At 44.4% G+C, this 121896-nt stretch overlaps 1 protein-coding gene across 4 annotated transcripts; it reads right to left on the reverse strand.

The window, feature by feature from the left end:
- Positions 1-52282: 52282 nt before the first annotated feature.
- ZC3H4 (zinc finger CCCH-type containing 4) lies at positions 52283-121610 on the reverse strand. 4 transcript variants are annotated; one of them, XM_073599003.1, is made up of 14 exons: positions 121162-121610; positions 104451-104661; positions 99655-99765; positions 96925-97126; positions 94667-94809; positions 87755-87848; positions 87561-87670; positions 85856-85957; positions 81133-81244; positions 79528-79637; positions 76925-77706; positions 69983-70221; positions 61560-61802; positions 52283-60598 (listed from the first exon to the last, which is right to left on the reverse strand). In XM_073599003.1, exons 1-14 carry the CDS (start codon positions 121260-121262, stop codon positions 59211-59213), a joined length of 3948 nt encoding a protein of 1315 aa, XP_073455104.1. In that variant the 5' UTR covers positions 121263-121610; the 3' UTR covers positions 52283-59210. The 4 variants fall into 4 exon arrangements, with proteins under 4 accessions (XP_073455104.1, XP_073455103.1, XP_073455106.1 ...); XM_073599002.1 differs by having other exon boundaries at positions 96925-97138; positions 121162-121609; XM_073599005.1 differs by having other exon boundaries at positions 96925-97138; positions 121143-121259.
- Positions 121611-121896: the final 286 nt, after the last annotated feature.

The raw sequence follows: 121896 nt of genomic DNA on the forward strand, positions 1-121896 counted from the left end.
ACCCCAAATTTGGTGTGCAAACACAGTGGAACTAGCACTACAACATATCCAAATTTGGCCTAGCACCAAGTGGCCCCGAGATATGAGGCCCCAAACTCGGGTCACAAAATGTCATTCTCTGCTGCAGAAAAATGCTTGACATTTTGCGACCCAACTTTGGGGCCCCATATCTCAGGGGCCACCTGGTGCTAGGAACCCCAAATTGAGATATGTTGTAGTGCTAGTTCCACTGTGTTTGCACACCGAATGTGGGGTTCCTAGCACCAAGTGGCCCCGAGATAGGGGGCCCCAAATTCGGGTCGCAAAATGTCAAGCATTTTTCTGCAGCAGAAAATGACATTTTGAGACCCGACTTTGGGGCCCCATATCTCGGGGCCACCTGGTGCTAGGAACCCCAAAGATATGGGGCCCCAAAGTCGGGTCGCAAAATGTCATTCTCTGCTGCAGTTTACCATCATATTTCTGTGTTTTCTGGTCCAAAAAATAGGGTTCCTTTAAAAACACTTATAAACGCAAACGCAGCTAAACGCGGTACCGCCGTTTAGCCGCGTTTGGTGTCTGAAACGTGGAAAACTTTTGCATCTGAACCCATTTTTTTGCTTCTGGAAAAACGAGGTTAAACACAACTGCCTAAAAATGCCAAAAAACTAGACTGTGTACATGGACACATAGGATAACATTGAATGAGTTCAGGGGCAGTTGAAAAAAAAGTGTCCAACTGCCTCTGAACACATTTAACAGCGTCTTGTGTGCATGAGGCCTAAAAGGTTAGTTCACCTTTGCCAAAAACTGCCTATGCAGGGTAGGGGCATTTGTATATAAAATCTCCTGAAGCTTGGCCGAAAAACTCCCAGAGAAGGCCCCCACATCCTGCCTTGTTGCTAGGACATTGCTAGGAACGTGGAGTGCATCCATCTAGGTAAGTATGGTTTTTAATAAGAATACAAACCCATACTTCTCTTTTACTGCATTCCTGACATTCCACAATATACAGCAATAGTATCATTTCTCAGAAAAGCTCAAACTTTAATGAATAAAATGCCATCCTTGAGTTCTAATCCAGTGAATTTGCCTAGGCTGAGATGATGTTATCAGTCTGCTGCAAGCAGGAAGGAGCTGGCCCTGCATGATGCCTGAACAAAGATGGCTCCCTCCTTCTGGAGACGTAAGCCAATAGAATATACAGGGGCAGAACTGCAATCACTATGGGAAGCAATAAATACCCTTTTACATACTTTTTTACGATGTTTTCACATAAAGTATGCAGTATACTGTATATATACTCTCTCAAAGATATTTTCTCAAATGCACCTTTTTGGTTTGTTAAAGCTGAATTCCAGGGAGAAATACTTTCATTTAAATATATTCCTTGGTAGTCACAAAGGATATAAAATCCACTTTGTGTGCACCAGATGCAAATGTGCCTTGTACAATTATATAATCACTGTGCAGAGAGCAGAGCTGTGGGAGGGATCTAGCAGGCTCCATCCACTACAGACTGTGTGCAGAAAACTACAGGAGGGGGTGGAGACAAGACCAGTCCTCCTGCACAAGGAGAGAGAGCAGCCGTGACCGGTCTTTATTACAGGAAGCTCCGACACAGAGACCAAGTTTCACACTGGATTACAGCACAGATCTGGAAGAAATACATAAAGCACACTAGGATTCATGTAGGAATACACATGCCTCTTGTGTTCAGACAATATTTACTTATCCCAGAGTTCAGCTTTAAACATGCATTTTAAAGTGTTTTGCTATAACTGTTCAATATGTAAAAAAAATAACTTTTGTTCCTGTGGGAAATCCAGTGAGTTTGAAAGTTCTTGTACACTCTACAGAGTGATCTGTAGCAAAGTTTTCTGTGAACTAAAGAACACCTCCCCCATGTTATGGTGATAAAGAGCAATATAAAATATAAATAGCAATATATTACATTTTTGGGTTTAGATATACATACCTTAACAAGAAAAAAATATCTGATACTAGGTCCACTTTGCAAACTGTGTATTTGTATGTAGCATGGGATTCCCATCAGAAAGAGAATTATAATACAAATGAAATAAGAATTTAAAGCATAGGTGCACTTAAAACACAGTGCTTATATCCTAATAGCCCTCTTCCCCTGACCTAACCTAACCCGCTCTACAGATACAGACCCACTCTACAGATACAGACCCACTCTACAGATACATACCTCTAAGGCTACATTCCCACAAGCGATTAAGGCTGGTGCGAATTATAGTTATAGTTTCTGCTGCGGCTCTCAGCAGCTAGGTGCGGCAGCTTGCCGCATTCCCTATAATGACAGGTCGGCAGTAGCCACAGCTCTTCATTGCTTTTTGCTCAGACAGCGATTACTTGCGGTGATCACTGCTGGATGCACAGAAAGTGAGGCGGCACTGATAGGCTGCACTGCTGCACTGATGAGGTGGCACTGGTAGGCACTGATAGGCAGCACTAATAGGAGATACTGATGATTAGGCACTGATGGGCAGCACTGGTGGGCACTGTCGGGACTGCACTGATAATCAGGACCCTGATAATCAGTGCCCTAACAATCAATGTACATGTCCCTTTCACACAAGCCTGTTATCAGCTCTCCTCACGCTGACAGCAAAGAAATGCCAATAACCAGCTTGTGTTTACATCATGATCAGCTAACATTGGACACTGCTGATCACGTGGTAGAGGGCCACTGCAGTTGGCTCTTTACCCCAATTTCTGATTAGCTGTGTCCTAAGCACACAGCAATCACAGAGCACGCCGCCCGCACACCGCAGCTGGTGTAATCACAGGACAACGTCTTTTGACGCCCTCCAAAAACTGGAAGACGGTGCTGTAGCTGTCATTCGGCTATAGCGAGGTCGGGAAGGCGTTAAAGGGCAATCTGCAGTGGATTGTTTTTCAAAGAGAATTTGAAAGGTGTAGAGGAGGCTTCATGTTGCCTCATCACCATCCATTTTAACCCCTAAAAACTTGAACCACTGCATACATTGCACATGGCAGCAGGGCAGTTGCAGTGAGGCCCTATTCAGTTGAACGTAACAGAGATCATTTTTGCAGCACTGCGATGCAAAGCATCGTGGTCACAGCATGTGTGAACCCCCATCCGCCATCTTTGCAGCCTAAGGGAAACGGTTAAAATGCATTTCAACCGTGTGTTTTAATGCCCCCCCCCCCCCTCAAATGCAAACAGCCTAATGTCAGGGAAAGAGGATGTAAAGTATAGGTGCACTCTATAGGGATACAAAGAGTGGGACTATAAAGGTGACAAAGAATGAATTTACAACATAAAAAAAAATTATAAATATATAAAAATAAGTTGATGGACTGGCCAAGCATGTCTCCAGACCTAAGCCCTATTGAGCATCTGTGGGGCATCCGCAAACGGAAGGTGGAGGAGCACAAGGTCTCTAACATCCACCAGCTCTGTGATGTCATCATGAAGGATTAGAAGAGGACTCCAGTGGCAACCTGTGAAGCTCTGGTGATCTCCATGCCCAAGAGGATTAAAGCAGTGCTGGAAAATAATGGAGGCCACACAAAATATTGACACTTTGGGCCCAGCTTGGACATTTTCACTTAGGGGTGTACTCACTTTTGTTACCAGCGGTTTAGACATGAATGGCTGTGTGTTGAGTTATTCTGAGGGGACAGAAAATTTACACTGTTATACAAGCTGTACACTCACTACTTTACATTGTAGCAAAGTGTCATTTCTTCAGTGTTGTCAGATGAAAAGATATAATAAAATATTTACAAAAATGTGAGGGGTGTACTCACTTTTGTGAGATACTGTATATAGGTGTACTCTTCTTAAAAGCGTAGTTATCTTTTTATATGCAAATTCAGAATCCATGCCCTCTTTCTTATATTACAACTGTTAAATCTAAGCGTCTTCAATCACGAACACAAGAAGTTAATTTAAGGAGAAGAGCTGGATAATCCCCGGAGTCAGAGGTCGGAAGCCAAAATTAAACTCTTTTCCATGAGAGGAATGAGAGGAACATTCTGTACTATGAAAATTCCCGTTCATTTTAGAGGAAAAGAAAGACAAGGTGATTTTCCCTGAGTGTTTTTATTCCCATATATCATCCCAATCCACATCCATTCTCTATCTGCCCCCCCCCAATCTGGGCGCCTCCTGTCTGTTTCTCATTTAATAACGACTCCCCCTAATTACGGACTTCTCCAAACCTTTTATGGAGATCTCAGCTGTGTACAAGTAATTTTCTCCCAACGAATTCCCAGGTCTCCTAATAGCAGATAAGACAGTGGTGTTATTGTATTCTGTTCCAGATGGTTCCGAGTAATATGAATTTATTGAGTGGCGAAAGACTTGCGCAGTTCTGAAATACTCAGAAATAAAAATTAACCCATGTACTGGATTGTGGAGAAGATTAAGGAAATGTACAAGTCCACCAAAAACTGATAATTAAGGGTGGCAATAAAAGCAAGGACATTTCAGAGAATATGGGGGATTAAGAGATAACGTCCTCTCTCTAACTTTTCGCAATCTACACTTTTCACCAAATATACATGCAGGCCACGTTGTCCAGCAAAAGTGACAGTTGCAAGGTTTCGGCAAACCATAAAACACTTGTGGGGGTGCTTACAAAGCTCAGTTTTTATCAATGTGAATTAAACCTTTTTTTCAAAAGGAAACTTGCTGTAACTGCTTAAAGTGGGAGTAAATTCCCTTTGTTGTTTTGTACTTATAGGTAATCCTATAAGGCTTACCTGTAGGTACAGTAAATATCTCCTAAACCTGCGCTGTTTAAGAGATATTTACATGTGTAGCAGCCGGTGACATCACATGTGCACTGCGCTCTCAATGCACAGCATGCCGTGCATTGAAAGATATGTGCCGCGGCCGTGACTCCCACACGCATGCGTGGAAGTGATGACATTGCAGCTTGGCCATTCAAATAGCTGGAGCCTGCAAACCCGGAAGGGAGACCGGGTGAAGATGGATTCCCAATCAGCGGTGACAGGGCGCCGCTGCAGGGATCCATTTTTAGGTAAGTCTGTCATAATGTGCTAGTATGCAGTGCATACTAGTACATAGTGACATTACCCTCGGGGGGACCAGTTTTTTAATTTTTTTAAATGCAGTTTACTACCGCTTTAGGAAGTATTAACTAATTAACTAGATATGTGCAATTCGATTCATTACAAATCAAAGTTCATACGGAATTTGCGTGATGTGGAGATTCTGATTTATCTAAATTCCCAAATCACAATAGTAACAAATTTTAACGAATCCTAAATAAATTATAAGGAAAACATCAAAATCATTCCTATTCACTTCTTTCAGTCGGATGACATGATGCGATAGTTTGGGCCTCAGTGGCGGCTGGTGGGTTCTTCTTTTGAGGGGGCGGCAAACAAACCAGCCTCCTGATTGGCGGGGAGGAACTTTAGTGTGAAAATAACGAAAATGTATTCGCTATCATCACAAAACTGGGTGGGTTCGGAGTACAATGCTCTGCGCTCCGAGGCCACCCTTTTTTGAAGCCTATTAGAGCCTCTGGCTCTAATCTGGTGCGTCAAAAAAAACACCCACCCCGCATTGGAATCCACAGTCCGGTGGCCTGATCTGTAGTTCAGGGGGCCGGGTGCATGGATAGTTGAGGCGGCGCCCATGCGCCCTCTACGGACGGCCTGCGATTGTTGGGCCTTTTGTTAATGTCTGAAGCATCCGAGATAAAGTGACGGCATAACGCATTATCCAAATTGATTCAGATCCATTTGTTTTATTGGGATGAAAGCGGCACAGTAGTTTTTAACTTTTGGATGATTAGCCAATTCTTTTTTCATTAAAGCGGAGCTCCGCCCCCCCCAATAAAAGATTAAAAGTCAGCAACTCCAAATACTGTAGCTGCTGACTTTTAATATTAGGACGCTTACCTGTCCAGGGTTCCCGTGATGTCAGCACCCCAGCCAATATTTGTATAGACTCTCGAGTGCTGCTGCTGCCATTCATGGTAAGGGAAACTGGCAGTGAAGCCTTTCAGCTTTACATTCTCCATACTGCACTGCGCAAACTGCGCTTTCTAACTGGCCCAGCGCTGGAGGGAGGAGGAGTGGGACCGAACTACTGAGGGATGGCGCAGCGGCGCAGTCTCCTGGAAGTGGTGAAGGGTACCGGTCAAAACTAGGTATCTCCCCCCCCCACCCGAAAGATGCCAAATGTGGCACCGATGGAGGGAGGAAGCAGATAAGTGGAGCTTCCACTTTTTGGTGGAACCTTGCTTTAAGGTCTCATGTACGCAGGGCAGTTGAAAACCTTTTCTGAATGCTGGAAACTGACAATTGGAATCCAACGGTGAAAAACCTCCGTTTTACAGCTTTTACATACCGAGTTTATGCGAGTTTAGCAGTGGTTAGGAATGTTTGAGGTTAGAAGCGTTTTTTAAAGATCACCTCAGGAGACCTTCCCAAATGCCCACAATGTATGAAAAACAAGTCAATTATTAACTATTTCATCCATTCTGTGAGAGGAGAGAGAACAGCAGCCGAGAGAGCAGTGTGATTGTAGATAGCTGTCTTATTTTTTGTGTTTTTATTATGGATCCCATCATGAGCATGGGTGAGGAAATGCTCCTGATGTTGCTTTTGCTTAGGCTCCAAAGATGTAGAAAATTGCGTGAGAGCACCAGAGTTCGTCCCTACTGGACACATCCATTAATGCAGACAGCAGCATGTGCTGAAATACAAGAAAAATGACAACAGTGGTGAAACGACAACCGTGGTGACCGGTGTTCTTGATATGGTGACCTCAAGCGTGGCCCTCAACATCACAAAAGGTGTATTGGTCCTCTGTATAATATACATCTATACTGGCTGCTTCTGACTCTGGTCATTTATATACTAATGGACCCAGAGAAGATGGTGACATCTGCAGGACTCCAGCAAAATGGAACTCACTGTTTTTTTACTGGCTTTCTAGTGATTAATGCACAATTACACAGGCTATTTAGGAAGGCTCATTTTTTATGTCGGTTCTCTAGTGTACACTGAAGACATGCATTTGCGCAAAATACATGGGGCAGAGCTACACGCTGATGTGACGCCGCCATTTCCGGTTTTGGATTTGGTAGCCACCTACTGGGACCCGCCATCTGCTGTGTGCAGTGGTCAAAGGAGGGAGACGCTGTGCCTCCCAATGGGTGCGCAATGCGCTTTTAAACAGGAGCAGGCTGGATGACGTGCATGGACGTGATCCAGCCTGCCTGTGCCGTCTGCCCACAGTAAATGTTCTGTGGGTGGGTAGCAAGCGGGAAAAAAAATTATTAAAATTATTACCTATCGTCATCATCAAACAGCAGCATTGTCTCATTGCCCTCAGAGTCTTTTACACCATGCTCAGTCTCATTTTCTTCACCTGCTGGTTAACACTGTGCATAAAAAAAAAAAAAGAAAATATCTGTTTCAGTTACTTTACAAATAAATTAAAATTTATATTTGATTTATATCAAGCAAAAAATTACTTACTGGGAGCAACTGAATCATGTTCCCCGGGTACTACGCTAACTATTTTGGGCCCAAGGCATCCCATTCATTCCTCTTCGTAGTAGGTAAAGATCACTTTGGCTGGAGGCCCTCCACCACTGCCATGCTGATGCCTTGCTAAAGTTTTTTTTTTAAATGTGTGTTTCTTTGTAGTTTACGTCGTATCAATGCTGTGGGCAATGTCCCTTGCAGCATTAATCTCCTAGACCAGGGGTAGTCAACCCCCGACACGGGTGCCACAAGCGGCACAAGAAGCCTCTTTTGCCGGCACTCAACTCCCTCCCAATCAATAGAGCAGCGCAGGGAAGTGTCAGTGAGACATTAATGCATTCCAATCTCAGAGTTCCCCACACCACATCTGCACTGAGGGGGAGGCACTGTGTCCCCCCTCAGATGGGAAACATTGAAAGATGGGAAACATTGTTTGGTTCTCTAACTTTGTTGTAGCTGTGGATCGTCAGCTTTTGTAATGGGGAAGAGGTTGGGTGCAATTCTGCTAAGGGGGGATGGTTGAAATTATTCCTGAACCTTTGCTTCACTTACTACTGAACCTCTGCACTCAACCACAGCCAGTATTCAGCACGATTAAAATTACATCCAACTTTTGCTGCCACACATTTTTCTCAGCTGAGGGGCCTACTGCTTTCAAAAAATGCCCCTGACCTGAGCTCATCATTGTGCATCCATTCCAGATGCTTGTATCACACACACATCACATACACGCACGTGGGCTGGATGCGATAGGTGGATCAGCAGGATGAGGACAGGTAGATGAGTCTCATCTCTGTTTCCTTTCACCACTCTACATATCACGCACATCATAGATGAGAAGAGGGTACAGAGGTGGAGCAGATGAGCAGGAGGGTACAGTGGTGGAGAAAATGAGCAGAAGGAGTTCAGAGGTGGGACAGAATAGCAGGATGGTACAGTGGTGGGGCAGACGTGCAGGGAGGTACATTGGTGGAAGAGATGAGAAGGGGGTTTAGCAGTGGGACAGAAGAGCAGGGGGGTTACAGTGATGAGCCAGATGAGCAGGGGGGTTCAGTGTTGGGCCAGTTGAGCAAGGGGGTAGATGTGAAAGGAGGGGTATTGGTGGGACAGATGAGCAGGGGGCTACAGTGGTGGGGCAGAAGAGCAGGGTGAACAGAGGTGAGACAGATGTGCAGAAGGTACATTGGTGGGGCAGATGAGAAAGCGGGTTACAGTGATGAGCCAGATGAGCAGGGGGGTTCAGTGTTGGGCCAATTGAGCAAGGGGGTAGATGTGAAAGGAGGGGTATTGGCAGTGGTGTATTTAGGTTTTGTGCTGCCCTAGGCCTGACTAAGCTCGCGCACCCCCCTAATTTAACTATGACCCACCCCTTCCTGTCAAGGCCACACCCCTTCCTTTTTAAGATCCGCCCTGCAACAGTGATTCCTCCGGCTGGACGTTCACTCACTCTGGGTTGCCCAGGCCAACTCTAGTCAGTAGTGTAGCATCTCTACCCTGGCAGTGGCTTCAACTTTCTCCCCCTCTGGTGGTGCGGGTACAGCGTGGCTCTCTGGTGGTGCGGGTACAGCGTGGCTCTCTGGTGGTGCGGGTACAGCGTGGCTCTGGTGGTGCGGGTACAGCGTGGCTCTGGTGGTGCGGGTACAGCGTGGCTCTGGTGGTGCGGGTACAGCATGGCTTTGGTGGTGCGGGTACAGCGTGGCTCTCTGGTGGTGCGGGTACAGCGTGGCTCTCTGGTGGTGCGGGTACAGCGTGGCTCCCTATCTGGCTTCCCCCAGCACAGTACTCTCTTTTTCTCCTCCTGTAACCCCCCCCCCCCCCAGCAGAGTGCATGCATGCTGGGGGCTGTAGCATGATGTCTGTGGACACACACAGGGCTGCCATTCTTCAGGGATTACTCTTCCCATGATGCCCCCAGAGTCTTCTGATTGGCCCTCTGCTGTGGCCAATTATGGGGTGAGAAACAGCAGTCAGGAAGCTGGGCAGCGGCACAGGGAAACCAATTAGAGCCGCTCTCTCTGTCTTCTCGGCTGACAGAAAGAGGAGGGGGGGCGAGCGGGGGAGATACACAGACAGCCCGCATCTCTCCTCTCCCTGTCACAGCGCTGCTCCATTTACCAGAGAACTCCCCCGCTCGTCCCCCTCCCCTTTCTGTCAGCTGAACGGAGAAGAGAGAAGAAAGAGAGAGAGCGGCTCTAATTGATTTTGCCGTGCCGCCGCCCAGCTTCCTCCCCGCTGTTTCCCTCCCCATGATTGGCCACATCAGAGAGAGAGAATCACGGCTTTACAGGGGCGGCTTGACAGCTCCTGATTTAACTGCTTCCTGGCCCCATCTGCAGCCGCGAGGCCACTGCACTCCCAAGCTGTACTCTCTTGATGTGCCCTGCTGTGCGGAAGGAGAGCGGGTGCCGTTTGGGGGGGGGAGGGGGCGGCTTTTTGCCGCCCCCCACAAAGTGCCGCCCTAGGCCTGGGCCTTGTTGGCCTAGGCCAAAACACAGCACTCGGTATTGGTGGGACAGATGAGCAGGGGGCTACAGTGGTGGGGCAGAAGAGCAGGGTGAACAGAGGTGAGACAGATGTGCAGAAGGTACATTGGTGGGGCAGATGAGAAAGCGGGTTACAGTGGTGGGGCAGATGAGCAGATGGGTTCAGTGTTAGGACAGATGAGAAGGTGATTCAGTAGTGAGACAGAAGAGCATGGGGATATGGCGGTGGAGCAGATGTGCAGGGAGGTACAGTGGTGGGGCAGATGAGCAGGGGGTTACAGTGGTGGGACAGATGACCAGAGGGGTTCAGTGTTGGGTGAGATGAGTAGGGGGTTACAGTGGTGGGAAAGATGAGCAGGGGGGGTTCAGTGTTGGGGCAGAGGAGAAAGGAGGTACAGTGGTGGGACAGATGAGCAGACTGAGTGTGTGAAGTTTTTTTTTTTTTTTTAAATTGATTTATTTAAAATCGGCACGCTCAATTTCTTTGAAACATTTTTCGGCACACTGTGCTCGAAAGTTTGCCTACCCCTGTACTAGACAATGGAATTCCAGATTTCCTCTTTTTGAATGTGACAGGGTTCTAAAGAGGGAACCAAACAAATTGGTCCCAGTTGCTCACAACCCGTGAGGCAACAATTCTGCGCACGGCTGAACTTTGCTGTTCTTTTTTTCTTTGAAATCTTCAAACTCTCCATACTTGCCTATCACTAACTCTCAAATGATTAAAATATATATATTTTTATTCTAACTTTTACAGAAGTGTACCGTGTTTCTATTATCGAGTGGGTTTGATTGACAGCACATACAGTATCTAAAAAAAAGTGAGTACACCCCTCACATTTTTGTAAATATTTAATGATAGCTTTTCATGTGATAACACTGAAGATATGACACTTTTCTATTATGTAAAGTAGTGAGTGTACGGCTTATATAACAGTGTAAATTTGCTGTCCCCTCAAAATAATTCAACACACAGCCATTAATGTCTAAACCGCCAGCAACAAAAGTGAGTACACCCCTAAGTGAAAATGTCCAAATTGGGCCCAATTAGCCATTTTCCCTCCCCAGTGTCATGTAAATTGTTAGTGTTACAAGGTCTCATGTGTGAATGAGGAGCAGGTCTGTTAAATTTGGTGTTATCGCTCTCACTCTCTCATACTGGTCACTGGAAGTTCAACATGGCACCTCATGGCTAGGGATGAGCTTCGTGTTCGAGTCGAACCCATGTTTGACTCGAACATCGGCTGTTCGATCGTTCGCCGAATTGCGAACGATATGGGCCGTTTGCGTCAAATTCGTGTGGCGCGTCACGGCCCATAATTCACTGCGGCATTGCAGTGCATTGCTTGCTGATGATTGGCCAAGCATGCACTATGACCCGCATGCTTGGCCAATCACAGCGCCGCCTTAACAGAGAGCCATAATTGGCCAAAGCCAAGGAGGCTTTGGCCAATTATGGCTCAGGGGATTTAGTACACGCCCCACACTATATAAGGCCGCCTGCACGGCGGCCCTGTGCAGTGTGTTCCGGTGTGCTTAGAGAGAGAGAGAGACAGTGTCATTTCATTTGAGTTAGCTAGATTAGGCAGGACAGTCAGTCAGTTAGCTGCACTTAAAGTGTATTGTGTATATATATGCATCCCAGGTGTTGCATATATATATATATATATATATATATATATACACTGTATTCAGTTTAGCTAGATCCGTTCCTGTTATCTTCTAGACTATTTACATTTAATGCAGTGCGTCCTGCTCACAGTGTTCAGCTAGATCCGTTCCTGTTATATTCCTACTGACAGGCAGGCTTGTCTTGTTACAGTATTTTGAAGAAAATTACTGGTGTTCTTTTGATCCTTTTAGTACCACAGTCAGGCAGCTAGACTATTTACATTTAGTGCAGTGCGTCCTGCTCACAGTGTTCAGCTAGATCCGTTCCTGTTATCTTCTTACTGACAGGCAGGCTTGTCTTGTTACAGTATTTTAAAGAAAATTACTGGTGTTCTTTTGATCCTATTAGTACCACAGTCAGGCAGCTAGACTATTTACAGTTAGTGCAGTGCGTCTTGCCCACAGTGTTCTGCTAAACCTACAAGTAAGTGGGGTGCGTCCTGCTCACAGTGTTCAGCTAAACCTACAAGTTAGTGGGGTGCGTCCACCTCACAGTATTCAGCTAAACCTACAAGCTAGTGGGGTGCGTCCTGCTCACAGTGTTCAGCTAGATCCGTTTCTGTTATCTTCTTACTAACAGGCAGGCTTGTCTTGTTACAGTAAATACAGCTACCTGAAAAAAATTGCTGGTGTTCTTTTGATCCTATTAGTACCACAGTCAGGCAGCTAGACTATTTACAGTTAGTGCAGTGCGTCCTGCTCACAGTGTTCTGCTAAACCTACAAGTTAGTGGGGTGCGTCCTGCTCACAGTGTTCAGCTAAACCTACAAGTTAGTGGGGTGCGTCCACCTCACAGTGTTCAGCTAAACCTACAAGCTAGTGGGGTGCGTCCTGCTCACAGTGTTCAGCTAGATCCGTTCCTGTTATCTTCTTACTGACAGGCAGGCTTGTCTTGTTACAGTAAATACAGCTACCTGAAGAAAATTGCTGGTGTTCTTTTGATCCTATTAGTACCACAGTCAGGCAGCTAGACTATTTACAGTTAGTGCAGTGCGTCCTGCTCACAGTGTTCTGCTAAACCTACAAGTTAGTGGGGTGCGTCCTGCTCACAGTGTTCAGCTAAACCTACAAGTTAGTGGGGTGCGTCCACCTCACAGTGTTCAGCTAAACCTACAAGCTAGTGGGGTGCGTCCTGCTCACAGTGTTCAGCTAGATCCGTTCCTGTTATCTTCTTACTGACAGGCAGGCTTGTCTTGTTACAGTATTTTAAAGAAAATTGCTGGTGTTCTTTTGATCCTATTAGTACCACAGTCAGGCAGCTAGACTATTTACAGTTAGTGCAGTGCGTCCTGCTCACAGTGTTCTGCTAAACCTACAAGTTAGTGTGGTGCGCCCTGCTCACAGTGTTCAGCTAAACCTACAAGTTAGTGGGGTGCGTCCACCTCACAGTGTTCAGCTAAAGCTACCTGTAGAAGGTTGGTGGTGTTCTCATACTACAGGCAGGCAGTTGATTTTGCTAGCTGCAGTATCAGTACATATATATATATATATATATATATATATATATCCCAGCTTAGTGCAGCTACAGGCCATTAGTATGTCTGGAAGGCCAAGAAGGAGAGGCAGACAGTCACAAGCCAATAAGAGAGGGCAAGCAGGCTCTGTGTCTAGTGCTGGTCGTGGAGACGGTGCATCCTCATCAGCACGTGGCCATGGGACACGCTTGGCCTTTTTTTCGGCAGCTGGCCATGTTGAGCCGCAACATGCGGAAGACTTGGTCGAGTGGATGACCAAGCCGTCCTCATCCTCCTCATCCTCTCTCACCCATGCCCAGGGTACTTTGTCTGGCAAAGCAGCGGCCTCTTCCCTTGGCTCAATGTCATCAGTGACTCCTTCCCTAGCCCCACCATGTCCTCCTGAGGAGTCCCTCGAACTGTTTGACCACAGTGTTGGGTACATGCTCCAGGAGGATGCCCAGCGTTTGGAAGGCTCTGATGATGATACTGAGCTCGATGAAGGCAGTAACACGAGCACGGACAGAGGGGGTGCCCAAGAAGGACAGCAATCTGGCAGTCATGCTCCCCCTGCTGCAGCATACTGCCAGGTTTGCTCCAGTGATGAGGAGGGAGGGGATGATGAGGTCACTGACTCAACGTGGGTGCCTGATAGGAGAGAGGAGGAGGAGGAGGAGGAGGCAGCACATCACCAACGAGGCAGGATGCCCTCCAGGGGCCAGCCTAAGGGCAGCACATTGACTGCATCACACCCCAAAGCTCCACATGTGCAGGGCGCTGCAGTCTCTGCGCGTTATTCAAAAAGTTCTTTGGTGTGGGCCTTTTTTGAGACGAGTGCATCAGATCGCACCGCTGCTATTTGCAACATATGTCTCAAGCGTATCTCGTGTGGCCAAAACATCTCCCGCTTGGGTACCACATGCTTGACCAGACATATGTTAACCTGCCATGCAGTTCGTTGGCAAGCGTATCTAAAAGACCCACACCAAAGAACAAAGAGGACCTCTGCTTGCTCCTCATCAGCTGAGATTTCCAACCCCACTAGACCTTCAGTCCTCTCTGAGACCTGCACTGAGAGGAATGAAGGTGTAGAATTAGGTGTGTCACAGCCACGTACTTGTGGGCAATCTGATTTTGGTACACCGACGTCAGATTGTACCAGGCAAATTTCCCTGCCCCAGCTGCTGCACCGCCGAAAGAAGTTTGCTCCCAGCCATCCACATGCCCAACGGTTGAATGCTAGCTTGGCAAAATTGCTAGCACTTCAACTGCTGCCTTTTCAGTTGGTAGACTCTGCCCCCTTCCGTGAGTTTGTGGAATGTGCGGTTCCTCAGTGGCAGGTACCCAAACGCCACTTTTTCTCACGGAAGGCAATTCCGGCTCTCTACCAGCATGTGGAAGGCAATGTCCATGCCTCGCTGGACAGGGCGGTCAGCGGTAAGGTGCATATTACCGCTGACTCATGGTCCAGCAGGCATGGACAGGGACGTTACCTAAGTTTCACGGCGCATTGGGTGACTCTGCTGGCAGCTGGGAAGGATGCAGGACAAGGTGCAGTAGTGTTGGAGGTTGTTCCGCCACCACGCCTCCAAAATGCTAATGATTGTGACACACCTCTCTCCTCCACCCCCTCCTCTTCTTCTTCCTCCATGGCCTCTTCCTCGGAACCAGTGGTGCTCCGTAGTCGTTCAAGGGGCTACGCAAGTATGCAGGCCAAAAGATGCCATGCGGTGCTTGAGCTGGTGTGCTTGGGGGACAGGAGCCACACTGGGGCAGAGGTTCTGTCAGCTCTGCAGGGGCAGGTTCAGAGGTGGTTGACGCCACGCCAACTTAAGGCAGGAATGGTGGTTTGCGACAATGGCACCAACCTCCTCTCTGCCCTCCGACAGGGACAAATGACCCATGTGCCCTGTTTGGCTCACGTCCTTAACTTGGTGGTGCAGCGGTTCTTGGGCAGGTACCCGGGCTTACAGGATGTCCTGAGGCAGGCCAGGAAAGTCTGTGTGCATTTCCGCCGGTCATATAATGCCAGTGCTCGGCTGACGGACCTCCAAAAGGAGTTTAACCTGCCCAAGAACCGCCTAATCTGTGACATGCCCACCAGGTGGAACTCAACGTTGGCCATGCTGCAGCGGCTGCACACGCAGCAGAGGGCCATCAATGAGTACCTGTGCGACTATGGCACCAGGACAGGGTCAGGGGAGCTTGTTTTTTTTTCCCCACGCCAGTGGGCCATGATCAGGGATGCATGCACTGTCCTGTCACCATTTGAGGAGGCCACGAGGATGGTGAGCAGTGACAGTGCATGCATCAGTGACACTGTCCCCCTTGTCCACCTGTTGGAGCACACGCTGCGTGGAATAATGGACAGGGCACTTGAGGCAGAACAGAGGCAGGAAGAGGAGGACTTCCTTAGCTCTCAAGGCCCCCTTTATCCATACAGTGTTCCTGCGTGCCCGCCGATCACACAGGAAGAGGACGAGGAGGAAGAGGAGGAGGAGGAGGAAGATTGTGTCAGTATGGAGGTGGAGCCTGGCACTCAGCATCAGCAGCAGTCTTTAAGGGATCAGTCCCAAGAAACACATGGACTTGTACGTGGCTGGGAGGAGGTGGCTGCGGACCATGTCGTCCTTAGTGACCCAGAGGACTCCGGACCGAATGCCTCAGCAAACCTACGCTGCATTGCCTCCCTGATCCTGCAAAGCCTGCGTAAGGATCCTCGTATTCGTGGTATCAAGGAGAAGGACCAATACTGGCTGGCAACCCTCCTTGATCCACGTTACAAGGGTAAGGTTGCGGACCTTATCTTGCCATCGCAGAGGGAGCAGAGGATGAAACATCTTCGGGAGGCTTTGCAGAAAGGTCTGTGCAACGCGTTCCCAGAGACTGGGAGGTTACAAACTCCTGTTTCTGGACAACGTGTTGCTGAGGCTTCGGTCAGTCAAAGAAGGAGCGGTGGAGAAGGTGGCCGTCTGACCGATGCGTTCAGACAATTTTTTGGTCCGCAGCCCCAAGGTATGATCGGTTCCAGCAACCATCGCCAGCGTCTGTTTTACGTGGTGCAGGAATACCTAGGGGCAAGATCAGACTTGGACACCTTTCCCACCGAAAATCCTCTGGGTTACTGGGTCTTGAGGATGGATCACTGGCCAGAGCTTGCACAGTATGCAATTGAGCTACTGGCCTGTCCTGCATCCAGCGTTCTTTCGGAACGCACATTCAGTGCTGCTGGAGGCGTGGTAACCGATCACAGGGTGCGTCTGTCCACTGACTCGGTCGATCGACTGACCTTCATAAAAATGAATGAGTCTTGGATCACCACCAGCTACCAAGCACCTGATGCTGATGTAACCGAATAATTTTTTTTGAAATCTCAGATCCCTTCAAAGACTGCCTATGCTGAGTGACTATCCCTGAGTAATTATCCTCTTCCTCCTCAATCATCACGCTGATAGCTTGTAAGAACATTTTTGGTTCTGGGTGCCACCACCAGTGCCTAAGGCACAATTTTTCAGCCCCTGTTTAACAGGGGCGTGTAATTACGATTTTTTGATGTAATACTTTGCAGCAGGGCTCGTTCCTGCATTCCAACTAGAGTGTCTGTGAGGGGTTGCAGTGTTGTGGCACCAGCACCAGTGCCTAAGGCCCAATTTTTCAGCCCTTGTTTAACAGGGGCGTGTAATTACAATTTTTGATGCAATACTTTGCAGCAGGGCTCGTTCCTGCATTCCAACTAGAGTGTCTGTGAGGGGTTGCAGTGTTGTGGCACCAGCACCAGTGCCTAAGGCCTAATTTTTCAGCTCCTGTTCAACAGGGGCATGTAATTACAATTCTTGATCTAATATTTCACAGCAGAGCCCTGTGAGGGCTTACAGTGTTGTGGCCACAGCAACACCTAAGGCCCAAATTTCTGCTGAGTATATAGGGCAGGACCCTACTTTCAAACAACTAACTTACAAACGACTCCTACTTGCAAACGGAAGGAGACAACAGGAAGTGAAGGGAAGGGAAATTCTCTCCTGTAAGAGTTAATATGGGAAAAACATTTCTCCTTTCCACTGATGCTTTCCAATCCATTGGGACAAAAAGTGAGGTGAAATCTTCTGAAGAGGAGGAAAGACAGCAAAACAAATGTCACAGGGGTGATAACCCTTCCCTATGTTTTCCAAAAAGCTTAAAAAAGATTTTTTGGCTGGAGCTAAACACGTTAAAAATGTACCCGTTCAAAATTACAAAGAGATTCTACTTAACAACAAACCTACAGCCTGTATACTGCTGTTCAGAGTATATAGGGCCTGGTGGCCCCAAACCTTTCCTTATTTTAATTTGGGTGCGGGGTTCCCCTTAATATCCATACAAGACCCAAAGGGCCTGGTAATGGACTGGGGGGTACCCATGCCGTTTGTCTCACTGATTTTCATCCATATTGCCAGGACCCGACATTACATTAAACCCGCAAGCAGTTTTAAATGAGATTTTTTCCTTTAAAAATGACATTTGGTGCAGGGACTGTTCTAAACACGGGAAACACGCGTCACTTTACAGGCATACTATAGACACCCCTCAGGTACGATATTTAAAGGAATATTTCACTTTTTTTTTTTTTACTTTAAGCATCATTAAAATCACTGCTCCCGAAAAAAACGGCCGTTTTTAAAAGTTTTTTTTGCATTGATACAAGTCCCCTGGGGTAGGACCCGGGTCCCCAAACCCTTTTTAGGACAATACCATGCAAATTAGCCTTTAAAATGAGCACTTTTGATTTCGAACGTTCGAGTCCCATAGACGTCAATGGGGTTCTAACGTTCGTGCCAACTTTCGGTCCGTTCGCAGGTTCTGGTGCGAACCGAACCGGGGGGTGTTCGGCTCATCCCTACTCATGGCAAAGAACTCCCTGAGGATCTGAAAAAAAGAATTGTTGCTCTACATAAAGATGGCCTAGGCTTTAAGAAGATTGCCAAGACCCCGAATCTGAGCTGCAGCACAGTGGCCAAGACCATACAGCAGTTTAACAGGACAGGTTCCACTCAGAACAGGCCTCACCACGGTCGACCAAAAAAGTTGAGTGCATGTGATCAGCACCATATTTAGAGGTTGTCTTTGGGAAATAGACGTATGAGTGCTGCCAGCATTGCTGCAGAGGTTGAAGGGGTGGGGAGTCAGCCTGTCAGTTCTCAGACCATACGCCGCACACTGCATCAAATTGGTCTGCATGGCTGTCGTTCCAGAAGGAAGCCTGCAAACAGTTTGCTGAAGACAAGCAGACTAAAAACATGGATTACTGGATCCATGTCCTGTGGTATGATGAGACCAACATAAACTTATTTGGTTCAGATGGTGTCAAGCGTGTGTGGCGGCAACCAGGTGAGGCATACAAAGACAAGTATGTCTTGCCTACAGTCAAGAATGGTGGTGGGAGTGTCATGGTTTGGGGCTGCATGAGTGCTGCTGACACTGGGGAGCTACAGTTCATTGAGGGAACCATGAATGCCAATATGTACTGTGACATACTGAAGCAGAGCATGATCCCCTCTCTTCGGAGACTGGGCCACAGGGCAGTATTCCAACATGATACCTACCCCAAACACACCTCCAAGACGACCACTGCCTTGCTAAAGAAGCTGAGGGTAAAGGTGATGGACTGACCAAGCATGTCTCCAGACCTAAACCCTATTGAGCATCTGTGGGGCATCCGCAAACAGAAGGTGGAGGAGCGCAAGGTCTCTAACATCCACCAGCTCCGTGATATCGTCATGGAGGAGTGGATGAGGACTCCAGTGGCAACCTGTGAAGCTCTGGTGAACTCCATGCCCGAGAGGGTTAAGGCAGTGCTGGAAAATAATGGTGGCCACACAAAATATTGACACTTTGGGCCCAGTTTGAACCTTTTCACTTAGGGGCATACTCACTTTTGTTGCCAGAGGTTTAGACACTAATGGCTGTGTGTTGAGTTATTTTGAGGGAAAAGCAAATTTACACTGTTATACAAGCTGTACGCTCACTACTTTACATTGTAGCAAAGTGTCATTTCTTCATTGGTGTCACATAAAGATATATCATAAAATATTTACAAAAATGTGAGGGGTGTACTCACTTTTGTGAGATACTGTGTGTGTGTGTGTCTTGAATTTAGCCTTTAAAATAACGAGATAGTGAGCTAATCCCATTTGTATCTCTAGCTTGCTGTTGAACAATATATTATAATATATATATACACATGGAAAGATATGTAATAAAATATTTACAAAAATGTGAGGGGTGTACTCACGTTTCTGAGATACTGCATATATATTTAGTTTATTAATATGTTATCATTTCTTTTTATATTAATAAAAAAAAATGTTTTCTATATTTTCATTAAAATTGCATTTTTATTCATATTTATATATTTTTGTTTTTTCATATGGTTCAAACTCATGGACAGTTCTATTTCTATTATACAGGAGAATCTCAATTCACATTTTTTTAATTATTATTTATTATTCAATGTTATAATTTTTTAAAAGTGTTATTTGAATGATTTCTTTATATTTACATTGATTTTTAAATTTTATGAATGGTGTATAGCTGGTCGACAGATGCAGGATCAACCATTTCACTATATACCCGTTCATAAGAAAAAAAACCACATCTGAATATTATAAATAAAGGGGTGTCTATACATTTGTGATTGGTAGACTTTATATTTTATTTTTTTATTTTATTAGGAAGTGTATTTTGTGCTTGGTGTTTTACTTTCACATTAACAAAAGTGTAATCTCAAGATTTCTCTAGAGATTACAGCTTTGCATTCACAGTCCTGAAAGCGTTGTGGACGTTTGCAGATCGCATCTCTTCTGAAGAGAAGCGATCTACACAGCTTCATAAACTGTAACTCAAGAGTAGAAGAGTTTACTTTGAGAAGTCCAGGGATCTGCTCAGCAGGGATTTTATGATGCTTCATAAATGGACACCTTAGTACTTAGACTATATGCATCAGTTATGAAATCGCACACTGCCATCTTGAGGATAAATGTGGAAGAATTTGCAAAATTTTCACTAACTTTTTTAAAGTCTTAATTTAAAACCTAAAACCCAAATAGATGATATTTAGTTTGTGTATCATGCTTTTTTTCCCCTTTTCTTTATTTTTACTACTGTTGCGCCTTCCTTTATCCTTTACTTGCATTCAAGTGCTGCTGATCTCCAGCTACTTCATTGCTCTGGACCATTCCTTTGCTATCTGTGTAGACATGGCTGCCTGTAGTCTCAACGTAGGGCACAAAAAAAGGTGACATAGCAGGAGCACAATTGGGAGGCAGTTGTCACTTATAACAGGTACATAAAATGCTTGAACAAGAACCGTCGTAAACAGAATGACTAGGTATTGCTTTAATAAAAACAGCAGATACAGAAAGATTAAAAATAATCTTTGGAGCAACATTAACACTTTAAAGGTCAGAATGAGTTTAGAAATACTTTAATAGCGGTCATATCAATGGCAATCTTCAGAGTTGTTGCTTTCGAGGCCGTGTACCTGTAACCCGCATGGATATCACATTGGGAGCAGAGGCTGTGCATGCAGCCTCTGTGTCCCCATTGACAGCTATGGGTCTGGCGGCACAGAGATGCATGCAACGCCTTTGCATCCGTGTCGGTAATCACAGCCCTGCACAGGGTGCAGATTAACTACTTCCCATAAACCGCCGTCATTGTACATCGGTACTTTGACGTAGAATATCGGGGTTATGGCAGCAGATTGCTGCCATAACCCCTGTATTTTCTTCAATGGCGGGTGGTCCTCTTTCAGATAAAAGTCTCTGCAGTGGATTCACTGCAAGATCACTTTTATCTGTGGCGGGAGAGGTAACCCCCCCCCTCCCGCCGCAGGCTTTCCGGAGCCATCAGTAACGGCAGAGACGATCCGATGCTGTCCCCTCAGTAGTGTGGAGCCGAGTGAGGGACAGATGGCCCCCACTCGGCTCCATAACATTGGATGACGGAAGCAATGTCAAACGTCATTTTCGCCCAACGGTCTTAAAAGGGAAATTTTTTTTTTGTTTTAAAGAAAAAAAAAAAAGACATTTATTTATTTAAATTTTTTTTATTGCATTTAAGTGTAAATATGAGATCTGAGGTCTTTTTGACCCCAGATCTCACATTAAAAAGGTCCTGTCATGCTTTTTTTTCTATTACAAGGGATTTACATTCCTTGTAATAGGAATAAAAGTTACCCCAATTTTTTTTTTTTAAAGGACAGTGTACAAATAAAAAATAAAAAGTAAAATAAATAATAATAAAATACATAAAAACTTAAAGCACCCCGTCCCGCCGAGCCTGCGCACAGAAGCCCGCAGTCATGCCCGCATATGAAAACAGTGTTCAAACCACACATGAGGTATTGCCACGATCGTTAGAGCAAGAGCAATAATTCTAGCCAAAGACCTCCTCTGTAACTCAAAACTGGTAACCTGTAGAAATTTTTAAGGGTCAAATTTTGTCGCCATTCCACGAGCGGGTGCAGTTTTAAAGCGTGACACGTTGGGTATCAATTTACTCAGCATAACTTTATCTTTCACAATATAAAAAAAAATGGGCTAACTCTACTGTTGTCTTATTTTTTAATTCAAAAAAGTGTATTTTTTTCCCCATAAATTGCACTTGTAAGACCGCTGCACAAATACGGTGTGACATAAAGTATTGCAACGACCGCCATTTTATTCTTTAGGGTGTCTGAAAAAAAAAAAATAATAATAATATATATATATATATATATATATATATATATATATATATATATATATATATATATATATATAATGTTTGGGGGTTCTAAGTAATTTTCTAGCAAGTAAAAATGATTTTAACTTGTAGACATGTTTGAAAAATAAAGATTGAAGATAGGAGAGCTACACAGTTTGTTTTTATCTACAGACACCCCTCTTATCTGCATAGCTGTTTTTTTGGTAGAGGTGAACTAACCAACTAACCCTTTAACTTTTTTTTTTCCCATATGAGATGAACACTTTTACTTCCATTGTAGGATTTGCTAATGATAAATGAGAACTTGTAAAAATAGGTTTAACCACTTACAATACCAGGCACTTTCATCTCCTTCCTGACCAGGCCAATTTTGAGCTTTCAGCACTGTCCCACTTTGAATAACAATTGTGCTGTCATGCAACACTCTACCTATATGACATTTTTATGATTTTTTTTTTTCACACAAATAGAGCTTTCTTTTGGTGCTATTTAATCCCCACTGGGTTGTTTTTTTGGTGAACAAACGAAAAAAAAAATGAAAATCTTGAAAAAAAATGTTTGTTTTTTTTAGTTCCTGTTAAAAAATGTTGCAAATAAGTAATTTTTCTTCTTCATGGATGTGCACCTGACGATCAGTGTAAATTATGTGCAGACGGGCTTGCTGGTTAACGGCTTTCCTTTCCTCCCGCAGACACAGCATGGGAGGAAAGGACTGACGATTACCGGCAAATCTGTTTACATGTGATCAGCTGTGATTGGACACAGCTGATCACATGGTAAAAGGCCGTTATGATTGGCCCTTTACCCCAATCTGTGATCAGCTGTGTTCAAAGGACACAGCGTTCACAGAACACACCTGATGCATGCCGCAGGTGGTGGGGTTCCTGGGAGGACGTCTATTGACGCCTTCCCAGAACTGAACGACCGCGTTGTAGCCGTCTTTCGGCTATAGCGCAGTTGGCAAGTGGTTAAGGACACTTTAACCTTAACCTCAGAAGGATTTGTAAATTCTCATCATCCACCTCTGGCCATTCTGCATAATCTTGAAAATGCCTTTAAGAATATCAGCAAGGCACAAATGTAGAGAAACATTAATAAGTATCATATAGAGCCCCTGTGCATATAAATGACAATTTATATATAAGTATTTAGGCTTGTAAACCATCTAGGACCCATTCAAGTCTGTTCACATGTAAAGGCAGCCCATTCTTTTTTTGATGAATGCAAGGCTTCCTCTGATTGGCCTGGGTGGACAGATGACATCCTATTCTAGGTTTAGAGCATGCGGGGGCTTAGGCAAGCTTCCAATGCATTACACAATGCAACACGGGCATCTCTCATTGGTAAAAGCAAGAAGGACACACCAGCCTAGTGCATTACCAATGGTAAGATGGTTTACACTTGAAATGTGTCAATGTCTGCTCTGAGTGTCATTTGTGTCTTGAGCTACAAATTTAGGTCTGGTTCACACCTATACAAGTTGCAGTTTGCATATACCAGGTGCATTTTGCATTTTTCAATACACGTTTTTGATCCATTGAAGCCTATGGAACCAAAAACCAGAAAGAAGTCCCTGGCCCTTTCCATGAAATGCATAGATGTGAACATGACCCATAGGAAACCATGGTAAATAGACTGTAGTGTGTTTGTGCAAAACTGAAAATGCACTAAAAAAATGCATAGGTTTGAACCGGGTCTTAGGCTACATTTGGTGTCACCTTCTGGTCCATGTTATGTGCTTTACACTCATCTGGCTTTGTGACTATAATGGTGTGTGCTTTACATACTTTTTTTTTAAATTTAAATAATCTATTTTTTTTTCCTCTGTTACAAAAAAACATTGCTTTAAAACAGTGAATGACACTTTACATGTACCTTACACAAATCTATTAATACATTGTATTCCCTCTTCACACCCCACCACCAACACCGTCCAATCCATTATTTAAACATTCTTATCTAATATTTCTCTGCCCAGAGAAGGCTAGATCAGGAATACAAGCCAAAGAAGGGATTAAAGTGGGGATAGGCGGGGGGGGGGGGGGGGCGAGGTAAACGGAAAGAGGATCTTCTTCCAACTTCCTCCCTCCCCAATCCCCCTCCCTCACAAGGGGCAACCCATCTCGTCCAACCAGGGTTTCCACATTTTCACAAACTTCCTATAATTGCAGCGTCTATTCAACACCACCTTCTCCCTCCAAACTGTTGCGTTTACTGTCTTAACCCATATTTAAACTGACGGGGGGCCTTGAGCCTGCCAGTATTGTGTAAACTGTTTTCTCGCCTGGAATAAACATCTCAACACCGCATCTATAGTACCCGTAGGTACTCTATCTTCCTCCATGCATCCCAACAGGCACGTCCTGACTTCTGGTATTAGTGTGGTCCCGAAAGTTTTATTTATTCTATCCACTATCCCTACCCAGTATCGGAACAGCTTTGGGGATCTCTACATCATGTGACTAAGATCGCATCGCCCTGTGGCCACTAGGGGGCGTTCACACGCGCCACCCGCTCGCCCCCCCGAGCCGATGCGAGTGCTCACGGTCACGATCACCTCCAGGCTCCCGCGATCGCTCGGGGCACACGGAGAACCCGGGATCTGTGTGTGTAAACACACAGTTTCCAGTTCTCTGAGGGGAGAACAGATAGATCTCGTCTGTTCATACAGAGTATGAACAGGGATCTGTCATCTCCCCTGCACAGTCCCCTCCCCTTTCAGTTCGAACACAAACTAGGAAACACATTAACCCCTTGATTGCCCCCTAGTGTTAACCCCTTCACTGCCAGTGACATTTTTACAGTAATCAATGCATTTTCTATAGCACTGATCGCTGTATTAATGCCAACGGTCCCAAAAATGTGCCAAAATTGTCTGATGTGTCCGCCATATTGTCGCAGTCCTGATAAAAAAAAAAAAAGAATAATAAAAATGCCATAAAACTATCACCTATTTTGTAGACGCTATAACTTTTGCGCAAACCAATCAATATACGCTTATTTCGATTTTTTTACCAAACATATGTAGAAGAATACATATCGGCCTAAACTGAGGAAAAAATTTTTTTTATATATTTTTGGGGGATATTTATTACAGCAAAAAGTAAAAAACAATGCGTTTTTTTCAAAATTGTCGCTCTTTTTCTGTTTATAGCGCAAAAAAAAAACGCAGAGGCGATCAGATGCCACCAAAAGAAAGCTCTATTTATGGGAAAAAAAGGACGTCAATTTTGTTTGGCTGCAATGTCGCACGACCGCGCAATTGTCAGTTAAAGCGACGCAGTGCCGAATCGCAAAAAGTGCTCTGGTCAGGAAGGGGGTAAAATCTTCCGGGGCTGAAGCGGTTAATAACCAGACCTGAAAACCGTCCGAACTCCCCAACCATATGTATCACCGCATTCAAGAATGTTTCAACATCCCCGAGAAAGAATAAAACATTGTCTGCATACAACGCTATCTTGTCCTCCCCAGCCCTCCTCTGGAATCCCTGTATGCCCGACGTTGATCTAGTCTTTATTGCTAATGGCTCCATTGCGAGGGTAAACAATAAAGCCGACAAGGGACATCCTTGTCTTGTCCTCCTCTCCAGCTGAAACATCTCAGAATATTCGTTGTTAATTTTTATTTTTGCTCTTGGTTCATTATAAAGTGTTTTTATCCATCCAATAAAGGAGGGTCCAAATCCAGATTTCTCCAGGACCCACCATAGGTAATCCCACTCCAAGCTACCAAGAGCCTTGGTCGCGTCCAAGGACAATATAGCTCTAGAGCCCTCGCTCTCTGTTGGAATCTGCATGTTTAAATACACTCTTCTAATGTTGATGCTAGTTGACCTATTCGGGATAAATCCCAATTGATCTGGGTGTATTTTTGAATGCAGCTATTTAATCTGGTTGCTAACACTTTGGCCAATATTTTGACGTCGGAGCATAATAATGATATTGGGCAATAAGAGGATACGTCCATCTGATCCTTCCCCTCTTTATGTAGTACTGTTATTGAAGGTTATGACATTGAGGAAGGTAGCCTCCCCTCTACTGCCGCCCACGGTCATGCTTTTTGTTTATCAAGCCATATCCTCCATTTTTCTAAGGTTAGGTCCACATATTGTTTCTCTGCCTGTATCGCTTCTTTCTTGATGTTCCTCTCACATTCCCTTGATTTCCCCTTGATCCTTGCCACCTGTTGGATTAATAAGCCTCTGCATTCTAATAAATGGTACCATTGGTAATTCACTAGGCCTGTGTGCCCTTCTTGCTTTTTTTATTGTCCAGAATTTGGGACCCCCTTCTCCTACAAGGGCTGCAAAGCTTGGAGGCTACCTGGTGACCATTGGAAAATCCAAGCCTACGAGAATATCCAACAAGTTGTGTTTTCCAGTTGCTTGCCACTGATTTATTGCACTGGAGCACAGAGGAATTGTCTTGGTATATGTACTGGTCTCTCATTGGTGGCTGCATTGCATTGTGTGTGGGATGTGGCAGTCATGTGAAAGCTTTAATTTGATAGAATGCTGAAGTTTGCATAACAATTTGGGAATTTTACTTCAACAGACATTTGTCTGAATACCCGTTGGTTGTTGCTTTCAAGCCCAAATCCACCCACATTAAAGAAAAAAGCAAAACTCGAAAATATTACTCACCTACACCATCACTTTCCCCCATGGGCAGTATTCTTCATTTAACTCGCTTCCTGTGAGCCCAGGTCATCATAGACAGATACCCCCTTCAGTATGATTCATCTTGTTGGCCAATGCTCAAAGTATAATGCTACAGAAAATGTTACCGACTTCAACATGAGGACTATCATATGTAGCAATGTGGACTGCCGACTCTGGAGAAGAGGAAAGACTGAAGATCATCACATGGACAGGCGTGACTGATTTATTTAAAGTGGAAGTAAACTCTCTCCCACCACTTTAGCACATATAAATCAGCATTAAAAGCACTAATAATCGCTATACTCAGATGTCACCTTACTTGCTCAGTTTGCTTGTAATCCATCCCGATATCTGTAATGATGTCACCGGCGCATGCGTATCTCTCCCTCGATTCACGGCACGCTCTTTGTGCCGTCAGTCCACTGAACAGTATGCCGTGACCGTCATATCCGCTCCCTGCGGCACTGCGCTCCAATACCGCCGAACTACATTCTCAACCTCAGGAACTAGAAGGAGGCTTGGCTGAGAAAGGATCGCACATGCGCGAGTTTATAGTAAGGGCTGCATGAGAGGGCAGAAGTATTTTATACTACAGACACAGAAAACAACAATTAATAATGGTGCTGGCTTATCCTGGGAAAAACAAAATTTATAAACATCCTAAACACAGTAAGGAACATGCGATTGGTGCTAAATTATATTGTATAATGTATTATAATTTAATATAATGGTCTGATTGAAAAGCAGCATAAGAGGGGGAAAGTTTCCTTCCGCTTTAAAGGGTAAGGCCACCCAGAACTACAGAAAATGCAGCCTCCTGCACATAGGGAAAAACAAATTTCACTAGCAGGTAGGGGGGTGGTAAAATCCTGTGATTGGGCTGCCTTTTTAACACCCTTCAACCACTCCCCTGTTTAACTAGAAATTTAGTGGCTGGGTGTGTACACATGCCACAACCGTGATGCTTTGCTTCACGGCAGGAAATATAAATGCCCCCCCCAAACGCAACTTATTCCAGTTAACGCTACAACTGCCCCACAACTGGTTGAACGCAATGCAGCATTGAGGGGGTGAGGAGGAGATACAATGCTTTCTTACGATCCACATCGCTTTTCATAGGCAATCGACAGGTGATAAGGAGGTGATGCAACGCCATCACCACCTGTTTTAACCCAATTTTTGCCAACAAATGTGCCACAACTGCATGCATTGCACGCAGTTGTGGGGCATTTGCGGTGCTTCCCCGGTTCAACAGGCTTGTCACCTGCTGATCGCTACATGTCAGGTGGTTTTTACCATGGGCATGAAGTCAAGTACTGCAACTGGAGCATGCAAATACCCCTGGCCACTGCCTATTGCACCTTAATTGGATGGTAAAAATGTATTTCAACTGAACATTTTTACTGCCTCCCCCAACCGCACATCTAAATGTGACCTCAAGACTTCAAGAAAGCTGCTTGAAACTTGCTGTTTGCACTACACTTATTCAAGCTGATGCCTAAATGAACTAGGCCTTAATTATGGGCTGTATATGTACATTTTGCTATTGTCACTGCCTGAAATCAATCTTTACAATCTTGAGTAGACATGTGCATTCGTTTTCGTCCGAATGCATTTTCGTCCGAATTTCAGGTATTTTTGTTATCGTTTTAACAAACAATAACGAAAGTGCAGAGTCCGACAAACGAAAGATCCGACATAAACAAATGCTTTATTTTCGTTTTCGTTGCTACAACAGTTCGATATAGATAGGAGATTCAACATGATGATGACAATAACAATCTGTGTCCATCAAACCTGTGGTCGAATGTGCCTAACCTTAACTCTATTAGTCCAAGATTATTCTACATAGAGAGAAAAGATTCGACGTAGAGAGAAAAGATTCGACGTAGAGAGAAAAGATTCGACGTAGGGGAGGAAAGATTCGACGTAGGGGAGGAAAGATTCGACGTAGGGGAGGAAAGATTCGACGTAGGGGAGGAAAGATTCGACGTAGGGGAGGAAAGATTCGACGTAGGGAAGGAAAGATTCGACGTAGGGAAGGAAAGATTCGACGTAGGGGAGGAAAGATAAATAAAAATAATGATGATGATGAATGTTATTGGCTGATTGTAACCAAAGAGGTGGAGCAGTAAAATAGCTAGAACTGAGTACACACGTACTTTGGCTTATGGTGTCTGTTGAAAGTTCTAAGAAGATTCGACGGAGCAGGTAATCTATGCGGCGTCGTACAGTTTAGCTGCTCCGTTGAATCTTCTTTGAACATTCGACAGACACCATAAGCCTTCAATGACAGATTCGACCTTAATTTGGATTTTCGGACGAATGCAATTTTTAACGAAAAACGAAATAAATAAAAACGAATTTCGGGAGTAACTAAATATATTTATTTTTGAGACGAAAACGAAATTCCGAAACGAAATACTTCAGTGTGCACATGTCTAATCTTGAGACACCCAATTCTAAAATGTAAAAAATGAAATGAAAAAGTTCTACATAATGCAGCGACACCCATAGGCCCCATTCAGGTCCACCTGTCAGTTTTTTAGGCGGACCTGAATTGAAGCTCCATGCATCTCTATGGAGTGACGGATGTCAGTGGTGACATGTCCGCTGACATCCGATCCGCTAAATGCGGATGCAATTATCCAGGGTTGAGCAACGTGAGTCTCTTGGAATAGTCACAACTTCTAGTCCTAGGGAAAAACGTATCATACAGTCACTTACAACCCCCGTGCCTGTGGATGGGTTTGTTGACCAAGGACTGGGCTTTAAAGCCCTATTCATTATCACTGAATGCAGCACTGCCCTAGGGGAACATTGATAACAACGAATGCTACTTCATCCACAAAATCCACCAAGCACTTAAAGCATTTGTTACCCCAACACTTCATATTCCTGATATGTGGCTGCTGTACCATGTAATTGTATGATAAAGTATCCTGTTCTCTTTCTATTGCTTCCTTTATATGAAATCCTTGGTGTTCCTGCTAGTCCCTCTGCGTTCCTAATAAAAACTGACCACACTAAGCAGTAGAGCACAGCATGGTCAGTTCTCTAGCTATGCTGGAAACACTCAGCGTACTCTCCTCCAATGATCAGAAGTCCTGACACGCCCTCGCTGCACAGCCATTCACATGGCAGACAGGAGAGGTGAGATAGGAGTGGAGTGTGGAAGCGTTCATTGGACATAAAGGGGGCACCTGGGCAGTGCCAAAATACAACACAAAAGCCCCAGCCGGCTTACACTTTTTTTTTTGGAACAACTGCTGATTATGGTCCCCACCCTACGAGAGAATGGGCGAATAATCTACTACCTATCACCATTCAATTGATTCCTAGTGGGGTTTAGTGCCATATGCGTTTTAAAGCTTGCGAGTTGTATTAAACTGAGGGAACGGTAACCTGATCCTGGACAGAGCGGATTACTCTCTACCTTAAAGGCCCTGGCTGGGTTTAAGTCCGTCCACATTGTTTGCTGTTCTGGTAAGGGCAACCTATTACTATGGTGTTTGGGTTCTTCAGTGGGACTGTTAATCAATTCTGTGTACATTGAAGCATTTTTGGTGATCCGGAGTGCTTTCCCTTGAAGAATAATTTGGACTTTTTTATTTGAATTTACTTCAGGATATTTATCTAAAGTTATTTATTGAACATCTAGCACAGTTTATAATTTATTATTCACTGGGAAGCTCAGTGTGCTGCTGCTGCTTCTCCCCCCCAGCTCTTATGCAGCTGAGAACAGAGAGAATGTGATCACTTATAAATAAATAAATAAATAAATAAAAAGGGGAAAAGGTATTTGTGTCATTTTATATCTATACACAAATGTTTTACCTTTCATTTCTATTTTAAACTGTACAAGGTGATCGTTTACAATCACTTTAAGCTTGCCAAGACTTGCCAACTAATAATCTGCTCTTTACAATTTATGGGTGATGGTGACCTCAAGATTCTGGGTCCTAACTGTATTGCGCTTGCCAGGAAGTCCTGCGTTCACTGGCTTACAAGTGCCCGCCACCTCTTGACATGAATCTCTAACAGTGGCGGCCCGTCCATAGGGGGCGCATTTGGTGGGACAGAGGCTGCATTTGGTGGGGCAGAGGCTGCATTTGTGGTGACAGAGGCTGCATTTGGGGGGACAGAGGCTGCATTTGGGGGGACACAGGTTGCATTTGGGGGGACACAGGCTGCATTTGGGGGGACACAGGCTGCATGTAAGAACAGACTCTGCTGGGTCGCTTGATGGCATCTGGTGGCAGGCGACGTGGCTAGTGACACGCTCAGGGTTCCCACTGATTCTGCATTATGGCGAGTTGAATAATTTCATTTTTTATTACAATGTAATAATAGATGCGCTTCAATCATCCTGACACCATAACAACCATGGTGCCAGGATGATTGAAGTGCTAACACCAGGTGTTTGGAGTATCTTTATCTGCTGATTGTTAAACTTTCTAGAATACACATATTTCTATTGTTGTGTAGGATCTGGGCCTGCTGTCCTCTATCCCTCTCTCCCACTCCCTCATTCATTTCAGACGCTAACCACACCACTATTTCACTCAAACCACACCCATTTTCAACAAGTAGGAGAGGTCAAAAAGGTCCTAAAACTTCACCAGCCGCCATTGATCTCTAAGATATCCGTCAATTCATTGATCAAGGATACAGCCGATGGAACCTGAATCTTTCCTGGGAAGAAAAATATTCCTGACAAAATGCATAATAGTGGCGTCCATACCTTTGCAGTAGGGTGCAGTGCTGTAAAGTGTCTGTTACTTTAATACATGTTAAGTGCATTTGCTTGATGCAGTGCCATTCTTTTTACCAGAGAATCTGCATTTTCCTCCGGGGCAGGGTATCATTTTGCCGCTGCTTACTTATGTAAAATTTCATATCACTACTGCCACTCCTTTTATCAATGTCTTCACCTTTCTATTCATTGGGGAGTATGGAAGGCCGTGCCTTAAAAACATGATGTTCTGATTTTAAAGGCAGTTATCTGGGTCATCCCATTCCTGGCCTGCTTAACCGCCCTAATGAATGACAGGACCCAGGAAACACTTAAAACCTACTTAGCCTCTTCAAGGACGACTGACCCTCTTCTACCACTGGTGCAGCCAGGTGTAAGGCAGGGGTGAATTGCTTGGATAAAAGTGGCCACGGAGCCAGGAATAAAGATGGCTGTAATGGGCTTGGGGCCACCTTGGTTAGGAGGAGGGCTAGTTGTGATGCCCTGAATTTATCTGCAGGGCTACAGCCTTGACGTTGCGCTTGGTGTCCGCTGGCATAAGTGGCTGGAGAACTCAATTAGAGACTCACTAACTACTTGTCCATGAAGGGCCATGACTTGCTGGCTCACCGAATCCTTTGTCCTTAGAGAGGTCTCAGCAGCAATATCCCAACTTTTTAGTCTGGTAATAGGTCCACACTGCAGGCCCAGCACTTCTTACCCTTTTGTCACTGTTAGTGTTAAGGGGAGGAGACATATCGACACTCTGTTAAACTTCGCTCCTGGGCGAGACCCGAGTGGCTGGATGAGCCGATGTTCACACTGGGCATGACATGGCAACGCTCTTTAAGCTTGACCTTAAGCCAGAGTGAGAGCGGGTGAGGTTACGTCAGAAGACAAAGGCCACACCCATGGAAAGGCACTCTTTTTCCTCACCAGACTGATGGTCCCCACCTGAGCACATGGAGATTTTAGCTGAAAGTTCCTATTGGAGCAAGGATGACAGCACTACAGAGAAAGGAAGGAGACTCAGAGAAAGAAGAAAACAGATAATAGACATGAGCCCAAATCACCTTCCTCCTCCCCCCAATTCACCTGCAGCATAAGCAAGGGAAAGCAGAAGATGTTTCTAGTGCAAAACCCACTTCACGCATGCGTGAGCCTGGACATGCCATAACAAAGATAGCTGCCACACAAGGCCCTCTGCACAGTGCATGTGTGGATGCCATAGCTGGCCCTGAGACCGTTGACAGCCACAAAACCTGGAGGGAAAAATTACAAAGCCTAATGAAGTTTGAGGTAAGGGAGGAAAAACAAAAAGGGATAGCATTTCTATGGGAGAAAAGAGGCGGCAGCATTAACACCAGTACCAGGATTCAGCTCAGGTGTGCAGAGCAACACATGGAGCATGGCTGCCAACAACCATACACCAGCTCAGGTGTGCAGAGAAACACACACATGATGGACTGCAGCAACCAAACCCCAACTCAGGTGCAAGACATGATCTTCTGATTTCTCTAGTTAGAGAACCTCGTTGGCGCTTATAGCAACCTAAGATGTGGGACTGCGCCTGAGAGATGCTGATCCCAGACACCGATATAGTCGCAACATCATGGCCCTGCGGGTGTAGATCTTGAGGACAAACAGGAGAATGGGGGAGGTTGCTCTAGCTTAACTTTTATATATTTAAACTGGTCCTGTGAGTGGATATAGGAGCGGAGCTATATCACATGTATGCTGCCATGTTGGCGTCAGGAAAAAATATTTAGAAGAGGCTGATAGAAGTAAAAGGGACTTTTTTTGAATTAAGAATACATACTTGAATAAGTGAGTATAATGTCACTTAAAGGGGTATTAAACCCAAAACCGAAAATGTAATATATTGCAGCTTACCAATCATTAGGCGTGAGGGTTGTATTTGTTTTCTTTTTTTAGGCTTTTTTTTCCCCTGTTTTCATCTGGCCAGTACCATACCTCGTGTATTAGTGTGCCCCACTCTGGATTAAGGAGCACAGGGGCACCTTTGGACAGCAGCATTGTCAGTCTGAGGGGAGGGTGGTGTTTGGATACAATAAGAAATTGAAGCTGAACGCCAGCGAACACTTTATAAGCAGTTTCACACTGGGGCGGTGGGGGCGTCGGCGGTACAACAGCGCTATTTTTAGCGCTGCTGTACCGTCGTTCTTGTAGCTGTATTCGGCCGCTAGCAGTGCAGTTTTAACCCCCGCTGGCGGCCGAAAAAGGGTTAAAATCACTCGTACAGCGTGGCTATAGCCGCGGTATTGCCGTGGTATAGCCGCGCTGTCCCATTGATTTCAATGGGCAGGAGCGGTTTAGGAGCGGTGAATACACCGCTCCTTCATCGCTCCAAAGAAGCGGTTTGCAGGACTTTTTTCACCGTCCTGCCAGCGCACCGCTTCAGTGTGAAAGCCCAAGGGCTTTCACACTGAACAAACAGCGGAGGCTGTTTAGGGGCGGTTTGCAGGCGGTATTTTTAGCGCAATACCGCCTGCAAACCACCTCAGTGTGAAAGGGGCTTTACAGTTTTTTTTCTTTCTTTTGGTATAAAGGTTTCTATATAAATAAAAGCTGATCATTGTAAGCACCACGTCAGTGGTAAATGGTTTGTCTCAACACTAACTGCTACATCTGCAGAATAGCTTGTTCTGTTGAAAAAACAATAGACTTATTGGGCTGGCTCACCAGAAAAGAAAGCCTAAAAAAGAAAACTAAGACAGCCACTACATCTAACAATTGATAAGCTGCAATATAACCACTTGAAGAACAAGCCTTTTCTGGCACTTTTTGTTTAAAAGTTTAAATCAGTATTTTTTGCTAGAAAATTAATTAGAACCCCAAAACATTACAGTTGTGCTCATAAGTTTACATACCCTGGCAGAATTTATGATTTCTTGCCCATTTTTCAGAGACTATGAATAACACAAAAACTTTTCTTTCACTCATGGTTACTGTTTGGCTGAAGACATTTATTATCGATCAACTGTGTTTACTATTTTTAAATCATAATGACAACAGAAACTACCCAAATGACCCTGATCAAAAGTTTACATACCCTGGTGATTTTGGCCCGATAACATGCACACAAGTTGACACAAAGGGGTTTGAATAGCTATTAAAGGTAACCATCCTCACCCGTGATCTGTTTGCTTGTAATTAGTGTGTGTATAAAAGGTCAATGAGCTTCTGGACTCCTGACAGACCCTTGCATCCTTCATCCAGTGCTGCACTGACATTTCTGGATTCTGAGTCATAGGGAAAGCAAAGAATTGTCAAAGGATCTGCGAGAAAAGGTAGTTGAACTGTATAAAACAGGAAAGGGATACAACGATAAAACGATACCCAAGGAATTGAGAATGCCAATCAGCAGTGTTCAAACTCTAATCAAGAAGTGGAAAATGAGGGGTTCTGTTGAAACCAAACCACGGTTAGGTAGACCAACTAACTTTTCAGCCACAACTGCCAGGAAAATTGTTCGGAATGCAAAGAAAAACACACAAATAACTTCCGGTAAAATACAGGACTCTCTGAAAACATGTCATGTGACTGTTTCAAGATGCACAATAAGGAGCCATTACTACGCAAATGCCACAAAGTATCCCACTTACAATACGCTAAACAGCACAGAGACAAGTCTCGAACCTTCTGGTACAAAGTAATTTGGAGTGACAAGACCAAAATTGAGCTTTATGGCCACAACCATAAACACTACATTTAGAGAGGAGTCAACAAGGCCTATGATGAAAGGTACACCATTCCTACTGTGAAACAGTGAAGTGGATCGCTGATGTTTTGGGGATGTCTGAGCTACAAAAGGCACAGGAAATTTGGTCAAAATTGATGGCAAGATAAATGCAGTATGTTATCAAAAAATACTGGAGGAGCATTTGCATTCATCAGCCAGGAAGCTGCGCATGGAAATTCAAACATCACAATGTCCCAAAACACAAGGCCAAGTCGACCTGTCATTGGCTACAGCAGAATAAAGTGAAGGTTCTGGAGTGGCCATCTCAGTCTCCTGACCTCAATATCATTGAGCCACTCTGGGGAGATCTCAAACGTGCAGTTCATGCAAGACAGCCCAAGAATTTACAGGAACTGGAGGCTTTTTGCCAAGAGGAATGGGAAAGCTTTACCATCTGAGAAGATAAAGAGCCTTATCCACAAATACCACAAAAGACTTCAAGCTGTCATTGATGTTAAAGGGGGCAATACACAGTATTAAGAACTGGGGTATGTAAACTTTTCATCAGGGTAATTTGGGTAGTTTCTGTTGTGATTATGATCTATCAGAGTAAACACAGTTGATTGATAATACAAGGCTTCAGCCAAACACTAACCATGAGTGAAAGAAAAGTTTTTGCGTTATTATTCATATTCTCTGAAAAATGGCCAAGAAATCAAATTCTACCAGGGTATGTAAACTTATGAGTACAACTGTGTATATATATTTTTATTTTTAGCAGACACCCTAGGGAATAAAATGGAGATCATTGCAATATTTTATGTCACACAGTATTTGTAATGAATTAGAAACAAAATCACAATATATACCCCAATTTTTTGTAAAATATTAAAATTATGTTACGCAGAGTAAATAGATAAAATACATGCCTAATATGTCATGCTTTAACCACTTGAGCCCCGGACCATTATGCTGCCTAAGGACCAGAGGTCTTTTTCCAATTTGGCACTGCGTCGCTTTAACTGCTAATTGCGCGGTCATGCAATGCTGTACCCAAACGAAATTTGCGTCCTTTTCTTCCCACAAATAGAGCTTTCTTTTGATGGTATTTGATCACCTCTGCGGTTTTTATTTTTTGCGCTATAAACGGAAAAAGACCGAAAATTTTGAAAAAAAATGATATTTTCTACTTTTTGTTATAAAAAAAATCCAATAAACTAAATTTTAGTCATACATTTAGGCCAAAATGTATTCGGCCACATGTCTTTGGTAAAAAAAATGTCAATAAGCGTATATTTATTGGTTTACGCAAAAGTTATAGCGTCTACAAACTAGGGTACATTTTCTGTAATTTACACAGCTTTTAGTTTATGACTGCCTATGTCATTTCTTGAGGTGCTAAAATGGCAGGGCAGTACAAAACCCCCCCAAGTGACCCCATTTTGGAAAGTAGACACCCCAAGGAAATTGCTGAGAGGCATGTTGAACCCATTGAATATTTATTTTTTTTGTCCCAAGTGATTGAATAATGACAAAAAAAAAAAAAAAAAAAATATTTACAAAAAGTTGTCACTAAATGATATATTGCTCACACAGGCCATGGGCCTATGTGGAATTGCACCCCAAAATACATTCAGCTGCTTCTCCTGAGTATGGAGATACCACATGTGTGGGACTTTTTGGGAGCCTAGCCGCGTACGGGGCCCCGAAAACCAATCACCACCTTCAGGATTTCTAAGGGTGTAAATTTTTGATTTTACTCCTCACTACCTATCACAGTTTCGGAGGCCATGGAATGCCCAGGTGGCACAAAACCCCCCAAAATGACCCCATTTTGGAAAGTAGACACCCCAAGCTATTTGCTGAGAGGCATATTGAGTCCATGGAATATTTTATATTTTGACACAAGTTGTGGGAAAGTGACACTTTTTTTTTTTTTTTTTTTTTTTTTTTGCATAAAGTTGTCACTAAATGATATATTGCTCACACAGACCATGGGCATATGTGGAATTGCACCCCAAAATACATTTAGCTGCTTCTCCTGAGTACGGGGATACCACATGTGTGGGATTTTTTGGGAGCCTAGCCGCGTACGGGACCCCGAAAACCAATCACCGCCTTCAGGATTTCTAAGGGTGAAAATTTTTGATTTCACTCTTCACTGCCTATCACAGTTTCGGAGGCCATGGAATGCCCAGGTGGCACAACCCCCCCAAATGACCCCATTTTGGAAAGTAGACACCCCAAGCTATTTGCTGAGAGGCATGGTGAGTATTTTGCAGCTCTCATTTGTTTTTGAAAATGAAGAAAGACAAGAAAAAACATTTTTTTTTTTCTTTTTTCAATTTTCAAAACTTTGTGACAAAAAGTGAGGTCTGCAAAATACTCACTATACCTCTCAGCAAATAGCTTGGGGTGTCTACTTTCCAAAATGGGGTCATTTGGGGGGGGTTTGTGCCACCTGGGCTTTCCATGGCCTCCGAAACTGTGATAGGCAGTGAAGAGTGAAATCAAAAATTCACGCCCTTAGAAAGCCTGAAGGCGGTGATTGGTTTTCGGAGCCCCGTACGCGGCTAGGCTCCCAAAAAGTCTCACACATGTGGTATCCCCGTACTCAGGAGAAGCAGCAGAATGTATTTTGGGGTGTAATTTCACATATTTCCATGGCATGTTTGAGCAATATAACATTTAGTGACAACTTTGTGCAAAAAAAAAAAAAAAAAAAAAAAATGTGTCTCTTTCCCGCAACTTGTGTCGCAATATAAAATATTCCATGGACTCGACATGCCTCTCAGCAAATAGCTTGGGGTGTCTACTTTCCAAAATGGGGTCATTTGGGGGGGTTTTGAACTGTCCTGGCATTTTATGCACAACATTTAGAAGCTTATGTCACACATCACCCACTCTTCTAACCACTTGAAGACAAAGCCCTTTCTGACACTTATTGTTTACATGAAAAAGTTATTTTTTTTTTGCAAAAAAATTACTTTGAACCCCCAAACATTATATATTTTTTTAAAGCAAATGCCCTACAGATTAAAATGGTGGGTGTTTCATTTTTTTTTTTCACACAGTATTTGCGCAGCGATTTTTCAAACGCATTTTTTGGGGAAAAAACACACTTTTTTAAATTTTAATGCACTAAAACACACTATATTGCCCAAATGTTTGATGAAATAAAAAAGATGATCTTAGGCCGAGTACATGGATACCAAACATGACATGCTTTAAAATTGCGCACAAACGTGCAGTGGCAACAAAATAAATACATTTTTAAAAGCCTTTAAAAGCCTTTACAGGTTACCACTTTAGATCTACAGAGGAGGTCTACTGCAAAAATTACTGCCCTCGATCTGACCTTCGCGGTGATACCTCACATGCATGGTGCAATTGCTGTTTACGTTTGACGACAGACCGCCGATTGCGTTCGCCTTAGCGCGAGAGCAGGGGGCGACAGGGGTGTTTTTTTTTTTTTTTTTTTTTTTTCTTTATTATTTTTCTGCTTTTTTTATCTTATTTTTAAACTGTTCCTTTCATATTTTTTTTTTTTAATCATTTTTATTGTTATCTCGGGGAATGTAAATATCCCCTATGATAGCAATAGGTAGTGACAGGTACTCTTTTTTGAAAAAATTGGGGTCTATTAGACCCTAGATCTCTCCTCTGCCCTCAAAGCATCTGACCACACCAAGATCGGTATGATAAAATGCTTCCCCAATTTCCCAATGGCGCTATTTACATCCGGCGAAATCTAAGTCATAAAATGCTCGTAGCTTCCGGTTTCTTAGGCCATAGAGATGTTTGGAGCCACTCTGGTCTCTGATCAGCTCTATGGTCAGCTGGCTGAATCACCGGCTGCATTCTCAGGTTCCCTGTTGAGACAGGAGAGCCAGAGAAAAACACGGAAGACGGTGGGGGGGGGGGGCATTCCCTCCCACGGCTTGTAAAAGCAGTCTAGAGGCTAATTAGCCGCTAAGATTGCTTTTACATGAAAGCCGACCGCTGGCTGAAAAGAATGATACCAAGATGATACCTAAACCTGCAGGCATCATTCTGGTATAACCACTCAAAGTCGTGAATGGCGTACCTGAAGACAAAAAAATGGTTAACAATAAAGCACAGTAAACGGTAAAGTATAAAAAATTGCATACCTGAAAAAGCAAACATGATAAAACATAATAACAATAAAACATTGCAGAATAGAATACAGTAAAAAAGAGCAGAACAATAGAGAGAGAATAGAGAGAGAGAGAACAATAAAACGACAACTATTTTTTTTTATTTTATATATATATTTTTTTTTTTACACTTTTTTTGTAACTAACTTTTATAACTGTAACCGGTTCCAGGTTCGGGTCTCTCAAAATGCGATGGCATCTTGGGAGACCCTGTGAAAGTGTGCCTAGTCTGTGCAATGCTGTACCCTACGCTAATACTCAACTAGTGTATGGTAGCGTTCAAAACATTCACCAATGCAAAGACCAGGATTGTCAGGACAGGAGGGACAATAATAGCGGGTGTCACGCCTATATCCGCGCTTGCTGCAGACACAACATCTTTTTTGGGGGTTTGTTGGGTAGGGGTACTCGGTAGGACATAAAGAAAATGCCTCTCATGCAGCCGACTGCATTTGGTTGGGGATGTGAATGGGGGAAGTACGGGCGCTGCAGAAGTGGTGGGTTCCCAATTAAGATTGGCGAATGCAGCAGGAAGGGCACTATGGGCACGACGGGCCTGTTTGTCCTCTTCTTGGTGGCAGCGGGACACTACTTGTGCTTGCCACCTCACCAGCTTGAACTGCACTTATGGGACTCGCCACGTCACCAAGTGTTACTGCAGTGCTGGTTTGACTACGACCGGGGTGTACTAGGCCGCTGGTGCTTGCCAGTTCACCAAAACGCTACCAAAAAAACTGTTAGCGATCGCAGGGATCAGGCCTGACTCTGCGAACGCTGCAGTTATGCGTTTAGTGTTTTGTAAGTGTCAGTGATCGATCGATCGATACTGCACTTGGGTGGGCTGGGCTGGGCCGGGCGGAGGGGCAAAACACAGGTGCTAGCAGGTATCTGGGCTGATCCCGCTAACACTGCGTTTTTGGGAACCCTAAACTGCTGGGGACGCTAGTATAGATCTGATCGGATCAGATATTGATCCGTTCAGATACTATACCACTAAGGGAGGTGTATGCTGTGTGCGTGGGTGTTAGCGGTACTGGCGCTAACCTGATGCTGCCTGGGGCTGGTGCTTGCCAGTTCACCAAAACGCCACCAAAAAAACTGTTAGCGATCGCAGGGATCAGGCCTGACTCTGCGAATGCTGCAGTTATGCGTTTAGTGTTTTGTAAGGGACAGTGATCAATCGATACTGCACTTGGGTGGGCCGGGCCGGGCGGAGGGGCAAAACGCAGGTGCTAGCAGGTATCTGGGCTGATCCCGCTAACACTGCGTTTTTGGGAACCCTAAACTGCTGGGGACGCTAGTATAGATCTGATCGGATCAGATATTGATCCGTACAGATACTATACCACTAAGGGAGGTGTACGGTGTGTGCGTGGGTGTTAGCGCTACTGGCGCTAACCTGACGCTGCCTGGTGCTTGCTTGCCAGTTCACCAAAATGCTACCAAAAAAACTGTTAGCGATCGCAGGGATCAGGCCTGACTCTGCGAACGCTGCAGTTATGCGTTTAGTGTTTTGTAAGTGACAGCGATCGATCGATACTGCACTTGGGTGGGCCGGGCGGAGGGGCAAAACGCAGGTGCTAGCGGGTATCTGGGCTGATCCCGCTAACACTGCGTTTTTGGGAACCCTAAACTGCTGGGGACACTAGTATAGATCTGATCGGATCAGATATTGATCTGTACAGATACTATACCACTAAGGGAGGCGTATGCTGCGTGCGTGGGTGTTAGCGGTACTGGCGCTAATCTGACACTGCCTGGGGCGACGCATATCACCGCCGGGCGATCAGGGGGCTAAACCTTTATTCGGTAATAAACGGCGGGTGCCCTGACACTATAAAAAATAAACAAACTAACCAGCGTCAACCGTAACGTTTATACGGTGATCAGTGGTGAAAGGGTTAACTAGGGGGCAATCAAGGGGTTAAAACATTTATTAGATAGTATATGGGGGTCCCTGACACTATAAAACGCTGACGGCGAACCTAAATATTTACGTCCCTAACTAGCGTCACCAGCGACACTAATACAGCGATCAGAAAAATGATCGCTTAGCAACACTGGTGACGGGGGGTGATCAAGGGGTTAAAACTTTATTAGGGGGGGTTAGGGGGGTATCCTAGACCTAAAGGGGGGTAATACTCACTGTCCCAACACTGTAACTGTCACAAACTGACACTATGCAGTAATCAGAAAAAAAAAAAAAAAAAAAACCCTGCTGGTGTCAGTTTGTGACAGGGGGGGGGGGGGTGATTGGGGGGGGATCGGGGTGTTTTGTATGCCTGGCATGTTCTACTGTGTGTGTAGTGTGTTGTGCACTTACATTGATGTCTTCTCCCCTCGGCGCTGGAACGGAATACCGAGCTGAGGGGAGATAACATCATTTCCTTTGCTGCTGTTTAGCATACAGCAGCAAAGGAGTGTTCCCATTGGCCGGCGGCGATCGCGAGGGGGGGGCCACGAACGGATGGCCTCCCCCTCATCTCGGATCGCCGGGGAACAGAACGGGACCGCCTCGGGCGGCGGGGGGGGGTCCGATCGGACCCCCCACCCGCGGAAGGCAAATCACGTACATGTACGTGATTTTGCCTGCCCGTGCCGCTTTGCCGACGTAAATCGGCGTTAGGCGGTCCTTAAGTGGTTAAAATTGCGCACGCTCTTAGAATGGCAACAAACTACGGTACTTAAAAATCTCCATAGGCGACACTGTAAACATTTTTACAGATTACCTGTTTAGAGTTAGAGGAGGTATAGTGCTAGAATTATTGCTCTCGCTCTAGCGTTCATGACAATAGCTCACATGCGGTGTGAACACCGTTTACATTTGCCTGCAGGCCTTACGTATGCGCTCACTTCTGCACACGAGCATGGAGGGATTGGGGTGCTTTAAAAAAAAAAAAAGTCTTATTTTTACACTGTCCCTTTAATTTATTAATTTTTTTAGATCACTTGTACTCCTTTTACCTGTACAAGGAATGTAAACATCCCTTGCAATAAAAATAAAGGATGACAGGTCCTCTTTATGGAGAGATCTGGGGTCAAAAAGTCCCCAAATCTCTTCTTTACCTTTAAACGTAAAATAGAAAAAAAAAAAATTGAGCTTGTTCTTTAACCACTTAACCTCCAGATTTACACCCTTCATGACCAGGCCATTTTTTACGATACGGCACTGCGTTATCTTAACTGACAATTGCGCGGTCGTGCAACACTGTACCTACACAAAATTTATGTCCTATTTTTACCCACAAATAGTTTTTATTTGGTGGTATTTTATCACCACTGCAGTGGCGGGTTGCGCTATAAAAAAAAAAAGTACGAAAATTTGGAAAAAATTTTTTTTTTACTTTCTGCTATAAAACATATCCAATAAAAAATGTAATTTCTTGATAAATTTAGGCCAATATGTATTCTGCTACATATTTCTGGTAAAGAAAATCCCAATAAGCGTATATTGATTGGTTTGCGCAAAAGTTATAGCGTCTACAAACTATGGAATTTTTATTTTATTTTACTAGTAATGGCGGAGATCAGCGACTTATAGCGGGACTGCGATATTGTGGCAGACATTCTGACACTTTGTGGGAACCAGTGACACTAATACAGTAATCTGTGCTAAAAATATGCACTGTCACAGTACTAATGACACGGGCTGGGAAGGGGTTAAACATCTAGGGATATCAAAGGGTAACTGTGTGCCTAACCAGCTGCTTTTACTAGAGGAAGTAATGGATTTTATTTCCTGCTTTGCGGGGAAAGAAAATCTTTTACTTCCCCGCTGACAGGACAGGGCTCTGCCTTGTTTACATAGGCAGGGCTCTGTCCTGTATAAATTTATGGCGATCCCGGGTGCCGACGGTAATTCATTAGACAGCACCCGATGATTGACATCTGCTGTGTTTAATCACAGCACGGCTTAATTGCCGGCAGCGTGCATACCTCCCCTACTCTAAAGTGTCAGCTTACGTACTAGGTATTTGATCTGGCGCAGCATATCTATGTTTTATGGCCAGCAAGCGGTTAAAAAAAGAATTGTTTACTTCTGTCCTAGACCAGAAGTGACGTCATGACGACGCTCCGGTCCTCCAAGCCCATAGAGGCAATCAGAGACGATCTAGTCTCTCATTGCCTCTGTGACCAGCCGGCAGCATGGTTGGATCGTTTCTCCAGCACGCCGATGAAAACAGTAAGCCCGAAAAACACCGGCAAGGCCGTATTTCCCCCTCACGCTGCTTCGGAAAGTGATCCAGTGGCTAATGAGCGGCTTGGATTGCTTTCCTTAGAAATCCAGCTACTGGCTACAAAAAAAAAAAAAAAAAAAAAAAGATAGTGGAGTTATGGCTGATAGCTTCAGCCATAACCCTTGTAAACCACTTGCAAACTGCAATGTATATACAGCGGGTAAAATAAGTATTGAACATGTCACCATTCTTCTAGGTAAATATATTTCTAAAGGTGCTATTGACATGAAATTTTCACCACATGTCGGTAACAACTCATGCAATCCATACAAAGAAACCAAAACAAATAAGTTCAGAAATGAAGTTGTGTAATAAGATGGAATCACACAGAGAAAAAGTATTGAACACTTGAAGAAAGGGAGGTGCAAAAAGGCATGGAAAGCCAAGACACCAGCTGAGATCTATCAGTAATTAGAAACCATCCCTGCCAGTGGTCAGTGCAAATTAACATCAGCTTGTTTAGTCCCAACTGAGGGCCTATAAAAAGGTGTCTCATTACCAAGATGTCACACAAGAAACATCTCACGATGGGTAAAAGCAAAGCGCTCGCTCGAGATCTTCACAACCTTATTGTTGCAAAACATACTGATGGCATTGCTTACAGAAGGATTTCTAAACTTCTAATTGTTCCAGTGAGAACTGTTGGGGCCATAATCCAGAATTGGAAAGAACATAATTTTCACCATAAACTGCAACGACTAGGTGTTCCTCGCAAGATTTCTGACAGAGGAGTGAAAAGAATTCTCACAAGAGTTGTCCGAGAGCCAAAGACCACTTAGCAGGTACAATTGTTTCAAGGAAAACAATAGGTTTTCTTGACTGCCATGGCCTGTATGCACGCTCACCTTGCAAGACTCCATTGCTGAAGAAAAAGCATGCTGAAGCTCACTTAAACTGGGAGAATATAGTCTGGTCAGATGAGACCAAAATTGAACTCTTTGGATGTCATACTATACACCATGTTTGAAGTTCAAATGGCACTGCACATCACCCAAAACACCCAAATACCAACAGTGAAGTTTGGAGGTGAGACCATCATGGTGTGGGGTTGTTTTTCAGCATATGGTACTGACAAATGTCACATCATTGGAAGGATGAATGGAAAATTGGAATTTTTGACTTACTGCAAAATCCATTTCTCTGAGTTCCTTATTCAGAACCATAGAGTTATACCGCCCCCTACAGGAGTAGGACACTAGGCAGAAAAAATACTTTATTATGCCTATGGGCAGTCCTAGGTGGTAGACACCCCTCTCTCTGCTATAGGCCTTCAGTTTTGTAACAAGCAGTATCGCAAGTATTACAACTCCATAGGAGGGGTGGGTGCTGTGTCTGTCAATGAACTCAGAGAAATGGATTTTACGGTAAGTCAAAAATCCCATTTTCTCTTTCGTTCATTGAACAGACACAGCACTTCCTTATTCAGAACCATAGGGACGTCACAAATCAGTGCCAAACATGAGGGGTGGGGCAGCCAACAAGATAACCAGAGCTCAACGAGAACTGGAGCCCAACCTGAACAGAAAGAAACCCCCTCAAGAGGGATAGACCCCCCTAGACTGCAGGCTGCAGAACCTTCGGTTGTGAAAGTGTGCACTGCCGACTAGGTGGCCGCCTTGCAAACTTGCGTCACTGACGCCTGATGACGGAAGGCCCAGGAGGCACTCAGCGCCCGAGTAGAGTGCGCCTTCACCGGGAAGGGAGGAACCCGACCCCAGATAGAATAGGCCTGAGCCACCGTCTCTCTGATCCATCTAGAAATGGTCAGAGGAAGCAGACAGCCCCTTCTTTGTCTGACCTCCGAAAGGACTCAGTGGCAGCCAAATACATTGTGGAAGGAGGTGGATGGAGGGCGCGTGATCAACCGCTTACATCAAAACATATTTGGTTTAATCATGTATAATGGAATACAAACAAATATAACCATCTGAATAATACAAATAATACTTCCATAAAACAGGTGACAAAATATACACTGAAAGGTTAAAATGGGGATATGTCCATGTAGAGGCAGATGTTTAAAAAAGGCTGACGCGTTTCGAGGGTGACCTCTTCATCAGAGCCTGAGAGAACGGGAACATGGTCTGTGTGAGCCAGTAGGCCGACATGTGTACACGGGGAGGAGTGGCTAGTAGGAGGGTATGTTCTGTGATGTATAGTTACTTATTCTGAGCTCCATAACAGTCCACGTCCAAACGTTCTAGGTGGAATATAGATCAAAAACAGGATAGTGAGGAGCACATGGTAAGTGTGCGCTGTACACTACAGACTAGAGACGTATATAAAAAATTCACACTAAAAAAGGTAAAAATAAATAATGGAAGGTACCATATCAATATAGAGACAAAGCGATTGATTGGTGGTGAACATTGAAGCAAAAAAACATGAACTAGTATATATGTATATATAAAGAAGCATAAAAATAAATACAAATATATCAATATAAAATTAGGCATAAAATGAAATAAATAAATGGGTAAATATGCATATAGGAAACCTGTGAGTGATGTTGGATACACAGAGAAACACTGAAGGACCGTTTCTCACCACTTGGTATGTCAAGTTGTGTTTACATACAAAGAACAAGCGTACGCGTGCAAGGCAAATTCCCTCGGATGTTGCGGACACAGGGAAGGCAGCACAATGGCGTTTATTTACTAAAGGCAAATTCACTTTACACTGCAAGTGCACTTGGAAGTGCAGTCACTTTAGATCCGAGGGGACATGCAAGGAACATAAAAAAAAAAAAAAAAAAAAAAAAAAACACAGCATTTTTGCTTGTACATGATTGGATGATAAAAATCAGCAGAGCTTCCCCTAATTTCAGATCTTCCCCTCAGATTTACAGCAACTGCAGTTCCAAGTGCACTTGTAGTGCAGAGTGGATTTGCCTTTAGTAAATCAACCCCAATGTCCTCATTCAAATGGAAATCAGAAACAACCTTTGGAAGGAACGAAGGACAAGGACGAAGAACCACCTCCTCTTTGGGAATCGCCAGGTAGGGCGTACAACAGGATAACGCCGCCAATTCCAAAACCCTGCGAGCAGAAGTGATACCCACCAAGAAGGCCACCTTCTGGGACAGAGAGAGCAGGAGAATTTCTCGAATATTCTCAAAAGGAGGCTTCTGTAGAACCGAAAGCACCAGATTCAAGACCCATGATGGTAAAGGGGATCGCACCGGTGGAGTCACACGTCGAACCCCCCGAATGAAGGTACACACCAGGGAATGCAAAGCCAGGGGATGTTAAAGGAAACCGCCACAGCCGACACCTGGCCCTTGATAGTACTCAAGGCCAAATTCTTTTCAACGCCTAGTTGAAGAAAAGTCAAAATCCGAGCCACCGAAAAGGAACGTGGGTCAACACCCACCGACTCACACATGAAAATTACACTTTCCACTTCCGATGATATATCTTCCTAGAAGTAGACTTCCTAGCTTTGAGTAGTGTCTGAATCACCGACGCAGGTAAGCCTCTATCCTTCAGCACCTGGATTTCAACAGCCAGGCCGTTAAAGCCAGCGACAGTAAAGCAGGGTGGAAGATCGGCCCTTGGGATAGCAGATCCTCTCTGAGAGGCAGCCACCAGGGAGCGTCTGCGACCAGGCGCACCAGGACCGAGGAGGCCAGTCCGGGGCCACTAGAATGACCAGAATGCCTTTGCCTCAATCCTGCGTAACAGCCGCGGCAGAAGCTTGATAAGAGGAAAGGCGTAAATCAGACGATACTGGCCCCACTGATCCAGACAGAGACCTGGCCACAAACTGCTGCCCCTTTCTGTTGATCTGGCATGCCAACAGAACTACCCCTGGAGTGCCCCAGCGCAGACATATCTGTTGAAACACATCCTGATAAAGGGACCACTCCCCCTGGTCCATAACCTGTCAACTGAGGTAATCCGCCTGCCAGTTGTCCACCCCTGGAATGTGGACGGCGAAGATGGCCGCGACGGAGCACTCTGCCCACCGCAGAATGCCGGCTACTTCCAGGGCCACTAACACACTCCTTGTTCCTCCCTGGTGGTTGACATAGGCCACCGCCGTGGCATTGTCCGACTGGATCCGTTCCGGGAGCCCCTAAAGTCGATCCGTCCAATGATCCAGACAGAGTCTGATCGCCCGGAGTTCCAAGATGTTGATAGGTAGCCTGGATTCCTCCAGCGTCCAGCGACCCTGAGCAGAGCTCAGGCCCAGGACTCCTCCCCGCCTGGACAGACTGGCATCAGTGGTTACCACTGTCCAGTACAGAGGGAGAAAGGATTTTCCCTGCCAAAGAGCTGGGGAACGAAGCCACCGGACCAGGGACCCCTTGGCTCAGCCGAATTTGATCGTCCAGGGATCCTGGACATTTGTTCCATTTTAACAGGATCTCTTTTTGCAGGGGTCTCATATGGAACTGAGCAAACGGGACCGCCTCGAAAGTAGATACCATCAGGCCCAGCACCAGCATGCAAGTCTGCAGGGAGACCCACCTGCTGGACAGCAGTAAGCGAGTCGCCGCCTGTAACTTCTGGAGTTTGTCCAGCAGAAGGAACACTCTGGCCAGAGCAGAATCCAGAGTCAGACCCAGATAATCCAATTTCTGAGCTGGAATCAGCGTAGACTTCTGGTAGTTTAGCAGCCATCCAAAATCTGCCAGAGTCTGAATAGTGATCTCCACGTCCCCGTCAGGGTAGCAGGGGACTCCGCTCACAGAAGAAGGTCATCCAGGTAGCCCAGAACAGCAATTTCCCGCTGGCGCAGCAACGCCAGAACCGGGGCCAACACTTTTGTGAAGACCCAAGGAGCGAAGGCAAGACCAAAATGTAACACCACAAACTGATAATGCTTCTTTCCCACTGCAAAGCGGAGGAATTGCTGGTGTTGTGCACAAATCCGAATGTGCAGGTAGGAATCCTTGATGTTGAGTCCCCCTGATGAAGGGATGCCACCACTGAGCGAATGGACTCCATTCTGAACTTCCGAACCCGCACAAAGCGGTTCAGGGCCTTGAGGTCCAAAATTGGACGTACCGTACCCTCTTTTTTGGGGACTGTAAACAGATTTGAATAAAATCCCTGGAAACGTTCCGACACCGGGACGATCACCCCCTGAAGCAACAGGTCTTGTACCGTGCCCGGAGAGCTAACAAGTGGTCCGGAGACAGACGCAGATTGGAAGGAAAAAAATCTGCTTGGGGGGGCAAGTCTGGAACCCGATCTTGTAACCAGACAGAATCACTTCGTGGACCCACACGTCGTTTATCAGAGAGGTCCACGGGCCCGGAAAGCAGCAAAGCCTTCCCCTTACCTGGGATGCAGGTGAGGGCGCCCCTTCATGCCGAAGGGGCCTTATCTGGGGGTCTGGAGAAGCCCGCTCTCGGTTTGCCCGACCAGGGTCAATTGGAACCTCCCGAGGGGGGCTTGAAGGACTTTGAGCCCTTGTAAGTGGACCCTGAGGCACGGAATAAACTTTCTGTGCGCCAAGAAGGAAGGACCCCCGTGACACTCTTAATAATAATATCCAGATAGGCCCCAAACAAATGATCGCCTTGAAAAGGCAGATCAGTTAGGACTTTTTTTTTTAGAGGCCTGGTCCGCAGCCCAACACTTCAGCCATAATACACGCCAAAGCACCACCGCTGAAACAGACAGCTTAGAAAGCAAGGGAGCTGCGTCCAAAGAGGCATCACAGACAACCTGCAGCCCCTGAACCAACTGGTCCACCAATTCAGTGAAGGCAGGAGGAAACTGATCACCCTCCAGATCGTGGCACAACAGCTTCGCCCACTACGTTAGCGTTTGAGACACCAGGGCAATGGCCAAGACCGGCCGAAGCACCGAACCCGCAATAGTGATTATAGTGCGGTTCAGAGACTCCGCCTTCCAGTCAGCTGGAACTTTAAAAGCTGGATAGTCTTCAACCGGAATCATGGTGGCTTTGTTCAATCGAGAAACTGGGGGATCCACCACGGGTGGAGTCGTCCACTTCTTAAGACTCTCCACAAAGGGATAACGCACATCAAATCGCTTTAGGACCGCGAAGGGACGTTCCCATTCTTTATACACAAACTTGTCAATATAGGAGGGATAAGGGAACACTTTTGCCGTGCGAGGCGGTTTGTGAGTGCCAAAAGGGATCAGCACCTCAGCTGCATCATCCATTTTTAAAGTTTCCAGCACAGATGCAATCAGTGCGTCCACCAGTGCCTTCTCCTGCGCAGCCCCGGGCAGAGATATCATCCTCACTGTCTGAAAAATCCAGGAGCGCGGCCGCAAACCTGCAGGGTGGGCCCCGTCCACGGTGGCTGAACCAGATTCAGAATCTGACGAGACAGATGAAGCAGGGGAAGGCGGGGGATGCTTCTTGCTAGTCCGCCGCCCAAGAGCCACCTCCACACGGGACACAAAGGACTCCAGGACCGCCGTCCATGCGTCAACGGATGGCTGGGACCTGGAGGGACCTGCAGCCTCTGAGAGGGGGTCAGGTGGGGAAACATGCTGAGACTCCATAGGGGAAGAAGGGGCCCCACTACACCACGAGCGACCACTGCTATGGGACACCCCCCATGCCTGTAGCGGCACTGGATCACCCCACAGCTTGCAGCAGAGAGAGAGAGGAAGGGACCCCACCAGATTCACCACCCCACCAGCGCAGCGCTTGCTGCCTTAGATGTAGTCCCGCACACATGTGGCATCTGAGGGAGAAGATACCCCACGAGCCAGCACCGGGGTAAAAGGAGGAGCTTCTGCCTGCTATAAACGCCATCCTGAGCTACACAGTAATGGCCGCCACTGCCTGAGCACACTAATCACTATATCATGGCCGCCGGACTACACAAACATGGCCGCCAGCCATAGGAAGTCAGCAGGCACTAGGGGAAAAGACGCCGGCTACAGCAAAATGGCCGCCAGCCACGCTCACAGGAGGGATCCCTGTAGCCCAGCAAAGAAAGCCACCTGAAGAAGAGGGGATCCGGGCACTGGACCCCTGGGGGCGCCCAGAGCCTTCCCCCCCCAGTAAGCACAGCACCTGGCAGTGCGCACCCCGTGCCCACCAGTACTCTCTACACCATCCCCCAGGATCGACCACAGCACCACACTAGCCCATATAGAGGGGGGAAGGGGGGCTACCAGGGGACCTCCAGGGACCATCCACCCCAGGGAGAGAGGGTGCAAGGGATGGAGGGAAACCCGCAGGGCCGACCGACCCAGGGAGGGGCCCATGTCCGCCACAAACCCACCAAGGGGAGAGCGAGGACATGTACTCACCATACCAGGAACCGGGCGGGCACTGCCCCAGACAGGACCTCCTCGCCACCGAAGTGGGGGGGCTGTCGGCCATGAGGGACGCTGCGACTCGGGCCGAGACCCGGTCATATGCGACCTCACGAGACGTTTAACCAGTGGGGCTATGTCACGGTCTGCACCCGCTCGCTGACCAGACTGGGGAGAACAAGACGGGCTGGATCAAGTGTCCAGCCCGGCAGTTGATTGTGGGTCTCACCAGAAAAAAAGAAAAAACAAAAAAAAATGCCAGGACTAGAGACCACTGCAGGGAACTAGGTCCTTACTCCTGACTAGACAGAAAAAAACTGAAGGCCTATAGCAGAGGGGGGTGTATACCACCTAGGACTGCCCATAGGCATAGCCAAGCCTTTTTTATGCCTAGTGTCCTACTCCTGTAGGGGGTTGTAAAACCCTATGGTTCTGAATAAAGAAGCGCTGTGTCATCTGTCAATGAATGAAAGAAAAAATGTACCAAGACATTCTTGATAAAAATCTGCTGCCATCTACCAGGATGATGAAGGTTAAACGAGGGTGGACATTTCAGCAAGACAATGATCCCAAACACAAAGCCAAGGAAACTCTCAACTGGTTTCAAAGAAAGAAAATAAAGCTGCTAGAATAGCCTAGCCAATCACCTGACTTAAATCCAATAGAAAATCTATGGAAAGAAATAAAGATCAGAGTTCATAGAAGAAGCCCACGGAACCGTCAAGATTTGAAGACTGTTTGTGTGGAAGAATGGGACAAAATTACATCCGAGCAATTTGTGCGACTAGTTTCTCTGTACAGGATGCGTCTTGAAGCTGTCATTACCAACAAAGGATTTTGTACGAAGTATTAAATAAATTTCAGTTAGCGTGCTCAATACTTTTTCCCTGTTTCATGCCATTTTATTACACATAACCTCATTTCTGAACTTATTTGTTTTGGTTTCTTTGTATGTATGGGTTGCATGGGTTGTTACCGACATGTGGTGAAAATTTCATGTCAATAGCACCATTAGAAATATATTTACATAGAAAAACGGTGACAGGTTCAATACTTATTTTACCCACTGTATACTTATTGCGGTCGGCAAGTGGATGATAAATGTTTGCTTTTGAACTTAATACCACTTTAACAGAAAATTGTGCAAACATATTGCAACATGCCAGAGAATAACTCTTAGCTTAAAGCTACCCTGTCACTAAAAGGAAATCTGGAAATACAGTCTTCCCTGCAAAGACAACATGGAATACTCACTCCTCTTTCTGATGGCCCCTACTCTGTCCTGTAGTGACCAGTAGAAGGAACCAAATGTAGTGGTGATGGGGTCTGGAAACCAGCACTCCTGGAAGTGTTGGTTTCTGAAGATTTAGTCAGTAGCATCTCTTATCTACAGTACAGATTGACAGCACAGGCAGCAAGAGAGGTTAGTATTTCAAGTCTTCATTGTGAGAAGGGCGGTATTTCCAGTATCTATTTTACTGATAAGGTCATTTCAAGAATCTAGTGGTTAACTCAAGCATTCTGAAATCTCAATTTGGGTGAAATTGGCCTTCAGTAGTTACACATGGGAGGGTTTTATACATTGCTGTTTACACCTCTCATTAGCACTAAGCATTTTACATATACAACAATGTAAGGACTGACAATAGGAGATCTTTATGAAAAAAGAAATCAATTTATTCTCTGCATCCAGCCATTCACTGATATTTACAAACAGACAAGTCATCATTGCCTATTAATACATGAACCATTTTGTCCCTAATACTGGAGTTATTTTTCCTGTAGGTGCTGGGCTGTAGATTAGATTCAGGACCTGGGGAAACAGTGGAAGAAATAGAATATTCCAAGAGAAACTTATTTACTTACTGTGGTACCTGGTACAAGTAGTATGACACAACTAAAACAACCAAAAACACCAAGAAGAAGACAGAGCTGATCCTGTATATTTTGTCTCCAGTGATTGAAGACAGAGACAAGTGAGAAGTTCAACCTACACCACTTTTTTATGTTATTTAATCTGCTTTAACCTCACAACCCCCTCCCATGTATTTGTGTAAGGCCTGGTTCACATCTACACAGGGTGCGGATGATGCATTTTCCGGGTGCGTTTTGTGCTTTTTTCACAAGCGTTTATCATGCATTGAGTTTTTCGGAGGTGTCTGTTGTCTTGCAGGAGAAACCAGCAAAAATACAGCAGAAACGCATCAAAAGCACAAGCACTGCATTTTTTATGCTTTTCTATTGATGTCCTTAGAATCAAAAACACAGCCTGCTGCAGGGAAAAAAGTCCCTGGCCCTTTCTAAAAAAAAAATGCACTGTTGAAAAAATGCTCAGATGTTATTGTGACCCATATGAAGCCATGTTAAATGGACTGTAGTGCGTTTCTGCAAAACTGCAATGAAAAATGCATAGGTGTGAACCAGGCCTAAGGCCTGTTTCATACAGGCTTCAGCAGTGTCAACAGTAAGTTTTGACAAAATATGTGCAGTTTTCAACCAGCTAATGGCAGTGCTGACTGTCACTTTAAAGAACCTGCTAACAGGCTTCAGCACTTTTTAAAGCTTGTTGAAAAGACTGCTAGCAGCTTGCTTACAGTGGTTGTATAGTCTTTTTTTTAACTTTTACCTACAGGTAAGCCTATAATAAGGCTTACCTGTAGGTAAAAAAAAAATATCTCCTAAACCTGTACGGTTTAGGAGATATTCCCCTTGCTATGAGCCGCTGACTGCAGCGGTGCATGCGCACAGGGGATTCTCGGCTGAAGGCCCGGCAACTGCTGGACCTTGCCGGGTAAGAATTCTTCCTTGCGCATGCGCGGGAGTGATGACATCACGGCTCCAGCCACTCACAGCGCTAGAGCCGCGATACCCGGAAGACACGCCGAGGCAACATGACAGCTCCCTCGGCGTGGACCAGGTAAGATACCGACGCCTCGTTCTAGGGTAAGTATTTCATAATGAGCTAATATGCGGTGCATACTAGCTCATTATGCCTTTTGCTTTACAGGGGTAAAAAAAAATAAAAATTTCAGCGGGATACAACCGCTTTAAAGTGGCAATAAGCACTCCCATTAGGATCTCTGTGTTCAGTATTTACAAACAAGAGCTGCACAGTAGTTTAAATGTTTCAACACAGCTTGCTGAATGCTCTGCAAATGCTTTATCAAAGCTTGCTGTTCACACTGCTCTTATACAACCTGAAGCCCGTGTGAAACAGGCCTAACAGAATTTCTTGCTCTGGAAAATTGATAATTCAAAGAAAATTTCCATCTCTTAGGGACTTAAAGTGGTTCCAAAGGCAAAAGGTTTTTACCTGCATGCATTCTATGCATGCAGGTAAAAAACATTCTGTGTGTAGCACCCCCCGTCCTGCCCCCAATACTTACTTGAGCCTAGGGCTGGGGAAAAAATCGATTTAAATCTTGAATCGAGTTGAGAGGTCAAATTGGTTCAAAATTTAAGCAAACCGATTTTCTTGAGGAGCTGCGGGCAGGAGTTTTTAGGCGAGGCCGTACACTGCGGACTAGGCCGAAACCGCGGCCTCACCTAAAAACTGCCTGCAGCTCCCCAAGACCATCGCTGACACCGCGCCGGTCCTGAGAAGCTGCGGGCAGGTGTCCAAAAAAAAAAAAACTCAATTTGAATCGTGAATCGAGTTTTTTTTTTTTTTTAGAAAATCGCCCAGCTCTACCTGAGCCCCATCGCAATCCAGTGAAATGCACAAGAGCATCAGCTCTTTGGGGACTCTCCCTCATTGGCTAAGACAGCAGCTGAAGCCATTGGCTCCCCCTGTCGTGAATAACAGCCAGCGAACCAACAAGGAGAGAGAGGGGGCGGGGGCCGAGCCGTGGCTCTGTGCGTGAATGGACACGCAGAGCAGTGGCTCATAAGTGAGCCTGCTTGGGTGCCCCTTTAGCATGCTGCTTGCTCTGGGTGCACTTGGCAGGAGGGAGGGGCAGGGGATCCAAGAAGAGGAGGATTGGGGATGCTCTGTGATCCACTGCACTGAGAAGGTAAGCAAGTACTACATGTTTATTATTTAAAAAAAAATAAAAAATTGCCTTTAATATCACTTTATCAGGTCTGACCACCCTAAACCGATGGCCAAAGAAATGCTGCTCTAGGTGAGTGACTGACTCTCACATGTTGTGAACTGGAACCCAGGGTGCTGCACAGCTCGTCTGTGAGACTCTAACATGCAAAATCCGAAATATTGCTGCACTCCTTGGTATCTTTATTGAAGCATTAATGCTTCAATAAAGATACCAAGGAGTGCAGCAATATTCCGGATTTTGCATGTTACTGACCCTAAACAGATGGTTTAGTTTTGAGTAAATGCTATCAGGCCAAATTATTCACCACCTTCTTATAAAATGTTGGAGTCTATGATGGTAAGGACCTGAACTTCCAGCCCTGTCTGCTGCAGTAGGCATTACAGGGATGGTTCAGTCTTCATGCTGGAGAAAGCAACACCAACATTGACTTTTAGCAACAAGCTAAAGCCAGAGCTGGAACCTCTCAAAAGCTCCTTGCAAAGGTTCCAGAGACAAAAGACTGCAGCATGACATTCAGGTCACCAGCATTCACTCATAACATTGGAGCAAACAAAGCATCATCCTCACTCATGATGGATAGCAAGCACCTTCACCAGACTGCCATGATACATAAAGCATCTGTATTTGTCAGCATGGCCCACCCCTTTTTCTGCACTTGACTAATGGCCCTTCCCAGTGATAGGTGCCTTACTCACCAATAGTGAAACATAGGGGGCAGGTTTTCCATTGCATATCAGAGTTCTGAGATATTTAGGGATTAATAGTTGGAAAAGCAATCCAGCATGCAGGCAGTAACTTGGAGCTGCTCGCTACCCAGTAAGAGACTCTCTTTTTATTCCTGGACACAGGTTCACTTTAAAATATATCTGTACCCAAAAAAAAAACCCATTTAACTTATTAAAGCTTACCAGTTCCTAAATAAGGTGGCTGCATTCATTTTTTTTTTTTTCCTGTGTGAGTTTGGCAGTTTTTTCAATCCTACGAATAGCACACCTCCTCTGTCCCTCCATAGCTACACTAAAACTGTCCATACACTGTTTGTAATTTGGCCAGTTTAGTGGGGACCAACTGAATTTTGATCAGTGTATGATGGTCCCCGTTCGACAGAAGTCAATTGTATATTTGATATTGATTAATTGATAGACAAACATGTTGGAAATTTTTTCTCAATCAGCTGCTGCAGCCGTTGATCAGTGTATTCTAAGAGTGGCAGGGGCAGCTGTCAGAACACTATGGCCCATCAAGGGAAGAGAACGCTCCATTCACCTGGTTTGTGCGGATAGAGGAATCGATTCAGTCGTTTTGCCAACTGGCTGAATGAAATAACGATCAGTGTATGGCAAGCTTTACTACTACTACTCACTATGGGGGCAGTCATGGCTGTCACACAGGCTGGATCTTTGTGATATCAGCCTTTTTTCATGTTTATTACATTGTTGATTTCTGGGATTAGAAGATGACACAAAAAAGGTTGTGCTTTCTTTTTAACTCCCAGGAAATAAACAAGCCCACTGTATTTATTTGCAAGATCAACATGTATGTTCTGTACTTGCATACAATGTCCTTAGCCTGAAAAAAGAAAACTAATGCAGCCACCACATCTAAGGACTCATAAGCTGCATTAGATTACATTTTTGTTGTTGGGTTTAGATATGCTTTCATGCAGGCAGAAATATATTTCAAGCTGTTTGATGTATGTTTTGGCGTTCTACAAGCAGCTTTTGTCTGATTGTTTTGCTGTGGAACATGATCACCGGCAATTGTGTTTATATTTGCTGCACTTGGATACAACATAAAGCTGCTTTACAGCCTTGACAGCAAGTCTCATTTCATAATATTCTCGAAACAGGAATGTTTAAAATAAAAAAGATAATCCACATACACGTGCAGGAAAGAAACAGAGCTTGAAAGAACTGGAAGAAAGGAATCCTTACTGGGAAAAAAATACAAACTAGATTCCTGGCTGACTGTGATTTTATTGTTTTCCTAGTCCCTGACCCTTGTACATGTAGGCAGTGAGTTGAAATTCCCAACCCGCATACTACGTTTGGGACCGGGGATCAGAAAATATTGAAGCCTCTGGTTCTTTTTTTTTTTTTTGCAGGTACATTTTTGTTGTTGTTAGAAGCCTGTAAAGTATTGCGCCCATGATCAGCAGATGATGGGTGTAATGCCACGGTCCTGCAGCCTGTCTGTGTAGCTGTCTGCCTGTACCTCCGATATGGCAGGCAGTTACACTCTGACAGGAAGCTCAATGAACTACCTAGAGAGCTCAACAGTGCCCTGGTAGTTTATTGAGAACTACAAGCTGACAGCCACAAAGGTCGTCGGTACTTGTAGTTTTCACATTCACAGAACACTGTGAATTAATGAATTTTTTAGATTGTGACAGTGGGCGGGGGGAGGAGATCCCCTACTTGCTGTCAAAATGGGATTGGGGGGTGCGGGGGCCAGTGCATCTCATGGCATGTTACACTGATAATGGATGTCACATATAACATGTTACAAAAGGTGAAAAAAAAGGAGATTTTTCACCAAATATGATCTTGTAAGGCAGGGCAGTGAAACCTACTTTTTAAATAACACCTATAACCTATATTGTTCCACAATGCTTGTAATTCAAGTATCTCTTGTGCAAAGTGAGAAATGCTCAATTTTGGCTTACCATAGACAAGTTCTTTATGTGGGACACATATACACATGCAGTTCTGTGTCTATAGAAGCATTCTGTATTAAACTAAAGCAAGATTTGTTTTTTTATTGGTAAAGAAAGTTTGATTATTTATCTTGGAAAATAGCTATAATTTACTGCACAACCTAAGGGTAAAAAAGAGAACATACTATATTAATACAGCCTATTATTTGACTGTACTGTACTGTTAAATTGTGAAAAAGCCCTGTTTAGGGCCCATTCACACCAGAACCAAGTATGCATTTTTCTGTGTTGAGGACTGCTGTATTAGGCAAACAACTGAAAACGAATGGCCAGCTTCATTTTTCCACAGCGCATTCTACCAGATACAGTGTGTTGGGGGTGCGCTGCAATGCACGTGCATAGCGGAGGTGCATTTGTTCAACATGAATAGCCCTGCAGTGCACCAACACACTTTACCACAATGCTGGTGGAGTGAATGGGCCCTTAAGATGGCTGTTAACTGTTAGAGCCAAGACTCCCTCCATTGCTGGAAGCTTTCCTAGTTCTGGAATTATCATATCACTGTGCGGGATTGTTCCACAAGGAGAACTCTGCTGTCTCAAGCAAACACAAACTACTTCTGGCAGACAGCAATGGCAGCCTTCAGTGCTGCATGCAAAACCTCGGCTGTGACAGATACCATATGCCCTGACAGTATTTCTTCATGGATCACCAGTACAAACGATGGTTTAATAAATGTATTCATGCTTCTAAACATTAAGTATTATTCACTTGGTTCATCCTGTGTTTTGGAAACGGACCCACTCTGCTTTTTTCAGTACACATAACAAATAGGGAAAGCGGGAAATGAAGGGGAATAAGGATTTGCTTTAAATAAACTTTTTACAATACTCAAGTGGCAAACTTTGAGATTTCAGCTATAAATACTTAAACTTCCTTTTGGTTTTGTGACTTGCTGCTCTTTGCATAATATAGCACATACATAAATGTGGTATAAAATCATATTTATATATAAATATATATATATATGTACAATGAGGTGTCTTTCCAGGCCCATCCAAGGCTCTTGGGAAATCAGACACACAGATCAATTTAGAGTTTGATACATGGATCCAACCGACTCTCTGTACAGTAATGAAGGAACTAGCTGCCTCTTCACACCACTGAGCTTACTCAGTGCGACAGTGCAAGCGATAATGTAGCAAACCATAGCATGACTGCACTACAATAAGCTGAAATTTGATTGGAAGATATGAGTTACTGCACTTTTCACTACCTCGTTGAACAAGCCTGCCTGTGTGCTTTGTACTGACATGTGCACTAAATACAAAGAATTTCATCATATTATGAATCCATCTTTAACGGGAATCCATCACACAGCAAATCACAGGTGTGAGAAGCCTCAGATTGAAGCTGTAACTTTTACCTCCTGAGTTGCATGTTACCAGGGCAGTGACAACATAAGCAGTGAGGACGAGTCCATTCGTCTTCATTGCCTCAAAATTAGTATGCTACTTGGGAGTAAAATCTCTCATTTAACGTTCCTCCACTGGGAATTTTACTTCATGACAGATCCACCACAACTTTGCTGCCCTATATAGATCTATATATATTCTAACACATACAGGGGGATGTTTGTTTATAAAGAAAATGTTAAAATAACATACAAATAGACAGCATAAATCACTACGCAAGATGATTATTCATTAAAAACAGATTGTGGAGCTGTTACATTTTTTTCTTCGGTTTATATACATGAAGGATTGACATAACCAAAAATGGTATCAGTTGCTTAAAAAAAAATAAAATAAAAAAGGAAGAAGGAGATATATTTATATATAGGCATGTTATTATGAACACTGTATATGGGTATCACTGGCAGAATGGAGATGCCGTGGGGTCAAATCCTTTAAAAACATCCTTAAGGGAGCCAGCATCCTGTTCAGACTCCTGTGTTGGGCTGTTTCCAGCAAAGGGGCTTCCACTGCCGGTTTTGGTTTGCTTGACCAAACCATAGACAGATGGCACTGGCAAGTTGTGAACAGCGGCCTGGCTGCTATCTGAAATAGCTGCAGTTTTAGCACGGGTCCGGTTGTAACTGTTGTAGCGGTCAGTGGCAGTATCTGAATTAGGTTTGTCTGCATCTGGTTGGTCCAGGGCAGACTTGCGCACAAAAAGGGGCTCTTTTGCTTTACTGGCAGTTTTGCTGTCTGAACCCTTAGAGGTTGTCTCGTTAGAAGTGACCTCTGCTGAAGTCTTATTCCCTGTCCGAGGATCATACAAACTAATGTTGCTGAGAACGTTACTTTGACCGCTTGGTTTGCTCAGTCCCCCTACAGTGAGCAAACGGGGGTCATAGGGTGCAATGGTTGTTGTGCTCTCAACAGGTGGTATTGTGGGAAGGGGCTGTGTGGGTTCTGGTGGGCGTACAGTTAGCACAGGTTCTGTGGATTTTTGAAGACGTGGGTCAGCAGGAGGCTTCCGTGTTCGAGGATCAGTGGGTTTTTCAGCTGGTGCTGATGAAGTGCTAGAGGCAGCATTGACAGTCTTCAGAATCCTAGACAGCAGTTCAAAATCAGGCAGGCTAGAATTTGATGCTGTTGCATCAGAAGCAGCTGCCCGCTGGCGTGGGTCATGCGATACTGAGGTGGATGGACGGTTAAGTCTGGAATCAAGGCCTTGCATAGACTGTAGTGCAGGAGGCATTGGGATGAAGTCTTGTTTAGGAATGGGCAGTGGGATAAGGTCTTCAGGACTCCATAAAACAGTCCTAGCAAAGTTTGGTTTGTTCAAATTGACATCCTTTTTAAAGTGGTAGAACTGCTGTAGCGGATTTCTCGGGTCTCTTAATGTATGTCCAGGGAGAGGATCAAGGGGGATGTTGACAGACTTATCCCGTAGGACCCTTTCACCTTCTTCTTCATCTAAAGCCATTTTATTTACTGGGGAGTCTTGTTTTGAAGTCTGGGGTGCATGTCTGGCTAGTCTAGGGTTGCTTGGCCCTTTGTCAGATGAAGAAGGGTTGTCCGTGGTTCTGGAAAGTCGTGGATCACGAGAGAGACGGGGATCAGTAGGACGGCTGGATGGGGCAGCTGAATTTTTTTGCAGACGTGGGGCAACCTGTCCCCCTGTACTAGTGTCTCGGACAGGGACCTGTGGAGCAGGGCGGTTAGATGACTGCTGTCGTAAAGTCTTGAGTATTGAAGTCACGCTGCTTCCTCCTTCCTCTTCATCACTGGAGTACCAGTTCCCAGAATCACCTGAAAATGTTAACAATAATCATTAATTTATAGTTCCCAGACTTGATACAGGAAAGTTCAAAAGTACACACAGCAAAGTACTTAAGGAAGGAATTTACAGCAAATATGCCAGAAAATTATACAAAGAACAAAATGACATAACCATGATTGATTGATCAGATATCTGTTCATTAGTGTTATGATATAGGGGAAGGAAAAAATTATGTCTGAAGCAAGTTAAGGTAAAAATCCACGTCAACAGATTTACATACACTGATCAGCCATGACATTAGGAACCAGCGTTAACTTTTTCAGCATTTTAAAGCGGAGGTTCGCTAAAAAAAAATATATATATATTAAAAGCCAGCAGCTACAAATACTGCAGCTGCTGACTTTTAATACATGGACACTTACCTGTCCAGGGGGCCCGCGATGTCGGCAGCCGAAGCCAATCCGTCCTTCGGCTCTCGGCGGCTGCCGCCGCCATCCTCGGTAAGGGAATAAGGAAGTGAAGCCATGCGGCTTCACTTCCTGGTTCCCTACAGCGCATGCGCGAGTCGCGCTGCGTGTCCTCTCTGGTCCCTGCTGTGTCTCACAGAATACAGCGGAGGAGAGTGTAGGCGCCGGAAGTGGCGTAGGTCACCGCAAGCTCCGCGGTGATCTATGCCAGGAAGTGGGAGCAAATACCTGTATTAGTCAGGTATCTGCTCCCTCCTCCCCCCTGAAAGGTGCCAAATGTGACACCTGAGGGGGGAGAAATACAAAAAGTGGAAGTTCCATTTTTGGGTGGAACTCCACTTTAAGCTACAGTAGCTCTTCTACTGGATCAGACTACATGGGCCAGCCTTCTCCTCCCATCAATAAGCTTTGTCTGCCCATGGACCACTTTTGGTAGGTCTGTTTATTCTGTTTCCTTCCGCAGTTTATATACAGTACATAAAGCCCATTCTGATGAGCTAACTTGTGTATAAAGTTAAATCACCTTCTTCATTATCTCTGTCCTGCTGGGTTCCTCCAGCCATCCTCCGTGCTCGCTCTTCTTCTTCTTGCTGCTTCTGCTGAATACGCAGGTACAGAGCCCGCTGTGCAGAGGGTAAGAAGTCTGGGATGTTCCCTTTGTTAAAAGAGGACTGTGTATCCATATTCTCGGGGTCCTCTTCAGTAGAGTGCTCATGATAACGGTGAGGATCGTCTTCTGGCATGCCTCCATAGTTGTTATAGACATCTAGTTAACAAAAAAATTTTTTTTTTTATAAAGTTCTGTCTTGTGCTTCACTTACTGCTGAGAGAATAACACCATTAGCAGAATAGGGTTGAGGGGAACATATTTCACATCTCACTGTTAGGGCCCTTTCACACTGGGGCGGGGTCAGCGGTAAAGCGCCGCTATTGTAAGCGGCACTTTACCATCGGTATTTGGCCGCTAGCGGGGCGGTTTTACCCCCGCTAGCAGTCGAGAAAGGGTTAAAAACCACCGCAAAGCGCCTCTGCAGAGGCACTTTGCCTGCGGTATAGCCACGCTGTCCCATTGATTTCAATGGGCAGGAGCAGTGAAGGAGCGGTATACACTCCGCTCCAAAGATGCTGCTAGCAGGACTTTTTTTCCCGTCCTGCTAGCGCACCGCTCCAGTGTGAAAGCCCTCGGGTCGGTTTGCAGGCGCTATTATTAGCGCAATAGCACCTGCAAACTGCCCCAGTGTGAAAGGGTCCTAAAAGTGTTACTAATCCCATGACAGTAAAATCAGTCTGTATATGCAGTAAAGCATGCTTGTTATACTAATTGTGGAACCTAAGGGTTCCACAGTTAGTATAACATTATGCAAAAAGGCTGTTTGATTCTGTATGCACAGATCCTCCCCTTCTTGCATTGCCCCCAAATCATGTCCGGATAAGACAGAGTTAGTGGAGTCAGTCTGCACATACTCAGTTTGGGGTGTATTTCTATAGAGTTTTTTTTTTTTCTTGGCGGAGTGCATGTGATCAGCACTGGTCAGACAGAGGGTCAGGGGTCCTGCATCCTGATGGGACAGCCAGTGCAGTATGAAAACTCCTCCTACAAGCTTTAACCAACCACTGATAGAAGTCAAAAGACTGCTATATACTGCTGATGAGAAAAGGTATTTAGCAATTTATATTTACTAAAATACAGTAATTGCATTTCCACATTCTGTGTACTGTTGGGGGAACAGATATATTGAAGGCAGGGTCCTGGGTTTAGTAATACTTTAATAGCAGATATCAGTTATAATACCTGGAGTCAAAAAACTGGATGAGGTGAACTATTTTATGAATACTAAGGCTGCATTCACACCTGGGCATCTGAATAGTGGGCAGAATCGCATCGATTCTGCTCGTGATTTCAAATTGCTCTAGTAAAATGAGAACTCGCACAATGCAAATTTCAGATGCCATTTATTTTAATGGCAACTAAAAACACGGTTCGGTCCTGCCGCAATTGTTGCACGATAAATCGCCATCTCCTGAAGCTTGTCGCCCAGTCCAGGAGCTACTTTTTTGCGACAAGCTTCATGTGATGCGGTTGGCCACGACTGCAGCACAATTTATCGCGGCAGAGCCGCACTGCGTTTTTAGGTGCCATTAAAATGAATGACATCTGAAATTCATGTCGTGCGATTTCTCATTTTACCAGAGCGTTTTGAAACCACGGATTTGTCAAGGGATTCCCCAAAGAGATGTTCAGCATCAAAGAGCATGCATAGAAGAGGTTCCTGACAAGCATGTTCAGCAGACCAAGCTTTTAGGCACAAAATCCTGCATGTTTGCAGAGATAGGAGAGATTTTGAAACTTGTCAAATTACATTGTTTTAGAACATGAACACAAAACAAAATCACTGAAGGGATCAGTTCCACTTGTTTTAAGACAGCAGGGTATTCAAAGACAAGTTCCTGGTCTTTGTTCATACATCCTGACCTATTGGTGATAGTCTGACAAATAGACATGACAACAATTGCTGGCTGTATGGCTGGATCTGCAAGAACAAATAAGGCTTTTAAGATGGCCTCAAAATACCTATCAACAGAATGCTTGAAAGAGGGAATACACTCAATAGGAACTGTAAAGAGTTTATTGACAACAGCAATCACAGGATCCACTACTGGGATACACCATATAAAGCTCTGATGAATTTCGCTTGCCAATAGAAACGCATCAGCTAGACGCCCCTGTTTTTACAGTGTTCACCCAGACTCCTCACCCCTTCACCTCCCACCATTCCTGCCCTTGGAGCAGCCGTTTTTATGAGAGCGTGGGCAATCCACACTGCCTATTGATTCCTGCAACCTCAACAGCCTAAACAGCCAGCACTTTCATGGATGAACTACTTCCATAATGTGAACTTATTTTGTGTCCACTAACTTAACTTTCCAGGAGACATTTACTTTGGGTCCACTGACTCTCTAGGAGACACTCAACCTATTTGGGATTGTCGAGTTCTCACACACACCTGAGCTTTAATGCATAGTGGATGTGAACCAAAGCCTCCCCCTGGAATTCCACCAGGTGAACTCCCTTGTCAGTGTTACCAGGTCAGTGTGCGGCTTTGCCTGTCAGCGGAATAGTCCGGTCCCTGAACCATCGCTGACTACAATCAGAAGGACCGGCAAACGTCTGCTAAGAGCCTTCCTGAGACCTCTCCTGAGTTCTCCTGGTTCCACCTTCGGTGCTGCATGGCCGGTGAGTGAATTTGCTTGTGAGTGGAGCGGTCTGCTCCTGTGGAAACCGCTAAACAGCCGTGCACTGACCAGTAAGCCCCTTTACATTGGATTGCTTTTGTTATCCTGATTTGAAGCCTTCACAAGGATACCGGACTGTGGGTGTATAACATATGCCTATCTCTGCACCTGTGAGCATGTGCTTCAGTTTTTCTAATGAAGTTTACTTCCATTGAAGCCTCTACACACAGATCACTATAGAGGAAGGATGTTTTAACCCCCCCCCCCCGCTCCCCTTGAAGTTTAGTGTCAGGGCAGGTTCTACATTACCTGGGACATTTACCATCTTGCCTTCTATGAACTGTTGACCTTTATTTAATTTATTACAGCAAATTATTGTATTTATTTCCAGTTTCTAGTATGAGCTTCATATGGTGGATGAAAGTGTGTATGATTGAGGGGTGTTGTCCGTGGTGATCACCTGTTCATGACAACGTTGTCATTAATTTTAAATTTACAGTGGAGGTAGTATGATACCTCATTACATTTAGTGTGGGTGCAATTTTTTGTTTTTGTAACTTTATAATAAAGAATTGTTGACTATATTATTTGGGTGTTCCTCCCTGACGAATCCTTTTCCTTCTTTCCTGCTTTCTCCCCGTTCCTGGAATTTTGTTTATACTGGGATACACCATTTTGTTTTAAAATGCTTAAGTGCATTCTTAAAGTGCAAAATGAAGGACGGGTATGGGAAAAAATCTTCTTTAAACTTAGACAATCTCTTAGCACCCTGTGTTGGCCGTGGAGCATCCAGTTCTGTTGGGCAAAGGCACTGCATCAATTAGGGTGTCCATAGTGGAAAGCATTTGGCATGAAACAATCGCATGACAGGGGCAAGGCGCAGACATCATGGCTCTGTCCTGAGTGGCTCTGTCACGAGTGATGCACAGTTTCACCGGCGCAGTTTAACGAAAGCAGGATAACTACAGCTGCATGAACAACAACAAGAACTCTGTTCCACTCTGCAAGACGACAAGCAAACCAGCTTTGACATTTATTTTATATTAGGTTAGTTTCCTACTCTCTATCCACTAACATGCTCCTTATTCTCTTCCTTCTCACATTGGTGTCTTCTATCCTCAAATTATCTTTACTCTACCCCTCCTCTCTTCCCTGCTGCATGCACATATCACCCTCACTCCTACCCTCTCCCTACTATGGCACCCATCATCTCCTGCATTTGCTGCACCCACATGCTGACATAAACACCAGGGCCACTAGACACGTGCGCTCATGCACATCCCACTCCCACCTTGCCTTCCTCGCCCTCCTCCTTCTAGTCTCAGGTGACATTTCTCCTAATCCTGGTCCGCCATTTTCCAAATGCAAGCCACATATCCAATACCCCTCCCCCTCTGGCAACCACCGCAATCCACTCAGTTTAATTTATATCCCCCTGCTTCCTCAAAGCACCCCACCAATCTCATGCGCCCTTTGGAACGGCCGCTCCATCTGTAACAAGCTAACATCTGTACATGACCTCTTCATCTCTCATGGCTTGAACATACTCGCCATAACAGAAACCTGGCTTCAAAATTTTGACTCAGCTTCTCCTGCTGCCCTCTCCCATGGTGGTCTCCATTGGACTCACTCCCCCAGACCCAACAGACAGAAAGGAGGTGGAGTTGGCTTCCTTCTATCCCCACAAAGCACCTTCCAAGTCCTTCTTGTCCCTCCCTCTCTATCCCTCTCTTCTTTCGAGATGCACTTTATTCGTCTGTTTTCTCCCATTTCTCTGAGGATTGCAGCAATTTATAGGCCTCCAGGACCGGTATCGCGCTTTCTTGATGACTTTGCTGCCTGGCTACCCCACTTTCTCTCCTCTGAAATACCCACCATTATTCTTGGTGACTTTAACATTCCTGTCAATGTTAACAGCCCAACTACAGCTAAACTTCTCGACTTAACCTCATCTTTTGACCTAACCCAATGGACACATACTTCCACTCACTCCAATGGTAATACCCTTGACCTTGTATTCTCCCATCTCTGCAACCCAGGCAACCTCACCAACACCCCCTTTCCTCTATCTGATCACAACCTCATTACTTTCACTGTATCCTTGCCTCCAACCACCCATCCCTCCAAGCAGCAAACAATTACTTGAAGAAAACTTCGCCACTTTAACCCTTCTCTTCTCTATTCTGCTACTGACCACCTATATGACATAATCTCTCCCCTGTCCTGACCTGACCACCTCTGTCTACAACAGTTCACTCTCATCATCACTAGATGCACTTGCTCCTCTAACCACACACAGAATCAGGCCCTGACCGTTAGAACCCTTGCAAACTGACAACACTAGAAATCTCAAGAGACATTACCGTGCTCTTGAACGACTGTGGCGTAAAACCAAATGCCTGCAAGACTTCACCCTATATAAATCTGCCCTTCTAAAATACAATTCATGCCTCCATGCTGCCAAACAAGCCTACTTTGTCTCTCTTATTAATTCCTTGTCATCCAGTCCCCGTCGGCTCTTCTCAACCTTTAACTCTCTGCTTCGTCCACCACCCCCTCTACCTACTAACTTACTCACTGCCCAAGAGATTGCCAATCACTTCAAAGACAAGATCGTGAGGACATCTCCACTGTGCGTACGTCTTCCCCACCCAACATACCTTGCCTAGCAGCACATTCAACACTCTCCTCTTTTGAATTGGCTACTACGGAAGAGGTTACAAAAATTTTCTCGGATGCCCACCTAACCAATTGTCCCTTGGATCCTGTTCTCTCACAACTACTACGGTCACCCTCTTCTTCTATCCTATGCTCCCTCACCCACATCTTCAATCTCTCCCTCTCTAGTGGCATCTTCCCCTCCCCTCTAAAACATGCGCAGATCACTCCCATTCTTAAAAAGCCCTCACTGGACCCTACCGACCTGAACAACTTCAGACCCATCTCATTGCTCCCATTCACCTCTAAACTTCTAGAACGCTTAGTCTACAACCGTCTTAGCTCCTACCTCAATGAAAATAACCTTCTTGACCCCTTACAGTCTGGCTTTCGCTCGCAGCACTCCACGGAAACTGCCTTACTAAAACTCACTAGCACTTACTAACTGCTAAAACCAACAGCCAGTACTCCATACTTCTACTACTTGACCTCTCTGCGGCCTTTGATACTGTTGACCACCCGCTCCTTCTCAATAAACTACATTCCCTTGGCCTCCGAGATTCTGCTCTATCCTGGTTCTCTGCTACTTCAGTGTCACCTACAACACTGTCTCCTCCTCTCCATTGCCCCTTTCTGTGGGGGTCCCCCAAGGCTCGGTTCTTGGACCCCTTCTCTATCTACACCTCCTCCCTTGGTCACTTAATAACTGCCCACGGCTTCCAATACCACTTATATGCTGATGATACCCAAATCTATCTGTCTACTCCTCACCTCACTCCTTCAGTCTCCTCTCGCATTACTAACTTACTGACATATCAGCATGGATGTCACCACTTCCTTAAACTAAATCTCTCTAAAACTGAGCTATTAATATTCCCCCCCCGCCCGTGCCCCCCTCCATGACTTTTCCATCAAAATCAACAATGTAACCATCAGTCCCTCCCCTCACGCCAGGGTACTAGGTGTAATCCTAGACTCTGACTTGTCATTTCAGCCTCAAATCCAATCGTTGTCAAATGTTTGGAGAATTCACCTCTGTAACATCTCCAAAATTCGCCCCTTTTTAACAAATTAAACCACCAAGCTCCTCATTCACTCCCTTGTTATCTCTCGCCTTGACTATTGCAACTCCCTTCTCATTGGCTTACCTCTCCATAGGTTATCCCCTCTTCAGTCTATCATGAATGCTGCTGCCAGACTTATCCACCTTACCAACCGCTCAGTGTCTGCCAACCCTCTACTGCAATCCCTACACTGGCTCCCAATCACTCAGCAAATTAAATTCAAAATACTAACCACAACATACAAAGCCATTCACAACTCTGCCCCGAGCTACATCACTAATCTTGTCTCCAAATATCACCCAAATCGACCTCTCCGCTCTTCTCAAGACCTCCTGCTTTCAAGCTCTCTCATCTCCTCCTCCCATGCTCATCTCCAGGATTTCTCCAGAGCCTCTCCCATCCTCTGGAACTCGCTACCTCCATCTATCCGGCTATCCCTACTCTTGCTACCTTCAGGCGATGCCAGAAAACTCATCTCTTCAGGAAAGCCTATCACGTCTCCAACTAATCTCCTACCACTTCCATCAGCTCATTCCCCACAGTTACGTTTTGTACCACCTCCCCCACCCTATTAGATTGTAAGCTCTTCTGAGCAGGGCCCTCTTAATCCTCTTGTATTTTATTGTATTATAACTGTATTGTCTCCCTTTTATATTGTAAAGCGCTGCGTAAACTGTTGGCGCTATATAAATCCTGAATAATAATAATAATAATACTAGCACTCATATGCCAGCTCAAGAGTGAGAATCCCCGCAGTAGCATTTGGAAAAGAACTGCTGTCCTCTGTGTGAGAGCAGGGGTCTATCTGCAGAAGTCCCACCCACCCCTTGCACATCTTCTTTTTCCAATCAGAGATGTGCATGCTTCCTGCTAATTGGGGATACTTATAAGTGTGCAATGGACTGCTGAAAAAAAATCAGCAGACAATTTTGCACCAATGTAAATATGGTAAAGTTTAGTTCAGAGGATCCAACACCATCTGTGCTGTGATGCCTTCCTCTGACATTAGTACATACATACAGGAGCAGAAAGTTTAAATTGTTAAGACTTTTCTATTAGTTCACACCTATTCAGCCAACACACCTACAAGCTGGGGACATATTTTTCCAGCTGGGTGCCTAGGGACATGGATATGCTAGAACCATTTCTTTTTTAATGAAACAGGTTAGCTTTCTTCCCAACATTTCACTGGAGTCAAGATTTTTTAGATATAAAGCAGTTCATTTATAAAGAACAGAGAAATGGGATCAGCTGTAGAAAGGTTTAACACTACTAATAAACATTAACTTTTGCTATAGCGGAAAGCTTTGTACCTAAAATGCTGAACTCCAGGCACAAAAACTTCCATTTACATTTATTTTTCAAAAGCAACAAACAATATCAATCCACTTTGCTTACACCAATTGCCAAAACCCAGATAATAACCTGGTGAAAAAAAAAGATGATACCATCATTGTGCTGCACAGCTTGTGCAGAAAGCCAAGCTGTGGGCAGTAGCTGTGGGAGGTTCTGCCACATAAATTATTTTATTCGAAAACCAATTACTGGCTGAATCTTGAGCTGTGGAAGTGAGACAAGACTAAGACAGCCCATACTTGCCTTTTTTTTTTTTTTCGACCAGCGGGTCGAATAAGAAAAAAACAATGACCTGGTTCCCCTATCCACACATTAGATTTGGATGGAGGAATCCTTTGCACTGAGTTGTATTCTGACAGCAGGGAGACCACCCCACTGTCAGAATACACTGATCAGTGCTGCCGGGTATAGCTGATGGCCCTGATCAATCAGGAAAATCCCAATAGGCTGGTTGTACAGAAGTCGATCGGTAGGTAACCAGCTTGCCCATACATGGACCGAAATTCAGCTAGTCCCTACTGTATTGGCCAAATTTCGATCCATGTATGTAGTGAGGATCAGAAACAAATGACACACAAAATTTGAAATAAAGTAAAATAAATTGAAAAGACAGAAACACAAGTGAAAGAAATACCTCCATCTCCCATCATATCAGGTGTCATCTCCATATTTGGGTCTGGATAATATTCACCATAGAAGTCTGGACCTGGTGGACCATCGCCCATCATATCAGGTCCATCTTCAGGGCCATAGGGCATCATAGGTGGACCTTCCTCCATATCCAGATCATGGTGCATTGGGCCTTGAGGGCCCATAGGTCCAGGAAACCTTGGTGGAGGTGGCCCCGGGGGACCTCCTGGTGGACCAGGTGGCCTAAACAACAAAGAAAAACAACAATTCAGTCAATCAGAACTGGATTTGTCCTGATACCACTTTTTTTCAAGTACTCACCGATACCGATTAGCGATACTTATTTTTTAATGTCATGTGACAGTGGCACTAATATTCAGCACTGATGACGCCTGAACTGCCAGTAGTTTATTTTAATTTTATTTTTTTACAATTTATTTTTATTATTTAAAAAAAAAATTTGTTTGCTTTTTGTTTTTTTACAATGCTTTCTTTTTTTTGGGGGGGGGGGGGGGGGGGTGGACTGTGTCAGTGTGTTTTTTTTTTTTTTTACAGCTTAACCTTTTCAATAATAGGATTTTTACAGCTTATCTGTAAAATCCTTTTCTTGGAGTACATCACGGGACACAGAGCAGCCAAAATAACTAACTGGGTTAAATGCCACCTATAGGTGAATGGACACTAGCAAACCAAAAAAGACAGGAAGTCCTCCCCAATATAACCCCTCCTACACAGGAAGTACCTCAGTTTTGTAGCAAGCAATAAACTTCCAAGACAAGAGGGGAGGGATCTCTGTGTCCCGTGATGTACTCCAAGAAAAGGATTTTACAAGTAAGCTGTAGAAAAAAATACTATTTTATTTATCGTACATCACGGGACACGGAGCAGCCATAATAACTAACTGGGACGTCCCCAAGCAATGCTTTTGAGGGGAGGGAACCCCATTATGACCAAATAAAACACCATCAGAACAGGATCTATATAGAAGCCTTCAGCACACTGCGTCCAAATGCCACATCTTCCTGACATTCCCTTGATAAAACCTAGTGAATGTATGCACTGAAGACCAAGTAGCAGCCTTGTAAATCTGAGCCATTGATGCTTGATGATGAAGTGCCCATGAAGCACTCACTCTGCTGGTAGAATGTGCCCTTATTGGAAAAGGTGGGGCCTTACCCCTTAATCCATACACCTGAACAATCACTTGTCGAATCCATTGGGAAATAGTCAACTTAGATGCTGCCTGTCCCTTCTTGGGACGTCTGGCAATACAAATAGAACATCAGTCTTCCCAATCTGAGCAGACATCTTCAGATAGACCCTGATAGCTCCTACTACTTCAAGAGAATGAAGTAATTTCTCCTCTGTAAATTGTGGATTTGGAAAAAAGGAGGGCAGAATGACATCCTGATTCAGACGAAAACTGGACACTACTTTAGGCAAAAATTCCGGCCTATCCTGGTGTAAGATCAAATATGGTTCTTTACAGGACAGAGCCACCAATTCCAACACCCTCCTGGCCGATGTCACTGCAACCAAGAAAACTAGCTTTCTTGTCAAAAGGACCAGAGGAATATGTTGAATAGGCTCAAAAGATAGCCTCTGTAAGACCCCCAGGACCAAATTTAAATCCCATGGGCACAGAGGTGGCCTGACCAGTGCAAGCACACGAATCATCCCCTGTGCAAATGTTCGTACTAGGAGAGAGAAGCAATAGGCCTCTGAAAAAAAATTTGCTAAAGTCAAAATTTGACCTTTAAGCCAGATTCATTTCCACCCCTTTTTGCAAAAAAGCCAGAATTCTCCAGATGATATATCTTTGGGGATGCGATCTCCTGGCCTCACACCAGGCAATGTAAGATTTCCAGACTCTATAGTAGATACTCCTGAAAACTGTTTTTCTAGCATTTAACATGGTAGGCAATACTGGCCCACAGATGCCCCAGTCTTTTAAAACCCTAGTTCCAACAGCCAAACCGTTAAATTTAGATACCGTTAAGCAGGATGGAATATCGGACCCTGCGAGAGCAGATCTGGACAGAGTGGAAGAACCCATGGGTTCCCCACTGCCAATCTTACAATTTGTGCGTACCACGTCCTTCTGGGCCAGGCTAGAGGGAAGGCATAGAATAGATCAGAGAAAACCAATCCCAAGGGATTACTAAGGCATCTGCCCTAATGCAAGCGGGTCCCTGGTTCTGGACACAAAACTGTCTAGTTTCCTGTTGAACCTGCATGCCAGCAGGTCTACATCCGGAACCCCCCATCGACAGCAAATCGACGCAAAGATTTCAGGATTTAGGGACCACTTTCCTGGAAACATCTGCTGGCGACTCAGAAAGTCCGCCTGCCAATTCTCCGCACCCGGAATAAACACCGCTGATAGGAACAGAACAAACTATTCTGCCCAAATCAGCATGCGATCCACTTCCTTCTGGGCTGTTTGACTCCTGGTGCCTCCCTGGTGATCGATATAGGCCACAGTTGTGGCATTGTTGGACTGGACCCTCACAGAACATCCCTATAGTCTGGAAGTCCAGAAACTGTTGATGGGCAAGCTCCTCTCCCTCCAGGACCACCCTCCCTGGACGGTGGCCTCCTCTAGGACTGCCCCCCATGCAGAGAGACTGGCGTCTGTTGTCACCACCCTCCAGACCACAAGTAAAAGTGACTTTCCTTTTTCCAGATTCTTGGCTATCATCCACCAACTGAGGCTCTGACGCACTTTCAGCCGAAGAGACATGTGCCAATCCAGAGCCTGGACAGTCTTGTTCCAGACAGACAGAATGCTGTCCTGAAGTTGTCTGGAGTGGAATTGTGCATAAAGGACTGCTTCGAATGAAGACACCATTTTACCCAGTAGCCTCATGCACAGGCGGAATAGAGGGATATTTTTTCCCCCTTATGACCTGGACGAGGTTTTTTTATGGCTATGACCTTCAGTGATGGTAAAAATACTTTTGCCTTTACCGTGTCTAATATCAACCCCAGATACTCTAGGCGCTGAACCTGCTACAGGGCCAATTTTGACCAGTTCAGAACCCAACCCAGGCGCTCCAAAAACGGAACCACTTCAGGACTGGAATAGTTTGATCCATCAATAATAGATTGTCCAGGTATCCTGCAACCGATATACCCTGAGATCTTATAATTGCCAACACTGGAGCCAGTACCTTTGTGAATACACGAGGTGCCATGGCTAACCCGAAGGGCAGCGCCACAAACTGAAAATGTTGGTTTCCTACTGCGAATCGCAGAAACCTTGGATGGGACCTGCAGATTGGCACATGTAGATATACATCCTTGATGGCTATGGACGCCATTTGTGCAAGGAGGCTATGACTGAACAAATTGACTCCATCCAAAAAGAGTGAATGTCTAGAAAATGATTCAGAGCCTTGAGATCTAGAATAGGCCTCACATCTCCATTTGGTTTTGGGATTATGAAAAGATTTGAGTAAAAAACCCTGAATCTCTCTCTCTCGTTGGCTGGAACCTCTGAAATCACTCCATGTGACCTTAGATGATCTATTCCCCGAGAAAAGAACTTTCTTTACAGGATCTGTGGGGACGTTGGACCTCAAGAACCGAGAGGGGGAGCCCCGGAATTCTATTTTGTACCCCTGAGACACTGTAGAAATAACCCACTTGTCTCGGATCACTTCTCCCCAGGCGTCTGAGAATTCTAATAGCCTCCCCCCCCACCCGCTTGAATGGGGGCGCCCCTTCATAAGGAGGGTTTGTGACTGGATTTAGGGGGCCTCTGGACCCAGGGCTTCTTCTGCCCTTGCGGCTTTCCTCTAGACCCGGACAGCTGAGGCCGTCGAAACTGCCTGAAATTAGAAGTGCTGGGTACTGAAGCACTAGACACCTTAAAGGAAGCTTGTTTGCTCCTTTTCTTAACTGGTAGAAGTGCACTTTTACCCCCGAAAATCTTCTGAATATATTTATCCAGATCTTCAAATAGCAGCTCCCCGTGAAACCAGCTAATAATCTTTTGCAGGGTAACTCTGCAGACCAGTTCTTTAATCACAGAATCCTGCGCATATGTACTGATAAAAGGGCGAGCCGGAACACCTGTTGTATGGAATCTTTAAGAGCATCTACTGTGAAACATAAGGCACAAGGTAACTCTGCCATTTCCTCAGCAACCTCTGATCGGGGACACTCTTAGCTACCCGCTTAACCTAGTCCTTTAAAGCCTGACAGATACCTATAGCTGCCACCGCTGGTTGTACAGCAGACCCAGCTATAGCAAATGAGGCCTTTAATAAAGACTCCAATTTCTTATCTGCTGGATCTTTAAACACCTGGGCATTATCTACAGGACAGGTAAGACTCTTATTCACAGAAGAAATGGCAGCATCCACCGATTGACATACTCCATTTCTTTATAAACTTTTCCTCCATAGGGTACAACAGTGCAAACCTTTAAGGAGGAATACAAAGCTTATCAGGGTGATCCCAGTCAGCATACACATTTAGCTCTAGCAACGAATGCAAGGGAAAGGCCTGAGAACTCTGTGCAGAACAAAGAGAGCCTAAAGATGAAAAGGCAACCTCAGGGACCTCTGCAGGCAGCAATTTAAATCCTGATCGAACCATCTACGTGAGGGACTGGATTAACAGTCTCGGATTGAGAGGCTGAAAACGGTTCTTCAGAACCTGACTCCTCAGAAGTGGAATCTGTGGCCTGACCTTCCTCCCGGTCATTTACAGCCATTCCTTCCACATCTTCTGCCCAATCCGGTTCCATTGCAGGTGAACGGGATCTATCCCCTTTCCTTCCACCTTGGGAAACTGAAACAATCATACCTGCTATCTTTTCCTCTAGCCCAGCTAAAGCTGATGCTTTGTGACGTAGGTTGAGGCAGAAGCATTAGCTGTTGCTATGATGCCTGACAACCATAATGGCTCAGACTGGCCAGTTGCCTCAGGTCTTTCAGGAGAACACAGCAGACATACGGCTAGAATCCTCCACTATTGATGGTGGTGCACTTGCCTCCTCCACTCCTCTTCCGGGAAGACATTCCTGAGACAAATAAACTTGAGGTATCAAGAAAAAAAAAAAAACCCTTTATGCACTCAAACGTCCTGCAAAATACTGCACCCAGTCTTTGCAGTACACAGCTATATATCTTACAGGACCTCCAGTGCCCTGGTCCATCCACCCACCGTGACTCAAGTGCCCAGCTGACGCTGCTCTGTGTCCCCTCCAGCCTGCTCACAGACGCATAAGCCAGAAACACCTCCTAAATATGGCTGCTTCCGTCCCTACTGCGCATGTGGGGCATGCATGCTCGTTGCACCATTTCCGTGCACACCCACTATAGCCGCATAAATAGCAGCAAAATAGGGCCACCGAAGGCGCCGTAGTAGAGACTAGGTGTGCGGGCAGGGGGATCCAAGAGCCACCCGCCTCCTGCTGGGATTAACCAGGCTGGAAGCCTCTACATAAGAGAGCCCCTGCTGGTCCACGACATCACTGCCCCCAAGTGGATAGAGACAGGATGACACCTGAACTCACACACAAAAGTAAGATGCTGTGGATTTTTTTTTCTTTACGGTTTGAGCAAGTGCAAAAGAGAATAGTTTTAGAAACACTTACCAATCCTGCCACAGGACTCTGCTTAAAAGCTAGACTCTGATCTTCCTCCATCATGGCGGGGTTCTGTCTCTTGGACCTTCAAGGACCGGGTCCCCTTGAGTTTGGGGCCACTGCCTTGGACCTGTAGAGCACCCTGCCGGATCTCCTTTGGAGTTTTTTCTTACCAAGGGTCTGGATCCCAGGGTCCAATGCCCAAAGGGTCACATTACAGGCAACGCCTCGTAGTGCTCTATGTAGTCGAGGTTTGGGTACCATCCATCTTAGTGCATCACCGTCCGGATGAATCCGATTATATAGACTCTTAAATCCTTCAGGATCTGTTTCCAGGACCATTCTATTAGCTAGATCATGGAGAGCTTCTCCAACCATGACCATCACCTTATAAGACACTGGGGAAAAACTGAGGTACTTCCTGTGTAGGAGGTGTTATATAGGGGAGGACTTCCTGTCTTTTTTTTGTTTGTCAGTGTCCATTCACCTACAGGTGGCATATAACCCAGTTATTATGGTTGCTCTGTGTCCCGTGATGTACGATAAAGAAAATTTATTACAATTCTTTTTTTTATTTTATTAGCCCTGTTGGGGGGTGGCTTTGGTGAGATATCAGGGGTCATAACAGACCCCAGACATCTCCCTTTTGAGAAAGGGAAAGGGACTGAGGACAAAGATTCTCCAGTCCCTTTCTCTGCAGACTCAGCTGCAGTGAAGATGAATGGACAGGAGAAAGCGGCTCCTCTCCATTCATAAACTGAAGCATCGTAAACACAGTTTATGAGGCTCAGTGACAGTTATGAATGCACAGAGTTAGCGATCACTGACTCTGCATTCAAAAAAGGAAGGAGCCGGTAAATGACATTTACCGGCTCATTCCTCCGCTCTCCATCCTGACAGATCGAGGACAGAGGGGGACCGGGGAGCACAGAGGAGCACGGGGGGGGGGACTGGAGGAGCACAAAGGGGCACAGAGGGGGACCGGAGGAGGATATGGGGACAGTCAGGGGTGATCCGTGTGGCGCTGGGGAGGAGTTACGATCACCAATCTCCCTGTATAGATTTCAATAAAGCAGCTGAAAGCCGCGGGAGGGAGAGGAGGAGAAGCGTCTGTCAACTGCTTTATTGAAATGTATACCGGGATATCGGTGATTGTAACTCCTCCCCAGTGCAGCACCGATCATCTCTGACTGTCCAGGTATCGGATTAAGCATCGGAGCAATTGTCCAATGACAAGCACTCGGGCAAATGCTCGGTTTTGGCACCGATACTAGTATCGGTATCGGGACAACCCTAATCAGAACCAAGAACATAAAGTAAAAACAGTACGTATGCCCAAAATCTTACCTGCAACCCAATTTATGAGCCAAATGAGCAGTGGGCCGCACCACAATTTCAAAAAGGGATGGTATTTTTCGCTGGCACATCTGTGGATCCATAGGCCCAGATCCAGGACTGCCTTGCATTGTTTCCATTGGAGGACCCCCTGGTGGACTTCCAAGCATTGGTCCTCCATCTTGCATTGGAGAAAGTGCACCTCCAGGTCCGCCATGCATTGGAGGCATGGGACCTCCCTCACATGGATGCATAGGGCCTCCTTGATATGGATGCAATGGTCCTTCTGGTGGTAATTGCTCCCCAGGCCCAGCAAGCATTGGGTGCATTGGGCCACCAGGCATTGGGCCCCCGGGAACTGGAATACCGGGCATTGGCTCGCCATGCATTTGACCTCCTGACATATGGCCTCCTGGCAATGGATGACCACCATGAATCAATCCACCCATCACAGAGCCTTCAGGCACTAACCCGGGACCTATGGTCATGATTTCTTCTTCTGGTGGACTTCCAGGTCCCTGCATGTCTGAACTTGGCAATGGCCCACTAGGAACCAGACCTCCAGGAAGTTGAGGAACAGGAACTGACGAATCAGATGATGTTACAGGTACAGCAGGTGGTGGGGACGCTGGATCACATAAAACTGCAGTATTAGAAGGCCCAGATGGTGCTGAAGGTGTAGGCAGAAGCCCCACTCCAGGCGGTGGTTTGGGCAAAGGGTTTATGCCTTGTTTTTTCAGTTCTTCTAAATCCTTTTCATCCTCAGCTCCAGCTTCTGCATCCTCCGCTAATAACTGAATAAAGAAAGTATATATTCAGCTCTCTCAAAACCAAAGTAAATTCAACACGTGACAAATACGGTTCAAATCTAGGAAATGTTTTTAGCTGGTTAGTTTTTGTGTTGTTTTTTCATACAGACTATGAGCTCATAAATCCTAAATTTGTAAAGTTCTGAGACTACCTGGCTTACTGCAAGCCAGATAGTCAAAACTTAGGGAACTGCAGTGTAGCGAAAAATAAGCATATGGATTTATTGAACAAGAAGCTTTAATTAAACCTTTCCTGAGATAATTATGGCTTTTGCTGATCTTTTAAAAGTAAAATTTTCCCTGCAGTTAAAGTGGTTCTATAAACAGAAAGTTTTTTTTACATTAATGCATTCTCTGCACTAAGGTAAAAAAAAATTTGTGCATGAAGCTCCCTCCCCAGCCCCCTTATACTTACCTGAGCCTGATCTCGATCCAGCAATATGTCTCTTCATTTAACAGAGAGGCAGCAGTGGGACCCATCGGATTCTGCTGCTGTCAATCACAGCCAGTGAGGAGAGAACAGGGCTGTGCTGAGCTGTGTGCGTGTCAATGGACACACAAAGCCGGCGTGGGAGCGAGCACTCACAAGTGCCACCAAAGCAAGCGGCTTACTGTGGGGGCTCACGGCAGGGGGGGGGGGAGCTTGGAGCGCTAGTGGGGGACCCCAAAAGAGGAGAATCAGGGCTGCCCTGTGCAAAACGATTGCACAGAGAAGGTAAGTATGACATGTTGGTTAGCTAAAAAAAATCCTGCCTTTAAAATCACTTTAAACTAACCCCCTGGCTTCAATACTTCTGAGTTATGGACCATGAACAAGCATTCAGACTAGAAAATTCATAAGTCATGTGTATACTTGTTCTATGTTAGGTACACAGTTTCAAAGGAACAGGGTTCAGTACAACAGCCAGATATCTACCATTTGCAGAATGAAAAGTAAGCTACAGTACCACCATTTAAAATATGATAGACGTGATTTGAGCCGATGCCCCACAGGCCTCTACTACATCATAACAACAGACAATGCAGCTTACAAAACAAAGCAAAAAGCTGGTACAGCCAAGATTCATTTTTCTTGTTCAAATATACTGAAGTGGGAGATAGATGCCTAAGAGAAGGAGTGGACAAACTAAGGAAGAAATATTCAAACTGTTCTACTGGAAGAGAAGAAATCCACAGTCGTAAGTCCCGTACACACCACTAGGTTTCTTTGGGTTGAACAAAAAAAAAACTGATAGCTCAGGCTGGTGCTGCTGTACTTACCTGAGCCCCATCTCTGTTCAGCGATGTCCACTAGTGTCTCGGCCATACGAGACTCTCCCTTCTGATTAGCTGAGACACAGCAGTCAGGCAATCAGGAGAGAGGGGGCGGGCAACAGCTCTGTGTTTCAATTGACACACAGAGCTGTGACACGGCTTGGGTGCCCCCATAGCAAGCTGCTTACTGTGGGGGCACTCGACAGGAGGGAGAGGCAAGGAGAGCCAAAGAGGGACCCGAGAAGTGGAGGATCTGGGCTGCTCTGTGTAAAACCAACTGCACAGAGGAAGTATAATATATTTTTTTTTTTTCCATCAAAAATAATAAACAACGTGACTTTACAATCACTTTAATGCAGTGTTGCAAAGACACCTATGAAGCTTTTGTTTTGCCAATAGCAGGACCGTGTTTTTGCATAATGATATAAACAATCACACTCGTAAGTCTATGACAATGTGCTTATAGAGTGGTGGAGAGATTGTGCATGCTTGTCAAGGGTGCCACCTTATGCTAAATAATTACTGTTAAAAAAGCAACAATGTATTTTGTACCTGATCAAGCAACTCTTGTGTCTCTTCTGTTAGTGGCTCATGAGAGAACATGCACTCTTCACCATTAACGCAGCTGCCTGTTGTGTGATATAGCTTACAAGGGAAATCACGTGAAAATTATTAAGGAAAAAAACAACTTGTAGTCTGATGCCAGTACATTACTATAAACAACTCAATTTCTTACACAGTTAAAACACAGAGTAAAAGGTGCTTACCAGGGCAGTGATGGCGAACCTTGGCACCCCAGATGTTTTGGAACTACATTTCCCATGATGCTCAACTACACTGCAGAGTGCATGAGCATCATGGAAAATTTAGTTCCAAAACATTTGGGGTGCCAAGGTTCGCCATCACTGCACTAGGGAATGTGTGTGATTTATTCTGTTTATAAGTTATAACGCTTGTTTCTGTGCCCTACAGTCACAGATGTACATCCTCAATCCGCTGCCTCTAAAGCATCTGAGGTACCTACACTATGGGGTTGATTTAATAAAACTGGAGTGTATAAAAATATGTCGCAGCTGTGCATGGTTGCCAATCAGCTTCTAACTTTGACAAAAAAAATGGAATCTGATTGGTTTCTATGCAGAGCTGCACCAGATTTTGCACTCTCCAGTTCTAGTAAATCAAACCCAATGTTTTTGATACACTTTTACCCTCTACAAATTCCATGTTGTTCTGGAGACTAAGAAAACTCTTTACAAATAAGAGTCTCTATCGCAGACCAGGGTGCAAAGCAGCCCATCCATAAGAGGCACCGCCCCCCCATCCATGCATCCGGCCCCTTATTTACATGCGGGGGGCGCCGGACACATTAAGTCCAATGGGGTTTTTTGTTTTTTTGAAGCACGTGATTAGAGCCAGAGGCTTTAATAGGCTTCAAAAAAGGATGGGCTCGGGTGCAGAGAGTCACCCAGTTGTGAGACAATAGTGAATGAATATTCACTATTGTCACACTGATTCTCATCCCAGCCAATCAGAAAGCAGATCCTGAAACCCGTTTCCCAATTGGAAAGGAATAGCGAACCTATTGGCCTAGGAGGAGGGAGGAGGGAGGAGACGCACAGCTGCCGTGATGTCGAGGACTGACCGACCCACCAGTCGCCAAGTCCGATTCTCCGGCCCCTCCATGCTGAGTCCTGTCAACTCCTCCTGTGGCTGTCAGAGGTAGCAGAGAGCAGCAGCGCCGCCGCCATGCCCAATATTCTCCATGGATCGCCCCTGTGTCAGCACACACCTCTCCGACATCGATCCCCTCCTGTTGCCGCCGACCTCATCAAGCTGGCATCCCTGGGGCATGGTCCATCCGGAGATAGCAGCACACAGTAAGAGAGCCGGGGGGGAGGGGTGTTGGCGGGCTGGAGAGACAAAGGGGTCCGTGGTCAGGTCCGTCTGCCGCCCCCGACCAATGGAGCACCAGCCGCCACTGATGTGAAGGGTAAGAGATTCAGGAGCTGGGGATTGGACATTGGCACTCTAAATAAACCTCCTCCCAATGCAGTCTTTTATTACTTCATCTTATATCACAAGCAAGGAAAAAAAACTTTAAAAATGCTCCACTGGTATGAATAACGAAAAGCTCATTAAAACCGCTAAAAAGGATATCGTGCATGTAAGGGCAATTGTCACCTCTAGCGCAATAACCAGTGAAATAGAATTTGCACAGTCCACGCCGCCTTGGGACTTCCACGTCATGGCTGAAATTACAATGCTCCCCCTGAAACAGAAAAAAAAAAAAGACTTGTTGCAATACATAAATACGAAGAAAGCAATCTAGAAAACATATGGAAAAATCATACAAGTTAGTGACAATGAATTCAACAGTGAAGCTCTCAGCATGTCACAGCTGTGCCACAGGTGACCGTGTTAGAGATGTAAATACCTGACTAATGATGAAATTCCATCCAAAATACTTACACTAAGGCTGGCCATAGATGGTGTGAATTTCTTTCCTGCAGCCATGGGTTGAAGGAAAGAAATTTGTATGATTTCCCCATCAACACAGACAGCGCTGACAGGGGAATCCCTCCCACCAAGACTTTTTCTTTTCCCGCTGGAGGGGGCGGGAGAAGACAAAGTCTTGGTGGGAGGGATTTCCCTGTCAGCGCTGTCTGTGTTGATGGGGGAATTTCTTTCCTGCAACCCATGGCTGCAGGGAAGAAATTTGCACCATCTATGGCCAGCCACTGGGAAAAGACAGTAATTACCGCTATGGGCTATAGCCGCTAGCGATAACTGGAAGCGAATCCAGCAGGCTGGCTGTATCCAAGTTGATCGATGAACCAACTTGGTACATTCAGCCTGCCCGTTTATGGTTTGAATCTCAGCCGGTTCCTGCTGAACTGACCGAGATTCAAACCATGTATGGACAAGCCTAAGGGACAAAAACCTGCTTCTGTCTCGGCTCATCCTAAGTGCTTAATTAGTCCTGCACCTTGAATGTAGGAGACACACCCTGAAGTACTTGCTCCAAGTTCTGAGGGTGTGTCTCCTAGGCCATAGTCCTCCTCCTCTGTCTCATTACCCCCTCAAAATGACAGCCAGGATGTGCTTTGTATCACAGCGGAGGCTGCAGTAGCTCCTGGGTAAAAATACATTTCTAGGTAGTGTGTGGTGTCCAGTTACAACTATGCCACGCAGTGCACCATAACACATTTCCAGAAATGGTGCATTGAAAAGTCTATTTAACAATAGGCTGCCTTGACACAATGCACTGCAACAGACCGCTTGGTGTGAATTGGGCCTTAAGGCCCCTTTCACACTGGGGCGGTTTGCAGGCATTATTGCGCTAAAAATAGCGTCTGCAAACCGCCCCTAAACAGCCTCCGCTGTTTGTTCAGCGTGAAAGCCCAAGGGCTTTCACACTGAAGCGGTGTGCTGGCAGGAGAAGAAAAAATCTCCTGCAAGCCGCATCTTTGGAGCGGTGAAGGAGCGGTGTATTCACCGCTCCTACCCATTGAAATCAATGGGACAGCGCGGCTATACCGCGGTAATAGCCGCGCTATACGAGGGGTTTTAACCCTTTTTCGGCCGCCAGCGGGGGGGTTAAAACCGCACCGCTAGCGGCCAAATACCGTGGTAAAACAGCGCTAAAAATAGCGCTGTTTTACCGCCGACGCCCCCTACCGCCCCAGTGTGAAAGGGGCCTAATTGAAAGCTACAATGTAACAAAATTATTGTTACACTGAATTTACACAGTTTCTTTTCGCATGCAGATAAAAGGGTGAATTTTGATCTGCATATGACTTCAGTTAACCACTTCACTACCGCCATACGTCTTTAAACAGCAAGCTAGTCGACAGTTATTTACCCAATGCCATTTATAAACAGACAGCCCTATTCACAGACGCTTTGTATTGCTGATCTGAGCAGATCTGTACCTTCAGACTGCTGTGACTGGTCATTGAGAGACCAATCACAACAATCACATTGTAGGTTTATGGTATGTGCGCCCTTCCCTTCCTCCTACAAGAGGAGAAACAGGAACTAACAAATGAATGAGTTTCCAGACACAGTACAATAGCCACAAGTACAAACTTTAACCCCCCAATCCTATACATCTCCTTAGTGTCTCTCTGTGTGACCTGTATGTAAACCCTTATCCTGCAACTTAACCTCTTCACTGCCACCTCCCTCTGTATATGATATATATGCACTGTAGCTAGTGCACCATTAGCAAGATCCATGTTTTTAACCCCCTCAATAATAGCATGTTTTTTTCATTTCCTAAAAATGAGTTCACCTTGGGGTGTCCACTTTCCAAAAAAGGGTCATTCTGGGGGTGTTTGCATTATCCTTAAATTCGTATTTTATATATTGTATAGATTATTTATACAGAGTAAGGCCTCACGCAGTTTCTCATTACAGGAGAAAATCAGTGTTAAAAACGCACCTTAGCCGTGTTTGGGCGTTTAATTTTATTGGCCAGAATTTTTATTTATTCTGGCCATTGAAATGAATAGCCACTCAAGCGCTAAAGGCACCTAGCTTTTAGGCGCATTTAGCTTTTTATAATGCCCAAAAGCTCCTCTCTTGAACACGATTTTTCTGCGTTCAGTAGGAGGAGTTTTAACTGCCTCTGAGGGCCAGTTCACACCATAGAAACACAGTCCGGATGCTTTTCTGTATGTGCATTTCAGTACATTTTTGATGCAGTCCAGTGAATTTTTCCCCCCTCTTTTTTCTTAACCTTAAATAAGGACGTGTGTGTTACAGTGCGTTTTTGGTGCGTTCCAGGACAGTCCAGTTCTGGAACTGGAACACACTGGAACTGCAAGCACTGGTGTGAACTATGCCATTGAAAACCATATAACCTACTTTCCATGTGTTTTTGATGCAGGGAAAAAAACTGCACTGGACTATGTGGTGTTGTAAACCGGCCCTAAACTCCTCCCTCTAAAAGCCTATGCATGGACACACAAGCTTTTATTGAGGTGCGTTCAGGGGCTTAGAGGGCAAAAAAAAAAAAAAAAAAAACCACCATAAACGTCTGCTTAGGAGCAGCAGTGTGCAGGAGGCCCAAAAAATTAAAACCCCAATGGTTATTAAAGACCACCAAAAGAAAACTCTTAGGCCTCTTTCACACTTGTACGACCTCAAAGTCGTGCGACTTTGCCATGCGACTTGAAGCAATGCTTGTGTAATCTTGAGGTCTATGGCCAAAGTAGTGCAGGGAAGTGCGCACAAATATGAATGGTTCTCATTGGAAATCATGGGGTACAACTTGTTACGCGATTTTGCAGTCCCAAGTCACAGGACAAGTTGCACAAAAGTGAAAGGAGCCTTAAAAAATAATACAGTACAACATATGTGGATACAGTGTTGCATGACAGAGTAATTGCCAGTCAAAACTATTACAGTAATGAAAACTGAAAAATGGACTGGCACAGGGTTAATACAGGCTTGGTTAAAGCAACCTTACAAAAAAAAAGAAAACAACACATTTCCATTCTACCCCTTATTAACGTTTACTCAAAAAAGGAAAAGGTTGAAAAAAAAAAAAATCTTTAATACATGGCAACAACTATGCCATGCTTCGTACCAGAAATATCATTTTTATGACATTATAAAAAGTCAAACTACAAAGGAGGTGCATTTCTTTATTGTGTAACATATTATTGCCTATAACTATTGATCTGGTCCACAAGATATATATATATATATATATATCTCTATCTATCTATCTATCTATATATTATAGAGAGAGATATATATATATATCTCTATCTATATATAGATAGATATATATATATATATATATATATCTATATATATATATATATATATATATATATACATACACACACATTGTTGCATTCTACTTGTGAGTTGGCAAGTAGATTGAGGGACTCTGCAGTAAGCGGCAGTGGACATTCCTGATATCTAAATAAATTGGCTATATATTTTTAATGTTGCAACTGACCTAAAGGCGTGATCTAAACCCAGTTCGAAAGATGAGACAAAATCTAACTCTATGCTTTAAGGAAGTATTTACTATCACTATTGTAGACTCATTTTACTTCAATTAACCACTTGCCGACCTGCTCAAGCAGATATACTGCGGCAGGTCAGCTCTCTTGTGCGAATCGCCGTACCAGTACAGCGGCTTGCGCAGGCACAGTTGCGGGCGAGCCGCCACACTAGCGCTCCCGCTGCGGAAGCATGATCGGGAACAGTGATGTCTGTCATGTCCCTGGCAGCCCATCCCCCCCTACAGTTAGAACACGCTGAGGGAACACAGTTAACCCCTTGATCGCCCCCTAGTGTTAACCCCTGCCCTGACAGTGTCATTTTTACATTGATCAGTGCATTTTTTTAGCACTGAACAATGTAATAAATGTCACTGGTCCCCAAAAAGTGTCATTTGGGGTCAGTATGTGGGCGACTATATATCGACCTAAACTGATGAATACATTTGTTTTTTTTTATATATATTTTTTTTTGGATATGTATAATAGCAAAAAGTTAAAACTATTTTTTTTCACAATTGGCGCTCTTTGTTTGTAGCGCAAAAAATAAAAACCCCAGAGGTGATCAAATACCACCAAAAGAAAGCTCTATATGTGGGAAAAAAAAGGACGTCAATTTTGTTTGGGTGCAGCATCGCATAACCGCGCAATTGTCAGTTAAAGCGACGCAGTGACGTATCGCAAAAAAAATGGCCTGGTCATTAAGGGGGCAAATCCTTCCGGGGCTGAAGTGGTTAAATTAAGCTACCCTTTTAACTTTTCAGTCTACAACATAGTTTGCCATAAAAAGCCTTTAAAAAAAAAATCAGACAAACCTAAAAGTGGACTAGCAACTATTTGAACAGATAAATTATGCTTACCCAAGTACAACGACCCTCCACAAAATATCTGCAGATGACTTTCCCTTTCTTGTCTGCTCGACGGTAAGGCTTCTCATATTCATTTCGGTACGTTCCCCCATCCTGAGCAAAGATAAGAAACATCAGAATACATTAATGTGAAAGCATATTACTCTCTCAAATTGCATTTCCCCCCATCTTCGTTCTGCCAATCAACAATTGGCTCCATAAATCATGACAGTGAACTGAAGTTTCTCTACATATATTGTAACAGCTGTTATAGTGCATTTGTAAATGTAATGCCACCATGCACTTTTTATAGGATGTGAACCTTAAGCAGGTCTAGACTTTGTACTTTTTGTTTTTTAGAGATTTTGGTATTATTCGATGAAGTAACAAAAATATGGTTAAACAAGTAACTGTAGTCACTTGCTGCAAAATTACAAATTGATCACTCAGTAAAAGGAGAATAAGGAAACTCTCCTACCTGCAGCAAGCTGGTAACTTTGTCTTAGGCTAGGCAATCACTTAACCAGAACTTTCTAGTGATATATGGAACCATCTTTATCATTTTTTCAGAAAAATTATACTGTTACTGTATATTGTGACCTGTCAGGAATTTATTCATGCAGGCTTGTAAAATTAATGTAATGGCCACTAAAAAAAAGAAGCAAATATGTTCCTCTCAACAGACACCATTCAGAATTTCTTTTTGGCTCTTGCTTTTAAGGAGTTCTGTGAGGACATAAATATGAGCGCTGCATGGTTTCTAAAGTTACAGGCAAGACTGTCATCCTGATCACGGCTTTACTACCTTGTAAACTACTCATATTGAACAAGCATGATACCTGGAAACTCACCACTGGCCCACAGACTATGCACTCATGAAAATCCTAATGCCTTTGCAGTTGCCTTTTTTTCTTGGCTGTGCTAATACAGCACAGTTCCCCGATACTGCCTCCTATATATAGTCTTACTGAAGGACAGTGGACTAAATAAATGCTTCCTGCTGGTTGAATAGGTTGATGACATAATTATCCCAACTTGACAGGAGTTCAACAAATGATTTTCAATGCTAAAATGCCATGACAGAATTTGATGCATATGTGTAAATTTACTCATACTGTAGGTCTGCTTTAATAAACTAAGGTTAATAGAAAATTTTAGTCTTCTCAGCTTGATGTAAATAATCTGATCAATAATGGTGAGGCTTGATTTTAAATGTTCCTTGTATATACAGCATGTATAGTAACGCACATGTGTAGGTGTGAATGGGTTAATAGAGTTTCCCTTTGTCATTCACAGAGCAGAGCATAGATGTGAACCAGTCACATAGTAAAGATTGGTACTTCTACTTGATATGCATTTTCATGCACCAAAATGCATGTGTGACTGTTATTTCATCTCCAAATTTGGTAAGCGCTTAGGCAGAGTTCTTATTTACTATGATTCTAGTTGCTAATCTACAATTCTCCACATTATACAAAAACATGAAAGAGCAAGTATGTAAAAATGTGAAAGCCGCCAAAAATATATATGACAACTTCAACTCCACAATAACAACTCAAAGTATATGTTCACTGAAAATACACTACACTTGCCCTTTAAGAAGTTGGTGGTGTCCCTGCCACCATCAAAATATTACATCTTTCACCCCAAACTTTATTTTATCCAGGTGCACAGTACAGCTCAGTATACTAGAGATTAAAGCTACGTGGAAACTTACTCCATCTTCCTCATAATAGTCATCATCTTCATTTTTTCCTCTGCCTCGCCCTCGACCCATAGGTTTAAAGCCCCTGCCACGGAGACCTCGGCCACGGCCCCGATGAAACACTTAAAGGAAGAAAGACAAGTGAGATTAAATCCATATTGTTCATATCATATTATTAACCCCTCTGGATGGAAGCATAAACTTACCTCTACCTCTGCCTTCCTTAGACTTGCGATATTGGTTCAGCTCTTTTGAGTAATCATCATATTCTTCATCTCCCATCATTTCCTCATCCCCATACTGCATAATACAAAGTAAAGCAATGAATATGTTAAAAAAATAATGATAATATTGTTCATGGAAGCTGCAATGTCTTCTATATGTGGACTTTGGTACTGATATTTGGAATTGTCTATTGAGATTCCCTTGATGTGGGCTGGGGTTCTGTGATCTATATCCAGGGTCTGTTGAACTACATTGCTGCCATATAATCTGTTTTGGGAACTGGGAGCCAACAGATGACACAATATAAAGATTTTCATTTATTATATATGTGAAGTGGGATTACACTGCTATTACGGCTGTGTATTAGCCTTAGAGTTATACTGATGGCCTAGTGCTGAGGTCTTGTTTGTTAAGTGATGCCTGGTTGTCAGGCTGTCTTTAAATGTTATGTTTTCTTTGTATTATTTTGAAAAATCAATAAAAAATACATTTTCCAAAAAATAGGATTTTTTATAACAGCTTACCTGTAAAATCCTTTTCTTTCGATGGACATCACGGGACACAGTAATTACTGATGGGTTATGTAGGTACCACTAGGCATTGGACACTGGTCACACCCTAATCAGGAAGTTCAACCCCCTATATAATCCCTCCCCTTCCAGGGATACCTCAGTTTTATAGCAAAGCAATATAAGTGTATTAGAAGAGGGGCGGGACCTCTGTGTCCCGTGATGTCCATCGAAAGAAAAGGATTTTACAGGTAAGCTGTTATAAAAAAATTCTATTTTCTTTCTCGGACATCACGGGACACAGAGCCACAGTAATAACTGATGGGATGTCCCAAAGCAATGCCAACTGAGGGGGGGATATCACAACCAAGTAGGGTGCCATCAGACCTGAGGACCCTGTACCGCTGTCTGCAGCACACCACGCCCAAAGGCGATATCCTCATGCCTTTTCACATCCACCTGATAAAATCTGGTGAATGTATTGACTGAAGACCAGGTTGCGGCCTTGCAGATCTGAGCCATAGAAGCCTGGTGATGCACTGCCCAAGAAGCACTAATAGCCCTTGTGGAATGTGCTTTGATCCGAAACGGAGAAATCTTCCGTTTCAAACCGTAAGCCTGAATAATCATCTAATCCATTTAGAAATGGTAGCTTTTGACACTGCCTGTCCTCTACTGGGACCCTCTGGCAGCACGAACAAAACGTCCGTTTTGCGAATTTGAACAGTTGCTTCCAGATAGACCTTGACTGCTCTTACTACATCCAAAGAATGTAGTAATCTTTCTTCCGGAGAACAGGGATCTGGAAAAAAGGAAGGCAGAACAATGTCTTGGTTTAGATGAAAATCTGAAACCACCTTCGGTAAAAAACTAGGATGAGGGCGCAGTACCACTCTATCCTTGTGTACAATCAAATAAGGCTCTTTACAGGAAAGAGCTGCTAACTCTGATACTCTTCTAGCAGAAGAGATGGCTACCAGAAAAATTTGTTTCCTTGTCAGCAAGATCAAAGGGATCTGACGTATTGGTTCAAAAGGCTGTTTCTGTAACACCGACAGAACCAAGTTCAAGTCCCAGGGGTTTAGAGGTGCCCTAACTGGAGGATTAAGACGCATCACCCCCTGCATAAAGTTTCGACCCAAAGAATGCGAAGCAAGTGGCCGTTGAAATAATACTGATAAGGCCGAAACCTGGCCCTTGATGGTACTCAAGGCCAGCTTCATTTCTAATCCCAATTGTAGAAAATCAAGAATTCTACCAATCACATATTTTCTGGGATGCCAACCCCTGGATTCACACCAGGATATATAAGCTTTCCAGACTCTATGATAAATCATTCTGGAAGCTGGCTTCCTTGCATCGATCAAGGTAGATATCACAGGACCTGAAAGCCCATGACTCTTCAGAACGTGGGTCTCAATAGCCAAACCGTCAAATTTAGCATTTGTAAGGCAGGATGGAACACTGGACATTGAGATAACAGGTCTGGGCGTACCGGTAGGGTCCACAGGGAACCCACCGTCATCCTTACTATTTCTGCATACCAAGTCCTTCTGGGCCAAGCGGGGGCCACCAGAAGTACTGACTTCCTTTCCTGCCTGATCCTGCGAAGGAGTCGTGGCAGTAGAAGAATAGGCGGGAATGCATAAATCAGTGAGAACCGATGCCACGGAATCACCAGTGCATCCGTCCCGCATGCAAGAGGATCCGTTGTCCTTGCCACAAATCTGTCTTTCTTTTTGTTGAATCGGGAAGCAAAGAGATCTACATCTGGAACCCCCCATCTTTGGCATATGGCCAAAAAAACGTCGGGATGCAGAGACCATTCCTCTGGGAGTAACTGCTGGCGACTTAGATAGTCCGCCTGCCAGTTCTCTATCCCTGGAATGAAAACTGCTGATATGCATGGCACATGCATCTCTGCCCAGACTAAGATCTGGTTCACCTCTTTTTGAGCAGCCCGGCTCCAGGGTGCCTCCCTGATGACTGACATAAGCCACTGCTGTGGCATTGTCGGACTGAATCCTGACCGGGCAACCCTGTAGAACCCTGTCCAGAATGTTGATGGGTAAGGTCCTCTCGGTCTTGGACCATAGACCCTGGATCGCAGACTGTTCCAGAACTGCTCCCCAACCTGACAGACTGGCATCTGTAGTTACCACCGTCCAGGTAACCGGTAGAAAGGATTTCCCCTTCTGCAGGTTTTCGGGTATTAGCCACCAATTGCTCTGACGCACCGCATGAGACAGGTGCATCGGAAAGTCTAACGCCTGAACCTTCTTGTTCCAGGCCGACAGAATACTGTGTTGCAGCAGTCTCGAATGAAACTTAGCATAGGGAACTGCTTCGAATGAAGAGACCATCTTTCCTAGCAGCCTCATACAAAGACGGACAGAAGGACCCTTCTTGGTCCCGACTGTCAGAATCAGTTCCCTTAAAGCAGTAATCTTTGCCTGAGGAAGAAATACTTTCTCCTGGCTTGTGTCTATGATCAGACCCAAATACTCCAGTCTTCTTACTGGCTTTAGGAAAGACTTTTCTAGGTTGAGGATCCAACCTAGGTGTTCCAGATACTTGACCGTGGTCCTCAAGCCCCCATTCAAGTAGGCTACCGACTGGTCTATCAAGAGCAGGTCGTCTAGGTATGCTATGACAGTTATACCCTGAGCCCTTAATCTGGCCAGAGGAGGAGCCAAGATCTTTGTGAACACTCGAGGTGCAGTGGCTATCCCGAAGGGCAGAGCCACAAACTGGAAATGGCGCCCTCCTATCTCGAAGCGTAGAAACTTCTGATGAGCAGGAAAAATGGGCACATGTAGATATGCATCTCTGATGTCTATCGATGCCAAAAATTCTCCTCCCTGCAGGATGGAGAGTACTGTCCGAACTGATTCCATGCGGAAGGACTGAATCCTTAGGAATCGATTCAGATCTCTTAGATCCAGAATGGGTCTGACAACCCCATTAGGTTTTTGGACCGTAAAAAGGTTGGAATATCCCTGATCCTTTGTGGGAACCACCATAATGACCTCTTGCGACAAAAGTCGATCTAACGCTAGAAGGAGCGACTGCTTCTTCTCTGGGTCCCTGGGAACACTTGATCTGAGGAAACGAGGAGAGGGAAATTCTTGCAACTCCAGCTTGTACCCTAAGGTTACCGTGGAGATTACCCATCTGTCCTGGAAGTCCTCCTGCCAGAGCCTTGAGAACTGCAGCAGCCTTCCCCCCACTCGAGCGAGCGGGGGCGCCCCTTCAGGAAGAGGCCTTAGTGTCTTGTCTAGAAGACTTCTTCCCCCAGGACATCTTTTTTCCCTGGGGTTGACTCTTGTTTCTTGCCCCAGACGGAGGAGGCTGTCGAGACTGCCTGGAGGCTGATGCCCCTGGCGCTGGGGAAAGAGTCCGTTTGAAAGAGGGACGCTTACTCTTCTTCTTAAAGTGGTGTTCCGGCCGAAATGATACTTTTTAAATAAAAATACTCCTATAATACACAAGCTTAATGTATTCTAGTAAAGTTAGTCTGTAAACTAAGGTCTGTTTTGTTAGTTTATAGCAGTAGTTTGTTATTTTATAAACTTACAGCAGGCCGTGGCCATCTTAAGTGTGGGCATCTGAAGCCAGACTGTATTTCTTCCTGGATCTCATCCTTGCAGATCTCGCACATGCTCAATGCAGCACAAGCAGTGTAAAAGGTTTCAGGTCAGGTTTCCATAGCAATGGCAGTGTCAGAGGAAGTTGCCACCCCTTCCCAGAAGACATTGCAAACAGGAAATGATGCGATGGGCCACGGCCAAGGAGGAGGAAGTGAAAAATGAATACAGCAGATATACAGTAGGTGCTGAGAAAAAAAATTTAAAATATCCAATTCGTTTACAGTGCACAGTTTAGTGAGGGATGCTGAAGAGTTGTAAAAGTGGGTGGAACTCCACTTTAACAGGTAAGAGAGTGCTTTTCCCACAAGAGATTCTCTTGATATACTTATCCAAATCTTCTCCAAACAACCTTGCACCATGAAAAGGAAACCCAGCCAAGAGCTTCTTACGTGGTGCTTCGGCTGACCAATTTTTCAACCATAAGATCCTACGCATATGCACCAACCCAAGCGAAAGACGAGAGGTGTGCATGATAGAATCTCTGATGGCGTCAACAACATAACATAAGGCCGCTGGAAGGTTAGCAAACCCCTGGGCCTGCTGTTCAGGTAGAACCTTGATGACCTGCTTAACATGGTCTCTTAAGTATTGACAGACTCCAATCGCTGCTACTGCAGGTTGAGCCACTGATCCTGCTAAGGAAAAAACATCCTTCAATAAGGACTCCATCTTTTTATCCACAGGATCCCTGAGCACCTGAGCGTTGTCTACAGGACAAGTCAGACTACTATTTATAGAGGAAATGGCCGCATCAATGGCTGGCATTCCCCACATCTTAATAAATTTTTCTTCCATAGGATAAAGTGTTGAAAACTTTTTCAGCAGAAGAAAACGCTTATCTGGGTGATCCCACTCAGAATAAAGGAGCTTTTCGAGCAAATTATGAACAGGAAAAGCATGTCCTGTTTGAGAAGGTTTCAGCGACCACAAAGAAGAAGAAGGTTCCCTAACTGGTTCAGATACGGGCAACTTAAATGTGGAGCGGACCAATCCAGTAAGGATCTGTACTAAGACTTTCTCCTGGGAAGTCGAAGAGGGTCCCTCTCCACCTGATTCTTCCGAAGAGGAATCATCCGTCCCATCCCGATCCTCTGAAAGGGATTCCTCTCCTTTATCCCAGAGCTCCTCTTCCTGAGGGTCTTGGGGAGCAGAGGAAGGCCTAGTGCGTTTTCTTCCACTGAGTGAAGATGTGATCACGTCCATTAATCTTTCCTCTAAACCATTAATGGTTGAGGAAAAAAACTCTTGTGTAACGTATACAGGGGCTGAAGTGCCAGAAGCGGGTACAGCCCCTGACCCCAACGGTTCTCCCTGGCTAGCCATCCCTGGCCCCTCAGGGGGGGGGAGGATGTTGCAGACAGGGGGTCCTCAGAACCTGACCGAGATCCCCTAGTGTCTCTGGTTCTGGGGGTATTTGAACCTCTTCTACCCATAGTGCAAAGCTACAAGGTGGAGGTATCCAAAATGAACACTGACTGCTGAGCGATGTAGTCTGGCAAAAGCCTTGCTACCAAATGCCCAGTCTGGTGTTACCTTAGTAAATGCAGCCTAGGGGAATGCCTGTGTCCCACCTAACATGCGACTGTCAGCTCTGTGTCCCTCCAAAGGCTCAGAGCACCTGTAAAGTGTGCTTTAAATAGCTCTGTTTCAGGCAATGTGGGCGTCTGAGCACGCTGACGCTGTGCTGAAGCCCCCCCCCCTCGTTTTCAAAAAAACGAGTGCTTCCCACGCTAGCCGCTTCCGGAACAAGCATGGAGGAAGGCTGGGGATGGAGGAGGAAGGAGAGAGGCTGGCAGAGATGGAGCCTGCATGATGCAATGGCGGCCTGGCGGCGGAAGCAGCGGTGTCAGTGCGGTGTAACCGCCTTACAGCCTTCCGGCGGCCTCCCCTTAGCCTGGGGGGAATATCCCAGAGGAGAAAAACCCCCATCCCATCCTACCTGGAGCCGGTGGGAGGAGCTCTGTGCAGCGTCGAACGCTGGGACAGAAATCAGCATGAAATGTATGTGCTCTTGGCAGCCCCTGGTGGTCACAATAGGCATAGCATGCATTTACCTTAAAGGAGAAAACCTACTAGACTTAAAATTCTGTGGAATCTCCTCTTACCTTATCCAGCTGCAGGATTCTGTATATACAGACCCAATCTTCACCTCTCACGGTGGGCTCTGTTTAAAAAAACCTTCAGAGACTGGGGCCCCCTACGGATAGGGGGATCCACAGTTCTGGCCCTGTAAAGCACCCAGCCAGAAATAAGGTGTTAACGACCCTTTTCTGATATGCGGGGTCCAGCTCTCTAAAAAGAGAAGCGTTACAGGTAAAACCTCGTTTCTCCAGACACGAGGCCTGGGTACCATCCAATTCGGCCATGAAAAGACACTTTGAATAGATCCGGTTCGCCTGGCTTGCCCCAGTATAGGATATCAGGATATTCCCTTTGGAGCTTCAACACAGGACATCTTTACACGTCCATCACCTAAGACACTGGCATAAAAACTGAGGTATCCCTGGAAGGGGAGGGATTATATAGGGGGTTGAACTTCCTGATTAGGGTGTGACCAGTGTCCAATACCTAGTGGTACCTACATAACCCATCAGTTATTACTGTGGCTCTGTGTCCCGTGATGTCTGAGAAAGAAAAAATTATATATCTAAAACCTAATACAACTATTTATCCAAAACAGCAGCTGGTGCAACAAGTGGCTCTTTCTTCAAATACACACAAACACCATGACTACCTCCATCTCTTCTTCATATGGCTCATCATCCTCTTGCTCTTCACCAGAGAATCCTCTTCCTCTGCCTCTTCCCCTATAAATTCCCCTTCCCCTCATCATTCCTCTTCCACGTCCTCGTATCAATTTACCCCGTCCTCGCATTCCTGAGAGGGAAAAAGAGTTATTACACTTCATATTGCTTTTAAGCACCTTACAATTATAAGAAAAACACGTCATCCACCTATACCTAGCTACGTATACGATAGGTAGTTTTGAGTATAACTATACATGCTTTTATGCACAGCTGGTATTCATTTGGCATTGTTGCTGGCAGGCTGAATGCCATCACCTTGAGACTCTAGTGGCTGCTGCAAAGTCAAACAATGATGTCAAACTCCCCAGATGGATGGATTGTCCAAAATGCTTAAAATTAGGAGTTTGCAAGAGGGCAGCACTTACATTATTAGCCTTGTTGAAGAAGAGGTACAGCTATGACTTTAGGGATATTATCACTAGATAGAAAAGGCAAATAAGCGACATATAGCCACCCAAATCTAACTCATATTCATTTTAAGGTTGTGTTGATTTTTAAATGCACTGAAAAAAAAAAAAAGGAAAAAATAGCTTTGGCTTACAAATTTTGCAGATTTGCACTACAGAACGTGTTATATAGGAAACCATGTTAAATGGACTGTAGTGCAAATCTGCAAAAAGCACAAAAATTGCATAGGTGTGAATCAGTCCTAACTGCTGCTCTCTCTCCTTATGCAGGATGACTGGTCCTCTATCCGCCCCATTCATACCTCAGTATAAAACATAATTGGACACCCACAGACTAAGATAAAAAAGGCAAAAAGATATTTTTTTGAACCAATAAAAATATGTTCATTGATCACAAAATAAATAATTCAGAACAGTTAGATGGCACTAGTAGCTATATTAATAGCTATCTAGCCAACCTGAGAATTTCTCCATCCCTCGAACATCACATGGACTGGACCTTAGGGGTACATCCAATCATAAAACAAGTGCTAAGACTGGACTAAAGAACACATTAACGATAGGATTACATTAAGCAACAGGTCAGATTAGGTTTAAAGCTGAGGGTAGATTAGGGTTAGGTGGCAGGATTATGATCAGACTAGGGTATAGTGGAAGTTTAGTATTAGGCACTGGCAGAAGGTTAGAGTCCACAGGGCAGCAAGTTTTCATGTTAGAAGCAGAAAAGCCTCTTGACAATAACGGCTGACATAAGGCAAGCGAGTGCATTACCACTGATTAATAAGCTTATTGCCAGTTAACAACAAAAACAAATTGGCACCTGGAATTAATCCATGCATAGTGAAAAACAGCAAAACACATTTACACCTAGTATTAAATAAATTAAAGAGACTTATCACACATTATGCACCCTACAGATGCCATCAAATATCAAAATGAAAAACGCTAATCCTATTTTGCCTTTTCCTGTATTTCCAGAGAATGAAAAGCAATACTGCTTGCAAATGCAAGCACTCAGTTTAACCCTACAGGACACTAAAATGTTCCATGAACCAGAGGTTAGCATTACAAAGAATTCGAATGCAGGGAGACTGGTTACAAGTAAAGTGGTTGTTGGTTACAAGTAAAGTGGTTGTTGAGCCACTCTGACCTGTTAATAGTATCAGAGCTGTCTCCTAATGATAAGTGCACCTGTGTGTGAGATTTATAAAAAATAAAGCAGAGAATAGCTTATTTCTGAGAGCCGATCAGCGCTCATGTGACCGGCTGGCTCTCTCCTCTCCCCGTCTGACAGATGCAGCGGGTGGGGCCAAGATTGCCTCGCTGACGTCAGTCAGGAGAGAAGGAGGAGAGAGACAGCCGATCACATGAACGCTGATTGGCGCTCAGAAATAAGGTATACTCTGTTTTATTTTTATAAATCACACACACAGGTGCACGTGTCATTAGGAGATAGCGTTGATACTATTAACAGGTCAGAGTGATTCCAGCAGTAGAAGGGGGAGGGTCAGGCACTGTCACTAGCTGACAGGCAGGGAGGGATGGGGGGAGGAGGACAGATGAGAGCTGCGGATGACGTAAGCACATAAGCTGACCACAATGTCAGGGCTCAGCAGCCATAATAAACCATGGTCAGCTTACAGGGGGTAGGGCAGCCAGGTATTTCAGGTGACACAGGAGGCCAAATTACACAGCACAAGCACTGTGCTGTATAACATGCTTTAAAAGGGACAGGATCCATTTTTATTTTTTAGGTTAACAAACGCTTTAATCCATACCTCTACCGCGATGGCTGCCCTCTTTGGCCCTTCGGTATTGGTTCAGTTCCTTGGCAAAGTCATCATAATCTTCAGCAGCCATCTCCTCTCCCTCGTCACCTTCATATTCATACTGATCATTTTCATAATCCTCGTACATGCCATAGTTCTTGCTATCCATTTTGGGGTAGCCCTTTTTAGAAGGAGGTGGTGGAGGAGGGTACTGTGAATGAGGCTATAATTAAAAAGGAAAAATAGGCACTACAAATATATACAAATTGTTTTCAACATCAAAAACAAAAATTGTGACTGAGCTATTTTTATAAATATATACACTTCATCACTACACAACTAAAAATACATCTGTATTTCATGTGTAATACCAATAAACTTGTATCAAGATTTTTATGTTAAGTTCCTTATTTTGTAAGAAACCTGTAAAGTAACCTCTAGACGAGAAAAAAGCGCCAAATTAGATTTGATACATAATAACGGAGAGCACACACTTTACAAGGCCGCCCAGTGCATGCTCTGACGACACTGATCAGAGTACCCTTATATAGGGTTTCTTATCTGGTAGCACTTATACCAATTACACATTAAGACTCCCACAATACTGGAAAAGTCCTCGTTGAGTTGTTTACTTCAATCTATGTAAACAAGTTGTTTTTACCACACAAGCTCAAGCTGCCATTTTAGCTTCATTTAGACAAAATGGAGAATACAATATACAGTATATCACAAAAGTGAGTACACCCCTCACATTTTTGTAAATATTTTATTATTTCCTTTCATGTGACAACACTGAAGAAATGACACTTTACTACAATGTAAAGTAGTGAGTGTACAGCTTGTATAAACAGTGTAAATTTGCTGTTCCCTCAAAATAACTCGACACACAGCCATTAATGTCTGAACCGATGGCAACAGAAGTAAGTACACCCCTAAGTGAAAATATCCAAATTGGGCCCAAAGTGTCAATATTTTGTAGAGGTCGACCGATATGGGTTATTCTCTGGCCGATGCCGATATTTAGAAATCGGGGTGGCCGATGGCCGATATATGATGCCGATTTTTGCAGCCGATATTTTAAGCTGATTTTTCTTTTTTTGGCAGGTGGCACTGGTTGCCACTGATTGACACTGGCGATTGGCACTGGCAGGTGGCACTGGCAGGTTTCACACTGAGCCGATTTGTCAGTTTCACGTTACACTATATGTAACTGAATGCAGAGAGAGACCAGCTGTCAGAATTCAGCGTGATGTTGGGGGTGAGCGGGACCCTGCAGCTATCAAATGTCAGCCAATGATTAGGCTGCTTAAGAAAGTGGGCGGGGCCACATACACATAGCGGCCCGCCCAGATCCCATCCCATTGGCTGGTGTTTGATAGCTGGGTCCCGCCTACCCCCCGACATCACGCTGAATTTTGACAACTCCGCTCTCTCTTTCTGCATTCAGTTGCAAATCCGTTTAACACACTGAGAGGCAGAGCCGCTCAGTGTGTGAAACTGTCAATGGAGTGTGGGGAAGGGAGGCAATCAGCCGAATTTGTACAAAAATCAGCCGATGCCGATTTCTTAAAAAAGGTCAAATATCGGCCGATATATCGGTCGACCTCTAATATTTTGGGTGGCCACCATTATTTTCCAGCCCTGCCTTAACCCTCTTGGGCATGGAGTTCACCAGAGCTTCACAGGTTACCACTGGAGTCCACTTCCTCTCCTTCATGACAACATCACGGAGCTGGTGGATGTTAGAGACCTTGCACTCCTCCACCTTCCGTTTGTGGATGCCCCACAATAGGGATTAGGTCTAGAGACATGCTTGGCCAGTCCATCACCTTTACCCTCAGCTTCTTTAGCAAGGCAGTGGTCGCCTTGGAGGTGTGTTTGGGGTCGTTATGTTAGAATACTGCCCTGCGGCCAAGTCTCCGAAGGGAGGGGATCATGCTCTGCTTCAGTATGTCACAGTACATGTTGGCATTCATGATTCCCTTAATGAACTGTAGCTCCCCAGTGCCGGCAGAACTCATGCAGCCCCAGACCATGACACTCTCACCACCATGCTTGACTGCAGGCAAGACACATTTGTCTTTGTACTCCTCACTTGGTTGTCGCCCCACGTTTGACACCATCTGAACCAAATAAGTTTATCTTGGTCTCATTAGACCACAGGACATGGTTCCAGTAATCCATGTCCTTAGTCTGCTTGTCTTCAGCAAACTGTTTGCGGGCTTTCTTGTGCATCATCTTTTAGAAGATGCTTCTAAAAGCATCTTGCTTCTCTTGCAAACTTAAATCTGGGAAATTACATCATAATACCCACAACTACTGAGGCCAGTAAGGGCTTGTTATAAAGCTCATTTACTGTTTGTTGAAAATATAAGAATAGTTGACTGTCTATAGTCTAGTCACAGGTTCACGTTTAGCTTGTAGCTCAAATCATTGCCATTCTGGAGGTGATGTCTGACCAACCTAATGGGATCATGGACAGCATTTAACACATGGTAGGAGGTGGAACCCTGCACCACACCACAAAAAGCAGAGAAAACTTTTATGTACAGACTATGCAATAAATAAACTAAACTGAACACAATTGTAAATTCTACAATTCCCCAAAACTTTAAAAAAAAGGAGGTTCTTTTATGGTAATGGTATGGAAAATGGTTTACATATAGTACTATATGCGAGTGTTAGAGCAAGGGTCTAGCCAACTAGCAGACAGTTAGCTCACACATTTTGGTCACTTACCGGAGGGTATGGTGGGCTGTACTCTCTGTATTTTCGGTGACTCTTCTCACTGGGACTGAAATCTGAATCATCGCTATAGTCGGAATATTCTTCACTGGATGATGCATGTCTCTAAATTATAAAAAGGAGATGTGTGACAAAGGATCCCCAAAACTATTTGGACCATCTGAAGAGACAGCACACTGTTAACAGCCTGATCTTTGGTCTCTTTATTATATACAGGGGTTGGACAAAACTATGGAAACAAGTATGGGAAAAAGAACAAAATCATTAAATAGTATGGTGTTGGACTGCCTTTGGCATCCAAGACAGTCTGAATTCTCTTGGGAATTGACAAATGTAAGTCTTGGATGGTGGATAATGGAATCAGATACCACTCTTCATGCAAAAACCTGGGTCACAATCCTGCGCAATGTCCTTTTCCCTCTTTCTGTCAGATGGCCATGTCAACCGGGCTTATGCTTACCAAATGACATTTTCCCGGAAAGTGTATATGACGTCATGAACTTTGATACTACTGTACTTTGAAACACTGTAAATAAATTGGCAATTTTAGTCACAGAGGCACCAGCTATTTACCCTCTTTGAAACTCATTAATCTCTGACATGACTCCGTATTACTAGCAGCGCTTGCACTGAATGAACAAAGTGAGGCTTCCCACCTGTTAGCTAGGTGTCTCATCACAGCGGAAGCAAAAGAATGTTACATTTCTTCCGCTTTCAATGTGAAACATGTTGTCACTTTCACACTTGCAAATTATGTAGTGTTGTTGTACTCCTTCCACCCTCAGGTGCCACATTTGGCACCTGAGGGGGGGAGGGGGGACAGGATACCTGTCTTTCACAGGTATCCACGTCACCGCCCGGGCTCCCTCCTCCTTCCCCGGCCGCCGGGCCAGTAGGAGAGAGGAGCGGAGCCTCGCGCATGCGCAGTAGGGTTCCCGGCATGAAGCCGTAAGGAGGCAGCATGCACCTGACAGCTGATGGAAACATCAGCTGTGGTGCCGACATTGTTGGACTCCAGGACAGGCAAGTGTCCGATTATTAAACGTCAGCAGGTGCAGTATTTGCAGCTGCTGTCTTTTAATTTTTGCAGCGATGGCCGGCCCTCTGCTTTAAGTAATTATTGTACCATACAAATGCACTTTAAAAATAGGTATATAGTAAAGATTAATAGAACTGTAATTTTTCAATTGTTTTTATTTGCCCTTAAAACTTGTACTAAACCACCTGAAAAGGTATGAGTTCTTGAGTATGAGTTACTGTTCTTTCTGTGGTTGTGAAGTACAGCTTAAGCTATTTAAGCAAGGTTTATTTAATGACTCCTCTAAGCAGCATTTTTCTGGAGACTAGGGCAGGCACCCGGGGCTTACATGAAGAGGGTTGCATAATGCTAGGCATCATTCAACCCAGAATAGGAGGGACCAGGGGAGCTAGGCAGCACCTGCCAAGGACAGAAATGTTTTAATCCTTGCCCAACCTGGTGTTGAGCCTTAAGGTTTATCTCCATATCTTTTCCTTTTTTAGTTCTCAAAAGAGGGGAAGGATAAGAACCTTTCAGCTTTCTACTGCAGTTCAGGGCTCAGTTGGGCAGAATTTCTCACTTTAGTTGTTGCTAGACTGATTCTTGCCAGCGGCCACACACAACCTCTCCTGCGAATGCTGCAGCTGCCAGAATGCTAACAAAAATCAGATATAAATGTTAATTTAGTGCCGTGCTACTTTCCTAAATTCAAAACACGTACTCCTTCACATTACTGTGTCAAACTTTTCATGTCTCCTATTCTTATACAAAATATTATATAGAATCACGTGCATGACTACTTTGTGGTTTGCGCAAAGACTTCAACCCCGCCCCACATGATGCATCATAAACCTCTCTCCTGAGAGAGCAGAGCCTATTATTGAAGCAAGTTGTAAGTAGATTAGTACTGCACTTATTTTCCAGCATGTTGGACACAATTTAATTTATATGTTAAATGTTTCAGAGTGATACTGACTCGATTCCAATTGACTCGATTCCATTCATGACAGTCCAGGCCACTCTGGATGTCGATGGAATCCTCCCTATACCCAAACAAGGAGATTAGCCACTTAATGCGGATGAGGGGGAAAGATAGACCGGTAATACTGTGCCCGACATTATCATTTTCCTTACACCTATGGGACAGACTGCTGGCCATGCATGGATTTAAATCCCTACACACCCCACTAGCTCCGTTTCTTGATAATCCCTCGTTCACCCCGGGTCTTCATCCTCATAATTTTACATGGTGGACTAATAAGGGTTTGATACGAGTAGCAGATCTCTGTGACCATAGAGGTGTTTTGTCGAAACAGGCCCTTCAGGAGAAGTACCATCTCCCAAACTCAACTATATCGCTACACTCAGATAAAGCATTTCTTGGCGTCATTGAATCGCACCTCTGAATTGACCACATCCACCCCAATGGAACATCTCGGCAGGACTTTCGACAAACACACTGGCCACATATCAAAAATTTACAGTATTTTGTCCTCTACTTCTATAAAGCTATTCTATATGCAAAAATGGGAGCAAGATTTAGAAACCAGTTTAAAGTAGAAGAGTGGAGTAAAATGCTACAGTGTGCATTCATATCATATAATACCACCTCGTTGATAGAGGCAAATTATAAAGTCTTGATGTGGTGGTACATGGTGCCAGTGAGGGTAGCAACCTATGTCCCGGGGGCCTCCCCCTAGTGCTTCAGAGGATGTGGCATGGATGGCAGCATGTTCCACATATGGTGGACATGCCCGAAAGTGCGGAGGTTCTGGATACGCACATACAACTTCATATACTCATTGACCCAAGTGAACCTCATTAAATCACCTCTACAGGCACTGTTGGGATGCCCTGTGGAGGGGGCATCAAAACATATGAGGAGACTCATAGCCTTCATATTTGTAGCAGCAAGAATATCCATAGCCAAACCTTGGAAGTCCCCTACGATCCCTTTCCACCTGCTGAAATCTAAACTATCGTGGATAATAGTAAATGAACGCCTCCCGGCAATTTTGAACGATAAAATGGCTTTATTCGACAAAATATGGGACCCCTGGATCAACTACCTTTCAGCTGCATTATGAGATGGCTCTGGAGTGCTCTTCTCCGGGGCTAGAGTGCACCTCTCTATTTCTTCTGTCATCTCTTTTCCCTTTCTCTCTTCCTTCAATCTGAATTTGCCTTTCGATGGACCCTCGGACCAATTATGGTCCCTGGGACTACACAGGAGTTAAGTTAGTAGGTTACATCAAGTAGATGTAGCAGAAAGGGATTTACCCCTCACAGTTTTCCATGCTATGCATTATTATTATTATACACGATTTATATAGCGCCAACAGTTTACGCAGCTCTTTGCAATGTAGAGGGGGGACAGCACAATTAAAGTACAGTTCAATACAGAAGGAACTGCTCGTAGAGCTTACATTCTAAAGGGAGGGGGTACAAAAAGTAATAGGTGCGGGGAATGATTTGATGGGGGTGGCTCGGGGACAGTTGTTAGGTGGGTGTGGGATAGGCTTCCCTGAATAAGTGAATTTTCAGGGATCTCCTAAAGGTGGACAGGTTAGGGGCATTAAAATACATCTGTGCAGTACCGAGAGCAAGAAGAGGTATTCCAGAATTAAGACTATATTATATAAGCATTTCCCTGCCAAGCTTTGCATATCTCGAGTGAGATGAGTGGGGAAGACACGGAATATTATGAAACCTCATCACTTGATGCCATTTCTACATTTCATAAGTTATATAGTGTTTCTTGATGGTTTAAATCTTTTCTTTTTTCTGTCTATGTTTGATTTTCTCACATAAATCTAATATGTGGATAATGATGCATCAAGTTTAATATCAAAATATGCTCCTCTGTGCTGTAACTGAATCATCTCCGGTTTGATGATAAGCAATTGCTCATTTTGTACTTGTTAAAAATGTTCTGAATAAAAATATTGAAAAGAAAAAAGTCTGACACATTAACGTGAAAGAGTAAGTGTTTTCGTTTCAGGAATGTAGTGCGGCATAAATTTAACCTTTTAGTTATAAGACGTGTGGGAACACGATAGCATGTGTTGGCTGCTTAATAGAATAGCATAGAGGTAAAGCGGTGAGGGAGATTATCCCAAATAAAATAAAAATCAGATGAGCACTCTCTAATAGGACAGTAAGCTATGAAGGACTTCCAAATTAGCATCTCAGATCCTAACTCTACAGAAAGGTTTGACAACCAGTGGTATGTACCTTCAAGCACCTTTCACAGGGGCAAACTGGTTGGGTCCACCTGTCAGTTTTTTAGGTGGACCATCCGTTGCCCTCAATGGAGTGGCGGATGTTAACGGACATGTGTCTGTTTACACCCGCCGACATCCAACCCGCTAAAAACAGATGGATGGGGGATATGTTCCCCATTCATCTGGCAGATCAGATGACAGGAGGTCCATTTACATTCGACCGCCCATAGAGGTAAGCAGGCTGTGTCCGTTCTGCATTAATGGAGTGGACATGAACCTGTCATCTACCTGCTCAGCAGGGATCAGTGGAGGGACTCCCCGCTGAGCAGGCAGATCCACTGGCAGAGTCCACCAGTGTGTAAGAGCCCTTAGGAAAACTTCTGACGTGATGTAGGGATAAACCTATGACACTGTTCTAAGTATCTAGGAGAAACATCAACTGAATGTGGATGGAGAAGTTATTGAATTGCAGAAGTAACTAAGAGCTGCTTTGCCTCAAGACAAAATATCTTGTCCTTTTGCTCCCCTCTTGGTGGTTCTGCGAATACCTTGTGCTTAGATCTTCTTTTCTTTTTAGCCCTTTTTTTGTCCTTCTCCTTCTTACGTTTCCTCTTCAACTTGCGATGTGACTTTTCATCGTCTGACTCACTGTGATGTTTTTCACTTTTCTCTCTGGGAACTTCTGGCTCAGCCACATTATGGCTAACCTCTTCACCTCCATCATCTTCAAGTTCACCCTCTTCCAGCTCACCATCCTCCCTGTTGGAGTATAAGAAGAGTGTGTGAATATACAAAACATATCCTTGTTAACACCACTCATTCTAACAAGAAAGACTTGAAATATCTACAGTAGGCTAGTGGATTGTGGAAATCATGTGAATTTGCAAAAACACTCCCTGAACAAGATAAAAAAAATGAAATGCTTCTGCAACAGTAGGAGGATATAAAATATGCCACTGGATAAAGGGAGGTGAAAAAGCTATTTTATAATTTAGTAGCCACCCAGGGAAGTCTTGGTGCCAATAGCATTCTTAAAGTGTAAAGGACTGTACACACAGGCCGAATAAAAACTGTCTGACATTCGTCCCGTGTGTATGGCAGCTGGTCTAGCTTCTGTCGAAGGGGTGTGACCGAAAAATTTCTGCTGATCTACATCCAATCAGGGCTCTCAGCCAATAAGAGCGATGACCGGTGTGTCTGGGGTGGGGGTGGGGGTAGTCCCCCTGTTAGAACACAACAGCTCAGCGGAGGAGATCGCTGTACTACCATCGCCCACTAGGTTGAATGAAAAAAAAACTGTTAATGTGTACCAGGCTTAAAATGTTTGTTAACCCAAAAAAAAAACAAAAAAAAACTATATAGATCCTGGTCCCTTAAAATAGATTACACAGCACAGTGCTTATGCTGTGTAATCTGGCTCCCTCTAAACCGTAAAAAAAAAAAAAACCTCTCTGAACTTGCCACTTCCTGTATGCCCTCTCTGCACTGACCACTTAAATCATGGCTGCTGAGCCATGACCACCGTGGTCAGAGTGCGTCCCTCTGTCATACACTGCCTGCTCTCAGCATTCCTCTCTCCACCCTCACCCCCCTCCTTCCTGCCTGTCATCCCCCTCTCTGTCTGTCTTGGCCCAGCCCCGCCACTATTATGGTAAAACTAAAAGCTTTAGGCCCCTTTCACACTTAAACGACTTGTCCCACGAATTTGTACTGCAAAATCCTATGACAAGTCATTCTCCATGATTTTCAATGACTACCATTCATATTGGCACAACTTTAAGTTGTGCCGACTTCAAAGTAGTCCCTGCACTACTTTGGTCCAACTTCCATGCGAGTTGTACTCCATAGACCTCAATGTTAAACCCTCAAGTAGCATGCAAATCATACATGAATAATGTAGACACGATTTCAGTATGACTTTGTAAGCACAAGCTGAGAATGGTTAATGCCAAAGTTGTGGCAAAGTCGTACAAAGTGGTACTGCGGCAAAACCGCGGTAAAATTGCACGATTTTGAAGTCGCACAAGTGTGAAAGGGGCCTAAATTTGTCCATGCCAGCCCCTCTGTTAGAGGCTGGCATAGCACACTGTGTAAGTTGTTTTGAAAAATGAGTGTTCTAAATACAGAATTTCAGCTGTCTTCAGGCCAGTCACATGACTTGCAGCCGCTTTACAGCTCCGATGGATGACTCCTGCGGAGGAGATGAGTGGCCACGTGATCTCCCTGGCTAACATCAGAGGAAGATCACAGCCCCTCCCGCAGAAGACATCAATCTGAGCTGTAAAGCGGTCGCGAGTCATGTGACCGACCTGAAGACAGCTGAAATTCACTATTTAGAACACTAGGATTTTCAAAACAACTTGCACAGTGTGCTATGCCAGCCTCTAATAGAGGGACTGGCATAGTCTTCTATAAGTGCCATAACAAACACTTTAAGGCCTGATTCACACCTATGCGTTTTTTTGGTGCTTTTTGCAGAAATGCACTAAGGTCCTTTTAACATGGTTTCCTGTGGGACACGTTCACATCTATGCTTTTTTGCAGCTGCTGCGTTTTTGGAAAGGGTCAGTGACCTTTTTACATGCAAAACAGTGCTTTTTGGGTTCCAAAGACTTCAATGGAGAAGCTGCTGAAAAGCATGAAGTGCGTTTTTGCCGCAATTTTTAATCAAGATGGCCAAAAAAAAAAAACGCAAATTGCGTCAAAAATGCAATACATGCTTTTCTGCAGCTTCTCCATTGAAGTCTATGGAACCAAAAAAAAGCACTGTCTTGCATGTAAAAAGTCACCGACCCTTTCCAAAGGTGCAGTGGCTGAAAAAGCATAGATGTGAAAGTGTCCTATAGGAAACCATGTTAAAAAGGACTGTAGTGCGTATCTAAAAAAGCACCAAAAAATGCATAGGTGTGAATCAGGCCTAAATACATATGCAGTACAAAACTGGAGCAGATGTGCATGGCAACCAAGCTTCTATCTCTCATTTTCAAAGCTTATCCAAACAAGCTGAAGAAAAGCTGTTTGGGTCCCATGCTCAGCTGCTTCAGATACTGTCTGCTCCAGTAGTGCTACATGTTTCCTACTCTCTCACAACCTCTTTAAGGCTCAAAAAAGCACATCTCTTTTGCTGTCACGCAGCTGAGCCATTCATTTTTAATACCATTCCAATGCACCTTGCCAACGCGCATATCAAAACACATGCTAACAAAGTATTTCCAGAGCAAATACCCAAGTTCATGTTTAACAGATAAGAGTGGCCAGAATGCAGAAAAATGAAGTGTGTGATATTGTGTGAATGCTGCTCTTCATATGTGCACATCAATATGTTTCACTAGCTCAGGTCAACACATAACATACCATTACTATCCACTGCTTCCAAGCAGGAGATTTGGAAAATTAAAAACTATGCACAGGGGCACAGACAGAGCCTGGCAGCCTTCTGTATGGCACCGTGGAACATTACACCAAAAACAGGAAGCAGATAAAGAATAAACCTTTTCAGTTACTGTGAAATCACAAAAAATGATTCTGTCTCACCTGACCACATTAACAACATATTTAATCAGCCATGTTACAATCAGAGAACGTCTACAGGGATGCATTAATGGAGAGCTGGGGAAAATGCACTTTACACTTGAGACAGGACGGCAGACTGTGAGGTTTCGCAAACCTAAACCAAACTGACAAAATATTATCACAATAATCCTACAGATAGCTGTAAATAAGTAGCAGGGATGGGGGGAAAAAATGGAGCTTGTCTATCAAACATAAGACGCAATTTTATACTTGTTAAAGGGTAACTCCACTTTAGTGGGGGAAAAAATAGCAAATAAAAAATAATATAGTGTATACAATTGCAACACAAAAGTCATATTGTAATTCATTTTTTTTTTTTTTTTTTAAATATGACCTTTCCTTATTAATCTGCAGCTCTGTAATTTTCTATAAACAGAAAAGCAATGTGGCTACCTGGAGGCATTCTGTACACAGATGGTATACATAACTCCCCCCCCCCCCCCAGATATGTCATTTCCTGCTTGTGTGATTGGCTGACTGAGTTTTCCAGAAGTCTGCACTAAGATACAAATCAGATTTTGGGCATCCCCTGCATCAAAAATTTCATTTTTATTGAAATACGCTCAAAGGCAAATCACAGCTAAAGGGATGCAGACCCTGCCACTTTCCTCATTGGAACCCTGCAGGTGCAGCAGCTGATTATTAATTATAAATTCTCATGCAGATTCACACCGCACATGGACACAAACAGCTATATCTGTAATAAAGTTTGTTTAAATCCTTGAAATGTACATCCAAGTGAGGAATGTTTCTTTCTCAACAAAAATGATGTTACTCTTTAAGTAAACCTAAACAATTCCAACTAAGGATGAGATGAAAAGCAAAAACCACCTTCAACGAAGTTATGTTTTAAAATGAACAGACAACACAGAGATATGACCGTCTGAAACTATATTATGTTCACTTTTTTAGTAAGACAATCTCAGCCCACCCCACAACTCAACACTTTTATTGGCCCTTTCAAGTGAAAAGCAGCTCTTGGCAGGTGAAGTCAATGTGTTGACCAGGTTTGGGAAAGGATTAGTTTGAAACTCCTCTGTCACTAAAGTTAACAGAAAATCTGTAAAATATAAAGTCATATCAGCAGCAGCCTCTAAGTCTCAACTGCTATGACCAAATGCCAGGATATTTTGATGGGCATGGCTTCAGTACTTGCATACACCTCCTGCTTCCCACGCATTTCTATTGGCTGGTAAGAAAGCCCATCATAGTGATGGGAGGGAGTTTGGACAATTTATTTGCAATATATATATATATATATATATATATATATATATATATATATATATATATAATATCTCTTTATAATAAATGTCAAGTGCCATTATAAATAAAACGTCATTATTAAAATATTAATTTACACAAGGTGTTTTAAATAAGAAAATCCAGCACTGCTTGCACACTTTTTGAGTACCTCCTACTACAAATTCATAGGGCTCTGTATGAGATAGGAGAAATGGATGGAATGTGTCCATCTGCTGACACTTCGCACTGTTTGTGATTTGCTGCGGGTGTCAATACAAAGTTAACAACACCCCAAACGCATCGCAAACACAGTGCGGTTTGCCTGCACCACATAGTACAAAATGACCATGTGATGCGGCTCCAAAAAAGGTGCCTGCACTTTTTCGGTACAATTTGAGCACATTCAAAATAATTGAACTGAATTGCATGTGAACTGCACACGAATTCTGTGTGTTTCCTGGGCGATTCACATGCAGATAACAGTATGAACCAAGCCTAATGCTTTGTGTATATTGCGAAGAAAAAAAAAAAACAGGGAAAATTAGTATCTGCAAATCGCAATTTGTCCTATTTCCAGAAATGGTAAATACAGCTTGCTGCAAGTAGTAAAATAATTAAAAATAAATAAAATAAATATTTTTTTTTCACTAATATACATATTTAATGCAAATATTTAGTTTAGTTTTGTACATAACTAAACCTAACTACTAAACTGCGGCTCTCCTGGCTTTTTTCCTCCTCTCTGTGCAGATCGATAGCAGCGGAGCCATTGGCTCCCACTCCTGTCAATCAACTCCAGTGATGGGGTCAAAGGACGCAGCAGCTTGGGAGCGATCCCACACGAGTGCCCCCCATGGGAATCAGTTTTCTATGGGGACACCAGCAAGAGAGGAAAAGCCAAGAACGCCGGTGGGGGACCCGATAAGAGGTGAATCGGGCTGCTCTGTGCAATTCTATTGCACAAAGCAGGTAAGTATTAACATGTTTATTTAAACAAAAAAAATACATTATATATATATATATATATATATATATATATATATATATATATATATATTACAACCATTTTAAACCACTTAAAGTTCCACTCATTTTTGTGCTTATTAAAAGTCAGCAGCTGCTGACTTCTAATAAACACCCACTCCCCTGTCCCACGGTCCAGCAATGCGGCCGCCCGAAGCCTCGCTTCTCTCTCTCTCGAGCTCTCCGTGGCGCCAACACTGCAAGTGTGGGCATCCGGCTGGGATAGCTTGTGGCTTCACAGCCGGGTTGCGCACTGTGCATGCGCGAGTCGCGCAGTGCCTACCCATCGGTCAGGCAATCTTCTGGGACCTGTGATGTGTCCCAGAAGATTGCAAGGAGGGATGGGGAAAGGAGAACATCTGCCCAAGGCCGCCTAGGCGGCTGGAGCGGAAGTTGGAGAAGGTACCTGTCAAAACTAGGTAACTGCCCCCCCCCCCCATATATGACATGCCAAATTGTTAATATTTCGGGGGGGTGGGGAGGAGCTTCGTTTTAAGATAAGGCCTACAATATATACTTTAAATGTGTATCATAATTTTTACTTGTCCGTTTCTGAAAAGTTCAAAACTAAAGTTTTTCCCAGCTATATAATGGTAAAGCTAAACTCCAGGAGGAGTAAAAGTGTGTGGTTTTTATTTCTTTTTACCACTGACACACTAGGAGCCCCTAAAAGTAGGATCAGTTGCCTTTGGTAAATCAGGCTGACCTGTTGTACCTACCTATTTTTAAAGTGTATCTAAACGCTTAAACATGTAAAATTTTTCTGTTTACCAGTCCTTAGATGTGGTGGCTGCTTTTTTCCCCTTTATTTTTACCTGGTGATCCTGTCAGTAGCACACTTCTTGTCCTAACCTAAAATGACAATGCTCACTCATTGTGCTATGTGAAGGAGCAGAGTTGTCACATTAGCCACCTTGCAGAATGCCTCCCAAATTTCTTCTGTCCATATCGGAGAAAAGGTGTTCTTTAGTCCGCAGAGGTAAATTGGGCAGGGCTGATAACTGCTTAAAGGCTGCGTTCCCCTTTCTGAACATGTTACACTCGTATTTAGGGTGCAACATGTAAGATGCTTAGCATCCATCCCCTCAGCCCCTGATTTTCCCCAAACCCCCCCCCCCACCCCACACACACACACACACACACAAGCTAGCAGCTATTGTACCTAGTAAATACACTAAACAAATAATTAACTCAAATACTGCAGATAATTCTTGACTTGAAGGTCACTTTAGATCACACATACACTGGACAGCATTTAAAACAACAGCAGCTGCAATTCATTCCCTTTCCCACAGAATGCACAGTGCAGGAAATAATCTGGTCTCATGTACTCCTAAAATAAGTTTAAACTCTAAACTAATATTTAGGATTTGATTGATGTTCACCTTTACAAAAAAAAAAACTATCTATGCAGTAGAGCTGCACGATTAATCGTGGAGAATCAATATCGCGATTCTCCGCATGCCACGATCGCAACTCCGGATTTGAGCGATTCTGACCATCCAGCAATTTTTTGTAAGAATGTGAGCTGAAAAGCGCGCACTAATTGATGGTGTCCCCGGGATGCTGCCTGTTCCCTGTTTTGGAGCAGAGGGGAAGCCGTGGGAGCCAGCGAAAAACGTCTGAGATCACTCAGCAAAGAAGAATGTGATTGGTCGGGTATGTTTCTTCTTCCCAGAGGTCTCGGGGACAGCGCACCAGCACAAGCGTGACTGCAGATGCAGGCTGCAGCACTGATGAAATGTGAGCTGCTATACTTTCTTTTTTTTCCTTTAGAATCAGCAAATGCTTTTTAATCTTTCAATCAAGTCTCACTTAATCAATCTCTCTGAATTAATCTCTCGCTCTATCACTCTCCCTCAATCAATCACTCTCAAATTGAGAGTGATTGAGAAAAAGTGATATAGAGAGAGATTAATTGAGAGTCTCAATCAATCTCGCTCTCTCTTAATCAATCTCTCTCTCCTAAAAAAAAAAAATTATGTTGGGAGAATCGTCATCTTTTTATTCTTTTTTTTTTTTTTTTTAATAAATTTTTATTAAAGACAAGAATACAAAACAAACATTCAGAGATGCTTACATTCTATGTATAACAGAGATTACAACCGTATTACACACAGGATCCCATCTGTCTTTTACTATGTATTAAACTGTATCTCAACTGGATGTAATCAGCCATTATTAATGTCGCTGACAACCATGTCATCTTTTTATTCTAAGCAAAAAAATTGTGATTCTCATTTTGGCCAGAATAGTGCAGCTCTACTATGCAGGTAAGGGATGTTTGTAAATAAAAACAAACTGTGCAACTCTGACTAAAGTTGAATAATACCCTTGCTATAGGTGTACACATACCTCCCAAAGCCTGACTGGAATACTCCCAGGATGTTGCTAAGTGAGGCCTAGTCATCACTCCTCACCTCCTATGCAGAATATACAGCCTCATGCTACATAACTAAGCTCCATTTCATGCTGAACAAAATTATTAATGTATCCTAAACAGAAAATTATCGTTAGATCGATATTTACTCCAAATGCATTTTATTAAAATAAATTTGATTTAAAAAAAAAATCGGATTTAAATTAAAAAAATCAGATTTTTTTTGTTTTAAACCGTTGATTTATATCCACCCTGATATTCTGCAATATGTACATTTTTGGTAAACTCATTCAATGAATCCAAGTTCTGCAAGCTGAGATAACATGCACTGCATTAATGCATTCACACAATTTCACAGTAACCACGAGATAAACCAAAGTTCAGAAATATTCCTTTATCCCATAGTTTTGCAAATCTATGTTCAGATATCGCTGTTTTACTAATCTGACCGCTTATTATTCTAATTAGGAAACCTTCATTGTGTTTGCAAATATTAAAGATTCTAACTACCAGCAAGAATAAGCCCTTACATTTAAAGAACACCTGTCATTTCAGATCCATCATGGCAGTGCCGGTTAGCGGGCATCCACTCACCTGCTGCCACCATGTCCCTCACCTTGTTGTGTCACTGCCGCATCACCAGCCATCCCATTAAAGTGAATGAGGCTCTTGGTGAGTCAACCCAGAGGTGACATCCAAGGCCCAACCCTCCAACTCTGGCCATTATAAAAGAGCTTTGTCATAATTTATTATACATTCCAGAGAACGCAGCACGATCAGTGAGACAGAACTTAGAAACCCACCAGAGATTTTGTCCCAGGAGTCCTGAAGTCTACGATCAGTTCAGCCCAGAAGCATCCACCCATAACAACATTATCCATTTATCCATTTTTTTTTGACGTTTAAAATTCCAGCTAAATGTTTAAGGCCGGGTTTATGTGAGGCTTGCAATCCGGGGTCTGGTGCGTTTTTGTTCACCGGTTCAAGGTGCGATTCAGGTGTGAATTTTTGCCTAAATTTGCACCTGAACTGGACCCAAAAACGCACCGGACCCTTTTTGAAAGCGCACCGCGGCCAACCCGAACATATGTGAACCGGCTCCATTGAGAGCCGGTCACATTCACGCAAAACTGCATCCAATTCGCATATATGTGAACCCAGCCTAACTGTGTAAACCATGCACTGTTCTGCTTACAATTGTGGCAAATTACTGCAAACTATGCCAGCCTTTCCATCAGACACAAGACAGTTCTGGTCAGTGTTGCAAAAGATCTTTTATGCAAAGGATCACCTACTGAAAAGATTTTCCATAATACACATTTCCTGGTGCCAGATACTACTGAAATAGTACTTCTAGATACCAGAAATGTATTCTATATGATTTTTTTAATAGACAAGCAAAAAAATAAATAGAAAAACGAAAAACTTAAGAAAAAGCAGCCAAAAAGTTTCAGCTTCAGACAAAGTTTCCAGCAATAGTCAATTACAAAGTTTTGTTTCCACAACCTATTTAGATGTTTGACTCAATTGTTGTCTTATGCTGGCCATACACTATACGAAAAATCGGCCGAAAAATCGATCATATAGACACTTTGTTCATTTTTCGGCAAGTTAATGGGCACAAATCAATAATCGTTTGTGATGTTTTTGTGGAAAAAAAACAAACGGCAAGTTTGGAAAATTTCTGCCGAACGTACGATAAATTGCAAGGTTAATGTGTTTCCCGTCCGAACTGTCTGCACTAGCTATATGTAAAAATACTAACAAAAAATTATTTTTGTCCACTGAACGATTTATCGGTCATTACATGATGGCACGATAGTTTGCGGTCACAGTCGAACTTTGGTTTTTCGAAAATGTGTTCGGTCGATTTTTCGTATAGTGTATGGCCAGCATAATTCTTCGGTAACTCAACTAATGTTTATGAGGATACAAAAACTTCTCCATAATCCAGTTTACAGATAGTTAAAGCACAAGACCTGCAGCTACACATCAAAGCCACAAAGTCTATTTCAGTTTTATCACTTTATGTCCCTCCAGAAAGGAAACAATTATATTTGTCATATTTAAAAATGGCACAACCCCACAGCATAGTGACCAGCCACGCCAGAGGATTAACCATATAAATCTTGACACCTTTGAAGTATAAAGTGTGTTCTAGAACAAATCCAACTAATAATTAGGAAGTCTTGTATATATGTTTATAACAAAGGGACAAGCCGTGTGACATTTTACATCTACCTCATGTTTCCTTCTGCATGGGCTGAAAGAACCATTTGTAGTATCTGAAAGCAAAACCTCTGAGAGTAGATATGTAGGCATGCGAGAGAGAGAGATAGAGAGACGGGACCTTACTGCGTGTGTGCATTGATAATGCAGAACTGGTTATTTCACACAAACGTGTTGCTGAGAAAATACATTTTTGTTTGGGGGGGGGGGGGGGGGTGATAATACTCACATTCTCAGTTTCACTGTAATAAATTTTTACGCTCCTGCTTTCCTGCTATGAGGGAATAGGAATGGGATTGCACCAAACTGGAAATCATTCAATTTTTGTTGTTGTTAAAGTAGTTAAGCTTGAAATAAGGTAGGTGTTTAGGTAGTGACTTTGACGAAGATTCCAGAATTTTTAATTTTAGTTCTTGTTTTCCGGGTCTTGTTTAAAAAAAAACAAAAAAAAAAACTGCAACTCATAAAAGAGGGGAGGGTTTAAAGAAGAAAGGAGAAGCAAGACACTGGTCAAAGGTCAGTTGGCAGGGGCGAGGCTTCACTTCTGCAAGAGTAGCAGGTTATTAAAATGAGGTGTGGGTGGGGGAAAGTATTTGGCATCTGTTTGTAGCATGGAGTAATAATCCGAGCTCACAGAGATTAAAGCCAGACACTCATGCATAAAGAAACCTAGGACGTCCCCATTTCTGATGAACAGAAAACCCTCCCCCACCCATACGCTGCCATTTTAAAACACTGAAATCAGCCGAGAAGAGCAAGGTTAACCCTTACTAATATGAATGAGCAGGAATGTCATCATACTCATGGAGGAAAAAAAAAAAAAAATCAGGAGAAAAATAATGGTTTAATTGTTTTCCTTCTGTGCAGGCACTAATAGGTGAATGAGGAAATGTCCCACATCTATGTTTTCATCAAACCACCAAAAAACTTGTACAATGATCTACACAAAAGCATGGACACTGACTTCAACTTATCCACTAGAAAAAGTTGGATTTCTACTTTATACTGTTTGATTTTTTTGTTCATGGAATTTTAATAAAATAAAGCTGCTTATTTAGAACACATATACAGTATGCAGAATGTTGGTGAAGTGACAAAATCAAGTGACTGTTCAGTGGAGAACTTCAGTAGAGGGGCGCAGTAATTATGGGGGGCAGTAATCCAGGTAACAAGATTGAAATTAGTTTTTAGCAGTGTTGGGCAAACAAATGACAGCTCATTTACTAATTGTTTCTGATGATTACATCATTACGTTTTATAATTTGTCATTAAATATGTTCCAGAAGTCTTATAAAAGGTCTCGAGCACACACAGACATTGGGGTTGATTTACTAAAATTGGAAAGTGCAAAATCTGGTGCAGCTGTGCATAGAAATCAATTAGCTGCCACCCACGTTCACATTGGGCAGTTTGACATGTCAAATCGACACTTATTGCCGGCAACGGCACTGTCCGAATCTGTGAGGAGCTGCAGATTCCCAAAAGTAGTTCCTGCACTACTTTTGACAATTTCAATAGACATCTGTGCAGGAACCGGCACAGATGTCTCTGAAATTGCTCCCAAAGTCAGACTGAAATGCGGGTTTGAAATTGTGCGCATTCAGCTGAACCCACGCAATTTCAAACCCGCCTTCAGTATGAACCCAAGCTCCAGGTTTTTCTGTCAAAGCTTAATTGAACAAGCTAAACTTAGTAGTGGATTGGCTACCATGCACCAGTTGTACTCTCCAGTTTTAGTATATCAACCCCATTAGGCCTGGTTCACACCTATGCAGGTTGCGGTTGATGCATTTTCACATGCGTTTTTTATGCGCTTTGCATTTTTGGGAGGTGTCTGTTGTCTTGCAGGAGAAACCAGCATAAACATATCAAAAATGCAAGCACTGTTTCCACGGCACATCTGCTGTGGGCAAAAAAAAGTCCCTGACCCTTTCCAAAAAACGCAGCAGTGAAAAACGCACAGATGTGAATGTGGCCCATAGAAAATCATGTTTAATGGACTGTAGTGGGTTTCTGCAAAACTGAAAAGGCACTGAAAAACGCATAGGTGTGAACCAGGCCTCATGTTTTACAATGACAAAATGAACAAAAAGAAAGTGGAGGTGTTGCCTATAGCAACCCGATTCCAGCTGTCATTTTTCATTTGCAGATTATAAAATAAAGTCACCGTGGGTTGCAAAAAGCTACAGCTCCACTGCTGCTTTTCTCCTAAATAATCTCAATTACAGGTCTGTACTGGCGACTGCACAAGACATTGAATGCAATATTTATGAACCCGGGTGACCTGACCATAAATTAACAATTTCAAGCTGTGCAACATATCCCAGGGAGGATCTCCAATGCAGGAAAATGTGTATTCTCCAAAGCCAATTAAAACAAATGATTCAAATCAGAGCCATTCCCAAGCCATTCCTCCTTCTTGAGATAACTAAAGAGCGCAAAATGAAAGCTGTAAAATTATACCCAGTCCACATCAACAGAGAGGTTTAGTCCTGTGGTGGAAATGTGTAGAAAAGGTTAAAAACAAAGAGTATTAATTGTTTTCCTCTTCAGTGACTCCAAGTCATGTGGCTGAGGAAAATTGCTAGTTGCTAATCACAGGCACCCAACCTATACTCTATGTCTGCCAGTATTGCAACAATATTACATCACAAACTGCTTAACCCCAAGGGTGACCACAACCATGCAGAATAAAGGACAAAACCCATCAAACATCCTGACAGGGAATTTTTCTGTCAAGGTTGAGAGCCCATAAGCACATCTTTATCAGTTGTATTGTGTTTTCTCTATAATTAGCAGAAACCCAAATGACTAATCTTCTGGAACACCCCCAGTCCAATTGTATATAAGGAACTTGTACACGTGTCCATATAGGGTCTCTTCCATGCTATGAATAGACAAAAACATATTTTGGAGAGCTTATGAGCCTCAGACCTGCCTTCACATCCTATTCAACAGCGAGCAAGTCCCCAACCGAAGCAGCTCTGCCTATCTGGGCTACACAACTGCTTGCAGACAAGTTCATTGTATTAGCATATTTTGGCTGTCATTCCCAAAACAAACTTAATAATACTAGAGAGGATTCAGGGAAACCTATCCCTCCCTTCATCTAAAATCTGAACATAAAGTGGAGCTCCACCCAAAACGGGAAGTTCCGCTTGTCTCCCTCCCCCTCCACTGCCACATTTGGCACCTTTTGGGGGGGCAGGTACCTGATTTTAACAGGTACCCGTTCCCACGTTCGCCACAACAAACTGACCAGGAAGTTTAGCCCCCCGTCTTCCCTTCAATACACTAAACAGGTCCCAGAAGACTGTGGCCCATTCACAAATTGCAGTACTTTGCATATGCACAGTAGGAAACCAGCTGTGAAGCCGCAAGGCTTCAGTGCCATTTCCCATAGTCAAGATGGCGGCGCCAGCACCCGATTGAAGAATCGGCTTGGGGGAGGACACTGCTGGATGCCTGCACAGGTAAGTGCCCTAATATTAAAAGTCGGCAGCTACAGTTTTTATGGGAGCCTGCCCCCCCCCCCTTTCCCCGCAGCTGGGAAAGTAGGAAGCCAGCCTTGAAGGCTTCACACCCGGTTTCCCTTAGTAAGGATGGCGGTGCCAGCACCAGGTAGCCGATTGAAAAATTGGCTTGGGTGAAGACACCGCTGAATTCCCGGACAGGTAAGTGCCCTAATATTTAAAGTCAGCAGCTCCTCTTTAACTTTCTCCATCAGCTTATCACTCACAACTTTGTATCACTTTCTCCTCCCTTTTAGACTGTAAGCTCTCAGGATCAGAGTCCTCCTAACCCTCCTGTAACTGTACTGTCTCCTTTTTATTTTTATAAAGTGCTGCACACTACATAAATCCTGTACAATATTAACAACAAATGCAGCACTGTTTCCTCCACTTAGGCCACAACAGAAATGACATCATTGCTCATCTGCAACATTGAATGATTAGAATATTTACAAACATTCAAAAGGAAAATTTAAAAACTTTACTCCAACTCCCAAAACAGTCTCAGGTATGAAATGTTATTATTTCCAACAGTACTAGATTTCCAACAACAGATAAGATCACAAAACTTTCCAATCAGCAAGGTCTGCCAGAACTACACCAACCTTCCTGTACAAGGACACAGCAAACCACACAAGATATCTTAGACTACAATATCATAGTAGATAGTTAATATATCAATAAAGTATATCTATAGCCATTTTTTTTAGGGGGGGGGGGGGGTGTAGAGTAAGTTTTCCCTGAAACAAGTGTCCTGATTGGACGATTTTCCCTCACCCCTTGTTTTAGGGACGACTCCAAAATGTTGGATCTCCCCTTTTTCTTTCTCAGTGGCAATGGTCAGCAGTACAATTAGAGGGGGGAATCTACCTTAGACAGGAACAAAAACTTCACAGAGGGTCCAACTCTTCCCACTCTATTGAAAATCAAAACAACAAAAAAGTTTTGCCTGATAGTGACACACTTTTGTCTCGGTTCACATATATGCGAATCGAACTGCATCTGATTCGGATAACATGTGAACCAGACCAGCTTTCAATGGGGCTGGTTGCAGTGCGAATAAAAAAAGGGTCCTGTATGTTTTTTTTAGTCTGATTCAGGTGCGATTTACGCGTGAAAATTTGCACCTGACCTGCTGAATGGAATCCGCCCCGCATATATGTGAACCCTTAAGGCCAGTTTTACACTGCTGTGCTTAGGCTGCAGCACAGCGTTATCTGCGATTGTTGTGTGTGTTAGCCCATGTTCACATTGGGCCGATTTAACATGTCAAATCGCATGCCAAATCAGCGGCTATTGCCAGCAATTGCACCGTCCCAATTGGTGCGATGCCAACTTTGTGGTGCCGTATCGATTCCCAAAAGTAGTTCCTGGACTACTTTTGGTGACTCTGGGGGCGATTTGAATGCATGAACCCGCACAGACGTCTGTCAAATCTCCCCCGAAGTCGGACTGCATTGCCGGTTGGAACTCACACGATTTCTAATAAGGATGAGCTCAGGCGTGTTCGCAACCGCATGTGTAGAGTCCGCCAGGAAGTCGGCACAGCGCTAATCCCAGGCAGTGAGACATTTCCCAATGCGTGGCTGCAGAGATCGGGAAAATGTCTCACTGCCTTTTATTAGCGCTCTGCAGTGCCGACTTTCTGGCGGGCTCTGCATGTGTGGCTGCGAACACACCTGAGCTCATCCTAATTTCCAACCCGCATCAGTGTGAACCTGGGCTCAGTCCCATAGACATATTAGATTGTGCGCTTTTGCTGTGTTTACTGAAAGCACACCCAAGATGCAGCATGTAGGACTTCTGATGCACTTTCAGAAACTGCGGCAAAAATGTCCCATCTTACAGTCTATGGGGACCATGGCTAAAAACGCACAAAAATCGCAGATGCATCCACGCTGTGTGCAAACCACAGTGCAGCAGAGTGAAATTAGTCAGTTGTATCTATAAGCAATTTTTTTTTCTAGTTTGGGGAAAGTTAGAACCTCTGTCAGGTTTTACTGTTAACATTGGCTCCAATTCAGAGACTTCCCCTCACTTCCTGTTCTAGCGACACCACCATGTGAGGGGAAAATCTGCAACAGGTAAACAATAAGAATTGGACAAGCGTCTTAGCATCCCCTTACTTGCTTTAAAAACAGGGGTTACGCCTGTCTGTGTAGGAGGTGGAGACTTCCCCCTCACTTCCTGTCTGGTCAAAAGGGTGTCACCAGGACAGGAAGTAAGGCAAAATCTCTCTAACGGAGTCCTGGAGAGCAGTAAAACCTGACAGGGGTTGTAGTCATTATCTTTTCTCACTACATCTTCAACAAGAAAACAATTCTGGCTGTAGACACACTTTCTGACACCACAAACGTCCCGTACAAGAACAATACAAAATACCAAATCTCACAGTTGCCATTTTCATTACATTTCAGCCCCGAAAAAAATCACAAACTGGACACCAATCACCAGCGGGGGGGGGGGGGGTTGTGCGGACAGCGGGGACCCCTACAAAGTCCTGTTCTACCTGCATAAATGTTACTGTGGCCCCCCTCGACACGCCCACCAGGGGCCCCCCCAAGACCTGCAGATACAAGAATAACTGAAAACAGACTTGCGAATGTTAGAACAGCATTGTAGGAATAGAACATTGACATTTTGGCCACACATTGGTCACACATCCGTCACATTATCACACACACACAGCGACATTCCTAAAAAAGGCCATTTTTACACTCCCAGTGCTTTGTAGACATTAAGGTCCGGTGGGGGCTGGGGGGGGATCTCCTGGCCACCATTAGGATCCAATATCACATTAGATCACAGACTGGACCTATCATCGGAGGGATTGGGGTGTACACCCCACAAAACACACGTAGCGCCCCGTTCTATCAGCGGATGTCGCCGTGGCCCCTCAGAACGCCCCCCCAAGACCTGCGGACAGAAGAACGGCTCTGAAAACACAGACTTGTGATGTTAGAACAGCATTGCAGGAACAGAACATTGGCACATTGGTCACACATCGGTCTCACACACACACAGCGACATTCGCACAAAGCCATTTACGCCTTGCTTTGTCTGGCAGACACAGAGGCCCAGGCGGAGGGGCTGGGGGGCTCTCCTAGGGGCCCCCAGATTAGTACACAGAGATCCGTGGCCATGGGGTGTGCTGGCAGACACAGAGGACATGATGGCACAGTCTTTTTTTACCTTGTACTGGACCCCCCAGATGGTGGAAGCCCCCCAGCCCAGCCCCCTCCAGACCTGAGGACACAAGGGTGACTCTAGACACACACACTGTGGATATTACTCGACCTTTCGGCGGGGAGGAAGAGGAGGTTTGGTTCATTTTCATGGTTTGATGTTGGGGAGGAGGATTCATGGACACTGGTGCCCTCCACGGCCATAACAAGCATTAACTTTCTGTACTGGACTTAGTGTCACTTGTGTGAGCGGCTACATCACATGAGAGTCCAACGTGGTGTGCTTTGCACTGTAACAACGGCGGGGCCCAGCTAGAACTGTAGGGCGGTTTGGAGGGGTCCACAGCGGCCCCTCTACTGGCTTTCGCCTCAGGTGGTGACGGTGGGCAGGGAGCTCAGTGGAGAGGGTATAAGGCGGGAAAGGAACACAGAGAGGGGGGAGGCAGGACGGGGGGGATTTGGGGTGTCAGTCCCTGGGAAGCGGGGATAATTCCGTGTATCGTGGCGCAGTGAGAAGACACAGACTCAAAATGGCGGACGCGCAGGACTTAGGAGGAGGCGGCTCTGCTCGTTACGTCACAATGGTTAACCGAGGCCGCCGCTTTTTTTTCGAAAGGGGAGGAGGAGGAAGCCTTAGGAAGTTTCCGGAGAGTGGGTGGTGGCGTGAGTTTGAGGGGACGTGATTGGTCGGGGGAGCCGCACCCGAGGTGAGAGGGCAGATTCGCCAATGAGGCAGTGGGAGATGGGTGGAGACTAGGGAAGGCGGAAAGTGGATTGGGTGCGGTGGGCGTGACTTTTAGTGAAGGCGTTTCGCAATGCAATATGGTAGTTGTAGGCTGGAAAATGT

This window comes from Aquarana catesbeiana, linkage group LG09 (assembly GCF_042186555.1).
Source record: "Aquarana catesbeiana isolate 2022-GZ linkage group LG09, ASM4218655v1, whole genome shotgun sequence".
Taxonomy (NCBI): Eukaryota; Metazoa; Chordata; class Amphibia; order Anura; family Ranidae; genus Aquarana; species Aquarana catesbeiana.

Bases quoted from the DNA above. Each gene is read 5' to 3' on its own strand.
- ZC3H4 (XM_073599002.1), bottom strand. From the start codon at position 121,262: ATGCTTGTTATGGCCGTGGAGGGCACCAGTGTCCATGAATCCTCCTCC. The intron at 79,638-81,132 runs ATATCCTTTTTA...AATAATTTTCAC, and splicing joins CAATTGCCCTTACATGCACG to GTGATTTCCCTTGTAAGCTA. The intron at 60,599-61,559 runs GTGATTTAACTT...TAACATTTTCAG, and splicing joins GGACAGAGATAATGAAGAAG to GTGATTCTGGGAACTGGTAC.